We start from the raw sequence: 144,179 nt of genomic DNA on the forward strand, positions 1-144,179 counted from the left end.
AGGGGGAACGGAATCCGACGGCAAAAAATCAGCTGTCGGAATCCGTTCCCCCTCTCCCATTATGAGAGATATTGATGTAGTGGCTTAAAAAATGCTGATTCTATTTTGTGTTTGGATGTAGTTACCTGGCACCAGTTCAAACAAATATATTTTGGAGTTGTTGCCTTTTATTATGATAGGAAAATATGGGATCAAAAAACAAAAAAAGAGCCCTAGCCGGGACTTGAACTTGTGTCTCCTAAAAATCATCAGCTCTTAAAAGTCATTGCACTGACCACCAGGCTATAGGGGTCAACAAACCAAGACCATTGAAATAGATATTAGAAGATCCTCTTTGTTTGAGAAAAACAGGGGGAACGGAATCCGACGGCAAAAAATCAGCTGTCGGAATCCGTTCCCCCTCTCCCATTATGAGAGATATTGATGTAGTGGCTTAAAAAATGCTGATTCTATTTTGTGTTTGGATGTAGTTACCTGGCACCAGTTCAAATAAATATATTTTGGAGTTGTTGCCTTTTATTATGATAGGAAAATATGGGATCAAAAAACAAAAAAAGAGCCCTAGCCGGGACTTGAACTTGTGTCTCCTAAAAATCATCAGCTCTTAAAAGTCATTGCACTGACCACCAGGCTATAGGGGTCAACAAACCAAGACCATTGAAATAGATATTAGAAGATCCTCTTTGTTTGAGAAAAACAGGGGGAACTGAATCCGACGGCAAAAAATCAGCTGTCGGAATCCGTTCCCCCTCTCCCATTATGAGAGATATTGATGTAGTGGCTTAAAAAATGCTGATTCTATTTTGTGTTTGGATGTAGTTACCTGGCACCAGTTCAAATAAATATATTTTGGAGTTGTTGCCTTTTATTATGATAGGAAAATATGGGATCAAAAAACAAAAAAAGAGCCCTAGCCGGGACTTGAACTTGTATCTCCTAAAAATCATCAGCTCTTAAAAGTCATTGCACTGACCACTAAGCTATAAGGGGTCAAGAAATCTGCATAAGTTTGATAGATATTAGAAGATAGTTTTTATTTGAGAAATTTTTCATTGAACCATTAGGATGATGTTTGCATTTGAAATTAGTTTGAATACACCTTCTTGCTTTCCCTGGGAATCGAACCATTGACCTTGGCGTTACAAGTGCCAATGCTCTACTGTTTGAGCTACATGAAGGCTTGACAAAGTTAGATTAAATGTATGGGGATTACCTCGTTTTTGACTTTTTTATATTAGGAAAATCTGGTATAAAAAAAAGTCCAAGAGCCGGGACTTGAACTTGTGTCTCCTAAAAATCATCAGCTCTTAAAAGTCATTGACCACCAGGCTATAGGGGTCAACAAACCAAGACCATTGAGATAGATATTAGAAGATCCTCTTTGTTTGAGAAAAACAGGGGGAACGGAATCCGACGGCAAAAAATCAGCTGTCGGAATCCGTTCCCCCTCTCCCATTATGAGAGATATTGATGTAGTGGCTTAAAAAATGCTGATTCTATTTTGTGTTTGGATGTAGTTACCTGGCACCAGTTCAAATAAATATATTTTGGAGTTGTTGCCTTTTATTATGATAGGAAAATATGGGATCAAAAAACAAAAAAAGAGCCCTAGCCGGGACTTGAACTTGTGTCTCCTAAAAATCATCAGCTCTTAAAAGTCATTGCACTGACCACTAGGCTATGGGGGTCAACAAACCAAGACCATTGAGATAGATATTAGAAGATCCTCTTTGTTTGAGAAAAACAGGGGGAACGGAATCCGACGGCAAAAAATCAGCTGTCGGAATCCGTTCCCCCTCTCCCATTATGAGAGATATTGATGTAGTGGCTTAAAAAATGCTGATTCTAATTTGTGTTTGGATGTAGTTACCTGGCACCAGTTCAAATAAATATATTTTGGAGTTGTTGCCTTTTATTATGATAGGAAAATATGGGATCAAAAAACAAAAAAAGAGCCCTAGCCGGGACTTGAATTTGTGTCTCCTAAAAATCATCAGCTCTTAAAAGTCATTGCACTGACCACCAGGCTATAGGGGTCAACAAACCAAGACCATTGAAATAGATATTAGAAGATCCTCTTTGTTTGAGAAAAACAGGGGGAACGGAATCCGACGGCAAAAAATCAGCTGTCGGAATCCGTTCCCCCTCTCCCATTATGAGAGATATTGATGTAGTGGCTTAAAAAATACTGATTCTATTTTGTGTTTGGATGTAGTTACCTGGCACCAGTTCAAATAAATATATTTTGGAGTTGTTGCCTTTTATTATGATAGGAAAATATAGGATCAAAAAACAAAAAAAGAGCCCTAGCCGGGACTTGAACTTGTGTCTCCTAAAATCATCAGCTCTTAAAAGTCATTGCACTGACCACCAGGCTATAGGGGTCAACAAACCAATACAATTGAAATAGATATTAGAAGATCCTCTTTGTTTGAGAAAAACAGGGGGAACGGAATCCGACGGCAAAAAATCAGCTGTCGGAATCCGTTCCCCCTCTCCCATTATGAGAGATATTGATGTAGTGGCTTAAAAAATGCTGATTCTATTTTGTGTTTGGATGTAGTTACCTGGCACCAGTTCAAATAAATATATTTTGGAGTTGTTGCCTTTTATTATGATAGGAAAATATAGGATCAAAAAACAAAAAAAGAGCCCTAGCCGGGACTTGAACTTGTGTCTCCTAAAATCATCAGCTCTTAAAAGTCATTGCACTGACCACCAGGCTATAGGGGTCAACAAACCAAGACAATTGAAATAGATATTAGAAGATCCTCTTTGTTTGAGAAAAACAGGGGAAACGGAATCCGACGGCAAAAAATCAGCTGTCGGAATCCGTTCCCCCTCTCCCATTATGAGAGATATTGATGTAGTGGCTTAAAAAATGCTGATTCTATTTTGTGTTTGGATGTAGTTACCTGGCACCAGTTCAAATAAATATATTTTGGAGTTGTTGCCTTTTATTATGATAGGAAAATATGGGATCAAAAAACAAAAAAAGAGCCCTAGCCGGGACTTGAACTTGTGTCTCCTAAAAATCATCAGCTCTTAAAAGTCATTGCACTGACCACCAGGCTATAGGGGTCAACAAACCAAGACCATTGAAATAGATATTAGAAGATCCTCTTTGTTTGAGAAAAACAGGGGGAACGGAATCCGACGGCAAAAAATCAGCTGTCGGAATCCGTTCCCCCTCTCCCATTATGAGAGATATTGATGTAGTGGCTTAAAAAATGCTGATTCTATTTTGTGTTTGGATGTAGTTACCTGGCACCAGTTCAAATAAATATATTTTGGAGTTGTTGCCTTTTATTATGATAGGAAAATATGGGATCAAAAAACAAAAAAAGAGCCCTAGCCGGGACTTGAACTTGTGTCTCCTAAAAATCATCAGCTCTTAAAAGTCATTGCACTGACCACTAGGCTATGGGGGTCAACAAACCAAGACCATTGAGATAGATATTAGAAGATCCTCTTTGTTGAGAAAAACAGGGGGAACGGAATCCGACGGCAAAAAATCAGCTGTCGGAATCCGTTCCCCCTCTCCCATTATGAGAGATATTGATGTAGTGGCTTAAAAAATGCTGATTCTATTTTGTGTTTGGATGTAGTTACCTGGCACCAGTTCAAATAAATATATTTTGGAGTTGTTGCCTTTTATTATGATAGGAAAATATGGGATCAAAAAACAAAAAAAGAGCCCTAGCCGGGACTTGAACTTGTGTCTCCTAAAAATCATCAGCTCTTAAAAGTCATTGCACTGACCACTAGGCTATGGGGGTCAACAAACCAAGACCATTGAGATAGATATTAGAAGATCCTCTTTGTTGAGAAAAACAGGGGGAACGGAATCCGACGGCAAAAAATCAGCTGTCGGAATCCGTTCCCCCTCTCCCATTATGAGAGATATTGATGTAGTGTCTTAAAAAATGCTGATTCTATTTTGTGTTTGGATGTAGTTACCTGGCACCAGTTCAAATAAATATATTTTGGAGTTGTTGCCTTTTATTATGATAGAAAAATATGGGATCAAAAAACAAAAAAAGAGCCCTAGCCGGGACTTGAACTTGTGTCTCCTAAAAATCATCAGCTCTTAAAAGTCATTGCACTGACCACCAGGCTATAGGGGTCAACAAACCAAGACCATTGAAATAGATATTAGAAGATCCTCTTTGTTTGAGAAAAACAGGGGGAACGGAATCCGACGGCAAAAAATCAGCTGTCGGAATCCGTTCCCCCTCTCCCATTATGAGAGATATTGATGTAGTGGCTTAAAAAATGCTGATTCTATTTTGTGTTTGGATGTAGTTACCTGGCACCAGTTCAAATAAATATATTTTGGAGTTGTTGCCTTTTATTATGATAGGAAAATATGGGATCAAATAACAAAAAAAGAGCCCTAGCCGGGACTTGAACTTGTGTCTCCTAAAAATCATCAGCTCTTAAAAGTCATTGCACTGACCACTAGGCTATGGGGGTCAACAAACCAAGACCATTGAGATAGATATTAGAAGATCCTCTTTGTTGAGAAAAACAGGGGGAACGGAATCCGACGGCAAAAAATCAGCTGTCGGAATCCGTTCCCCCTCTCCCATTATGAGAGATATTGATGTAGTGTCTTAAAAAATGCTGATTCTATTTTGTGTTTGGATGTAGTTACCTGGCACCAGTTCAAATAAATATATTTTGGAGTTGTTGCCTTTTATTATGATAGGAAAATATGGGATCAAAAAACAAAAAAAGAGCCCTAGCCGGGACTTGAACTTGTGTCTCCTAAAAATCATCAGCTCTTAAAAGTCATTGCACTGACCACTAAGCTATAAGGGGTCAAGAAATCTGCATAAGTTTGATAGATATTAGAAGATAGTTTTTATTTGAGAAATTTTTCATTGAACCATTTGGATGATGTTTGCATTTGAAATTAGTTTGAATACACCTTCTTGCTTTCCCTGGGAATCGAACCATTGACCTTGGCGTTACAAGTGCCAATGCTCTACTGTTTGAGCTACATTAAGGCTTGACAAAGTTAGATTAAATGTATGGGGATTACCTGGTTTTTGACTTTTTTATATTAGGAAAATCTGGTATAAAAAAAAGTCCAAGAGCCGGGACTTGAACTTGTGTCTCCTAAAAATCATCAGCTCTTAAAAGTCATTGCACTGACCACCAGGCTATAGGGGTCAACAAACCAAGACCATTGAGATAGATATTAGAAGATCCTCTTTGTTTGAGAAAAACAGGGGGAACGGAATCCGACGGCAAAAAATCAGCTGTCGGAATCCGTTCCCCCTCTCCCATTATGAGAGATATTGATGTAGTGGCTTAAAAAATGCTGATTCTATTTTGTGTTTGGATGTAGTTACCTGGCACCAGTTCAAATAAATATATTTTGGAGTTGTTGCCTTTTATTATGATAGGAAAATATAGGATCGAAAGACAAAAAAAGAGCCCTAGCCGGGACTTGAACTTGTGTCTCCTAAAAATCATCAGCTCTTAAAAGTCATTGCACTGACCACTAGGCTATGGGGGTCAACAAACCAAGACCATTGAGATAGATATTAGAAAATCCTCTTTGTTTGAGAAAAACAGGGGGAACGGAATCCGACGGCAAAAAATCAGCTGTCGGAATCCGTTCCCCCTCTCCCATTATGAGAGATATTGATGTAGTGGCTTAAAAAATGCTGATTCTATTTTGTGTTTGGATGTAGTTACCTGGCACCAGTTCAAATAAATATATTTTGGAGTTGTTGCCTTTTATTATGATAGGAAAATATGGGATCAAAAAACAAAAAAAGAGCCCTAGCCGGGACTTGAACTTGTGTCTCCTAAAAATCATCAGCTCTTAAAAGTCATTGCACTGACCACTAAGCTATAAGGGGTCAAGAAATCTGCATAAGTTTGATAGATATTAGAAGATAGTTTTTATTTGAGAAATTTTTCATTGATCCATTTGGATGATGTTTGCATTTGAAATTAGTTTGAATACACCTTCTTGCTTTCCCTGGGAAACGAACCATTGACCTTGGCGTTACAAGTGCCAATGCTCTACTGTTTGAGCTACATGAAGGCTTGATAAAGTTAGATTAAATGTATAGGGATTACCTGGTTTTTGACTTTTTTATATTAGGAAAATCTGGTATAAAAAAAAGTCCAAGAGCCGGGACTTGAACTTGTGTCTCCTAAAAATCATCAGCTCTTAAAAGTCATTGCACTGACCACCAGGCTATAGGGGTCAACAAACCAAGACCATTGAGATAGATATTAGAAGATCCTCTTTGTTTGAGAAAAACAGGGGGAACGGAATCCGACGGCAAAAAATCAGCTGTCGGAATCCGTTCCCCCTCTCCCATTATGAGAGATATTGATGTAGTGGCTTAAAAAATGCTGATTCTATTTTGTGTTTGGATGTAGTTACCTGGCACCAGTTCAAATAAATATATTTTGGAGTTGTTGCCTTTTATTATGATAGGAAAATATAGGATCAAAAAATAAAAAAAGAGCCCTAGCCGGGACTTGAACTTGTGTCTCCTAAAAATCTTCAGCTCTTAAAAGTCATTGCACTGACCACCAGGCTATAGGGGTCAACAAACCAAGACCATTGAGATAGATATTAGAAGATCCTCTTTGTTTGAGAAAAACAGGGGGAACGGAATCCGACGGCAAAAAATCAGCTGTCGGAATCCGTTCCCCCTCTCCCATTATGAGAGATATTGATGTAGTGGCTTAAAAAATGCTGATTCTATTTTGTGTTTGGATGTAGTTACCTGGCACCAGTTCAAATAAATATATTTTGGAGTTGTTGCCTTTTATTATGATAGGAAAATATAGGATCAAAAAATAAAAAAAGAGCCCTAGCCGGGACTTGAACTTGTGTCTCCTAAAAATCATCAGCTCTTAAAAGTCATTGCACTGACCACTAGGCTATGGGGGTCAACAAACCAAGACCATTGAGATAGATATTAGAAGATCCTCTTTGTTTGAGAAAAACAGGGGGAACGGAATCCGACGGCAAAAAATCAGCTGTCGGAATCCGTTCCCCCTCTCCCATTATGAGAGATATTGATGTAGTGGCTTAAAAAATGCTGATTCTATTTTGTGTTTGGATGTAGTTACCTGGCACCAGTTCAAATAAATATATTTTGGAGTTGTTGCCTTTTATTATGATAGGAAAATATGGGATCAAAAAACAAAAAAAGAGCCCTAGCCGGGACTTGAACTTGTGTCTCCTAAAAATCATCAGCTCTTAAAAGTCATTGCACTGACCACTAGGCTATGGGGGTCAACAAACCAAGACCATTGAGATAGATATTAGAAGATCCTCTTTGTTGAGAAAAACAGGGGGAACGGAATCCGACGGCAAAAAATCAGCTGTCGGAATCCGTTCCCCCTCTCCCATTATGAGAGATATTGATGTAGTGGCTTAAAAAATGCTGATTCTATTTTGTGTTTGGATGTAGTTACCTGGCACCAGTTCAAATAAATATATTTTGGAGTTGTTGCCTTTTATTATGATAGGAAAATATGGGATCAAAAAACAAAAAAAGAGCCCTAGCCGGGACTTGAACTTGTGTCTCCTAAAAATCATCAGCTCTTAAAAGTCATTGCACTGACCACCAGGCTATAGGGGTCAACAAACCAAGACCATTGAAATAGATATTAGAAGATCCTCTTTGTTTGAGAAAAACAGGGGGAACGGAATCCGACGGCAAAAAATCAGCTGTCGGAATCCGTTCCCCCTCTCCCATTATGAGAGATATTGATGTAGTGGCTTAAAAAATGCTGATTCTATTTTGTGTTTGGATGTAGTTACCTGGCACCAGTTCAAATAAATATATTTTGGAGTTGTTGCCTTTTATTATGATAGGAAAATATGGGATCAAAAAACAAAAAAAGAGCCCTAGCCGGGACTTGAACTTGTGTCTCCTAAAAATCATCAGCTCTTAAAAGTCATTGCACTGACCACTAAGCTATAAGGGGTCAAGAAATCTGCATAAGTTTGATAGATATTAGAAGATAGTTTTTATTTGAGAAATTTTTCATTGATCCATTTGGATGATGTTTGCATTTGAAATTAGTTTGAATACACCTTCTTGCTTTCCCTGGGAATCGAACCATTGACCTTGGCGTTACAAGTGCCAATGCTCTACTGTTTGAGCTACATGAAGGCTTGATAAAGTTAGATTAAATGTATGGGGATTACCTGGTTTTTGACTTTTTTTATATTAGGAAAATCTGGTATAAAAAAAAGTCCAAGAGCCGGGACTTGAACTTGTGTCTCCTAAAAATCATCAGCTCTTAAAAGTCATTGCACTGACCACCAGGCTATAGGGGTCAACAAACCAAGACCATTGAGATAGATATTAGAAGATCCTCTTTGTTTGAGAAAAACAGGGGGAACGGAATCCGACGGCAAAAAATCAGCTGTCGGAATCCGTTCCCCCTCTCCCATTATGAGAGATATTGATGTAGTGGCTTAAAAAATGCTGATTCTATTTTGTGTTTGGATGTAGTTACCTGGCACCAGTTCAAATAAATATATTTTGGAGTTGTTGCCTTTTATTATGATAGGAAAATATAGGATCAAAAAATAAAAAAAGAGCCCTAGCCGGGACTTGAACTTGTGTCTCCTAAAAATCTTCAGCTCTTAAAAGTCATTGCACTGACCACCAGGCTATAGGGGTCAACAAACCAAGACCATTGAGATAGATATTAGAAGATCCTCTTTGTTTGAGAAAAACAGGGGGAACGGAATCCGACGGCAAAAAATCAGCTGTCGGAATCCGTTCCCCCTCTCCCATTATGAGAGATATTGATGTAGTGGCTTAAAAAATGCTGATTCTATTTTGTGTTTGGATGTAGTTACCTGGCACCAGTTCAAATAAATATATTTTGGAGTTGTTGCCTTTTATTATGATAGGAAAATATAGGATCAAAAAATAAAAAAAGAGCCCTAGCCGGGACTTGAACTTGTGTCTCCTAAAAATCATCAGCTCTTAAAAGTCATTGCACTGACCACCAGGCTATAGGGGTCAACAAACCAAGACCATTGAAATAGATATTAGAAGATCCTCTTTGTTTGAGAAAAACAGGGGGAACGGAATCCGACGGCAAAAAATCAGCTGTCGGAATCCGTTCCCCCTCTCCCATTATGAGAGATATTGATGTAGTGGCTTAAAAAATGCTGATTCTATTTTGTGTTTGGATGTAGTTACCTGGCACCAGTTCAAATAAATATATTTTGGAGTTGTTGCCTTTTATTATGATAGGAAAATATGGGATCAAAAAACAAAAAAAGAGCCCTAGCCGGGACTTGAACTTGTGTCTCCTAAAAATCATCAGCTCTTAAAAGTCATTGCACTGACCACTAGGCTATGGGGGTCAACAAACCAAGACCATTGAGATAGATATTAGAAGATCCTCTTTGTTGAGAAAAACAGGGGGAACGGAATCCGACGGCAAAAAATCAGCTGTCGGAATCCGTTCCCCCTCTCCCATTATGAGAGATATGGATGTAGTGGCTTAAAAAATGCTGATTCTATTTTGTGTTTGGATGTAGTTACCTGGCACCAGTTCAAATAAATATATTTTGGAGTTGTTGCCTTTTATTATGATAGGAAAATATGGGATCAAAAAACAAAAAAAGAGCCCTAGCCGGGACTTGAACTTGTGTCTCCTAAAAATCATCAGCTCTTAAAAGTCATTGCACTGACCACCAGGCTATAGGGGTCAACAAACCAAGACCATTGAAATAGATATTAGAAGATCCTCTTTGTTTGAGAAAAACAGGGGGAACGGAATCCGACGGCAAAAAATCAGCTGTCGGAATCCGTTCCCCCTCTCCCATTATGAGAGATATTGATGTAGTGGCTTAAAAAATGCTGATTCTATTTTGTGTTTGGATGTAGTTACCTGGCACCAGTTCAAATAAATATATTTTGGAGTTGTTGCCTTTTATTATGATAGGAAAATATTGGATCAAAAAACAAAAAAAGAGCCCTAGCCGGGACTTGAACTTGTGTCTCCTAAAAATCATCAGCTCTTAAAAGTCATTGCACTGACCACTAAGCTATAAGGGGTCAAGAAATCTGCATAAGTTTGATAGATATTAGAAGATAGTTTTTATTTGAGAAATTTTTCATTGATCCATTTGGATGATGTTTGCATTTGAAATTAGTTTGAATACACCTTCTTGCTTTCCCTGGGAATCGAACCATTGACCTTGGCGTTACAAGTGCCAATGCTCTACTGTTTGAGCTACATGAAGGCTTGATAAAGTTAGATTAAATGTATGGGGATTACCTGGTTTTTGACTTTTTTATATTAGGAAAATCTGGTATAAAAAAAAGTCCAAGAGCCGGGACTTGAACTTGTGTCTCCTAAAAATCATCAGCTCTTAAAAGTCATTGCACTGACCACCAGGCTATAGGGGTCAACAAACCAAGACCATTGAGATAGATATTAGAAGATCCTCTTTGTTTGAGAAAAACAGGGGGAACGGAATCCGACGGCAAAAAATCAGCTGTCGGAATCCGTTCCCCCTCTCCCATTATGAGAGATATTGAGGTAGTGGCTTAAAAAATGCTGATTCTATTTTGTGTTTGGATGTAGTTACCTGGCACCAGTTCAAATAAATATATTTTGGAGTTGTTGCCTGTTATTATGATAGGAAAATATGGGATCAAAAAACAAAAAAAGAGCCCTAGCCGGGACTTGAACTTGTGTCTCCTAAAAATCATCAGCTCTTAAAAGTCATTGCACTGACCACTAGGCTATGGGGGTCAACAAACCAAGACCATTGAGATAGATATTAGAAGATCCTCTTTGTTGAGAAAAACAGGGGGAACGGAATCCGACGGCAAAAAATCAGCTGTCGGAATCCGTTCCCCCTCTCCCATTATGAGAGATATTGATGTAGTGGCTTAAAAAATGCTGATTCTATTTTGTGTTTGGATGTAGTTACCTGGCACCAGTTCAAATAAATATATTTTGGAGTTGTTGCCTTTTATTATGATAGGAAAATATGGGATCAAAAAACAAAAAAAGAGCCCTAGCCGGGACTTGAACTTGTGTCTCCTAAAAATCATCAGCTCTTAAAAGTCATTGCACTGACCACCAGGCTATAGGGGTCAACAAACCAAGACCATTGAAATAGATATTAGAAGATCCTCTTTGTTTGAGAAAAACAAGGGGAACGGAATCCGACGGCAAAAAATCAGCTGTCGGAATCCGTTCCCCCTCTCCCATTATGAGAGATATTGATGTAGTGGCTTAAAAAATGCTGATTCTATTTTGTGTTTGGATGTAGTTACCTGGCACCAGTTCAAATAAATATATTTTGGAGTTGTTGCCTTTTATTATGATAGGAAAATATGGGATCAAAAAACAAAAAAAGAGCCCTAGCCGGGACTTGAACTTGTGTCTCCTAAAAATCATCAGCTCTTAAAAGTCATTGCACTGACCACCAGGCTATAGGGGTCAACAAACCAAGACCATTGAAATAGATATTAGAAGATCCTCTTTGTTTGAGAAAAACAGGGGGAACGGAATCCGACGGCAAAAAATCAGCTGTCGGAATCCGTTCCCCCTCTCCCATTATGAGAGATATTGATGTAGTGGCTTAAAAAATGCTGATTCTATTTTGTGTTTGGATGTAGTTACCTGGCACCAGTTCAAATAAATATATTTTGGAGTTGTTGCCTTTTATTATGATAGGAAAATATGGGATCAAAAAACAAAAAAAGAGCCCTAGCCGGGACTTGAACTTGTGTCTCCTAAAAATCATCAGCTCTTAAAAGTCATTGCACTGACCACTAGGCTATGGGGGTCAACAAACCAAGACCATTGAGATAGATATTAGAAGATCCTCTTTGTTGAGAAAAACAGGGGGAACGGAATCCGACGGCAAAAAATCAGCTGTCGGAATCCGTTCCCCCTCTCCCATTATGAGAGATATTGATGTAGTGTCTTAAAAAATGCTGATTCTATTTTGTGTTTGGATGTAGTTACCTGGCACCAGTTCAAATAAATATATTTTGGAGTTGTTGCCTTTTATTATGATAGGAAAATATGGGATCAAAAAACAAAAAAAGAGCCCTAGCCGGGACTTGAACTTGTGTCTCCTAAAAATCATCAGCTCTTAAAAGTCATTGCACTGACCACTAAGCTATAAGGGGTCAAGAAATCTGCATAAGTTTGATAGATATTAGAAGATAGTTTTTATTTGAGAAATTTTTCATTGAACCATTTGGATGATGTTTGCATTTGAAATTAGTTTGAATACACCTTCTTGCTTTCCCTGGGAATCGAACCATTGACCTTGGCGTTACAAGTGCCAATGCTCTACTGTTTGAGCTACATTAAGGCTTGACAAAATTAGATTAAATGTATGGGGATTACCTGGTTTTTGACTTTTTTATATTAGGAAAATCTGGTATAAAAAAAAGTCCAAGAGCCGGGACTTGAACTTGTGTCTCCTAAAAATCATCAGCTCTTAAAAGTCATTGCACTGACCACCAGGCTATAGGGGTCAACAAACCAAGACCATTGAGATAGATATTAGAAGATCCTCTTTGTTTGAGAAAAACAGGGGGAACGGAATCCGACGGCAAAAAATCAGCTGTCGGAATCCGTTCCCCCTCTCCCATTATGAGAGATATTGATGTAGTGGCTTAAAAAATGCTGATTCTATTTTGTGTTTGGATGTAGTTACCTGGCACCAGTTCAAATAAATATATTTTGGAGTTGTTGCCTTTTATTATGATAGGAAAATATAGGATCAAAAAACAAAAAAAGAGCCCTAGCCGGGACTTGAACTTGTGTCTCCTAAAAATCATCAGCTCTTAAAAGTCATTGCACTGACCACCAGGCTATAGGGGTCAACAAACCAAGACCATTGAAATAGATATTAGAAGATCCTCTTTGTTTGAGAAAAACAGGGGGAACGGAATCCGACGGCAAAAAATCAGCTGTCGGAATCCGTTCCCCCTCTCCCATTATGAGAGATATTGATGTAGTGGCTTAAAAAATGCTGATTCTAATTTGTGTTTGGATGTAGTTACCTGGCACCAGTTCAAATAAATATATTTTGGAGTTGTTGCCTTTTATTATGATAGGAAAATATGGGATCAAAAAACAAAAAAAGAGCCCTAGCCGGGACTTGAACTTGTGTCTCCTAAAAATCATCAGCTCTTAAAAGTCATTGCACTGACCACCAGGCTATAGGGGTCAACAAACCAAGACCATTGAAATAGATATTAGAAGATCCTCTTTGTTTGAGAAAAACAGGGGGAACGGAATCCGACGGCAAAAAATCAGCTGTCGGAATCCGTTCCCCCTCTCCCATTATGAGAGATATTGATGTAGTGGCTTAAAAAATGCTGATTCTATTTTGTGTTTGGATGTAGTTACCTGGCACCAGTTCAAATAAATATATTTTGGAGTTGTTGCCTTTTATTATGATAGGAAAATATGGGATCAAAAAACAAAAAAAGAGCCCTAGCCGGGACTTGAACTTGTGTCTCCTAAAAATCATCAGCTCTTAAAAGTCATTGCACTGACCACCAGGCTATAGGGGTCAACAAACCAAGACCATTGAAATAGATATTAGAAGATCCTCTTTGTTTGAGAAAAACAGGGGGAACGGAATCCGACGGCAAAAAATCAGCTGTCGGAATCCGTTCCCCCTCTCCCATTATGAGAGATATTGATGTAGTGGCTTAAAAAATGCTGATTCTATTTTGTGTTTGGATGTAGTTACCTGGCACCAGTTCAAATAAATATATTTTGGAGTTGTTGCCTTTTATTATGATAGGAAAATATGGGATCAAAAAACAAAAAAAGAGCCCTAGCCAGGACTTGAACTTGTGTCTCCTAAAAATCATCAGCTCTTAAAAGTCATTGCACTGACCACCAGGCTATAGGGGTCAACAAACCAAGACCATTGAAATAGATATTAGAAGATCCTCTTTGTTTGAGAAAAACAGGGGGAACGGAATCCGACGGCAAAAAATCAGCTGTCGGAATCCGTTCCCCCTCTCCCATTATGAGAGATATTGATGTAGTGGCTTAAAAAAAGCTGATTCTATTTTGTGTTTGGATGTAGTTACCTGGCACCAGTTCAAATAAATATATTTTGGAGTTGTTGCCTTTTATTATGATAGGAAAATATGGGATCAAAAAACAAAAAAAGAGCCCTAGCCGGGACTTGAACTTGTGTCTCCTAAAAATCATCAGCTCTTAAAAGTCATTGCACTGACCACTAGGCTATGGCGGTCAACAAACCAAGACCATTGAGATAGATATTAGAAGATCCTCTTTGTTGAGAAAAACAGGGGGAACGGAATCCGACGGCAAAAAATCAGCTGTCGGAATCCGTTCCCCCTCTCCCATTATGAGAGATATTGATGTAGTGTCTTAAAAAATGCTGATTCTATTTTGTGTTTGGATGTAGTTACCTGGCACCAGTTCAAATAAATATATTTTGGAGTTGTTGCCTTTTATTATGATAGGAAAATATGGGATCAAAAAACAAAAAAAGAGCCCTAGCCAGGACTTGAACTTGTGTCTCCTAAAAATCATCAGCTCTTAAAAGTCATTGCACTGACCACCAGGCTATAGGGGTCAACAAACCAAGACCATTGAGATAGATATTAGAAGATCCTCTTTGTTTGAGAAAAACAGGGGGAACGGAATCCGACGGCAAAAAATCAGCTGTCGGAATCCGTTCCCCCTCTCCCATTATGAGAGATATTGATGTAGTGGCTTAAAAAATGCTGATTCTATTTTGTGTTTGGATGTAGTTACCTGGCACCAGTTCAAATAAATATATTTTGGAGTTGTTGCCTTTTATTATGATAGGAAAATATGGGATCAAAAAACAAAAAAAGAGCCCTAGCCGGGACTTGAACTTGTGTCTCCTAAAAATCATCAGCTCTTAAAAGTCATTGCACTGACCACTAGGCTATGGCGGTCAACAAACCAAGACCATTGAGATAGATATTAGAAGATCCTCTTTGTTGAGAAAAACAGGGGGAACGGAATCCGACGGCAAAAAATCAGCTGTCGGAATCCGTTCCCCCTCTCCCATTATGAGAGATATTGATGTAGTGTCTTAAAAAATGCTGATTCTATTTTGTGTTTGGATGTAGTTACCTGGCACCAGTTCAAATAAATATATTTTGGAGTTGTTGCCTTTTATTATGATAGGAAAATATGGGATCAAAAAACAAAAAAAGAGCCCTAGCCAGGACTTGAACTTGTGTCTCCTAAAAATCATCAGCTCTTAAAAGTCATTGCACTGACCACCAGGCTATAGGGGTCAACAAACCAAGACCATTGAGATAGATATTAGAAGATCCTCTTTGTTTGAGAAAAACAGGGGGAACGGAATCCGACGGCAAAAAATCAGCTGTCGGAATCCGTTCCCCCTCTCCCATTATGAGAGATATTGATGTAGTGGCTTAAAAAATGCTGATTCTATTTTGTGTTTGGATGTAGTTACCTGGCACCAGTTCAAATAAATATATTTTGGAGTTGTTGCCTTTTATTATGATAGGAAAATATGGGATCAAAAAACAAAAAAAGAGCCCTAGCCGGGACTTGAACTTGTGTCTCCTAAAAATCATCAGCTCTTAAAAGTCATTGCACTGACCACCAGGCTATAGGGGTCAACAAACCAAGACCATTGAAATAGATATTAGAAGATCCTCTTTGTTTGAGAAAAACAGGGGGAACGGAATCCGACGGCAAAAAATCAGCTGTCGGAATCCGTTCCCCCTCTCCCATTATGAGAGATATTGATGTAGTGGCTTAAAAAATGCTGATTCTATTTTGTGTTTGGATGTAGTTACCTGGCACCAGTTCAAATAAATATATTTTGGAGTTGTTGCCTTTTATTATGATAGGAAAATATGGGATCAAAAAACAAAAAAAGAGCCCTAGCCGGGACTTGAACTTGTGTCTCCTAAAAATCATCAGCTCTTAAAAGTCATTGCACTGACCACCAGGCTATAGGGGTCAACAAACCAAGACCATTGAAATAGATATTAGAAGATCCTCTTTGTTTGAGAAAAACAGGGGGAACGGAATCCGACGGCAAAAAATCAGCTGTCGGAATCCGTTCCCCCTCTCCCATTATGAGAGATATTGATGTAGTGGCTTAAAAAATGCTGATTCTATTTTGTGTTTGGATGTAGTTACCTGGCACCAGTTCAAATAAATATATTTTGGAGTTGTTGCCTTTTATTATGATAGGAAAATATGGGATCAAAAAACAAAAAAAGAGCCCTAGCCGGGACTTGAACTTGTGTCTCCTAAAAATCATCAGCTCTTAAAAGTCATTGCACTGACCACTAAGCTATAAGGGGTCAAGAAATCTGCATAAGTTTGATAGATATTAGAAGATAGTTTTTATTTGATAAATTTTTCATTGAACCATTTGGATGATGTTTGCATTTGAAATTAGTTTGAAAACACCTTCTTGCTTTCCATGGGAATCGAACCATTGCCCTTGGCGTTACAAGTGCCAATGCTCTACTGTTTGAGCTACATGAAGGCTTGTTAAAGTTAGATTAAATGTATGGTGATTACCTGGTTTTTGACTTTTTTATATTAGGAAAATCTGGTATAAAAAAAAGTCCAAGAGCCGGGACTTGAACTTGTGTCTCCTAAAAATCATCAGCTCTTAAAAGTCATTGCACTGACCACCAGGCTATAGGGGTCAACAAACCAAGACCATTGAAATAGATATTAGAAGATCCTCTTTGTTTGAGAAAAACAGGGGGAACGGAATCCGACGGCAAAAAATCAGCTGTCGGAATCCGTTCCCCCTCTCCCATTATGAGAGATATTGATGTAGTGGCTTAAAAAATGCTGATTCTAATTTGTGTTTGGATGTAGTTACCTGGCACCAGTTCAAATAAATATATTTTGGAGTTGTTGCCTTTTATTATGATAGGAAAATATGGGATCAAAAAACAAAAAAAGAGCCCTAGCCGGGACTTGAACTTGTGTCTCCTAAAAATCATCAGCTCTTAAAAGTCATTGCACTGACCACCAGGCTATAGGGGTCAACAAACCAAGACCATTGAAATAGATATTAGAAGATCCTCTTTGTTTGAGAAAAACAGGGGGAACGGAATCCGACGGCAAAAAATCAGCTGTCGGAATCCGTTCCCCCTCTCCCATTATGAGAGATATTGATGTAGTGGCTTAAAAAATGCTGATTCTAATTTGTGTTTGGATGTAGTTACCTGGCACCAGTTCAAATAAATATATTTTGGAGTTGTTGCCTTTTATTATAATAGGAAAATATGGGATCAAAAAACAAAAAAAGAGCCCTAGCCGGGACTTGAACTTGTGTCTCCTAAAAATCATCAGCTCTTAAAAGTCATTGCACTGACCACCAGGCTATAGGGGTCAACAAACCAAGACCATTGAAATAGATATTAGAAGATCCTCTTTGTTTGAGAAAAACAGGGGGAACGGAATCCGACGGCAAAAAATCAGCTGTCGGAATCCGTTCCCCCTCTCCCATTATGAGAGATATTGATGTAGTGGCTTAAAAAATGCTGATTCTATTTTGCGTTTGGATGTAGTTACCTGGCACCAGTTCAAATAAATATATTTTGGAGTTGTTGCCTTTTATTATGATAGGAAAATATGGGATCACAAAAGAGCCCTAGCCGGGACTTGAACTTGTGTCTCCTAAAAATCATCAGCTCTTAAAAGTCATTGCACTGACCACTAAGCTATAAGGGGTCGAGAAATCTGCATAAGTTTGATAGATATTAGAAGATAGTTTTTATTTGAGAAATTTTTCATTGAACCATTTGGATGATGTTTGCATTTGAAATTAGTTTGAATACACCTTCTTGCTTTCCCTGGGAATCGAACCATTGACCTTGGCGTTACAAGTGCCAATGCTCTACTGTTTGAGCTACATGAAGGCTTGATAAAGTTAGATTAAATGTATGGGGATTACCTGGTTTTTGACTTTTTTATATTAGGAAAATCTGGTATAAAAAAAAGTCCAAGAGCTGGGACTTGAACTTGTGTCTCCTAAAAATCATCAGCTCTTAAAAGTCATTGCACTGACCACTAGGCTATGGGGGTCAACAAACCAAGACCATTGAGATAGATATTAGAAGATCCTCTTTGTTTGAGAAAAACAGGGGGAACGGAATCCGACGGCAAAAAATCAGCTGTCGGAATCCGTTCCCCCTCTCCCATTATGAGAGATATTGATGTAGTGGCTTAAAAAATGCTGATTCTAATTTGTGTTTGGATGTAGTTACCTGGCACCAGTTCAAATAAATATATTTTGGAGTTGTTGCCTTTTATTATGATAGGAAAATATGGGATCAAAAAACAAAAAAAGAGCCCTAGCCGGGACTTGAACTTGTGTCTCCTAAAAATCATCAGCTCTTAAAAGTCATTGCACTGACCACCAGGCTATAGGGGTCAACAAACTAAGACCATTGAAATAGATATTAGAAGATCCTCTTTGTTTGAGAAAAACAGGGGGAACGGAATCCGACGGCAAAAAATCAGCTGTCGGAATCCGTTCCCCCTCTCCCATTATGAGAGATATTGATGTAGTGGCTTAAAAAATGCTGATTCTATTTTGTGTTTGGATGTAGTTACCTGGCACCAGTTCAAATAAATATATTTTGGAGTTGTTGCCTTTTATTATGATAGGAAAATATGGGATCAAAAAACAAAAAAAGAGCCCTAGCCGGGACTTGAACTTGTGTCTCCTAAAAATCATCAGCTCTTAAAAGTCATTGCACTGACCACTAAGCTATAAGGGGTCAAGAAATCTGCATAAGTTTGATAGATATTAGAAGATAGTTTTTATTTGAAAATTTTTTCATTGAACCATTTGGATGATGTTTGCATTTGAAATTAGTTTGAAAACACCTTCTTGCTTTTTCTGGGAATCGAACCATTGACCTTGGCGTTACAAGGGCCAATGCTCTACTGTTTGAGCTACATGAAGGCTTGATAAAGTTAGATTAAATGTATGGGGATTACCTGGTTTTTGACTTTTTTATATTAGGAAAATCTGGTATAAAAAAAAGTCCAAGAGCCGGGACTTGAACTTGTGTCTCCTAAAAATCATCAGCTCTTAAAAGTCATTGCACTGACCACTAGGCTATGGGGGTCAACAAACCAAAACCATTGAGATAGATATTAGAAGATCCTCTTTGTTTGAGAAAAACAGGGGGAACGGAATCCGACGGCAAAAAATCAGCTGTCGGAATCCGTTCCCCCTCTCCCATTATGAGAGATATTGATGTAGTGGCTTAAAAAATGCTGATTCTATTTTGTGTTTGGATGTAGTTACCTGGCACCAGTTCAAATAAATATATTTTGGAGTTGTTGCCTTTTATTATGATAGGAAAATATAGGATCAAAAAACAAAAAAAGAGCCCTAGCCGGGACTTGAACTTGTGTCTCCTAAAAATCATCAGCTCTTAAAAGTCATTGCACTGACCACTAGGCTATGGGGGTCAACAAACCAAGACCATTGAGATAGATATTAGAAGATCCTCTTTGTTTGAGAAAAACAGGGGGAACGGAATCCGACGGCAAAAAATCAGCTGTCGGAATCCGTTCCCCCTCTCCCATTATGAGAGATATTGATGTAGTGGCTTAAAAAATGCTGATTCTAATTTGTGTTTGGATGTAGTTACCTGGCACCAGTTCAAATAAATATATTTTGGAGTTGTTGCCTGTTATTATGATAGGAAAATATGGGATCAAAAAACAAAAAAAAGAGCCCTAGCCGGGACTTGAACTTGTGTCTCCTAAAAATCATCAGCTCTTAAAAGTCATTGCACTGACCACCAGGCTATAGGGGTCAACAAACCAAGACCATTGAAATAGATATTAGAAGATCCTCTTTGTTTGAGAAAAACAGGGGGAACGGAATCCGACGGCAAAAAATCAGCTGTCGGAATCCGTTCCCCCTCTCCCATTATGAGAGATATTGATGTAGTGGCTTAAAAAATGCTGATTCTATTTTGTGTTTGGATGTAGTTACCTGGCACCAGTTCAAATAAATATATTTTGGAGTTGTTGCCTTTTATTATGATAGGAAAATATGGGATCAAAAAAGAGCCCTAGCCGGGACTTGAACTTGTGTCTCCTAAAAATCATCAGCTCTTAAAAGTCATTGCACTGACCACTAAGCTATAAGGGGTCAAGAAATCTGCATAAGTTTGATAGATATTAGAAGATAGTTTTTATTTGAAATTTTTTTCATTGAACCATTTGGATGATGTTTGCATTTGAAATTAGTTTGAAAACACCTTCTTGCTTTTTCTGGGAATCGAACCATTGACCTTGGCGTTACAAGTGCCAATGCTCTACTGTTTGAGCTACATGAAGGCTTGATAAAGTTAGATTAAATGTATGGGGATTACCTGGTTTTTGACTTTTTTATATTAGGAAAATCTGGTATAAAAAAAAGTCCAAGAGCCGGGACTTGAACTTGTGTCTCCTAAAAATCATCAGCTCTTAAAAGTCATTGCACTGACCACTAGGCTATGGGGGTCAACAAACCAAAACCATTGAGATAGATATTAGAAGATCCTCTTTGTTTGAGAAAAACAGGGGGAACGGAATCCGACGGCAAAAAATCAGCTGTCGGAATCCGTTCCCCCTCTCCCATTATGAGAGATATTGATGTAGTGTCTTAAAAAATGCTGATTCTAATTTGTGTTTGGATGTAGTTACCTGGCACCAGTTCAAATAAATATATTTTGGAGTTGTTGCCTTTTATTATGATAGGAAAATATGGGATCAAAAAAACAAAAAAAGAGCCCTAGCCGGGACTTGAACTTGTGTCTCCTAAAAATCATCAGCTCTTAAAAGTCATTGCACTGACCACCAGGCTATAGGGGTCAACAAACCAAGACCATTGAAATAGATATTAGAAGATCCTCTTTGTTTGAGAAAAACAGGGGGAACGGAATCCGACGGCAAAAAATCAGCTGTCGGAATCCGTTCCCCCTCTCCCATTATGAGAGATATTGATGTAGTGGCTTAAAAAATGCTGATTCTATTTTGTGTTTGGATGTAGTTACCTGGCACCAGTTCAAATAAATATATTTTGGAGTTGTTGCCTTTTATTATGATAGGAAAATATGGGATCAAAAAACAAAAAAAGAGCCCTAGCCGGGACTTGAACTTGTGTCTCCTAAAAATCATCAGCTCTTAAAAGTCATTGCACTGACCACCAGGCTATAGGGGTCAACAAACCAAGACCATTGAAATAGATATTAGAAGATCCTCTTTGTTTGAGAAAAACAGGGGGAACGGAATCCGACGGCAAAAAATCAGCTGTCGGAATCCGTTCCCCCTCTCCCATTATGAGAGATATTGATGTAGTGGCTTAAAAAATGCTGATTCTATTTTGTGTTTGGATGTAGTTACCTGGCACCAGTTCAAATAAATATATTTTGGAGTTGTTGCCTTTTATTATGATAGGAAAATATGGGATCAAAAAACAAAAAAAGAGCCCTAGCCGGGACTTGAACTTGTGTCTCCTAAAAATCATCAGCTCTTAAAAGTCATTGCACTGACCACTAAGCTATAAGGGGTCAAGAAATCTGCATAAGTTTGATAGATATTAGAAGATAGTTTTTATTTGAGAAATTTTTCATTGAACCATTTGGATGATGTTTGCATTTGAAATTAGTTTGAATACACCTTCTTGCTTTCCCTGGGAATCGAACCATTGACCTTGGCGTTACAAGTGCCAATGCTCTACTGTTTGAGCTACATGAAGGCCTGATAAAGTTAGATTAAATGTATGGGGATTACCTGGTTTTTGACTTTTTTATATTAGGAAAATCTGGTATAAAAAAAAGTCCAAGAGCCGGGACTTGAACTTGTGTCTCCTAAAAATCATCAGCTCTTAAAAGTCATTGCACTGACCACTAGGCTATGGGGGTCAACAAACCAAGACCATTGAGATAGATATTAGAAGATCCTCTTTGTTTGAGAAAAACAGGGGGAACGGAATCCGACGGCAAAAAATCAGCTGTCGGAATCCGTTCCCCCTCTCCCATTATGAGAGATATTGATGTAGTGGCTTAAAAAATGCTGATTCTATTTTGTGTTTGGATGTAGTTACCTGGCACCAGTTCAAATAAATATATTTTGGAGTTGTTGCCTTTTATTATGATAGGAAAATATGGGATCAAAAAACAAAAAAAGAGCCCTAGCCGGGACTTGAACTTGTGTCTCCTAAAAATCATCAGCTCTTAAAAGTCATTGCACTGACCACTAAGCTATAAGGGGTCAAGAAATCTGCATAAGTTTGATAGATATTAGAAGATAGTTTTTATTTAAGAAATTTTTCATTGAACCATTTGGATGATGTTTGCATTTGAAATTAGTTTGAATACACCTTCTTGCTTTCCCTGGGAATCGAACCATTGACCTTGAACTTGTGTCTCCTAAAAATCATCAGCTCTTAAAAGTCATTGCACTGACCACCAGGCTATAGGGGTCAACAAACCAAGACCATTGAAATAGATATTAGAAGATCCTCTTTGTTTGAGAAAAACAGGGGGAACGGAATCCGACGGCAAAAAATCAGCTGTCGGAATCCGTTCCCCCTCTCCCATTATGAGAGATATTGATGTAGTGGCTTAAAAAATGCTGATTCTATTTTGTGTTTGGATGTAGTTACCTGGCACCAGTTCAAATAAATATATTTTGGAGTTGTTGCCTTTTATTATGATAGGAAAATATGGGATCAAAAAACAAAAAAAGAGCCCTAGCCGGGACTTGAACTTGTGTCTCCTAAAAATCATCAGCTCTTAAAAGTCATTGCACTGACCACTAAGCTATAAGGGGTCAAGAAATCTGCATAAGTTTGATAGATATTAGAAGATACTTTTTATTTGAGCAATTTTTCGTTGAACCATTTGGATGATGTTTGCATTTGAAATTAGTTTGAATACACCTTCTTGCTTTCCCTGGGAATAGAACCATTGACCTTGGCGTTACAAGTGCCAATGCTCTACTGTTTGAGCTACATGAAGGCTTGATAAAGTTAGATTAAATGTATGGGGATTACCTGGTTTTTGACTTTTTTATATTAGGAAAATCTGGTATAAAAAAAAGTCCAAGAGCCGGGACTTGAACTTGTGTCTCCTAAAAATCATCAGCTCTTAAAAGTCATTGCACTGACCACCAGGCTATAGGGGTCAACAAACCAAGACCATTGAAATAGATATTAGAAGATCCTCTTTGTTTGAGAAAAACAGGGGGAACGGAATCCGACGGCAAAAAATCAGCTGTCGGAATCCATTCCCCCTCTCCCATTATGAGAGATATTGATGTAGTGGCTTAAAAAATGCTGATTCTATTTTGTGTTTGGATGTAGTTACCTGGCACCAGTTCAAATAAATATATTTTGGAGTTGTTGCCTTTTATTATGATAGGAAAATATGGGATCAAAAAACAAAAAAAGAGCCCTAGCCGGGACTTGAACTTGTGTCTCCTAAAAATCATCAGCTCTTAAAAGTCATTGCACTGACCACTAAGCTATAAGGGGTCAAGAAATCTGCATAAGTTTGATAGATATTAGAAGATAGTTTTTATTTGAGCAATTTTTCGTTGAACCATTTGGATGATGTTTGCATTTGAAATTAGTTTGAATACACCTTCTTGCTTTCCCTGGGAATCGAACCATTGACCTTGGCGTTACAAGTGCCAATGCTCTACTGTTTGAGCTACATGAAGGCTTGATAAAGTTAGATTAAATGTATGGGGATTACCTGGTTTTTGACTTTTTTATATTAGGAAAATCTGGTATAAAAAAAAGTCCAAGAGCCGGGACTTGAACTTGTGTCTCCTAAAAATCATCAGCTCTTAAAAGTCATTGCACTGACCACTAGGCTATGGGGGTCAACAAACAAAGACCATTGAGATAGATATTAGAAGATCCTCTTTGTTTGAGAAAAACAAGGGGAACGGAATCCGACGGCAAAAAATCAGCTGTCGGAATCCGTTCCCCCTCTCCCATTATGAGAGATATTGATGTAGTGGCTTAAAAAATGCTCATTCTAATTTGTGTTTGGATGTAGTTACCTGGCACCAGTTCAAATAAATATATTTTGGAGTTGTTGCCTTTTATTATGATAGGAAAATATGGGATCAAAAAACAAAAAAAGAGCCCTAGCCGGGACTTGAACTTGTGTCTCCTAAAAATCATCAGCTCTTAAAAGTCATTGCACTGACCACCAGGCTATAGGGGTCAACAAACCAAGACCATTGAAATAGATATTAGAAGATCCTCTTTGTTTGAGAAAAACAGGGGGAACGGAATCCGACGGCAAAAAATCAGCTGTCGGAATCCGTTCCCCCTCTCCCATTATGAGAGATATTGATGTAGTGGCTTAAAAAATGCTGATTCTATTTTGTGTTTGGATGTAGTTACCTGGCACCAGTTCAAATAAATATATTTTGGAGTTGTTGCCTTTTATTATGATAGGAAAATATGGGATCAAAAAACAAAAAAAGAGCCCTAGCCGGGACTTGAACTTGTGTCTCCTAAAAATCATCAGCTCTTAAAAGTCATTGCACTGACCACTAAGCTATAAGGGGTCAAGAAATCTGCATAAGTTTGATAGATATTAGAAGATAGTTTTTATTTGAGAAATTTTTCATTGAACCATTTGGATGATGTTTGCATTTGAAATTAGTTTTAATACACCTTCTTGCTTTCCCTGGGAATCGAACCATTGACCTTGGCGTTACAAGTGCCAATGCTCTACTGTTTGAGCTACATGAAGGCTTGATAAAGTTAGATTAAATGTATGGGGATTACCTGGTTTTTGACTTTTTTATATTAGGAAAATCTGGTATAAAAAAAAGTCCAAGAGCCGGGACTTGAACTTGTGTCTCCTAAAAATCATCAGCTCTTAAAAGTCATTGCACTGACCACCAGGCTATAGGGGTCAACAAACCAAGACCATTGAGATAGATATTAGAAGATCCTCTTTGTTTGAGAAAAACAGGGGGAACGGAATCCGACGGCAAAAAATCAGCTGTCGGAATCCGTTCCCCCTCTCCCATTATGAGAGATATTGATGTAGTGGCTTAAAAAATGCTGATTCTATTTTGTGTTTGGATGTAGTTACCTGGCACCAGTTCAAATAAATATATTTTGGAGTTGTTGCCTTTTATTATGATAGGAAAATATAGGATCAAAAAACAAAAAAAGAGCCCTAGCCGGGACTTGAACTTGTGTCTCCTAAAAATCATCAGCTCTTAAAAGTCATTGCACTGACCACTAGGCTATGGGGGTCAACAAACAAAGACCATTGAGATAGATATTAGAAGATCCTCTTTGTTTGAGAAAAACAAGGGGAACGGAATCCGACGGCAAAAAATCAGCTGTCGGAATCCGTTCCCCCTCTCCCATTATGAGAGATATTGATGTAGTGGCTTAAAAAATGCTGATTCTATTTTGTGTTTGGATGTAGTTACCTGGCACCAGTTCAAATAAATATATTTTGGAGTTGTTGCCTTTTATTATGATAGGAAAATATGGGATCAAAAAACAAAAAAAGAGCCCTAGCCGGGACTTGAACTTGTGTCTCCTAAAAATCATCAGCTCTTAAAAGTCATTGCACTGACCACTAAGCTATAAGGGGTCAAGAAATCTGCATAAGTTTGATAGATATTAGAAGATAGTTTTTATTTGAGAAATTTTTCATTGAACCATTTGGATGATGTTTGCATTTGAAATTAGTTTGAATACACCTTCTTGCTTTCCCTGGGAATCGAACCATTGACCTTGGCGTTACAAGTGCCAATGCTCTACTGTTTGAGCTACATGAAGGCTTGATAAAGTTAGATTAAATGTATGGGGATTACCTGGTTTTTGACTTTTTTATATAAGGAAAATCTGGTATAAAAAAAAGTCCAAGAGCCGGGACTTGAACTTGTGTCTCCTAAAAATCATCAGCTCTTAAAAGTCATTGCACTGACCACTAGGCTATAGGGGTCAACAAACCAAGACCATTGAGATAGATATTAGAAGATCCTCTTTGTTTGAGAAAAACAGGGGGAACGGAATCCGACGGCAAAAAATCAGCTGTCGGAATCCGTTCCCCCTCTCCCATTATGAGAGATATTGATGTAGTGGCTTAAAAAATGCTGATTCTATTTTGTGTTTGGATGTAGTTACCTGGCACCAGTTCAAATAAATATATTTTGGAGTTGTTGCCTTTTATTATGATAGGAAAATATAGGATCAAAAAACAAAAAAAGAGCCCTAGCCGGGACTTGAACTTGTGTCTCCTAAAAATCATCAGCTCTTAAAAGTCATTGCACTGACCACTAGGCTATGGGGGTCAACAAACCAAGACCATTGAGATAGATATTAGAAGATCCTCTTTGTTTGAGAAAAACAGGGGGAACGGAATCCGACGGCAAAAAATCAGCTGTCGGAATCCGTTCCCCCTCTCCCATTATGAGAGATATTGATGTAGTGGCTTAAAAAATGCTGATTCTAATTTGTGTTTGGATGTAGTTACCTGGCACCAGTTCAAATAAATATATTTTGGAGTTGTTGCCTGTTATTATGATAGGAAAATATGGGATCAAAAAACAAAAAAAGAGCCCTAGCCGGGACTTGAACTTGTGTCTCCTAAAAATCATCAGCTCTTAAAAGTCATTGCACTGACCACCAGGCTATAGGGGTCAACAAACCAAGACCATTGAAATAGATATTAGAAGATCCTCTTTGTTTGAGAAAAACAGGGGGAACGGAATCCGACGGCAAAAAATCAGCTGTCGGAATCCGTTCCCCCTCTCCCATTATGAGAGATATTGATGTAGTGGCTTAAAAAATGCTGATTCTATTTTGTGTTTGGATGTAGTTACCTGGCACCAGTTCAAATAAATATATTTTGGAGTTGTTGCCTTTTATTATGATAGGAAAATATGGGATCAAAAAACAAAAAAAGAGCCCTAGCCGGGACTTGAACTTGTGTCTCCTAAAAATCATCAGCTCTTAAAAGTCATTGCACTGACCACCAGGCTATAGGGGTCAACAAACCAAGACCATTGAAATAGATATTAGAAGATCCTCTTTGTTTGAGAAAAACAGGGGGAACGGAATCCGACGGCAAAAAATCAGCTGTCGGAATCCGTTCCCCCTCTCCCATTATGAGAGATATTGATGTAGTGGCTTAAAAAATGCTGATTCTATTTTGTGTTTGGATGTAGTTACCTGGCACCAGTTCAAATAAATATATTTTGGAGTTGTTGCCTTTTATTATGATAGGAAAATATGGGATCAAAAAACAAAAAAAAGAGCCCTAGCCGGGACTTGAACTTGTGTCTCCTAAAAATCATCAGCTCTTAAAAGTCATTGCACTGACTACTAAGCTATAAGGGGTCAAGAAATCTGCATAAGTTTGATAGATATTAGAAGATAGTTTTTATTTGAGAAATTTTTCATTGAACCATTTGGATGATGTTTGCATTTGAAATTAGTTTGAATACACCTTCTTGCTTTCCCTGGGAATCGAACCATTGACCTTGGCGTTACAAGTGCCAATGCTCTACTGTTTGAGCTACATGAAGGCCTGATAAAGTTAGATTAAATGTATGGGGATTACCTGGTTTTTGACTTTTTTATATTAGGAAAATCTGGTATAAAAAAAAGTCCAAGAGCCGGGACTTGAACTTGTGTCTCCTAAAAATCATCAGCTCTTAAAAGTCATTGCACTGACCACTAGGCTATGGGGGTCAACAAACAAAGACCATTGAGATAGATATTAGAAGATCCTCTTTGTTTGAGAAAAACAAGGGGAACGGAATCCGACGGCAAAAAATCAGCTGTCGGAATCCGTTCCCCCTCTCCCATTATGAGAGATATTGATGTAGTGGCTTAAAAAATGCTGATTCTATTTTGTGTTTGGATGTAGTTACCTGGCACCAGTTCAAATAAATATATTTTGGAGTTGTTGCCTTTTATTATGATAGGAAAATATGGGATCAAAAAACAAAAAAAGAGCCCTAGCCGGGACTTGAACTTGTGTCTCCTAAAAATCATCAGCTCTTAAAAGTCATTGCACTGACCACTAAGCTATAAGGGGTCAAGAAATCTGCATAAGTTTGATAGATATTAGAAGATAGTTTTTATTTGAGAAATTTTTCATTGAACCATTTGGATGATGTTTGCATTTGAAATTAGTTTGAATACACCTTCTTGCTTTCCCTGGGAATCGAACCATTGACCTTGGCGTTACAAGTGCCAATGCTCTACTGTTTGAGCTACATGAAGGCTTGATAAAGTTAGATTAAATGTATGGGGATTACCTGGTTTTTGACTTTTTTATATTAGGAAAATCTGGTATAAAAAAAAGTCCAAGAGCCGGGACTTGAACTTGTGTCTCCTAAAAATCATCAGCTCTTAAAAGTCATTGCACTGACCACTAGGCTATAGGGGTCAACAAACCAAGACCATTGAGATAGATATTAGAAGATCCTCTTTGTTTGAGAAAAACAGGGGGAACGGAATCCGACGGCAAAAAATCAGCTGTCGGAATCCGTTCCCCCTCTCCCATTATGAGAGATATTGATGTAGTGGCTTAAAAAATGCTGATTCTATTTTGTGTTTGGATGTAGTTACCTGGCACCAGTTCAAATAAATATATTTTGGAGTTGTTGCCTTTTATTATGATAGGAAAATATAGGATCAAAAAACAAAAAAAGAGCCCTAGCCGGGACTTGAACTTGTGTCTCCTAAAAATCATCAGCTCTTAAAAGTCATTGCACTGACCACCAGGCTATAGGGGTCAACAAACCAAGACCATTGAAATAGATATTAGAAGATCCTCTTTGTTTGAGAAAAACAGGGGGAACGGAATCCGACGGCAAAAAATCAGCTGTCGGAATCCGTTCCCCCTCTCCCATTATGAGAGATATTGATGTAGTGGCTTAAAAAATGCTGATTCTATTTTGTGTTTGGATGTAGTTACCTGGCACCAGTTCAAATAAATATATTTTGGAGTTGTTGCCTTTTATTATGATAGGAAAATATGGGATCAAAAAACAAAAAAAGAGCCCTAGCCGGGACTTGAACTTGTGTCTCCTAAAAATCATCAGCTCTTAAAAGTCATTGCACTGACCACCAGGCTATAGGGGTCAACAAACCAAGACCATTGAAATAGATATTAGAAGATCCTCTTTGTTTGAGAAAAACAGGGGGAACGGAATCCGACGGCAAAAAATCAGCTGTCGGAATCCGTTCCCCCTCTCCCATTATGAGAGATATTGATGTAGTGGCTTAAAAAATGCTGATTCTATTTTGTGTTTGGATGTAGTTACCTGGCACCAGTTCAAATAAATATATTTTGGAGTTGTTGCCTTTTATTATGATAGGAAAATATGGGATCAAAAAACAAAAAAAAGAGCCCTAGCCGGGACTTGAACTTGTGTCTCCTAAAAATCATCAGCTCTTAAAAGTCATTGCACTGACTACTAAGCTATAAGGGGTCAAGAAATCTGCATAAGTTTGATAGATATTAGAAGATAGTTTTTATTTGAGAAATTTTTCATTGAACCATTTGGATGATGTTTGCATTTGAAATTAGTTTGAATACACCTTCTTGCTTTCCCTGGGAATCGAACCATTGACCTTGGCGTTACAAGTGCCAATGCTCTACTGTTTGAGCTACATGAAGGCCTGATAAAGTTAGATTAAATGTATGGGGATTACCTGGTTTTTGACTTTTTTATATTAGGAAAATCTGGTATAAAAAAAAGTCCAAGAGCCGGGACTTGAACTTGTGTCTCCTAAAAATCATCAGCTCTTAAAAGTCATTGCACTGACCACTAGGCTATGGGGGTCAACAAACCAAGACCATTGAGATAGATATTAGAAGATCCTCTTTGTTTGAGAAAAACAGGGGGAACGGAATCCGACGGCAAAAAATCAGCTGTCGGAATCCGTTCCCCCTCTCCCATTATGAGAGATATTGATGTAGTGGCTTAAAAAATGCTGATTCTAATTTGTGTTTGGATGTAGTTACCTGGCACCAGTTCAAATAAATATATTTTGGAGTTGTTGCCTTTTATTATGATAGGAAAATATGGGATCAAAAAACAAAAAAAGAGCCCTAGCCGGGACTTGAACTTGTGTCTCCTAAAAATCATCAGCTCTTAAAAGTCATTGCACTGACCACTAAGCTATAAGGGGTCAAGAAATCTGCATAAGTTTGATAGATATTAGAAGATAGTTTTTTTTGAGAAATTTTTCATTGAACCATTTGGATGATGTTTGCATTTGAAATTAGTTTGAATACACCTTCTTGCTTTCCCTGGGAATCGAACCATTGACCTTGGCGTTACAAGTGACAATGCTCTACTGTTTGAGCTACATGAAGGCTTGATAAAGTTAGATTAAATGTATGGGGATTACCTGGTTTTTGACTTTTTTATATTAGGAAAATCTGGTATAAAAAAAAGTCCAAGAGCCGGGACTTGAACTTGTGTCTCCTAAAAATCATCAGCTCTTAAAAGTCATTGCACTGACCACCAGGCTATAGGGGTCAACAAACCAAGACCATTGAGATAGATATTAGAAGATCCTCTTTGTTTGAGAAAAACAGGGGGAACGGAATCCGACGGCAAAAAATCAGCTGTTGGAATCCGTTCCCCCTCTCCCATTATGAGAGATATTGATGTAGTGGCTTAAAAAATGCTGATTCTATTTTGTGTTTGGATGTAGTTACCTGGCACCAGTTCAAATAAATATATTTTGGAGTTGTTGCCTTTTATTATGATAGGAAAATATAGGATCAAAAAACAAAAAAAGAGCCCTAGCCGGGACTTGAACTTGTGTCTCCTAAAAATCATCAGCTCTTAAAAGTCATTGCACTGACCACTAGGCTATGGGGGTCAACAAACCAAGACCATTGAGATAGATATTAGAAGATCCTCTTTGTTTGAGAAAAACAGGGGGAACGGAATCCGACGGCAAAAAATCAGCTGTCGGAATCCGTTCCCCCTCTCCCATTATGAGAGATATTGATGTAGTGGCTTAAAAAATGCTGATTCTAATTTGTGTTTGGATGTAGTTACCTGGCACCAGTTCAAATAAATATATTTTGGAGTTGTTGCCTTTTATTATGATAGGAAAATATGGGATCAAAAAACAAAAAAAGAGCCCTAGCCGGGACTTGAACTTGTGTCTCCTAAAAATCATCAGCTCTTAAAAGTCATTGCACTGACCACTAAGCTATAAGGGGTCAAGAAATCTGCATAAGTTTGATAGATATTAGAAGATAGTTTTTTTTGAGAAATTTTTCATTGAACCATTTGGATGATGTTTGCATTTGAAATTAGTTTGAATACACCTTCTTGCTTTCCCTGGGAATCGAACCATTGACCTTGGCGTTACAAGTGACAATGCTCTACTGTTTGAGCTACATGAAGGCTTGATAAAGTTAGATTAAATGTATGGGGATTACCTGGTTTTTGACTTTTTTATATTAGGAAAATCTGGTATAAAAAAAAGTCCAAGAGCCGGGACTTGAACTTGTGTCTCCTAAAAATCATCAGCTCTTAAAAGTCATTGCACTGACCACCAGGCTATAGGGGTCAACAAACCAAGACCATTGAGATAGATATTAGAAGATCCTCTTTGTTTGAGAAAAACAGGGGGAACGGAATCCGACGGCAAAAAATCAGCTGTTGGAATCCGTTCCCCCTCTCCCATTATGAGAGATATTGATGTAGTGGCTTAAAAAATGCTGATTCTATTTTGTGTTTGGATGTAGTTACCTGGCACCAGTTCAAATAAATATATTTTGGAGTTGTTGCCTTTTATTATGATAGGAAAATATAGGATCAAAAAACAAAAAAAGAGCCCTAGCCGGGACTTGAACTTGTGTCTCCTAAAAATCATCAGCTCTTAAAAGTCATTGCACTGACCACTAGGCTATGGGGGTCAACAAACCAAGACCATTGAGATAGATATTAGAAGATCCTCTTTGTTTGAGAAAAACAGGGGGAACGGAATCCGACGGCAAAAAATCAGCTGTCGGAATCCGTTCCCCCTCTCCCATTATGAGAGATATTGATGTAGTGGCTTAAAAAATGCTGATTCTAATTTGTGTTTGGATGTAGTTACCTGGCACCAGTTCAAATAAATATATTTTGGAGTTGTTGCCTTTTATTATGATAGGAAAATATGGGATCAAAAAACAAAAAAAGAGCCCTAGCCGGGACTTGAACTTGTGTCTCCTAAAAATCATCAGCTCTTAAAAGTCATTGCACTGACCACTAAGCTATAAGGGGTCAAGAAATCTGCATAAGTTTGATAGATATTAGAAGATAGTTTTTTTTGAGAAATTTTTCATTGAACCATTTGGATGATGTTTGCATTTGAAATTAGTTTGAATACACCTTCTTGCTTTCCCTGGGAATCGAACCATTGACCTTGGCGTTACAAGTGACAATGCTCTACTGTTTGAGCTACATGAAGGCTTGATAAAGTTAGATTAAATGTATGGGGATTACCTGGTTTTTGACTTTTTTATATTAGGAAAATCTGGTATAAAAAAAAGTCCAAGAGCCGGGACTTGAACTTGTGTCTCCTAAAAATCATCAGCTCTTAAAAGTCATTGCACTGACCACCAGGCTATAGGGGTCAACAAACCAAGACCATTGAAATAGATATTAGAAGATCCTCTTTGTTTGAGAAAAACAGGGGGAACGGAATCCGACGGCAAAAAATCAGCTGTCGGAATCCGTTCCCCCTCTCCCATTATGAGAGATATTGATGTAGTGGCTTAAAAAATGCTGATTCTATTTTGTGTTTGGATGTAGTTACCTGGCACCAGTTCAAATAAATATATTTTGGAGTTGTTGCCTTTTATTATGATAGGAAAATATGGGATCAAAAAACAAAAAAAGAGCCCTAGCCGGGACTTGAACTTGTGTCTCCTAAAAATCATCAGCTCTTAAAAGTCATTGCACTGACCACTAAGCTATAAGGGGTCAAGAAATCTGCATAAGTTTGATAGATATTAGAAGATAGTTTTTATTTGATAAATTTTTCATTGAACCATTTGGATGATGTTTGCATTTGAAATTAGTTTGAATACACCTTCTTGCTTTCCCTGGGAATCGAACCATTGACCTTGGCGTTACAAGTGCCAATGCTCTACTGTTTGAGCTACATGAAGGCTTGACAAAGATAGATTAAATGTATGGGGATTACCTGGTTTTTGACTTTTTTATATTAGGAAAATCTGGTATAAAAAAAAGTCCAAGAGCCGGGACTTGAACTTGTGTCTCCTAAAAATCATCAGCTCTTAAAAGTCATTGCACTGACCACCAGGCTATAGGGGTCAACAAACCAAGACCATTGAGATAGATATTAGAAGATCCTCTTTGTTTGAGAAAAACAGGGGGAACGGAATCCGACGGCAAAAAATCAGCTGTCGGAATCCGTTCCCCCTCTCCCATTATGAGAGATATTGATGTAGTGGCTTAAAAAATGCTGATTCTAATTTGTGTTTGGATGTAGTTACCTGGCACCAGTTCAAATAAATATATTTTGGAGTTGTTGCCTTTTATTATGATAGGAAAATATGGGATCAAAAAACAAAAAAAGAGCCCTAGCCGGGACTTGAACTTGTGTCTCCTAAAAATCATCAGCTCTTAAAAGTCATTGCACTGACCACCAGGCTATAGGGGTCAACAAACCAAGACCATTGAAATAGATATTAGAAGATCCTCTTTGTTTGAGAAAAACAGGGGGAACGGAATCCGACGGCAAAAAATCAGCTGTCGGAATCCGTTCCCCCTCTCCCATTATGAGAGATATTGATGTAGTGGCTTAAAAAATGCTGATTCTATTTTGTGTTTGGATGTAGTTACCTGGCACCAGTTCAAATAAATATATTTTGGAGTTGTTGCCTTTTATTATGATAGGAAAATATGGGATCAAAAAACAAAAAAAGAGCCCTAGCCGGGACTTGAACTTGTGTCTCCTAAAAATCATCAGCTCTTAAAAGTCATTGCACTGACCACTAAGCTATAAAGGGTCAAGAAATCTGCATAAGTTTGATAGATATTAGAAGATAGTTTGTATTTGATAAATTTTTCATTGAACCATTTGGATGATGTTTGCATTTGAAATTAGTTTGAATACACCTTCTTGGTTTCCCTGGGAATCGAACCATTGACCTTGGCGTTACAAGTGCCAATGCTCTACTGTTTGAGCTACATGAAGGCTTGACAAAGTTAGATTAAATGTATGGGGATTACCTTGTTTTTGACTTTTTTATATTAGTAAAATCTGGTATAAAAAAAGTCCAAGAGCCGGGACTTGAACTTGTGTCTCCTAAAAATCATCAGCTCTTAAAAGTCATTGCACTGACCACCAGGCTATAGGGGTCAACAAACCAAGACCATTGAGATAGATATTAGAAGATCCTCTTTGTTTGAGAAAAACAGGGGGAACGGAATCCGACGGCAAAAAATCAGCTGTCGGAATCCGTTCCCCCTCTCCCATTATGAGAGATATTGATGTAGTGTCTTAAAAAATGCTGATTCTATTTTGTGTTTGGATGTAGTTACCTGGCACCAGTTCAAATAAATATATTTTGGAGTTGTTGCCTTTTATTATGATAGGAAAATATAGGATCAAAAAACAAAAAAAGAGCCCTAGCCGGGACTTGAACTTGTGTCTCCTAAAAATCATCAGCTCTTAAAAGTCATTGCACTGACCACTAAGCTATAAGGGGTCAAGAAATCTGCATAAGTTTGATAGATATTAGAAGATAGTTTGTATTTGATAAATTTTTCATTGAACCATTTGGATGATGTTTGCATTTGAAATTAGTTTGAATACACCTTCTTGCTTTCCCTGGGAATCGAACCATTGACCTTGGCGTTACAAGTGCCAATGCTCTACTGTTTGAGCTACATGAAGGCTTGACAAAGTTAGATTAAATGTATGGGGATTACCTGGTTTTTGACTTTTTTATATTAGGAAAATCTGGTATAAAAAAAAGTCCAAGAGCCGGGACTTGAACTTGTGTCTCCTAAAAATCATCAGCTCTTAAAAGTCATTGCACTGACCACCAGGCTATAGGGGTCAACAAACCAAGACCATTGAGATAGATATTAGAAGATCCTCTTTGTTTGAGAAAAACAGGGGGAACGGAATCCGACGGCAAAAAATCAGCTGTCGGAATCCGTTCCCCCTCTCCCATTATGAGAGATATTGATGTAGTGGCTTAAAAAATGCTGATTCTATTTTGTGTTTGGATGTAGTTACCTGGCACCAGTTCAAATAAATATATTTTGGAGTTGTTGCCTTTTATTATGATAGGAAAATATAGGATCAAAAAACAAAAAAAGAGCCCTAGCCGGGACTTGAACTTGTGTCTCCTAAAAATCATCAGCTCTTAAAAGTCATTGCACTGACCACCAGGCTATAGGGGTCAACAAACCAAGAACATTGAAATAGATATTAGAAGATCCTCTTTGTTTGAGAAAAACAGGGGGAACGGAATCCGACGGCAAAAAATCAGCTGTCGGAATCCGTTCCCCCTCTCCCATTATGAGAGATATTGATGTAGTGGCTTAAAAAATGCTGATTCTATTTTGTGTTTGGATGTAGTTACCTGGCACAAGTTCAAATAAATATATTTTGGAGTTGTTGCCTTTTATTATGATAGGAAAATATGGGATCAAAAAACAAAAAAAGAGCCCTAGCCGGGACTTGAACTTGTGTCTCCTAAAAATCATCAGCTCTTAAAAGTCATTGCACTGACCACTAAGCTATAAGGGGTCAAGAAATCTGCATAAGTTTGATAGATATTAGAAGATAGTTTTTATTTGAGAAATTTTTCATTGAACCATTAGGATGATGTTTGCATTTGAAATTAGTTTGAATACACCTTCTTGCTTTCCCTGGGAATCGAACCATTGACCTTGGCGTTACAAGTGCCAATGCTCTACTGTTTGAGCTACATGAAGGCTTGATAAAGTTAGATTAAATGTATGGGGATTACCTGGTTTTTGACTTTTTTATATTAGGAAAATCTGGTATAAAAAAAAGTCCAAGAGCCGGGACTTGAACTTGTGTCTCCTAAAAATCATCAGCTCTTAAAAGTCATTGCACTGACCACTAGGCTATGGGGGTCAACAAACCAAGACCATTGAGATAGATATTAGAAGATCCTCTTTGTTTGAGAAAAACAGGGGGAACGGAATCCGACGGCAAAAAATCAGCTGTCGGAATCCGTTCCCCCTCTCCCATTATGAGAGATATTGATGTAGTGGCTTAAAAAATGCTGATTCTAATTTGTGTTTGGATGTAGTTACCTGGCACCAGTTCAAATAAATATATTTTGGAGTTGTTGCCTTTTATTATGATAGGAAAATATGGGATCAAAAAACAAAAAAAGAGCCCTAGCCGGGACTTGAACTTGTGTCTCCTAAAAATCATCAGCTCTTAAAAGTCATTGCACTGACCACCAGGCTATAGGGGTCAACAAACCAAGACCATTGAAATAGATATTAGAAGATCCTCTTTGTTTGAGAAAAACAGGGGGAACGGAATCCGACGGCAAAAAATCAGCTGTCGGAATCCGTTCCCCCTCTCCCATTATGAGAGATATTGATGTAGTGGCTTAAAAAATGCTGATTCTAATTTGTGTTTGGATGTAGTTACCTGGCACCAGTTCAAATAAATATATTTTGGAGTTGTTGCCTTTTATTATGATAGGAAAATATGGGATCAAAAAACAAAAAAAGAGCCCTAGCCGGGACTTGAACTTGTGTCTCCTAAAAATCATCAGCTCTTAAAAGTCATTGCACTGACCACTAAGCTATAAGGGGTCAAGAAATCTGCATAAGTTTGATAGATATTAGAAGATAGTTTTTATTTGATAAATTTTTCATTTAACCATTTGGATGATGTTTGCATTTGAAATTAGTTTGAATACACCTTCTTGCTTTCCCTGGGAATCGAACCATTGACCTTGGCGTTACAAGTGCCAATGCTCTACTGTTTGAGCTACATGAAGGCTTGACAAAGTTAGATTAAATGTATGGGTATTACCTGGTTTTTGACTTTTTTATATTAGGAAAATCTGGTATAAAAAAAAGTCCAAGAGCCGGGACTTGAACTTGTGTCTCCTAAAAATCATCAGCTCTTAAAAGTCATTGCACTGACCACCAGGCTATAGGGGTCAACAAACCAAGACCATTGAGATAGATATTAGAAGATCCTCTTTGTTTGAGAAAAACAGGGGGAACGGAATCCGACGGCAAAAAATCAGCTGTCGGAATCCGTTCCCCCTCTCCCATTATGAGAGATATTGATGTAGTGGCTTAAAAAATGCTGATTCTAATTTGTGTTTGGATGTAGTTACCTGGCACCAGTTCAAATAAATATATTTTGGAGTTGTTGCCTTTTATTATGATAGGAAAATATGGGATCAAAAAACAAAAAAAGAGCCCTAGCCGGGACTTGAACTTGTGTCTCCTAAAAATCATCAGCTCTTAAAAGTCATTGCACTGACCACCAGGCTATAGGGGTCAACAAACCAAGACCATTGAAATAGATATTAGAAGATCCTCTTTGTTTGAGAAAAACAGGGGGAACGGAATCCGACGGCAAAAAATCAGCTGTCGGAATCCGTTCCCCCTCTCCCATTATGAGAGATATTGATGTAGTGGCTTAAAAAATGCTGATTCTATTTTGTGTTTGGATGTAGTTACCTGGCACCAGTTCAAATAAATATATTTTGGAGTTGTTGCCTTTTATTATGATAGGAAAATATGGGATCAAAAAACAAAAAAAGAGCCCTAGCCGGGACTTGAACTTGTGTCTCCTAAAAATCATCAGCTCTTAAAAGTCATTGCACTGACCACTAAGCTATAAAGGGTCAAGAAATCTGCATAAGTTTGATAGATATTAGAAGATAGTTTGTATTTGATAAATTTTTCATTGAACCATTTGGATGATGTTTGCATTTGAAATTAGTTTGAATACACCTTCTTGGTTTCCCTGGGAATCGAACCATTGACCTTGGCGTTACAAGTGCCAATACTCTACTGTTTGAGCTACATGAAGGCTTGACAAAGTTAGATTAAATGTATGGGGATTACCTTGTTTTTGACTTTTTTATATTAGGAAAATCTGGTATAAAAAAAGTCCAAGAGCCGGGACTTGAACTTGTGTCTCCTAAAAATCATCAGCTCTTAAAAGTCATTGCACTGACCACCAGGCTATAGGGGTCAACAAACCAAGACCATTGAGATAGATATTAGAAGATCCTCTTTGTTTGAGAAAAACAGGGGGAACGGAATCCGACGGCAAAAAATCAGCTGTCGGAATCCGTTCCCCCTCTCCCATTATGAGAGATATTGATGTAGTGGCTTAAAAAATGCTGATTCTATTTTGTGTTTGGATGTAGTTACCTGGCACCAGTTCAAATAAATATATTTTGGAGTTGTTGCCTTTTATTATGATAGGAAAATATAGGATCAAAAAACAAAAAAAGAGCCCTAGCCGGGACTTGAACTTGTGTCTCCTAAAAATCATCAGCTCTTAAAAGTCATTGCACTGACCACTAAGCTATAAGGGGTCAAGAAATCTGCATAAGTTTGATAGATATTAGAAGATAGTTTGTATTTGATACATTTTTCATTGAACCATTTGGATGATGTTTGCATTTGAAATTAGTTTGAATACACCTTCTTGCTTTCCCTGGGAATCGAACCATTGACCTTGGCGTTACAAGGGCCAATGCTCTACTGTCTGAGCTACATGAAGGCTTGACAAAGTTAGATTAAATGTATGGGGATTACCTGGTTTTTGACTTTTTTATATTAGGAAAATCTGGTATAAAAAAAAGTCCAAGAGCCGGGACTTGAACTTGTGTCTCCTAAAAATCATCAGCTCTTAAAAGTCATTGCACTGACCACTAAGCTATAAAGGGTCAAGAAATCTGCATAAGTTTGATAGATATTAGAAGATAGTTTGTATTTGATAAATTTTTCATTGAACCATTTGGATGATGTTTGCATTTGAAATTAGTTTGAATACACCTTCTTGCTTTCCCTGGGAATCGAACCATTGACCTTGGCGTTACAAGTGCCAATGCTCTACTGTTTGAGCTACATGAAGGCTTTACAAAGTTAGATTAAATGTATGGGAATTACCTGGTTTTTGACTTTTTTATATTAGGAAAATCTGGTATAAAAAAAAGTCCAAGAGCCGGGACTTGAACTTGTGTCTCCTAAAAATCATCAGCTCTTAAAAGTCATTGCACTGACCACCAGGCTATAGGGGTCAACAAACCAAGACCATTGAGATAGATATTAGAAGATCCTCTTTGTTTGAGAAAAACAGGGGGAACGGAATCCGACGGCAAAAATTCAGCTGTCGGAATCCGTTCCCCCTCTCCCATTATGAGAGATATTGATGTAGTGGCTTAAAAAATGCTGATTCTATTTTGTGTTTGGATGTAGTTACCTGGCACCAGTTCAAATAAATATATTTTGGAGTTGTTGCCTTTTATTATGATAGGAAAATATAGGAAAAAAAAAAAAAAAAAAAAAGAGCCCTAGCCGGGACTTGAACTTGTGTCTCCTAAAAATCATCAGCTCTTAAAAGTCATTGCACTGACCACTAAGCTATAAGGGGTCAAAAAATCTGCATAAGTTTGATAGATATTAGAAGATAGTTTTTTATTTGAGAAATTTTTCATTGAACCATTTGGATGATGTTTGCATTTGAAATTAGTTTGAATACACCTTCTTGCTTTCCCTGGGAATCGAACCATTGACCTTGGCGTTACAAGTGCCAATACTCTACTGTTTGAGCTACATGAAGGCTTGACAAAGTTAGATTAAATGTATGGGGATTACCTGGTTTTTGACTTTTTTATATTAGGAAAATCTGGTATAAAAAAAAGTCCAAGAGCCGGGACTTGAACTTGTGTCTCCTAAAAATCATCAGCTCTTAAAAGTCATTGACCACCAGGCTATAGGGGTCAACAAACCAAGACCATTGAGATAGATATTAGAAAATCCTCTTTGTTTGAGAAAAACAGGGGGAACGGAATCCGACGGCAAAAAATCAGCTGTCGGAATCCGTTCCCCCTCTCCCATTATGAGAGATATTGATGTAGTGGCTTAAAAAATGCTGATTCTATTTTGTGTTTGGATGTAGTTACCTGGCACCAGTTCAAATAAATATATTTTGGAGTTGTTGCCTTTTATTATGATAGGAAAATATGGGATCAAAAAACAAAAAAAGAGCCCTAGCCGGGACTTGAACTTGTGTCTCCTAAAAATCATCAGCTCTTAAAAGTCATTGCACTGACCACCAGGCTATAGGGGTCAACAAACCAAGACCATTGAAATAGATATTAGAAGATCCTCTTTGTTTGAGAAAAACAGGGGGAACGGAATCCGACGGCAAAAAATCAGCTGTCGGAATCCGTTCCCCCTCTCCCATTATGAGAGATATTGATGTAGTGGCTTAAAAAATGCTGATTCTATTTTGTGTTTGGATGTAGTTACCTGGCACCAGTTCAAATAAATATATTTTGGAGTTGTTGCCTTTTATTATGATAGGAAAATATGGGATCAAAAAACAAAAAAAGAGCCCTAGCCGGGACTTGAACTTGTGTCTCCTAAAAATCATCAGCTCTTAAAAGTCATTGCACTGACCACCAGGCTATAGGGGTCAACAAACCAAGACCATTGAAATAGATATTAGAAGATCCTCTTTGTTTGAGAAAAACAGGGGGAACTGAATCCGACGGCAAAAAATCAGCTGTCGGAATCCGTTCCCCCTCTCCCATTATGAGAGATATTGATGTAGTGGCTTAAAAAATGCTGATTCTATTTTGTGTTTGGATGTAGTTACCTGGCACCAGTTCAAATAAATATATTTTGGAGTTGTTGCCTTTTATTATGATAGGAAAATATGGGATCAAAAAACAAAAAAAGAGCCCTAGCCGGGACTTGAACTTGTGTCTCCTAAAAATCATCAGCTCTTAAAAGTCATTGCACTGACCACTAGGCTATGGGGGTCAACAAACCAAGACCATTGAGATAGATATTAGAAGATCCTCTTTGTTTGAAAAACAGGGGGAACGGAATCCGACGGCAAAAAATCAGCTGTCGGAATCCGTTCCCCCTCTCCCATTATGAGAGATATTGATGTAGTGGCTTAAAAAATGCTGATTCTATTTTGTGTTTGGATGTAGTTACCTGGCACCAGTTCAAATAAATATATTTTGGAGTTGTTGCCTTTTATTATGATAGGAAAATATGGGATCAAAAAACAAAAAAAGAGCCCTAGCCGGGACTTGAACTTGTATCTCCTAAAAATCATCAGCTCTTAAAAGTCATTGCACTGACCACTAAGCTATAAGGGGTCAAGAAATCTGCATAAGTTTGATAGATATTAGAAGATAGTTTTTATTTGATAAATTTTTCATTGAACCATTAGGATGATGTTTGCATTTGAAATTAGTTTGAATACACCTTCTTGCTTTCCCTGGGAATCGAACCATTGACCTTGGCGTTACAAGTGCCAATGCTCTACTGTTTGAGCTACATGAAGGCTTGATAAAGTTAGATTAAATGTATGGGGATTACCTGGTTTTTGACTTTTTTATATTAGGAAAATCTGGTATAAAAAAAAGTCCAAGAGCCGGGACTTGAACTTGTGTCTCCTAAAAATCATCAGCTCTTAAAAGTCATTGCACTGACCACTAGGCTATGGGGGTCAACAAACCAAGACTATTGAGATAGATATTAGAAGATCCTCTTTGTTTGAGAAAAACAGGGGGAACGGAATCCGACGGCAAAAAATCAGCTGTCGGAATCCGTTCCCCCTCTCCCATTATGAGAGATATTGATGTAGTGGCTTAAAAAATGCTGATTCTAATTTGTGTTTGGATGTAGTTACCTGGCACCAGTTCAAATAAATATATTTTGGAGTTGTTGCCTGTTATTATGATAGGAAAATATGGGATCAAAAAACAAAAAAAGAGCCCTAGCCGGGACTTGAACTTGTGTCTCCTAAAAATCATCAGCTCTTAAAAGTCATTGCACTGACCACTAGGCTATGGGGGTCAACAAACCAAGACCATTGAGATAGATATTAGAAGATCCTCTTTGTTTGAGAAAAACAGGGGGAACGGAATCCGACGGCAAAAAATCAGCTGTCGGAATCCGTTCCCCCTCTCCCATTATGAGAGATATTGATGTAGTGGCTTAAAAAATGCTGATTTTAATTTGTGTTTGGATGTAGTTACCTGGCACCAGTTCAAATAAATATATTTTGGAGTTGTTGCCTTTTATTATGATAGGAAAATATGGGATCAAAAAAACAAAAAAAGAGCCCTAGCCGGGACTTGAACTTGTGTCTCCTAAAAATCATCAGCTCTTAAAAGTCATTGCACTGACCACCAGGCTATAGGGGTCAACAAACCAAGACCATTGAAATAGATATTAGAAGATCCTCTTTGTTTGAGAAAAACAGGGGGAACGGAATCCGACGGCAAAAAATCAGCTGTCGGAATCCGTTCCCCCTCTCCCATTATGAGAGATATTGATGTAGTGGCTTAAAAAATGCTGATTCTATTTTGTGTTTGGATGTAGTTACCTGGCACCAGTTCAAATAAATATATTTTGGAGTTGTTGCCTTTTATTATGATAGGAAAATATGGGATCAAAAAACAAAAAAAGAGCCCTAGCCGGGACTTGAACTTGTGTCTCCTAAAAATCATCAGCTCTTAAAAGTCATTGCACTGACCACTAAGCTATAAGGGGTCAAGAAATCTGCACAAGTTTGATAGATATTAGAAGATAGTTTTTATTTGAGAAATTTTTCATTGAACCATTTGGATGATGTTTGCATTTGAAATTAGTTTGAATACACCTTCTTGCTTTCCCTGGGAATCGAACCATTGACCTTGGCGTTACAAGTGCCAATGCTCTACTGTTTGAGCTACATGAAGGCTTGATAAAGTTAGAATAAATGTATGGGGATTACCTGGTTTTTGACTTTTTTATGTTAGGAAAATCTGGTATAAAAAAAAGTCCAAGAGCCGGGACTTGAACTTGTGTCTCCTAAAAATCATCAGCTCTTAAAAGTCATTGCACTGACCACTAGGCTATGGGGGTCAACAAACCAAGACCATTGAGATAGATATTAGAAGATCCTCTTTGTTTGAGAAAAACAGGGGGAACGGAATCCGACGGCAAAAAATCAGCTGTCGGAATCCGTTCCCCCTCTCCCATTATGAGAGATATTGATGTAGTGGCTTAAAAAATGCTGATTCTAATTTGTGTTTGGATGTAGTTACCTGGCACCAGTTCAAATAAATATATTTTGGAGTTGTTGCCTTTTATTATGATAGGAAAATATGGGATCAAAAAACAAAAAAAGAGCCCTAGCCGGGACTTGAACTTGTGTCTCCTAAAAATCATCAGCTCTTAAAAGTCATTGCACTGACCACCAGGCTATAGGGGTCAACAAACCAAGACCATTGAGATAGATATTAGAAGATCCTCTTTGTTTGAGAAAAACAGGGGGAACGGAATCCGACGGCAAAAAATCAGCTGTCGGAATCCGTTCCCCCTCTCCCATTATGAGAGATATTGATGTAGTGGCTTAAAAAATGCTGATTCTATTTTGTGTTTGGATGTAGTTACCTGGCACCAGTTCAAATAAATATATTTTGGAGTTGTTGCCTTTTATTATGATAGGAAAATATAGGATCAAAAAACAAAAAAAGAGCCCTAGCCGGGACTTGAACTTGTGTCTCCTAAAAATCATCAGCTCTTAAAAGTCATTGCACTGACCACTAAGCTATAAGGGGTCAAAAAATCTGCATAAGTTTGATAGATATTAGAAGATAGTTTTTATTTGAGAAATTTTTCATTGAACCATTTGGATGATGTTTGCATTTGAAATTAGTTTGAATACACCTTCTTGCTTTCCCTGGGAAAAGAACCATTGACCTTGGCGTTACAAGTGCCAATGCTCTACTGTTTGAGCTACATGAAGGCTTGACAAAGTTAGATTAAATGTATGGGGATTACCTGGTTTTTGACTTTTTTATATTAGGAAAATCTGGTATAAAAAAAAGTCCAAGAGCCGGGACTTGAACTTGTGTCTCCTAAAAATCATCAGCTCTTAAAAGTCATTGACCACCAGGCTATAGGGGTCAATAAACCAAGACCATTGAGATAGATATTAGAAGATCCTCTTTGTTTGAGAAAAACAGGGGGAACGGAATCCGACGGCAAAAAATCAGCTGTCGGAATCCGTTCCCCCTCTCCCATTATGAGAGATATTGATGTAGTGGCTTAAAAAATGCTGATTCTATTTTGTGTTTGGATGTAGTTACCTGGCACCAGTTCAAATAAATATATTTTGGAGTTGTTGCCTTTTATTATGATAGGAAAATATGGGATCAAAAAAACAAAAAAAGAGCCCTAGCCGGGACTTGAACTTGTGTCTCCTAAAAATCATCAGCTCTTAAAAGTCATTGCACTGACCACTAGGCTATGGGGGTCAACCAACTAAGACCATTGAGATAGATATTAGAAGATCCTCTTTGTTTGAGAAAAACAGGGGGAACGGAATCCGACGGCAAAAAATCAGCTGTCGGAATCCGTTCCCCCTCTCCCATTATGAGAGATATTGATGTAGTGGCTTAAAAAATGCTGATTCTAATTTGTGTTTGGATGTAGTTACCTGGCACCAGTTCAAATAAATATATTTTGGAGTTGTTGCCTTTTATTATGATAGGAAAATATGGGATCAAAAAACAAAAAAAGAGCCCTAGCCGGGACTTGAACTTGTGTCTCCTAAAAATCATCAGCTCTTAAAAGTCATTGCACTGACCACCAGGCTATAGGGGTCAACAAACCAAGACCATTGAAATAGATATTAGAAGATCCTCTTTGTTTGAGAAAAACAGGGGGAACGGAATCCGACGGCAAAAAATCAGCTGTCGGAATCCGTTCCCCCTCTCCCATTATGAGAGATATTGATATAGTGGCTTAAAAAATGCTGATTCTAATTTGTGTTTGGATGTAGTTACCTGACACCAGTTCAAATAAATATATTTTGGAGTTGTTGCCTTTTATTATGATAGGAAAATATGGGATCAAAAAACAAAAAAAGAGCCCTAGCCGGGACTTGAACTTGTGTCTCCTAAAAATCATCAGCTCTTAAAAGTCATTGCACTGACCACTAAGCTATAAGGGGTCAAGAAATCTGCATAAGTTTGATAGATATTAGAAGATAGTTTTTATTTGAGAAATTTTTCATTGAACCATTTGGATGATGTTTGCATTTGAAATTAGTTAGACCATTGAGATAGACATTAGAAGATCCTCTTTGTTTGAGAAAAACAGGGGGAACGGAATCCGACGGCAAAAAATCAGCTGTCGGAATCCGTTCCCCCTCTCCCATTATGAGAGATATTGATGTAGTGTCTTAAAAAATGCTGATTCTATTTTGTGTTTGGATGTAGTTACCTGGCACCAGTTCAAATAAATATATTTTGGAGTTGTTGCCTTTTATTATGATAGGAAAATATGGGATCAAAAAACAAAAAAAGAGCCCTAGCCGGGACTTGAACTTGTGTCTCCTAAAAATCATCAGCTCTTAAAAGTCATTGCACTGACCACCAGGCTATAGGCGTCAACAAACCAAGACCATTGAAATAGATATTAGAAGATCCTCTTTGTTTGAGAAAAACAGGGGGAACGGAATCCGACGGCAAAAAATCAGCTGTCGGAATCCGTTCCCCCTCTCCCATTATGAGAGATATTGATGTAGTGGCTTAAAAAATGCTGATTCTATTTTGTGTTTGGATATAGTTACCTGGCACCAGTTCAAATACATATATTTTGGAGTTGTTGCCTTTTATTATGATAGGAAAATATGGGATCAAAAAACAAAAAAAGAGCCCTAGCCGGGACTTGAACTTGTGTCTCCTAAAAATCATCAGCTCTTAAAAGTCATTGCACTGACCACCAGGCTATAGGGGTCAACAAACCAAGACCATTGAAATAGATATTAGAAGATCCTCTTTGTTTGAGAAAAACAGGGGGAACGGAATCCGACGGCAAAAAATCAGCTGTCAGAATCCGTTCCCCCTCTCCCATTATGAGAGATATTGATGTAGTGGCTTAAAAAATGCTGATTCTATTTTGTGTTTGGATGTAGTTACCTGGCACCAGTTCAAATAAATATATTTTGGAGTTGTTGCCTTTTATTATGATAGGAAAATATGGGATCAAAAAACAAAAAAAGAGCCCTAGCCGGGACTTGAACTTGTATCTCCTAAAAATCATCAGCTCTTAAAAGTCATTGCACTGACCACTAAGCTATAAGGGGTCAAGAAATCTGCATAAGTTTGATAGATATTAGAAGATAGTTTTTATTTGAGAAATTTTTCATTGAACGATTTGGATGATGTTTGCATTTGAAATTAGTTTGAATACACCTTCTTGCTTTCCCTGGGAATCGAACCATTGACCTTGGCGTTACAAGTGCCAATGCTCTACTGTTTGAGCTACATGAAGGCTTGATAAAGTTAGATTAAATGTATGGGGATTACCTGGTTTTTGACTTTTTTATATTAGGAAAATCTGGTATAAAAAAAAGTCCAAGAGCCGGGACTTGAACTTGTGTCTCCTAAAAATCATCAGCTCTTAAAAGTCATTGCACTGACCACCAGGCTATTGGGGTCAACAAACCAAGACCATTGAGATAGATATTAGAAGATCCTCTTTGTTTGAGAAAAACAGGGGGAACGGAATCCGACGGCAAAAAATCAGCTGTCGGAATCCGTTCCCCCTCTCCCATTATGAGAGATATTGATGTAGTGGCTTAAAAAATGCTGATTCTATTTTGTGTTTGGATGTAGTTACCTGGCACCAGTTCAAATAAATATATTTTGGAGTTGTTGCCTTTTATTATGATAGGAAAATATGGGATCAAAAAAACAAAAAAAGAGCCCTAGCCGGGACTTGAACTTGTGTCTCCTAAAAATCATCAGCTCTTAAAAGTCATTGCACTGACCACTAGGCTATGGGGGTCAACCAACCAAGACCATTGAGATAGATATTAGAAGATCCTCTTTGTTTGAGAAAAACAGGGGGAACGGAATCCGACGGCAAAAAATCAGCTGTCGGAATCCGTTCCCCCTCTCCCATTATAAAAGAGATATTGATGTAGTGGCTTAAAAAATGCTGATTCTAATTTGTGTTTGGATGTAGTTACCTGGCACCAGTTCAAATAAATATATTTTGGAGTTGTTGCCTTTTATTATGATAGGAAAATATGGGATCAAAAAACAAAAAAAGAGCCCTAGCCGGGACTTGAACTTGTGTCTCTTAAAAATCATCAGCTCTTAAAAGTCATTGCACTGACCACCAGGCTATAGGGGTCAACAAACCAAGACCATTGAAATAGATATTAGAAGATCCTCTTTGTTTGAGAAAAACAGGGGGAACGGAATCCGACGGCAAAAAATCAGCTGTCGGAATCCGTTCCCCCTCTCCCATTATGAGAGATATTGATATAGTGGCTTAAAAAATGCTGATTCTAATTTGTGTTTGGATGTAGTTACCTGGCACCAGTTCAAATAAATATATTTTGGAGTTGTTGCCTTTTATTATGATAGGAAAATATGGGATCAAAAAACAAAAAAAGAGCCCTAGCCGGGACTTGAAATTGTGTCTCCTAAAAATCATCAGCTCTTAAAAGTCATTGCACTGGCCACTAGGCTATGGGGGTCAACAAACCAAGACCATTGAGATAGATATTAGAAGATCCTCTTTGTTTGAGAAAAACAGGGGGAACGGAATCCGACGGCAAAAAATCAGCTTTCGGAATCCGTTCCCCCTCTCCCATTATGAGAGATATTGATGTAGTGGCTTAAAAAATGCTGATTCTAATTTGTGTTTGGATGTAGTTACCTGGCACCAGTTCAAATAAATATATTTTGGAGTTGTTGCCTTTTATTATGATAGGAAAATATGGGATCAAAAAACAAAAAAAGAGCCCTAGCCGGGACTTGAACTTGTGTCTCCTAAAAATCATCAGCTCTTAAAAGTCATTGCACTGACCACTAAGCTATAAGGGGTCAAGAAATCTGCATAAGTTCGATAGATATTAGAAGATAGTTTTTATTTGAGAAATTTTTCATTGAACCATTTGGATGATGTTTGCATTTGAAATTAGTTTGATGCACCTTCTTGCTTTCCCTGGGAATCGAACCATTGACCTTGGCGTTACAAGTGCCAATGCTCTACTGTTTGAGCTACATGAAGGCTTGATAAAGTTAGATTAAATGTATGGGGATTACCTGGTTTTTGACTTTTTTATATTAGGAAAATCTGGTATAAAAAAAAGTCCAAGAGCCGGGACTTGAACTTGTGTCTCCTAAAAATCATCAGCTCTTAAAAGTCATTGCACTGACCACCAGGCTATTGGGGTCAACAAACCAAGACCATTGAGATAGATATTAGAAGATCCTCTTTGTTTGAGAAAAACAGGGGGAACGGAATCCGACGGCAAAAAATCAGCTGTCGGAATCCGTTCCCCCTCTCCCATTATGAGAGATATTGATGTAGTGGCTTAAAAAATGCTGATTCTATTTTGTGTTTGGATGTAGTTACCTGGCACCAGTTCAAATAAATATATTTTGGAGTTGTTGCCTTTTATTATGAGAGGAAAATATGGGATCAAAAAAACAAAAAAAGAGCCCTAGCCGGGACTTGAACTTGTGTCTCCTAAAAATCATCAGCTCTTAAAAGTCATTGCACTGACCACTAAGCTATAAGGGGTCAGAAATCTGCATAAGTTTGATAGATATTAGAAGATAGTTTTTATTTGATAAATTTTTCATTGAACCATTTGGATGATGTTTGCATTTGAAATTAGTTTGAATACACCTTCTTGCTTTCCCTGGGAATCGAACCATTGACCTTGGCGTTACAAGTTCAATGGTTTGAGCTACATGAAGGCTTGATAAAGTTAGATTAAATGTATGGGGATTACCTGGTTTTTGACTTTTTTATATTAGGACAATCTGGTATAAAAAAAAGTCCAAGAGCCGGGACTTGAACTTGTTTCTCCTAAAAATCATCAGCTCTTAAAAGTCATTGCACTGACCACTAAGCTATAAGGGGTCAAGAAATCTGCATAAGTTTGATAGATATTAGAAGATAGTTTTTATTTGAGAAATTTTTCATTGAACCATTTGGATGATGTTTGCATTTGAAATTAGTTTGAATACACCTTCTTGCTTTCCCTGGGAATCGAACCATTGACCTTGGCGTTACAAGTGCCAATGCTCTACTGTTTGAGCTACATGAAGGCTTGATAAATTTAGATTAAATGTATGGGGATTACCTGGTTTTTGACTTTTTTATATTAGGAAAATCTGGTATAAAAAAAAGTCCAAGAGCCGGGACTTGAACTTGTGTCTCCTAAAAATCATCAGCTCTTAAAAGTCATTGCACTGACCACCAGGCTATAGGGGTCAACAAACCAAGACCATTGAGATAGATATTAGAAGATCCTCTTTGTTTGAGAAAAACAGGGGGAACGGAATCCGACGGCAAAAAATCAGCTGTCGGAATCCGTTCCCCCTCTCCCATTATGAGAGATATTGATGTAGTGGCTTAAAAAATGCTGATTCTAATTTGTGTTTGGATGTAGTTACCTGGCACCAGTTCAAATAAATATATTTTGGAGTTGTTGCCTTTTATTATGATAGGAAAATATGGGATCAAAAAACAAAAAAAGAGCCCTAGCCGGGACTTGAACTTGTGTCTCCTAAAAATCATCAGCTCTTAAAAGTCATTGCACTGACCACCAGGCTATAGGGGTCAACAAACCAAGACCATTGAGATAGATATTAGAAGATCCTCTTTGTTTGAGAAAAACAGGGGGAACGGAATCCGACGGCAAAAAATCAGCTGTCGGAATCCGTTCCCCCTCTCCCATTATGAGAGATATTGATGTAGTGGCATAAAAAATGCTGATTCTATTTTGTGTTTGGATGTAGTTACCTGGCACCAGTTCAAATAAATATATTTTGGAGTTGTTGCCTTTTATTATGATAGGAAAATATGGGATCAAAAAACAAAAAAAGAGCCCTAGCCGGGACTTGAACTTGTGTCTCCTAAAAATCATCAGCTCTTAAAAGTCATTGCACTGACCACTAAGCTATAAGGGGTCAAGAAATCTGCACAAGTTTGATAGATATTAGAAGATAGTTTTTATTTGAGAAATTTTTCATTGAACCATTTGGATGATGTTTGCATTTGAAATTAGTTTGAATACACCTTCTTGCTTTCCCTGGGAATCGAACCATTGACCTTGGCGTTACAAGTTTGTTGACCCCTATAGCCTGGTGGTCAGTGCAATGACTTTTAAGAGCTGATGATTTTTAGGAGACACAAGTTCAAGTCCCGGCTAGGGCTCTTTTTTTGTTTTTTTGATCCCATATTTTCCTATCATAATAAAAGGCAACAACTCCAAAATATATTTATTTGAACTGGTGCCAGGTAACTACATCCAAACACATTCTGGCACTCTACTGTTTGAGCTACATGAAGGCTTGATAAAGTTAGATTAAATGTATGGGGATTACCTGGTTTTTGAGTTTTTTATATTAGGAAAATCTGGTATAAAAAAAGTCCAAGAGCCGGGACTTGAACTCGTGTCTCCTAAAAATCATCAGCTCTTAAAAGTCATTGCACTGACCACCAGGCTATAGGGGTCAACAAACCAAGACCATTGAAATAGATATTAGAAGATCCTCTTTGTTTGAGAAAAACAGGGGGAACGGAATCCGACGGCAAAAAATCAGCTGTCGGAATCCGTTCCCCCTCTCCCATTATGAGAGATATTGATGTAGTGGCTTAAAAAATGCTGATTCTATTTTGTGTTTGGATGTAGTTACCTGGCACCAGTTCAAATAAATATATTTTGGAGTTGTTGCCTTTTATTATGATAGGAAAATATGGGATCAAAAAAAGAGCCCTAGCCGGGACTTGAACTTCTGTCTCCTAAAAATCATCAGCTCTTAAAAGTCATTGCACTGACCACTAAGCTATAAGGGGTCAAGAAATCTGCATAAGTTTGATAGATATTAGAAGATAGGTTTTATTTGAGAAATTTTTCATTGAACCATTTGGATGATGTTTGCATTTGAAATTAGTTTGAATACACCTTCTTGCTTTCCCTGGGAATCGAACCATTGACCTTGGCGTTACAAGTGCCAATGCTCTACTGTTTGAGCTACATGAAGGCTTGATAAAGTTAGATTAAATGTATGGGGATTACCTGGTTTTTGACTTTTTTATATTAGGAAAATCTGGTATAAAAAAAGTCCAAGACCCGGGACTTGAACTTGTGTCTCCTAAAAATCATCAGCTCTTAAAAGTCATTGCACTGACCACCAGGCTATAGGGGTAAACAAACCAAGACCATTGAAATAGATATTAGAAGATCCTCTTTGTTTGAGAAAAACAGGGGGAACGGAATCCGACGGCAAAAAATCAGCTGTCAGAATCCGTTCCCCCTCTCCCATTATGAGAGATATTGATGTAGTGGCTTAAAAAATGCTGATTCTATTTTGTGTTTGGATGTAGTTACCTGGCACCAGTTCAAATAAATATATTTTGGAGTTGTTGCCTTTTATTATGATAGGAAAATATGGGATCAAAAAACAAAAAAAGAGCCCTAGCCGGGACTTGAACTTGTATCTCCTAAAAATCATCAGCTCTTAAAAGTCATTGCACTGACCACTAAGCTATAAGGGGTCAAGAAATCTGCATAAGTTTGATAGATATTAGAAGATAGTTTTTATTTGAGAATTTTTTCATTGAACCATTTGGATGATGTTTGCATTTGAAATTAGTTTGAATACACCTTCTTGCTTTCCCTGGGAATCGAACCATTGACCTTGGCGTTACAAGTGCCAATGCTCTACTGTTTGAGCTACATGAAGGCTTGATAAAGTTAGATTAAATGTATGGGGATTACCTGGTTTTTGACTTTTTTATATTAGGAAAATCTGGTATAAAAAAAAGTCCAAGAGCCGGGACTTGAACTTGTGTCTCCTAAAAATCATCAGCTCTTAAAAGTCATTGCACTGACCACCAGGCTATAGGGGTCAACAAACCAAGACCATTGAGATAGATATTAGAAGATCCTCTTTGTTTGAGAAAAACAGGGGGAACGGAATCCGACGGCAAAAAATCAGCTGTCGGAATCCGTTCCCCCTCTCCCATTATGAGAGATATTGATGTAGTGGCTTAAAAAATGCTGATTCTATTTTGTGTTTGGATGTAGTTACCTGGCACCAGTTCAAATAAATATATTTTGGAGTTGTTGCCTTTTATTATGATAGGAAAATATGGGATCAAAAAACAAAAAAAGAGCCCTAGCCGGGACTTGAACTTGTGTCTCCTAAAAATCATCAGCTCTTAAAAGTCATTGCACTGACCACCAGGCTATAGGCGTCAACAAACCAATACCATTGAAATAGATATTAGAAGATCCTCTTTGTTTGAGAAAAACAGGGGGAACGGAATCCGACGGCAAAAAATCAGCTGTCGGAATCCGTTCCCCCTCTCCCATTATGAGAGATATTGATGTAGTGGCTTAAAAAATGCTGATTCTATTTTGTGTTTGGATATAGTTACCTGGCACCAGTTCAAATACATATATTTTGGAGTTGTTGCCTTTTATTATGATAGGAAAATATGGGATCAAAAAACAAAAAAAGAGCCCTAGCCGGGACTTGAACTTGTGTCTCCTAAAAATCATCAGCTCTTAAAAGTCATTGCACTGACCACTAGGCTATGGGGGTCAACAAACCAAGACCATTGAGATAGATATTAGAAGATCCTCTTTGTTTGAGAAAAACAGGGGGAACGGAATCCGACGGCAAAAAATCAGCTGTCGGAATCCGTTCCCCCTCTCCCATTATGAGAGATATTGATGTAGTGGCTTAAAAAATGCTGATTCTAATTTGTGTTTGGATGTAGTTACCTGGGACCAGTTCAAATAAATATATTTTGGAGTTGTTGCCTTTTATTATGATAGGAAAATATGGGATCAAAAAACAAAAAAAGAGCCCTAGCCGGGACTTGAACTTGTGTCTCCTAAAAATCATCAGCTCTTAAAAGTCATTGCACTGACCACCAGGCTATAGGGGTCAACAAACCAAGACCATTGAAATAGATATTAGAAGATCCTCTTTGTTTGAGAAAAACAGGGGGAACGGAATCCGACGGCAAAAAATCAGCTGTCAGAATCCGTTCCCCCTCTCCCATTATGAGAGATATTGATGTAGTGGCTTAAAAAATGCTGATTCTATTTTGTGTTTGGATGTAGTTACCTGGCACCAGTTCAAATAAATATATTTTGGAGTTGTTGCCTTTTATTATGATAGGAAAATATGGGATCAAAAAACAAAAAAAGAGCCCTAGCCGGGACTTGAACTTGTATCTCCTAAAAATCATCAGCTCTTAAAAGTCATTGCACTGACCACTAAGCTATAAGGGGTCAAGAAATCTGCATAAGTTTGATAGATATTAGAAGATAGTTTTTATTTGAGAAATTTTTCATTGAACGATTTGGATGATGTTTGCATTTGAAATTAGTTTGAATACACCTTCTTGCTTTCCCTGGGAATCGAACCATTGACCTTGGCGTTACAAGTGCCAATGCTCTACTGTTTGAGCTACATGAAGGCTTGATAAAGTTAGATTAAATGTATGGCGATTACCTGGTTTTTGACTTTTTTTATATTAGGAAAATCTGGTATAAAAAAAAGTCCAAGAGCCGGGACTTGAACTTGTGTCTCCTAAAAATCATCAGCTCTTAAAAGTCATTGCACTGACCACCAGGCTATAGGGGTCAACAAACCAAGACCATTGAGATAGATATTAGAAGATCCTCTTTGTTTGAGAAAAACAGGGGGAACGGAATCCGACGGCAAAAAATCAGCTGTCGGAATCCGTTCCCCCTCTCCCATTATGAGAGATATTGATGTAGTGGCTTAAAAAATGCTGATTCTATTTTGTGTTTGGATGTAGTTACCTGGCACCAGTTCAAATAAATATATTTTGGAGTTGTTGCCTTTTATTATGATAGGAAAATATGGGATCAAAAAAACAAAAAAAGAGCCCTAGCCGGGACTTGAACTTGTGTCTCCTAAAAATCATCAGCTCTTAAAAGTCATTGCACTGACCACTAGGCTATGGGGGTCAACCAACCAAGACCATTGAGATAGATATTAGAAGATCCTCTTTGTTTGAGAAAAACAGGGGGAACGGAATCCGACGGCAAAAAATCAGCTGTCGGAATCCGTTCCCCCTCTCCCATTATAAAAGAGATATTGATGTAGTGGCTTAAAAAATGCTGATTCTAATTTGTGTTTGGATGTAGTTACCTGGCACCAGTTCAAATAAATATATTTTGGAGTTGTTGCCTTTTATTATGATAGGAAAATATGGGATCAAAAAACAAAAAAAGAGCCCTAGCCGGGACTTGAACTTGTGTCTCCTAAAAATCATCAGCTCTTAAAAGTCATTGCACTGACCACCAGGCTATAGGGGTCAACAAACCAAGACCATTGAAATAGATATTAGAAGATCCTCTTTGTTTGAGAAAAACAGGGGGAACGGAATCCGACGGCAAAAAATCAGCTGTCGGAATCCGTTCCCCCTCTCCCATTATGAGAGATATTGATATAGTGGCTTAAAAAATGCTGATTCTAATTTGTGTTTGGATGTAGTTACCTGGCACCAGTTCAAATAAATATATTTTGGAGTTGTTGCCTTTTATTATGATAGGAAAATATAGGATAAAAAAAAAAAAAAAAGAGCCCTAGCCGGGACTTGAACTTGTGTCTCCTAAAAATCATCAGCTCTTAAAAGTCATTGCACTGACCACTAAGCTATAAGGGGTCAAAAAATCTGCATAAGTTTGATAGATATTAGAAGATAGTTTTTATTTGAGAAATGTTTCATTGAACCATTTGGATGATGTTTGCATTTGAAATTAGTTTGAATACACCTTCTTGCTTTCCCTGGGAATCGAACCATTGACCTTGGCGTTACAAGTGCCAATGCTCTACTGTTTGAGCTACATGAAGGCTTGACAAAGTTAGATTAAAGGACAAGTTCGGTATTTTACACTTAAAGCCCTATTTACAGATCGTATCTGATGAAATAGAACGGTTAAGTTTAAAATTTGGACACGTTCCAGTCCCGAGAATTTTGGGTTTATTTCGCTTCCCCCCCCACCCCCACACAATGGTTGTCTATGGCCACTGGAAGATTCCTTCCTAAAACACATTAAACTTTCGTTTACAAAGACGTGAAACTCACCGAGTGGTCAGGGGTGTTCACTGATACGGGCCCAAAAAAAAAACGCTGAAAAAGATGCATTCCAACAGGTTTTATCGTAGTGTTTGTCCAACTCCATTGATTGTATTGAATGTGCTGTGTGAGGTACGTTATTCCTCCGCCGCTTCTTCTTCTGCTTTTTCTGTGTATTAAATGAAATGCCAGCGGTTTGCTTGCAATCGGCAAAGGTGCATTATCGCCACCAACTGGTGTCTATTATTCAAGCTCTCAACGGAAGAATCTGGGTGTGACGCGTTTGGCAAAATAGGTCCACAAACGCTAAATAAAACTAAAATTCTCGGGACAGGAGCATGTGTCCAAATTTTAATCTTAACCGTTCTATTTCATCAGATACGATCTGTAAACAGGGCTTTAAGTGTAAAATACCGAACTTGTCCTTTAAATGTATGGGGATTACCTGGTTTTTGACTTTTTTATATTAGGAAAATCTGGTATAAAAAAAAGTCCAAGAGCCGGGACTTGAACTTGTGTCTCCTAAAAATCATCAGCTCTTAAAAGTCATTGACCACCAGGCTATAGGGGTCAACAAACCAAGACCATTGAGATAGATATTAGAAAATCCTCTTTGTTTGAGAAAAACAGGGGGAACGGAATCCGACGGCAAAAAATCAGCTGTCGGAATCCGTTCCCCCTCTCCCATTATGAGAGATATTGATGTAGTGGCTTAAAAAATGCTGATTCTATTTTGTGTTTGGATGTAGTTACCTGGCACCAGTTCAAATAAATATATTTTGGAGTTGTTGCCTTTTATTATGATAGGAAAATATGGGATCAAAAAACAAAAAAAGAGCCCTAGCCGGGACTTGAACTTGTGTCTCCTAAAAATCATCAGCTCTTAAAAGTCATTGCACTGACCACCAGGCTATAGGGGTCAACAAACCAAGACCATTGAAATAGATATTAGAAGATCCTCTTTGTTTGAGAAAAACAGGGGGAACGGAATCCGACGGCAAAAAATCAGCTGTCGGAATCCGTTCCCCCTCTCCCATTATGAGAGATATTGATGTAGTGGCTTAAAAAATGCTGATTCTATTTTGTGTTTGGATGTAGTTACCTGGCACCAGTTCAAATAAATATATTTTGGAGTTGTTGCCTTTTATTATGATAGGAAAATATGGGATCAAAAAACAAAAAAAGAGCCCTAGCCGGGACTTGAACTTGTGTCTCCTAAAAATCATCAGCTCTTAAAAGTCATTGCACTGACCACCAGGCTATAGGGGTCAACAAACCAAGACCATTGAAATAGATATTAGAAGATCCTCTTTGTTTGAGAAAAACAGGGGGAACGGAATCCGACGGCAAAAAATCAGCTGTCGGAATCCGTTCCCCCTCTCCCATTATGAGAGATATTGATGTAGTGGCTTAAAAAATGCTGATTCTATTTTGTGTTTGGATGTAGTTACCTGGCACCAGTTCAAATAAATATATTTTGGAGTTGTTGCCTTTTATTATGATAGGAAAATATGGGATCAAAAAACAAAAAAAGAGCCCTAGCCGGGACTTGAACTTGTGTCTCCTAAAAATCATCAGCTCTTAAAAGTCATTGCACTGACCACCAGGCTATAGGGGTCAACAAACCAAGACCATTGAAATAGATATTAGAAGATCCTCTTTGTTTGAGAAAAACAGGGGGAACTGAATCCGACGGCAAAAAATCAGCTGTCGGAATCCGTTCCCCCTCTCCCATTATGAGAGATATTGATGTAGTGGCTTAAAAAATGCTGATTCTATTTTGTGTTTGGATGTAGTTACCTGGCACCAGTTCAAATAAATATATTTTGGAGTTGTTGCCTTTTATTATGATAGGAAAATATGGGATCAAAAAACAAAAAAAGAGCCCTAGCCGGGACTTGAACTTGTATCTCCTAAAAATCATCAGCTCTTAAAAGTCATTGCACTGACCACTAAGCTATAAGGGGTCAAGAAATCTGCATAAGTTTGATAGATATTAGAAGATAGTTTTTATTTGAGAAATTTTTCATTGAACCATTAGGATGATGTTTGCATTTGAAATTAGTTTGAATACACCTTCTTGCTTTCCCTGGGAATCGAACCATTGACCTTGGCGTTACAAGTGCCAATGCTCTACTGTTTGAGCTACATGAAGGCTTGACAAAGTTAGATTAAATGTATGGGGATTACCTGGTTTTTGACTTTTTTATATTAGGAAAATCTGGTATAAAAAAAAGTCCAAGAGCCGGGACTTGAACTTGTGTCTCCTAAAAATCATCAGCTCTTAAAAGTCATTGACCACCAGGCTATAGGGGTCAACAAACCAAGACCATTGAGATAGATATTAGAAGATCCTCTTTGTTTGAGAAAAACAGGGGGAACGGAATCCGACGGCAAAAAATCAGCTGTCGGAATCCGTTCCCCCTCTCCCATTATGAGAGATATTGATGTAGTGGCTTAAAAAATGCTGATTCTATTTTGTGTTTGGATGTAGTTACCTGGCACCAGTTCAAATAAATATATTTTGGAGTTGTTGCCTTTTATTATGATAGGAAAATATGGGATCAAAAAAACAAAAAAAGAGCCCTAGCCGGGACTTGAACTTGTGTCTCCTAAAAATCATCAGCTCTTAAAAGTCATTGCACTGACCACCAGGCTATAGGGGTCAACAAACCAAGACCATTGAAATAGATATTAGAAGATCCTCTTTGTTTGAGAAAAACAGGGGGAACGGAATCCGACGGCAAAAAATCAGCTGTCGGAATCCGTTCCCCCTCTCCCATTATGAGAGATATTGATGTAGTGGCTTAAAAAATGCTGATTCTATTTTGTGTTTGGATGTAGTTACCTGGCACCAGTTCAAATAAATATATTTTGGAGTTGTTGCCTTTTATTATGATAGGAAAATATGGGATCAAAAAACAAAAAAAGAGCCCTAGCCGGGACTTGAACTTGTGTCTCCTAAAAATCATCAGCTCTTAAAAGTCATTGCACTGACCACTAGGCTATGGGGGTCAACAAACCAAGACCATTGAGATAGATATTAGAAGATCCTCTTTGTTTGAGAAAAACAGGGGGAACGGAATCCGACGGCAAAAAATCAGCTGTCGGAATCCGTTCCCCCTCTCCCATTATGAGAGATATTGATGTAGTGGCTTAAAAAATGCTGATTCTAATTTGTGTTTGGATGTAGTTACCTGGCACCAGTTCAAATAAATATATTTTGGAGTTGTTGCCTTTTATTATGATAGGAAAATATGGGATCAAAAAACAAAAAAAGAGCCCTAGCCGGGACTTGAATTTGTGTCTCCTAAAAATCATCAGCTCTTAAAAGTCATTGCACTGACCACCAGGCTATAGGGGTCAACAAACCAAGACCATTGAAATAGATATTAGAAGATCCTCTTTGTTTGAGAAAAACAGGGGGAACGGAATCCGACGGCAAAAAATCAGCTGTCGGAATCCGTTCCCCCTCTCCCATTATGAGAGATATTGATGTAGTGGCTTAAAAAATGCTGATTCTAATTTGTGTTTGGATGTAGTTACCTGGCACCAGTTCAAATAAATATATTTTGGAGTTGTTGCCTTTTATTATGATAGGAAAATATGGGATCAAAAAACAAAAAAAGAGCCCTAGCCGGGACTTGAACTTGTGTCTCCTAAAAATCATCAGCTCTTAAAAGTCATTGCACTGACCACTAAGCTATAAGGGGTCAAGAAATCTGCATAAGTTTGATAGATATTAGAAGATAGTTTTTATTTGATAAATTTTTCATTGAACCATTTTTATGATGTTTGCATTTGAAATTAGTTTGAATACCCCTTCTTGCTTTCCCTGGGAATCGAACCATTGACCTTGGCGTTACAAGTGCCAATGCTCTACTGTTTGAGCTACATGAAGGCTTGACAAAGTCAGATTAAATGTATGGGGATTACCTGGTTTTTGACTTTTTTATATTAGGAAAATCTGGTATAAAAAAAAGTCCAAGAGCCGGGACTTGAACTTGTGTCTCCTAAAAATCATCAGCTCTTAAAAGTCATTGCACTGACCACCAGGCTATAGGGGTCAACAAACCAAGACCATTGAGATAGATATTAGAAGATCCTCTTTGTTTGAGAAAAACAGGGGGAACGGAATCCGACGGCAAAAAATCAGCTGTCGGAATCCGTTCCCCCTCTCCCATTATGAGAGATATTGATGTAGTGGCTTAAAAAATACTGATTCTATTTTGTGTTTGGATGTAGTTACCTGGCACCAGTTCAAATAAATATATTTTGGAGTTGTTGCCTTTTATTATGATAGGAAAATATAGGATCAAAAAACAAAAAAAGAGCCCTAGCCGGGACTTGAACTTGTGTGTCCTAAAATCATCAGCTCTTAAAAGTCATTGCACTGACCACCAGGCTATAGGGGTCAACAAACCAATACAATTGAAATAGATATTAGAAGATCCTCTTTGTTTGAGAAAAACAGGGGGAACGGAATCCGACGGCAAAAAATCAGCTGTCGGAATCCGTTCCCCCTCTCCCATTATGAGAGATATTGATGTAGTGGCTTAAAAAATGCTGATTCTATTTTGTGTTTGGATGTAGTTACCTGGCACCAGTTCAAATAAATATATTTTGGAGTTGTTGCCTTTTATTATGATAGGAAAATATGGGATCAAAAAACAAAAAAAGAGCCCTAGCCGGGACTTGAACTTGTGTCTCCTAAAAATCATCAGCTCTTAAAAGTCATTGCACTGACCACCAGGCTATAGGGGTCAACAAACCAAGACCATTGAAATAGATATTAGAAGATCCTCTTTGTTTGAGAAAAACAGGGGGAACGGAATCCGACGGCAAAAAATCAGCTGTCGGAATCCGTTCCCCCTCTCCCATTATGAGAGATATTGATGTAGTGGCTTAAAAAATGCTGATTCTATTTTGTGTTTGGATGTAGTTACCTGGCACCAGTTCAAATAAATATATTTTGGAGTTGTTGCCTTTTATTATGATAGGAAAATATGGGATCAAAAAACAAAAAAAGAGCCCTAGCCGGGACTTGAACTTGTGTCTCCTAAAAATCATCAGCTCTTAAAAGTCATTGCACTGACCACCAGGCTATAGGGGTCAACAAACCAAGACCATTGAAATAGATATTAGAAGATCCTCTTTGTTTGAGAAAAACAGGGGGAACGGAATCCGACGGCAAAAAATCAGCTGTCGGAATCCGTTCCCCCTCTCCCATTATGAGAGATATTGATGTAGTGGCTTAAAAAATGCTGATTCTATTTTGTGTTTGGATGTAGTTACCTGGCACCAGTTCAAATAAATATATTTTGGAGTTGTTGCCTTTTATTATGATAGGAAAATATGGGATCAAAAAACAAAAAAAGAGCCCTAGCCGGGACTTGAACTTGTGTCTCCTAAAAATCATCAGCTCTTAAAAGTCATTGCACTGACCACTAGGCTATGGGGGTCAACAAACCAAGACCATTGAGATAGATATTAGAAGATCCTCTTTGTTTGAGAAAAACAGGGGGAACGGAATCCGACGGCAAAAAATCAGCTGTCGGAATCCGTTCCCCCTCTCCCATTATGAGAGATATTGATGTAGTGGCTTAAAAAATGCTGATTCTAATTTGTGTTTGGATGTAGTTACCTGGCACCAGTTCAAATAAATATATTTTGGAGTTGTTGCCTTTTATTATGATAGGAAAATATGGGATCAAAAAACAAAAAAAGAGCCCTAGCCGGGACTTGAACTTGTGTCTCCTAAAAATCATCAGCTCTTAAAAGTCATTGCACTGACCACCAGGCTATAGGGGTCAACAAACCAAGACCATTGAAATAGATATTAGAAGATCCTCTTTGTTTGAGAAAAACAGGGGGAACGGAATCCGACGGCAAAAAATCAGCTGTCGGAATCCGTTCCCCCTCTCCCATTATGAGAGATATTGATGTAGTGGCTTAAAAAAATGCTGATTCTAATTTGTGTTTGGATGTAGTTACCTGGCACCAGTTCAAATAAATATATTTTGGAGTTGTTGCCTTTTATTATGATAGGAAAATATGGGATCAAAAAACAAAAAAAGAGCCCTAGCCGGGACTTGAACTTGTGTCTCCTAAAAATCATCAGCTCTTAAAAGTCATTGCACTGACCACCAGGCTATAGGGGTCAACAAACCAAGACCATTGAAATAGATATTAGAAGATCCTCTTTGTTTGAGAAAAACGGGGGGAACGGAATCCGACGGCAAAAAATCAGCTGTCGGAATCCGTTCCCCCTCTCCCATTATGAGAGATATTGATGTAGTGGCTTAAAAAATGCTGATTCTATTTTGTGTTTGGATGTAGTTACCTGGCACCAGTTCAAATAAATATATTTTGGAGTTGTTGCCTTTTATTATGATAGGAAAATATGGGATCAAAAAACAAAAAAAGAGCCCTAGCCGGGACTTGAACTTGTGTCTCCTAAAAATCATCAGCTCTTAAAAGTCATTGCACTGACCACTAGGCTATGGGGGTCAACAAACCAAGACCATTGAGATAGATATTAGAAGATCCTCTTTGTTTGAGAAAAACAGGGGGAACGGAATCCGACGGCAAAAAAATCAGCTGTCGGAATCCGTTCCCCCTCTCCCATTATGAGAGATATTGATGTAGTGGCTTAAAAAATGCTGATTCTAATTTGTGTTTGGATGTAGTTACCTGGCACCAGTTCAAATAAATATATTTTGGAGTTGTTGCCTTTTATTATGATAGGAAAATAAGGGATCAAAAAACAAAAAAAGAGCCCTAGCCGGGACTTGAACTTGTGTCTCCTAAAAATCATCAGCTCTTAAAAGTCATTGCACTGACCAATAAGCTATAAGGGGTCAAGAAATCTGCATAAGTTTGATAGATATTAGAAGATAGTTTTTATTTGATAAATTTTTCATTGAACCATTTGGATGATGTTTGCATTTGAAATTAGTTTCAATACACCTTCTTGCTTTCTCTGAGAATCGAACCACTGACCTTGGCGTTGCAAGTGCTAATGCTCTACTGTTTGAGCTACATGAAAGCTTGACAAAGTTAGATGAAATGTATGGGGATTACCTAGTTTATGCCTTTTTTATATTATGAAAATCTGGTATAAAAAAAAGTCCAAGAGCCGGGACTTGAACTTGTGTCTCCTAAAAATCATCAGCTCTTAAAAGTCATTGCACTGACCACCAGGCTATAGGGGTCAACAAACCAAGACCATTGAGATAGATATTAGAAGATCCTCTTTGTTTGAGAAAAACAGGGGGAACGGAATCCGACGGCAAAAAATCAGCTGTCGGAATCCGTTCCCCCTCTCCCATTATGAGAGATATTGATGTAGTGGCTTAAAAAATGCTGATTCTGATTTGTGTTTGGATGTAGTTACCTGGCACCAGTTCAAATAAATATATTTTGGAGTTGTTGCCTTTTATTATGATAGGAAAATATGGGATCAAAAAACAAAAAAAGAGCCCTAGCCGGGAGTTGAACTTGTGTCTCCTAAAAATCATCAGCTCTTAAAAGTCATTGCACTGACCACTAGGCTATGGGGGTCAACAAACCAAGTCCATTGAGATAGATATTAGAAGATCCTCTTTGTTTGAGAAAAACAGGGGGAACGGAATCCGACGGCAAAAAATCAGCTGTCGGAATCCGTTCCCCCTCTCCCATTATGAGAGATATTGATGTAGTGGCTTAAAAAATGCTGATTCTAATTTGTGTTTGGATGTAGTTACCTGGCACCAGTTCAAATAAATATATTTTGGAGTTGTTGCCTTTTATTATGATAGGAAAATATGGGATCAAAAAACAAAAAAAGAGCCCTAGCCGGGACTTGAACTTGTGTCTCCTAAAAATCATCAGCTCTTAAAAGTCATTGCACTGACCACTAGGCTATGGGGGTCAACAAACCAAGACCATTGAGATAGATATTAGAAGATCCTCTTTGTTTGAGAAAAACAGGGGGAACGGAATCCGACGGCAAAAAATCAGCTGTCGGAATCCGTTCCCCCTCTCCCATTATGAGAGATATTGATGTAGTGGCTTAAAAAATGCTGATTCTAATTTGTGTTTGGATGTAGTTACCTGGCACCAGTTCAAATAAATATATTTTGGAGTTGTTGCCTTTTATTATGATAGGAAAATATGGGATCAAAAAACAAAAAAAGAGCCCTAGCCGGGACTTGAACTTGTGTCTCCTAAAAATCATCAGCTCTTAAAAGTCATTGCACTGACCACCAGGCTATAGGGGTCAACAAACCAAGACCATTGAAATAGATATTAGAAGATCCTCTTTGTTTGAGAAAAACAGGGGGAACGGAATCCGACGGCAAAAAATCAGCTGTCGGAATCCGTTCCCCCTCTCCCATTATGAGAGATATTGATGTAGTGGCTTAAAAAATGCTGATTCTAATTTGTGTTTGGATGTAGTTACCTGGCACCAGTTCAAATAAATATATTTTGGAGTTGTTGCCTTTTATTATGATAGGAAAATATGGGATCAAAAAACAAAAAAAGAGCCCTAGCCGGGACTTGAACTTGTGTCTCCTAAAAATCATCAGCTCTTAAAAGACATTGCACTGACCACCAGGCTATAGGGGTCAACAAACCAAGACCATTGAAATAGATATTAGAAGATCCTCTTTGTTTGAGAAAAACAGGGGGAACGGAATCCGACGGCAAAAAATCAGCTGTCGGAATCCGTTCCCCCTCTCCCATTATGAGAGATATTGATGTAGTGGCTTAAAAAATGCTGATTCTAATTTGTGTTTGGATGTAGTTACCTGGCACCAGTTCAAATAAATATATTTTGGAGTTGTTGCCTTTTATTATGATAGGAAAATATGGGATCAAAAAACAAAAAAAGAGCCCTAGCCGGGACTTGAACTTGTGTCTCCTAAAAATCATCAGCTCTTAAAAGTCATTGCACTGACCACCAGGCTATAGGGGTCAACAAACCAAGACCATTGAAATAGATATTAGAAGATCCTCTTTGTTTGAGAAAAACAGGGGGAACGGAATCCGACGGCAAAAAATCAGCTGTCGGAATCCGTTCCCCCTCTCCCATTATGAGAGATATTGATGTAGTGGCTTAAAAAATGCTGATTCTATTTTGTGTTTGGATGTAGTTACCTGGCACCAGTTCAAATAAATATATTTTGGAGTTGTTGCCTTTTATTATGATAGGAAAATATGGGATCAAAAAACAAAAAAAGAGCCCTAGCCGGGACTTGAACTTGTGTCTCCTAAAAATCATCAGCTCTTAAAAGTCATTGCACTGACCACTAAGCTATAAGGGGTCAAGAAATCTGCATAAGTTTGATAGATATTAGAAGATAGTTTTTATTTGATAAATTTTTCATTGAACCATTTGGATGATGTTTGCATTTGAAATTAGTTTGAATACACCTTCTTGCTTTCCCTGGGAATCGAACCATTGACCTTGGCGTTACAAGTGCCAATGCTCTACTGTTTGAGCTACATGAAGGCTTGATAAAGTTAGATTAAATGTATGGGGATTACCTGGTTTTTGACTTTTTTATATTAGGAAAATCTGGTATAAAAAAAAGTCCAAGAGCCGGGACTTGAACTTGTGTCTCCTAAAAATCATCAGCTCTTAAAAGTCATTGCACTGACCACTAGGCTATGGGGGTCAACAAACCAAGACCATTGAGATAGATATTAGAAGATCCTCTTTGTTTGAGAACAACAGGGGGAACGGAATCCGACGGCAAAAAATCAGCTGTCGGAATCCGTTCCCCCTCTCCCATTATGAGAGATATTGATGTAGTGGCTTAAAAAATGCTGATTCTAATTTGTGTTTGGATGTAGTTACCTGGCACCAGTTCAAATAAATATATTTTGGAGTTGTTGCCTTTTATTATGATAGGAAAATATGGGATCAAAAAACAAAAAAAGAGCTCTAGCCGGGACTTGAACTTGTGTCTCCTAAAAATCATCAGCTCTTAAAAGTCATTGCACTGACCACCAGGCTATAGGGGTCAACAAACCAAGACCATTGAAATAGATATTAGAAGATCCTCTCTGTTTGAGAAAAACAGGGGGAACGGAATCCGACGGCAAAAAATCAGCTGTCGGAATCCGTTCCCCCTCTCCCATTATGAGAGATATTGATGTAGTGGCTTAAAAAATGCTGATTCTATTTTGTGTTTGGATGTAGTTACCTGGCACCAGTTCAAATAAATATATTTTGGAGTTGTTGCCTTTTATTATGATAGGAAAATATGGGATCAAAAAACAAAAAAAGAGCCCTAGCCGGGACTTGAACTTGTGTCTCCTAAAAATCATCAGCTCTTAAAAGTCATTGCACTGACCAACAGGCTATAGGGGTCAACAAACCAAGACCATTGAAATAGATATTAGAAGATCCTCTTTGTTTGAGAAAAACAGGGGGAACGGAATCCGACGGCAAAAAATCAGCTGTCGGAATCCGTTCCCCCTCTCCCATTATGAGAGATATTGATGTAGTGGCTTAAAAAATGCTGATTCTATTTTGTGTTTGGATGTAGTTACCTGGCACCAGTTCAAATAAATATATTTTGGAGTTGTTGCCTTTTATTATGATAGGAAAATATGGGATCAAAAAACAAAAAAAGAGCCCTAGCCGGGACTTGAACTTGTGTCTCCTAAAAATCATCAGCTCGTAAAAGTCATTGCACTGACCACTAGGCTATGGGGGTCAACAAACCAAGACCATTGAGATAGATATTAGAAGATCCTCTTTGTTTGAGAAAAACAGGGGGAACGGAATCCGACGGCAAAAAATCAGCTGTCGGAATCCGTTCCCCCTCTCCCATTATGAGAGATATTGATGTAGTGGCTTAAAAAATGCTGATTCTATTTTGTGTTTGGATGTAGTTACCTGGCACCAGTTCAAATAAATATATTTTGGAGTTGTTGCCTTTTATTATGATAGGAAAATATGGGATCAAAAAACAAAAAAAGAGCCCTAGCCGGGACTTGAACTTGTGTCTCCTAAAAATCATCAGCTCTTAAAAGTCATTGCACTGACCACTAGGCTATGGGGGTCAACAAACCAAGACCATTGAGATAGATATTAGAAGATCCTCTTTGTTTGAGAAAAACAGGGGGAACGGAATCCGACGGCAAAAAATCAGCTGTCGGAATCCGTTCCCCCTCTCCCATTATGAGAGATATTGATGTAGTGGCTTAAAAAATGCTGATTCTATTTTGTGTTTGGATGTAGTTACCTGGCACCAGTTCAAATAAATATATTTTGGAGTTGTTGCCTTTTATTATGATAGGAAAATATGGGATCAAAAAACAAAAAAAGAGCCCTAGCCGGGACTTGAACTTGTGTCTCCTAAAAATCATCAGCTCTTAAAAGTCATTGCACTGACCACCAGGCTATAGGGGTCAACAAACCAAGACCATTGAAATAGATATTAGAAGATCCTCTTTGTTTGAGAAAAACAGGGGGAACGGAATCCGACGGCAAAAAATCAGCTGTCGGATTCCGTTCCCCCTCTCCCATTAGGAGAGGTATTGATGTAGTGGCTTAAAAAATGCTGATTCTATTTTGTGTTTGGATGTAGTTACCTGGCACCAGTTCAAATAAATATATTTTGGAGTTGTTGCCTTTTATTATGATAGGAAAATATGGGATCAAAAAACAAAAAAAGAGCCCTAGCCGGGACTTGAACTTGTGTCTCCTAAAAATCATCAGCTCTTAAAAGTAATTGCACTGACCACTAGGCTATAAGGGATCAAGAAATCAACATAAGTTTGATAGACATTAGAAGATACTTTTTATTTGAGAAATATTACAATTAACCATTTGGCTGACGTTTGCATTTGAAATTAGTTTGAATATACGTTCTTGCTTTACCTGGGAATCTAACCATTGACTTTGGCGTTGCAAGTGCCAATGCTCTACTGTTTGAGCTACATGAAGGATTGATAAAGTTAGATTAAATGTATGGTGATTACCTGGTTTTTGACTTTTTTATATTAGGAAAATCTGGTATAAAAAAAAGTCCAAGAGCCGGGACTTGAACTTGTGTCTCCTAAAAATCATCAGCTCTTAAAAGTCATTGCACTGACCACTAGGCTATGGGGGTCAACAAACCAAGACCATTGAGAAAGATATTAGAAGATCCTCTTTGTTTGAGAAAAACAGGGGGAGCGGAATCCGACGGCAAAAAATCAGCTGTCGGAATCCGTTCCCCCTCTCCCATTATGAGAGATATTGTCTCTTATTCAATATCTTATTCAAACTATTATTCTATTTTGTGTGTTGGTGGAGCTTACCTGGGACCAGTTTACCTGGGACCACTAGGCTATTGAGGTAAAAAAAATCAGCATTACTTTGATAGTTATTAGAAGATCCTTTTTGTTTGAGAAATATTACATTTAATATATATTACATCCACATAAGAAACAACACAGCATAGGATGAAAGATGTCTCAACCCAGTATAATAAGAAAGATGAACCTTGTGGCTGAGGGATGTATGAGAAGTCCTTCTAAGAAACATACAGGCTAACATTACCACCAAACATAATCACATGAAATGACCCAAAATATGTAACCCACCAAAATACAATGTTAATAATACAAAATGAACAAAACACTTACTTGGATGAGCTTAAAACAACAGTTTCTCAACCCGGACTCTACACACAAGGTTAGCTAAAGAGGAGGCCATGCTTCTCTCCAACCAAACTTGCCCCAACCCATAGATATCATATAATAAAGGCTAGATGTCTCGTCCGCGCTGCTGGCCAATGGAGGTCAACATCCGCACACGGCGGCCATCTTGCCACAGGGGGCTAGCTCACTCGTAACATTGTGTTTTAATGGTGCATGTACTTTTTAAATAACCACAACTTGCAACTTGGTGAGAGCAACTCAAGCAACAGTTCAAGTGGAAGGAGGAAGTACCATCTTATACCATCAAAACCACTTCACGAGAGTTCCCAGAGTAAGGACAGAAAGAGAAGGAGGGAGACTTAAAGTATACGATATGGGAGAATGTGAAGAGAAGAGACCAGGGATACAGGTGCAGAAGGAAGAAAGCTCGGAAAGAGACCTGAGCAAAGCAGAGAGGAGGTTGTGCATCAAGAAAATGGTGAACCCATACCTTATTGATTTATTAAAAGTCCTAAATGGGTATTTAATATTTTTCACATATATTCTTAGACACTTGGTTGTAACTCATTGCATAATTAAATGTTTGATTGATACACAAAACCTTGATCAGAAATTCAGGTTGATGACAATATGAAGACAAATGTCAAATAATTGCTCATGAGAGATGCAGGTCTGATTAGGCCTTGATTCCATTTCCTCCCTCATTCTTTCCCTAATAATTTTATTTCTTCATCCATTCAAAAACCAAGGAAAAATTTTGAAAGTGCTGAGGAAGAGCACATTTGTACTGACCTGTGTACGTTTGTATTCTTATTTTGGACTCAAAGAGAGAGAACAGACTAGCTTGAGTGAGTTGAAAAAAACGTTTTTTTTTTTTTTTCTCACACACCTTTCTATTTCCTGTTTAAACTTGCTGCACAGCGACCCTCAAATGCTGATGCTAGTGCAGAACAATGCACTAACACCACATCACAACAGACAAGACGAGCCGAAACAAGAGTAAGTCATTAACTATAATACGTACATAGACGAGCACAATCTGAACCAATACAAACAGTTGTACTTTTGTATTGAACAAAAAAAATTTGTTTGCAACTGTAGGTCAAAGAAATGTTAATTTTATTGTCCATTATTTATAGATATTGTGAAACAGACTACAGACTTAAGAAAGACTTAAAAAGCGTGTCTTGATGAACTTTATCTAGTTTGAAATTAACGTTTGATTCTGTTCTGTGTGAATCCTGGTGCCATATTCGACTTATTTCTAAGGACAAATGAACTTCAAAATATTAAAATGAATTTAATTACTATGACTTTTCTGAATGTGTTGTGGCTAAAAAAATAATAATAAATTCACCACCATTGCACTACAAAATGACCATAAAAGTAATAAATTTTCTTTGTGACCTGTAATCCAAATCTTCAGAATCCATATGATTGCTTCGTGTAAGGAACAGACCCAAATTCAAGCCATAATTCAACAATTTCCGTCTCCATCCTCATGACTGTAACTCTTAAATCTCACAATCATTAGGGTTTTATGACATAAATTGGCATTTTTAAAATTGTGATTACGCTTGCCGGTCTGTGTGTGTGTGTGTGTGTGTGTGTGTGTGTATATATATATATATATATGGGTTTAAAATATCTACAGCTGTAAATATGTAATGTTCATTTTAACATTCATTGTGTCTGCTAATGACTTAGTTAACAGTCGACTGTTACTAAAACAGAATCATTATTTCAATGACACACATCACTCCCCTCCTCAAAGAATTGCACTGGTTGCCAGTTGCTGCTCGCATCAAATTCAAGTCATTGACGTTTGCCTACAGAACAACCACGGGTACTGCCAGGCCCGTCGCGACAAGGCAAGCAAACCAAGCAATTGCTTGGGGCCCCGAGCTGGCCTGGGGCCCCAAGTCAACGACTGGTTAAGAATAAAATGCAACGACAAACTGCGTGAGCACCCCTTTGATAGTCAATGCAGTAAAGTGCAATGACACTGTTATCGGGATACCCCTCAAGAGGGCCCCACTCGCTGACAGCAGCCAGCCAACCACGCGATCTCTGCGGCCGGCAAAATACAAAACCTCCTCGGTAGTCATAATGAAGCGGAATTATGCTTCAGGAAGCCAGAAAAGAAAAACAAGATAGTGGTAAGTGATAAATTACACTGGATAAAATAGCTCTACTTGTCTTGTACAAATGGTGTAATTTTTGCAGCAGGTAGGCTAGCAAAAATATGTTTATGTTAGCTACCTGCCTGACGGCAAATGCTGCTGGTAACGAACAGTTAGTGCAACTTTTTTTTAGCTGTAAAATGTTTTTTTTTTAACGGGATAAGGAAGACGCAGATCTGTTCCATGATCACTGTTTGTCGTATTTATGTCCATTTTGCTTGGGGCCCCCAAATTCCTTCAAACGGCCCTGGGTACTGCTCCCCTGTACCTAAACTCATTACTTCAAACTTACGTGCCATCCAGAAACTTGCGCTCTGCAAGCGAACGGCGTCTTGTGGTGCCATCACAAAGAGGCACAAAATATCTTTCTCGGACCTTTACCATGACTGTTTCCTTGCTGGTGGAATGATCTGCCTAACTCAACCAGAGCTGCTGATTCCGTAGCCATTTTTTAAAAAACTGCTGAAGACCTATCTTTTTCGACAGCACTTGATCCAGTAACACTAACTCTTTCTCCTCTATTCTATCTTTAAAAAAAATAAAAAACTGCGTTAGATTGAACTGCGAAGGGTCATAGCACTAACATACTGTTGTCCTACTGTTAGTTTAATTGCTTACGGTATATTGTTCTCATTTGTAAGTCGCTTTGGATAAAAGCATCAGCTAAATGAATAAATGTAAATGTAAAATGATAGAATATTCATCAAATGCATTGCTTATACTGTTTACAGAAATATAATCAGTTCAGTTATCCTATGTGCTTATAATAATGCAGATTATAGTATTCTGTTTATTCCAGGGCGTCCTGTGGACCGGATCACATTCCATAGAGTAGAAGAAACAGGAGCAACCAAAAGGATCACCAGAGATGCTTCAGAAAGATCAGAAAATGGCAGTTATAAAAAAAAAAACCAAAATTACTATGCAGAGTGCTGGAGTGAGCCTTTTGTTACTAGGTTTTCAGGTGTTAATGGGTGTAAAGTTTGCATGCCCATGCCGTTTTTGGTGGAACCAAGGTGTAGCACTCCTCATCGTAACTGTCCCTGCTTTCTTTGCTGGGCTAATGATGCATCTATTTTTAAGATTTCAAAAACAAAATAACAGTGAATTGTCTGAAGGACAGGACAACACAGGAATATCTAAGAGTGGAAAAAAACTTCATTGTATGATTCGCTTCATTCCATCACTACTGTGGGTCTGTGTATTTTTAATTGATGGTGATTATTTAGCATGTGGACTGACAAGCTGGAATGGACAGTACAGCTGTGATACAGATGTACATCCCAATTGTGTGAGCTGGTGCAAACCTGAATCAAACCAAGGAACAGATGAGACTGGAAAATATATCTACACACAAAATACAATCAATATATCAAAGGTAATACCAAGTATTTTTTACCCCACTCTATTCCAAGTTTTGTCAGGGAAGGATAAATGAAACAGAAATAGATCAATAGAACTAATAATATTCCAACTAAAATAACAAGAAATATGTAACACAGGACCTTAAAATTACTAATGGCGCTTTTCCACTGCACAGTACCAGCTCGCCTTGGCTCGCCTCGCCTCGACTCAACTCGCCTCTGTTTGGTTTTCCACTGTGTAAAAGTTGTACCGGTACCTGCTTCCAGGTACTTTTTTTCGTATCACCTTCGGCGAGGTTCTAAGCGAGCTGAGGCGATACTAAAACGTGACGTGACACATGGCAGACTGCTGATTGGTTAGCGAGAATCGTCACTATTCACTGCGCCATCATTGCACGCGCCAGACGGAGTATCCTGAATAACCCCGGCATTTTTAAATAGTTTTGCCAGAGATTGCGTGATATACCCATTACTAATATTATGTAAAACAGCATACACTCGATTTCCTCCATTGTCCTGTGTGTGGGTAGCGGGTGTGTGTCGCGTCGCTATGACGACCAGTGTACTATTGTGGAAGTACTATATGCAATGGAAAACGGAGCGAAACGCGAGCCGAGCTGACACGAGCTGAGACGAGCTGAGTCGAGTCGAGCTGGTACTGGTAATGGAAAAGCGCCATAATTGTGCATATTTCCCCATATTGGGGAATTTACCATTTCACAAAGATAAAAACATGAACATATGTTCAAAATATAGGGAATCAAAATATACAAGAGCGGCAATCATCGGGGTCCAAGCATAAATGGCCCATGTGGATGATAGTTTGGATTTGATGAAGAAAGTTAGCGATACATGCTGGTGTCAAAAGGGACAACTGGCTTCCACAGGAGATCACCTATTTCAGCCTTCAGAAATGATTTTAATAATTCAGAAGATCTGTCTGTCTGTGGACCGAGATGTTGGGGATGAACTCCTGATCGAAAGAACAAAAGATGAATAGATCGATGAATATAACAAATGATATGGTCTTCATTTTAAATTGACAGTAATATAATTAGTCATGTCTTTTTACTTTTTTTGTTTTACTGGATATTTTCAAACTCTGGTGCAGGAAGACCCAAGAAAAACCATAGGAGCACTACACACCAACCATTCAAAGGGCAACACACCAAAGAACTGAACTAAACTGTGTATAAAAACAAAATGAGGCAATGAACTAGACACAGGTGAAACTAATCATTAAACTTATCAGAAACCATGTAGACAAACAAGGGCATACCGAGGCCCCATCCACTCGAACATGGGTAATTTCAAAACCCACAACTTTTGTTGCAACAGTTTGGCCATTTGTCCTCACGCAAATGCAGTATCAGGACACTTTAAACAAACCTTTCTGAAAACTCCTGCCATGGAGAAGATTTTCAGAAACTCCGGTTGTAATGTTGTCGTATCGCCGATTTGCAATGTTGTCGTATAGCCACAAGATTTTAGCTTGTGACGTCGGCGTGCGCTGTTATCTCCTTTTTTTTTACGTCAGATTGTGCATCGCTTTCTCCTTTGTTTACATCACGCGAGTCTGTAAAACTATGCAGGTCACTGCATATGACAACATGTTGTTAGCCAAACGGAACCGGTAATAACCTTTTTTCAGGCTTCTGATTGGCCAACATGGCTTTACGGTTAGGGTTATATCGCCACCTTTTGGTTTGGCATGCTCGTGACAGTGCTTCATAGCTTATGTTTTTTTAAAGGAGGAATTACTCCTGTGTATGTGTGGACTAGGCCTCAGAAACTATAACAACCAAGTAAACATGAACTTCAGACAGGGAAAAGTAGGAACAAAAACAAAGATGAATCTTGACAACAACATGTAAGTGTATAATAGTGTTTTTATAATGTCTAAATATGAATACAAAAGTAAAACCTTTAAAAAAATAACTTTATTAGTAAGTAGAATGACAAAATTACGATTATAACCAGCAGATGGTAACATGACCACTCATTGGCTCACTTTCTTTTTAAAAGTGTTGGTTTCCAACAGTAATCTCCACTAAAGCATGTTGTTGCAACTACATTATGAGGACTATCCATAGGCGTAATGGTTTTTATACTGTACAAACTGTATATCCTATCCCCTTACACTGCCCCTATCCCTAAACCTACCCATCACAGGAAACATTCTGCATTTTTACATTTTTAATAAAACATTGTTTTTTATGTTGTTTAAGCTATTTGAATTACGAGAACTCTTGCAATGTCCTCATAAACCACGTTTAAGTTGTAATACCAGTGTAAGACGCATGTCATTATACAAATTTGTGTCCTCATAAATCACATAAACCAACAAACACACACACACACACACACACACACACACGATATTTTCAATATAGTTGGGATATGTCATTGTGAAAATATCTTTTAATGGTCTATAAGCATTTCACATATTTTCATGTAATCTAATAGTATAAAACTACATGTCCAGTGCACCATAATTAAAATAGTTTAAACTATTAAACTATTAATGATAGTTTAACATTTACTGTGAGCCCTAATAAACTCTACAGATACATTATACAATATATTTTTATAAGGCATACTCCTGTTTTAAATACCATTAAAGATATAATCCAACAGAAATGCCTAATGATGATAATGTTTTCTTACATTTAAGTGAAGGTAGAGAATTAAAGGTTTCAAACCAAAATATTAGGGAATTTAGACAGAGAAAACCCTGTTATATGTCAAGTGAAATCAACTCAAGTCACCGGTTTTCCATAAAAAGAATTGGGTGTTTTGTCTCTTCTATGCTACTAAATCAACTCGGACAGCACATTCAAATAGTTGGCATTTCAGTCTAAGTGAATTCCTGATATTTTTGTAAAATCTGTTAATAAGGAGCGAGTTTCTCCAACAGAACTTGCAGGGAAAGATTCCTTTCTGTCACAATTTTTGACAAAAACAATTGTGCTCCTAACCCATTAAAGGGTTAGTTCACCCAATTATTTAATTTCTGTCAGTAATTACTCACCCTCATGTTGTTCTAAACCCGTAAAACTTTTGTTTATATTCGGAACACAAATTAAGATCTTTTTGATAAAACCCGAGAGGTTTCTGAACCACCCATAGACAGCAACGTCATTGCAACTTTCAAGGCCCAGAAAGGTAGTAAAGACATAGTTAAAATAATCCATGTGACTACGGTGGTTCAACCGTAACATTAAAAAGCGACAAGAATACATTTGTGTGCAAAACTCCCAAAATGAACGACTTTATTCAACAATCCCTTCTCCATGTCAGTCTGCTACTCTGATCACGTAGTAAACACAGTGCAGCATCTCCGGGTTCTACATCAGAACTCCGGCTCATTATTGGCTGACGCTGTTCACGTGAGCACCACGACACATGCGTGTGATGCTGAAACAGAAGCTAGCCAATAATGAGCCGGCGTTCTGACGTAGATTTTAGCTATGTCTTTACCGTTCTGGGCATTGAAAGTTGCAATGACGTTACTGTCTATGGGTGGTTCAGAAAACTAATAAAAAATATCTTAATTTGTGTTTCGAAGATGAACAAAGGTCTTACGGGTTTGGAACAACATAAGGGTGAGTAATTAATTACATAAATTTCATTTTTGGGGGAACTAACTCATTAATATACTTATAACTTATAGCATAGTTTTTAGTTAATGTATTGACTTCAATGATCATGACATTCATTGTATTTTTTTAAAATAAAGTCACTAGGTTATGGCCTGGCCTTGCTCTCCTGCAGCATCCTCTGCATCATACTATATATGAGTAAAGGCAACAACAGAAGTGGAACTTCAGTGTCAAGACAACAAAGACCCGAGGAAGTCGTGGAAACTGAGACCATTGCTCTGCAAGTTCCACAAAGTGAATGAAATTATCACCTTGCTTGTGTTCATATGTTCTATTCATGCTCTCTTCTGCTGTCTGAGATTCATTTCTGATTTGTGAGAGTGAGTTTTAATTTCTGTTTCAATGTGTTTATTCTTTAACTGATCATCTAATCGTCTATGACTAATGTAGATTGTCAAAGTGCTTTTCATGTAACTTTTAGTACATAGTATTGTTTTCATTTGTTTATCTACAACTTTGTATAAAAAACAATAATACGTAAATGAATTACACTTTTATGTGAATAGATTTATTATTCATTTGTTTGCATGCAAATTGCAAAATGATCCTGTTAAAAAAAATGTAAAAATAAATAATAATAAAAAAGTACGTTTCATTATCATGGACTTTTAGTTTGTTTTATCAGTCACATGTTCTCCTTTGTCTCAGTTTACCATCACTTATCTGTTGTCATGGTGATTCATTAATCATCACAGGTGTTCATCATTATTTCCCTCATTTGCTTTGTGTTTAGGTTCCAGTCTTCTCAGTGGTCATTGTTCTAGTCACGTTTCTGCATAGTGGTTGGTTTATTTTGTGCATCTTGTTTATATTGCCTTCTGGGTGGATTATTAAAGATGTTCTTCGTCATGTGTTCTTGCTAAAGGTGCCTCAAATATCCAGTTGGATACTCAAGGAACTTCAAAATGTATTTTAAGTGCCTCAAAGATCTTTCACCGATAGTAGGGTTACTGGCGGAACAGTCATGGCGGTTCTTGCTGGAACTTATGGGATCCTTTAAGCACTTTGTATTCAGTTCAGAGGTTCTGGAGTCACCTTGTTTAATACCATGAGACCTCAAAGTGCTTTGGGAGAAGTTACTGTAGAGGAGCTCAAATTATATAAAAGGGTTATTGTAAGAACTGTAAACAAGTGGTTCCTGGAAGATCTCTTTTGTAAAAGCCAGCATCTGGAGAAATCCGGAAGTTCTGAGGCCACAGTACAGCCTTGGACATTTATTATCCTTACTGGTAACACTTTACTTGAAGGGGTGTGCATAAGACTGACATGACACCTTCATAATCATGACATGACACGTCTTATGCATGTTTATGACAACTGTCATTTAGTGTCATTCACTCAATTATGACATTTTTAATACAAATATGACATTGTTTGAGATGTCTTTGTTATAACACCTTGACATAAACCAATACATCATAACCTGTCAGTGTCTTTGTCAAGACAACTTGACATCACTAAGACAACACAACCTGTCAGAAATATGTCATAAACATGACATAGCAGATTCATTATCAAACTTAAGAAATCACTTAGCTTTATGGGTTAATATTACATTAAACTGTCAGGTGGTTGGTTTTGACATTTTCAATTTGTACCACTGTACTTGAGGTCCAGAAAATGATTCATGACAGTTACAATGGCCTCATGACAGCCAATGTCAAAACCAACCACTTAGTGTAATGTTAACCCAAAAAGCTAAGTGATTTCTTAAGTTTGATAATTTAATTTGCTAGGTCATGTTTATTTTATGTTGTCTTGGTAATGTCAAGTTGTCATAACAAAGACATCTCAAACAATGTCATATTTGCATTAAAATGTCATAATTGAGCAAATTACACTTAATGACAGTTGTCATAAACATGCATAAACCCTCCTTCATATTCATGACATGTGTCATGTCATGATTATGAAGGTGTCATGTCAGTCTTATGCACACCCCTTCAAGTAAAGTTACCTTATTACTTTTATCAACTAGCTTATCAAATGAGTTTTAAGCATTAATGCATGTTAGGGCTGGGTGATAAGACGCTACATATAACGATGATATAAAGTCTAAATCGATGGAACTTTTTCTATATCGTTTACATTAATAGGTCTATTTGTAAAATGTATCCAGCTTTTAGTGGGCAGGAATTACTGGAATGTTGGAGTGGAAAAAAGAAGCACTGATGAATGATACACCACGAAAATCTTCAGCTTTTAGTAAAAATAAAAACAAATATTTTAGATAAATCTTCTAATTTTAATAAACCTATATCAAAACAAATAAACTTTTCATAAGAAAAATAGAAAGTTACTATACTTAAAACGCATTAGACTACCTGCAAAAAAACACACATTTAAATTCAGTTTTTGCTGTGGTATCAAAACTGATATTGATCATTGTGAAACCATGATATATATTGTTACTGCATGTGAAGTAAAAAATAAGATTTTGGTCATATCGCCCATCCATATTATTTATAGCAGAAAAGGTTCCCACAGTTTTACATACAGTATGCATTTTTTTAATAGTGTTCACCACAAGTAATAGATTACATTGTAACTTGGTAATAAATAAGTATATAAAATGCTGCTATTTTGCACAAGTTTATTTGTAATAGAAAGAAAGAAAGAAAGAAAGAAAGAAAGAAAGAAAGAAAGAAAGAAAGAAAGAAAGAAAGAAAGAAAGAAAGAAAGAAAGAAAGAAAGAAAGAAAGAAAGAAAGAAAGAAAACGGCAGCTCGGAAGTACAGCATTTCTTTGTATTAACAGGATGTGTGGTTTACTGCACAGATAAAGATCAAGCTGCTGCACGCTTACTGGAAAATGTTAATGCCAATGGCATGTCAGCTTTGAAAGATGTTCATTGCAGTGGATCTGTACATATGTGTACAAATTTGTACATATTTCTATTTATGAATATGAAAATTGTGTCATTATTGTTTTGACTCAATTATTCAATTGTCATATTTTCAGTAACATTTATTAAATGCACTTTTCAAATATATCGCTCTGTTACTTCTGTTGCAAACTCGTTTCAGAGGAACCATTTTGTTCCTTTGTCTTGCCATCCTTGTACTCGTCTCGTCTTCTCCTCGTTTTGTTTTACTTTCACTTTGTTTTGTTTTAGTCGTAACTCCGACTTTTTTTTTGAGTAGTCTCGTGTTCACTCAGTACCAACTACGAGTGAAACGAACTTTAAACTAAATTCTCCGGCAACTCTTACAAGTCGACCGTTTTTAATCTTCCGCGACGACGCGCGCTCAGGAAGACCCAAGGCGCACCTTGAAGGGCAAACACGTACGCCGGCCTGTTTCGACCACAAAGTTCCAATGCAAGTATTTAATTTCGTACCAAGATCTAAATGCGTAGTACATTTCCCTGTTTAAGGTGATTTTGATACTTTGATGGTTCTCAGAGGTAGTCATTGTGATTGGTTTGCTATTCTGTAATATGTTGTTTCCTTTCTCTTTCTTTTACTTTCATTTTACTGTTACGTAACGTATTCTTTGTTAGATGTAGTTGTAACATTACTCTTATAGTGCATTTATTAAAAACCCTATTGTACTCTGAATTGTTTATTTGCTGCTCACGAAGCAAAGCCTCTTAAATGTGTTCGATCTTATAGCTACAAGTTCGATAAATTTGTGATTGACCTACAAGTTAATAATCTCGTGAACAAGACAATTATTCTCTGTGGCCAAGAGAATGTTTTTTCTTGAGAGTTTATAAGAATATCTCTCCTTGATAGTTGATAAGAATCGCATAATCCGTTTGGCGGACAAACAAATTGTTTGATGTGATATACTTCTTCATTCACAAATTCAAATTATAGCCCTTCTGTATATTCATAATTAATTTAAATTCGTTGGGATTGTTTGCCCATATACAGAGATATAAACAAACGGGCTAAGTATCCCTTTTTTGGGCGATTTGAAGAGTGTAAGTGATAACTTTATAATAAAATAAAATTATAATTATTAATAAATCATAATTTATAGTTATAATTCTAATTGTACATTCCCCTCGTTTGAGCGGGTTACATTACAGCACTAATAAACATGACTTGACTAAAAAGTCAGGGGATGTGCTTATCTTAAATACCAGATATGAATGACACTCCCCTAAGGGAAACGTCAGTTAATGCTCATGATATGCAGATATTATAACAAACTGGAGCAGCATCAAGCATTTGCCAGTTGTTTGGTGTACATTAGTGATCTTTACTGAAAACCATTCTAAACCATGCATTAATTACGCATTCAAATTGATGTTGCCTACTTAAAAATTCACAAAGTGCTTTCTCTGAACAACTTTTAGTTTGAACTCCTTGCATTGCCGAACAAGCTATAGCAAGCTCACAATAATATTGTTGTGTTACAGTGCACTAAGTTTGTTCTGTTATTTTCCGAGAATAAGCCATTCTGGCATCGCAAAACAGGTCGGTATAGACACAGTTTTTGATTTTGGGCGATTTCTGAATAGTCATGTCTAATGTTCCTAAAGGTTTTATACAATCTTAAGTTGTACTTTTTTGGAGCATATATTTACTGCCAGAAGCATACCCAAGTGATAAATAAACGTACCAAAGTGTATTTGACATACACTAAAAACTCCTGGGTTATTTCTTCAACCCATTTTCTGGGTTATTTGTGTTGGGTTAAAATTATGGGTTATTTTTTCAGAGAGTACCCATTTTCTGGGTTATAGGGCTAATATTTTGACCCAATTCCTAGGTTGTTTGAGTTTCGGGTTATTTTTTAAAGAGTAATCCATGTTCTGGGTCCCCCTCGGCCCCTCCCCCCTGCAGTTGTTCTGGAATTTTCTCACAACAGTCATTTGAAATAACCGACACTTCGCGCTCGATCCGTTTTGGCCTGTGCTTCTTCGGTGCAACTTCGTTGTGTATTCAAGGTAAGCGAGTATTTTAAGTGTTGATATAATGTAATATTTTCTGTGTCCATTTTTCCCCGTTGCTAGTTTAGCACCATTTGCTTTAAAAAATTAGCATGGCTTGTTATAGTTGCTACGTTAAGACTAGTGTTAGCGTTAGCTGTTAATTGTGGTTGTCATGTAACGTTAAGGCAAGTTCACACTACAGGATTTTAAAACGTCGGGCTGAACTGTGCGGTTCACACTACATGACTCAACGTGATTGATCCGCAACAGGAGGTAACTCACTACACGAGTTGACAACAACTCTGTCATCCAACGAATATATCTTGTCTACAAACCACGTTTTGTCACGAAAAATCACGCGATAAAACGAACCGTATGGTGTGGTAGGTATGTGATGATGTGGGGCTATTTTAATTCCAGAGGCCAAGGGAACTTTATCAGGATGCAGAGTATCCTGGATCCATATAGTAACTGGCCTTTAAAAATAAAAATCTGCCTGCCTCTATGGGAATTTAACATAGGGGTGTCCAAACGTATGCACCCTGTATTTTAAGGAAGAACATTTATTTATTTACGATACATTATTCATTCACAAAGAAAATTGGTGTCCTTAAAGGTTGGATTTTTCCTATTTTTTTAAATTAAGGCATTAAGTTAAATTTCCAAAAGATGATTTTTTATTCCTCTTTTTAGTCAACTTTAGCATGGGTGTCTAAACTTATGCATAGCACTGTAACTAGGAAATTGGGCCACGTTAAAAAACAACAACACAACATTCCCTTTAAAAGTGATTATTTTTTAGCTTTATAATCAAAGAGTGTCTGGTGAGTGGTTCACAATTGTCTCGACTTATTAATAATACTCATGTTGTCTTGTTTTCTGTCTTTCAGATGAAGACATCTCCATAGATGAGGAGGCATTTCTTCTCTTAGATGAGGACACTATCAAAAATCTTGTCCCCAAAGTTGGTCCCAGGCTTAAATTCCTGAAGCTCTTCAGAGACACAACCATGGTTTGAAGACTTTAAAGGAGAATTACAGCGAAAAAATGAACTTAGAGGTAATTAACACATGGTTACCGAGACGACCGTTCTCTGGGATGTGTTTTCATGATAATCGAATGTTAAGAGTTTTATCTCTAAAAACTGATTAGCTTATAACGCTAGTATATGGGGCATCGAATATAAGTAAAAAGAAATCGCTTGTTAATACAATAACAAGGCTCAAAATAGCCTCACATTAACACGGTAGCATAATGAGGGTCCTTACATGCAAACCGAAGCATTGAGAACTTTGTAAGTGACAGTTTAATAAGAAGATACTTTATAAAGACAGTACACGCCGCGTATACAGGCAGGAGCCATCTTTAGAAAACAGACTCGACCAGTCGAGCCACAAACGCCGTGCTAAGAGACCAGCTTAAACCTATAGACCAGCTCACGTAGCACGGCGTTCGTGGCTCGACTGGTCGAGACTGTTTTCTAAAGATGGCTCCTGCCTGTATATGCGTAATGTACTGTCTTTATAAAGTATCTTCTTTTTAAACTGTCTGTACACTTACACAGTTCTCAATGCTTCGGTTTGCATGTAGGGACCCTCATCATGCTAGCGTGTTAATGTGAGGCTATTTTGAGCCTTGTTAGTGGTATTAACTAGCGATTTCTTTTTACTTATATTCGATGCCCCATATACTAGCGTTATAAGCGAATCAGTTTTTTAGAGATAAAACTCTTTACATATCGATTAACACATCCCAGAGATCGGTCGACTCGGTAACCATGTGTTCTTAACCCCTAGGTTCATTTTTCGCCGGAATTGTTCTTTAAAGGACAAGTTCGGTATTTTACACTTAAAGCTCTGTTTTCAGATCTTTTCTGATGAAATAGAACGGTTAAGATTGAAATTTGGACACACGTTGCTGGCCCGAGAATTTTTGGTTTCTGTGGTAGCACCCCCCACCTCCACAATGGCTGCATAGGTGCACTGTAACAATCCTACGATTAACTACGATAAAACCTGTTGGAAAGCATCTTTTGCAGCGATTTTTGTGTGAGCATATCAGTGAACACCCCTGACCACTCGGTGAGTTTCACGTCAATCTTAACCGTTTTATTTAATCAGAAACTATCTGAAAACAGGGCTTTAAGTGTAAAATACAGAACTTGTCCTTTAAGGCTTGAGTTCAATCCAGTTATTGAATGTTGTCGGATGTTTGAGAGTTGTTTATTTTTCTATTTTTTCTTTTTAATATTGTTATTACAGTCTGACCTAAAATAAATAGGAAAATAAATATGTCCAAGTGTGTGTGTGTTTTTTATACATAGTTTTATTTAATTTTATGCAATAAAATGTAAAGAGTGCTTAATTTTCTGAAATAAGGCATACTGGCAAAGTAACCCAAGTTAGGTTATTTTTGACCCAACTCATGGGTTAAAAAGGGACCAACTAATTTCTGGGTTATTTCAACCCAGATATTGGGGTTGTTCTTTTGACCCAGAAGTTGGGTTATATTAACTACAATGTAGGTTTTTTTTTAACCCAAAATTTGGGTCAGGTTTTTCAAAAAGAATAACCCAATTTTCTGGGTTGAAATAACCCAGAAATTAGTTGGTCCCTTTTTAACCCAGGAGTTTTTAGTGTGTACATACTTTTGGTATACTAAATTGATATACTTACCCCTTGTTTTACTGACAAGGCTTAAGCTAGTCCCAGATTAAAATGTTTGGGCTGTCTTAACTGAAAGCTACTTGCACTGATATATCTTAAAATAGGTCAGTGCCATTGTTCTGTCTCAAGATGCACACCAGAAATGATTATTATTATATATTTTTTAAGGCACATTAATAAAAGATACTTAAATGTTCTAATTGGATTAAGGCTTAATTATGGCTTAATCTAAGCCCTGTCTGTGAAACTGGGCCTTAAAGTGTCACAGTGTCTGGTTTGTGTATTCCTGGTGTCCACTAGAGGTCCTCTTCCCCACGGTGTCATCCACATTATAACTACATTTCCCATAATCCTTTGTCTGTTACCCATCACTGTTCATTGCATTCAGCTGTTCCCTGTCTTCACTGTTCCCAGCTGTTCCCTGTTCTTTGTTAGTGTATGTGTATAAGTACCCTGTCTGTCTCAGTTCATGTCACGGAGTCCTTGTTTAATGTCACTCACACTTCTGAGTTCGTATGCCTGTTGGATTGCTTTACTTGATATTTGACCCTTGACTGGACTGTTTGTGATTATGGATTACCCATTAAAATACTGCATTTGGATCTTACCTTTTCCCGTGTATTTATTTAGCAGGCTCTTTTATCCTAAGTGTTTCATCTTACAGGCAATTACACGAGAAGCAGGCCTCTAACAATACAAAGTTTTATATTTTAAAATCCAGCAGGATACAGTAAAGTGTTCACAGAAATTTTGTTTTTTGCTGTCTTTTGAATATTGTCAAGTAGTATGCAGACTCGGAGCCTGCAGCTACAGTCCCGCACCCAGAGTCCCGCATTCTCAGACCCCTAAAGTCAATTTTATTTAGCGAATCATACTCATTCGATTTCTTTTTTAATCAAACTACTTTATAGCTCATCGATACACCAGCATATGAATAGTCCATTTAATATTTGAAAAGATAGTTTGTAACAAAATTTGAGCCGTTAATTACCGGACCTTTTCTCCTAAAACTATAAATTACTTTATATAATTTATGTAGGCTACTTAAATGAGTTCTTATAAAACGTAAGTATTAAAATGAATCAATATTAATTTAACTGTGATATGAAGTTGTTGCCAGTCATTTACAACTCACACAATTGCCTAATAATCAAATGCATGCCTTCACTATGTATTAACCAGTCTATGGTATTAACATGTGAGCTAGAATGTGTAATTTGGCCTTTTGTTTGGGTTCCTTGTTTTAATTTGTATTGACTGGAATTTGACTGTATGGGCTCTGTCGGGTGGTCTTAATGCAATTAAAAACGAAAAGTAAAGTTACTAACACAATTATTTCTTCCTTTTTTCTTTGCTTTGTCCTGTTTACAGCAAGATGATGTTTAGGTGATCGTTAAATAAAGTACAGAATTGTTTATTATTGGTGTTTTGTCTATTCTTATTTGAGTTTTGCTTCGTATTCAAAAAAAAAAAAAAACAGGTTTTGTAATGTGAGCATGGTATAATGTTAATTAGACCATTATAGGTTGAACTGAAAGAAAATTTGGAATTGCTACAAAACATTGTAGCAATATAATAATCACATAATATTTTTCAGAAGATAGTTCAATCTTTAATTGTATCCCTTCCATCAGTAATTTCATTTCTTTCAATTACACCCACACTTAAAAAAGAACTACACTCTAAAAAATGCTGGGTTGTTTCAACCCAATTTTGGGTCAAATATGGACAAACCCAGCCATTGGGTTATATTTTTAAATTACATTTTTAACCCAACGTTTGGGGTTTGTCCATATTTGACCCAAAATTGGGTTGAAACAACCCAGCATTTTTTAGAGTGTACTGGGTAATTTGTTAGTCTGAGAACACAATGTGTTTTTTGGCACATGCATTAAGCAGGGAACGCAAATATTTATTTGGATAACTTTAAATAAAATGAGACCGTAATATTGCATCCTATTGTTTTCAATGGCAGTTGGATAAGGGTGTTATACGATCTTTCGAACAGCAGGAGGCGTTGTCTCGAAAAACGAGGGGTCTGAGAATGCTCAGTGAAAAGTAAACTGAAAAACGCTTTTCTCACGCAGGGAAAAATCCTGAAGCAAAGAGGACACTGACACTGACAGACAACAAAGAGAAGGTTACTTTTGATAAGCAAATTCTCAGCTCTCCGATTCTGTAAATTGTATTACGAAATTCAAACAATATATCGCTTTAGCACTTGTAAATGTGACATAACAGATCATCTCTCACTCTTTACAACTAGTAAATAATAAATAAACACGAATCAGCAATATGTTGAAAGATCCAGTACAACTTACCAAAAATGTATGCCTCATACTTAATATCAAGCAATCAGTGTTTTTCACCGCGGAAAGAGGTCAATAAAACAGCTGGAGAAAAATGTCACAACGTTTAGGTTTAACGTTACCTCAGGATCAAGAAAGCCATTTAATAACCATTGCACGTTAGTTGGCTAGATATTTTGCTAGATATGTGCACTGTATGACATATTTATATTATATTTGTATTATATTTAATTTGAGTTGTTATTTTTAACCTTTAATAATAATACCAGCTGGCAGGGCTCTCTGTACGTTTACAGCATTAGATAAGATTTCTTTTCTTGAAAAAAAAAAATGAATGTAGACTACCTAATATTTATCCAAATGAATCGATATTGAATCAAGATCGATCAAATCAAAAGAATAAAATTCAATTGAAATCGTGTGTCAAGCTATAATAAAAAACAGTAGCCTACAGTCATTGTACCATTTAAATATTGTAAAATGTTTTTCCTAAACTTAATACAATTCTGTTTAATTACCTAATGTTTTGACAATCACGATAGACATTTTGATGGAAGTTTTGAAAAAAATGTATGCTGTAGGCCAAAAATGAATGGGAGTCAATGGAATGTATTTTATGGTGTTACAATGGTGAAATTACAGAAAAGAAATAAAAATTCTGAGGCATGAAATGAAACAATAACTGGGAATTGTATTTTGTATTTTGTTTTATTTAACATTAACATAAACCTTCTTCCATTTTCCACCTACAATGTTTGTATGTAGGCTGTGCCTTCCTTGCCTCCATTCATGAGCTGCCACTGACATTTAGTGACTTCAGACTTGACTCTGACTTATGAGAAAATATTCAACACTTGACTCGGACTCCAGTGTCACAAACTTCAGACTTAACTTGGACTCCAGCTTAGGATTCCTAAGCTGGAGAAAAAAAAATATTAGTAAACTAAACTGTCCCCTCATAAGTTTTCAGATTTGTGAAGATTCATTACATGGATCTGACCAATAATTGATTAACTCTTTCTCTTTCTTGTGAATCTTGTAGACCAGACCAAAGACATTCCATACCGGAGAACCCAAAAAGGTCCTCAGTCTAACTGTGCTGCCTACAAACCTCAGAAGATGCCTTCTTTCCAGTTTTTAAGTATGTTTGTGACCCCACTGTCCAAAATGAGTATTGTGACCTCAGTTCCAATGGTATTTTTGTTAGTGGGTTTGCAGGCAATTATGGATGTCAAATTTTCATGCCCCTGCAGAATTGAGAGGAACCATGCTATAACATGTTGCATCTTTTTTGCTCCCGCTCTCTTTGCTTTGGTAATAATGCTCCTATTGTTGAGACCTTGTAGATATAAACGTATTTGTTGTTCTTCTCAAGAACAAAACAACAGTGGAATGATTCAACAAAATGAACTTGTGGAAAATGTTAGTTGTTGTAAAGTTTTCGTAGTTTGTTGTATTCCATGTCTTGTGTGGATCTGTATATTTTTCATTGATGGTGATTATCTTGCATGTGGATTTACAAACTGTAATGGACACTATGCCTGTGATAAAGAACTGCATCCAATATGTTTAAATTGGTGCAACCCCACCAGATTAAGCCCAGGACAAAAGAACGAGACTGAATGTTATGAAAGAACACTGGAGTTGATTTATATATCAAAGGTAAGCATTGTGGGATTTTACCTCAATTTTCCCTTTTACTGTTTGTGACTGGTTACGACTGCATTATCCTGTTTCACAACTATTTTAATTGCTCTACATATTTTTTTTATATTTCTTAAAGAAAGCTACAAACAAATGAAGTATGCTGAATATTTAAAATGTTTTATTGTATTCAGTTAAGATAATCATCCAAATTTCTAGACAGTAAACAGTTTTAAACTGAAACATCTCTTTTATAAGCTTTGATTTAATTACATTTAAATATAGAAATGGAGTACATTTTTTTCTGATCATGACAGCTGTAATTCATGAAATGCTGATCAAATGATAGAAGAGTGTTATAACTGGCATTTGTCCAGTCACAGAGTTTATGTCTGTATCCCAGTGATGCTGTACTGTCATAGAACAAGTACACCGGATCACAGTAGTCCATTGTCCTGTGCAAAAAATTATAATAATTATATCAAATCAAATTAAAAACCAACGACACACCACCAAAACCAACAACTTCACACACTTCAAGCTTTGTGAATCTACTTACATCTTCAAGTGCAAATATACTCAACAATATACCTGAAACAAATGCATAGAAATTGTTGTTTATTTATTGATATGTACTAATATGTATATATCTTTTTATATCAAGATTACAGGTTATGGTCTGGCTATTTTCCTCTGCATCTTTGCAATTGTTTTTGTGAGTTTTGACTACTGCAAAAGTTGGGCAGAAGCGTCCTGCAGATGTCAAGAACGGCAAGATCCAGTTAACCTTCCGATGAGAAGTGTTGGAAATGCAACTGAGGCTGCAAGTCTCTTAAACACCCCGGCTACAACAGCGCCCCAATCTTAATGACATCAAATGCCATCAGCTTTCGTGTGTCTTGTGGCCTTACAAAGTTTGGATGCATCTATTTGAATGAGACCTGACTTGACAGAGGATCAGCGGAAAGATTTTCAGTGATTGACGGATACAATTTCACTCTTTTCCTCACACAAAGTAAGCTGTCAGAGCCTCTGGAATGGAGCACATAAGATATTTGGACTGTTTTTGTACTGATTTTTGCCTTTTGTATTTTTTTTAATAAATGACCCATAAAAAAAGAGAAATATATTTTGCAAGCTACAGAAATACATAATAATAGAGGAATTCAGGTTCATACTGTATGTTCAAGTGATGCACGGGTCAATGTATAAACAACCCGCACCTGACCAACGTTTTCAACTAACCCGCCCGTAACTCGGACTGTAAAAAAAGTAGAAAATATTGTACCCGACCCGTTTCCTGACCCGCATTTTTTAAAAGTAGTAAATGCTCATCGTAGCATCATTGGGCCATAGATGTAGCTATCAAATGTGTAAATAGCATCGCAAGAAGTACACATGACAAAGCCAGAAATTTGGTCATCATCTTTCATTATTTCGGCAAATGTCTCCCACACTTTGCTCTTTCTATTTGTGTATTTGCGTAGCTTCCACTCCCCAGTCTTCCCCTTTTCTCTTGCCGCCTCCATCTCTACCTGCAGACTGAGCTTGTGCGTCATCTTCGCGCCAGTTATTCAGCCAATAAAGTGTAGGCCTATGTATTTCATAGAAAATTGTGTCTAGTACTATATAAATTACAATGGTTTAATTGGCATCTTTATTTCAAACGACCCGACCGACCGCGAATATCATTAAAAATATTTTTGGATGACTCGTAACTGCGGGTGTCGCAGGTTCCCGCTCATTTTGGATCAACCCGCGCATCACTGGTATGTTCCATTTATGTTGTCTATCAAAGATTCAGTTTGTGTTTTTTAATCGACTGATTTGTGTTTTAATTTCTATTTCTTTAGTTAATTGATTGTTTGTTGTTTATAACTGTCCTTTATGAATATGTATAAAACATATCAGTGCTTATACAATGTTTAAATTTCTTAAATTGTTTGTAAATTTGGAAATGATACTGTAAAAAACAAACAAATTTCAGACTTCTTTTTAGACAAAAAGTAATTGTACAATTACGATTTAAACATGACAGTTTTTTGGGTTTGAACATAGGGATTTGTTCAGATTCGTTTAGGTGGTCTATCGACATCCAGTCAAGACATTTTACACAGAATTCCCCAGACTAATTATGAATAATGGCAATGAGGAGGTGGACCACCTGGCTAAGCAGAACAAATCTGCATTAAAGGGATAGTTCACTTTAAAATTAAAATTCTGTCATCATTTACTCACCCTCAAGTTGTTTCAAACCTGTATTAATTTATTTCTTCTGCTGAACACAAAGAAAGATATTTTGAAGAATGTCAGTAACCAAACAGTAGTCTGTACCCATTGACTTCCATAGTATTTTTTTTTCCTACTATGGAATGTCAATGGGTACAGACTACTGTTTGGTTACTGACATTCTTCAAAATATATTTCTTTGTGTTCAGCAGAATAAATAAATTAATACAGGTTTGAAACAACTTGAGGGTGAGTAAATGATGACAGAATTTTAATTTTAAAGTGAACTATCCCTTTAACTAATGTTATTTTGTTGAAAATGTTTTAAATTCTAAGATATAAATGTCTTGTTTTCACTTCTTCTCTATAGCTTTCAGATGAAAAGTGGCATTGCAGTGTGTATTGGTGGCTCTTTCAAGGATAAAAGCATATGTTAAAAGTCTAAATGTAAATAGATTACACATTCATTCCTTTTTGTATGCACTGCTGTGTGATTCTTATGTAACCTCTTGGTTTATATTTTTTAAGAATTTTTGTGTAAAGATCTGCTTATGACATGATGTATTATGGCGTTTTCTTGTTGTTGGACAAACAATATAAAAGTTAGTTCTGATGGATGATTCTCAAAATGTTCTCAAAAGGAAAGTTGGCCCCCTTATGTAATTTGCATGAATAGCCCATTGTTCCCATTATCCTTTTTCCCATGTTTGCCTTTTTTATCTGTTATGATCAATGTAAACAGATCCTTGTAAATCATTAATCATTAAAGATCCCAAAGTGCTAGAGAGATCCACTGGTACACATTATTTGATGAACAAATATGGATGATCTTCATGGCTTGCTTCCCATTTGATTCTGGTCTAGTGTGGATGTTTCGGTTACACTTTATTTCGATAGTCCACTTTAGATATTCTATAACTATAAGTAACTTTTCAACTACATGTACATGTCAACTAACTCTCATTAGAGTATTAATAGACTGTGAGTCTAATCCTATAATGACAGTTAGTTGACATGTAGCTGCAAAGTTACTTACATAGTTAGTAGTAGAATGTCTAAAGTGAACTATCGAAAAAGTGTTACCGATGTTTGTTTTCTGAGGGTGAATATTTCGCTTCTGGCATGGTACACTGGGAAGTCGATCTTGCATGACAAGATAAAGATTAAATGGTGCAAACCCAAAACACAGAATGATGTTTTCTATTTGACAGTGAGTGTAGGATACTTGACCATTTTTAAAGATTTTATTTAATTACATTACATTTTTTTATATAATCTAATATGAAATATAGGGGAGAGTGGGGCACAACCTAACGCGGGGCTAGTTGTAACACCCTTGTTTTAAATACTTCCACACATGCCAGCATGACAAAACTTTGTGTATTTACTAGTTCCCATATCAACACTATATAGAGTAAAAAATGTGCCAAAATTCAGAAATCTTTGGAAGATATCACTGACGATTTATTTAACCATAGCAAAAGCATATTTCTTACTTGTGTTCATTTTTTATCTCTATTTTTGGTGTTTATTTTAAATAAATCTTATATTATGTTTATGTGTTATTTAACAGTTGATATAGTTCTTTAATGCTTCGCCTAGCAGAAGACAGCTGGGTTTAAATCCCAGTTGTGAAGGAGGGGCATAACACTGCGTTACAATGAGCCCCTATTATAACTATGCTATTCTATTTATAACATTAAAAAACAACGTGAGAAAAAGGGGAATAAAGACTGAGGGCCCTATCTTGCACCCAGCGCAATTGACTTTGTACACCGACGCATGTATCATTCCTATTTTGCACCCGCGCACAGCGGACTTTTCCCTCCACAGACGCACGTCGGTAAATTAGGAAATGAACTTGCGCTCGCGGGGGCGGTTCAGCGCAAAGAGGAGGCGTGTTCCGGCGCAAAAGTTCCCTGGTGCTATTTTCCAGTTTTAGAAAGCAATTGCGCCACTGACCAGGAAAAAAACAGTCTAAAGACAGTGGCGCGTTGCGCGTTAGTGATATGGTATTTTAAGGGCGCGTGCTTGGCCATAATGTAGCGTGTTAACGCGCATCCACTTTGATTCTCTAATAATTATAAACAGACGCAGCAGTTTTCATTTTTGCAAATCATACATTATTACAAGGAAAAATATTAACACACGAGGGAAATCATTGTTGTGTCCGTGAAGATGTGAAAAAGATCTATCTAGATAAAAAAAAAAAAAATCTAGATTAGGCTACACATTTACCCAAATTATACGCCTGTTTAACCGAAGCTAATTTGGGTGGGTTTCTCCCATCATCCCCAATGTCACTTCTCTGTGTTTTACGGCCCTGACGAGGACGTCGGTCTCCTCGGCTGTGAACCGCTCCTGGCGTGCGCTGGCAAATCCGCCGTTATAATAGCAATCCGCGTTGGAATAAGCGCGCCTGCTCTTAAAGGGAATGTGAGAGGACGCTCTGATTGGTTTATTTCACGTTACGCCCAAACCACACCTATGAATAATGAAGCTACTTCAGACCAAAACATTTTAGATTTGCGCCAGGCGCAAGAGTCATTTATCCCGCCGGGAAAATATCAACAGCGCCGGGATCCGCCCACAAAGTTACTTGCGCTTTGCGCTTTGACACTTGCATTTCAGATTGTTAAAATAGGGCCCTGAGAGTCAATGTTCAGAAATGATTAATTATTATTATGTTTTGAACTATGTTGTATTTCTTTGTTTTCCGGTGTTTATTGTCAAACTAAAAAAATATTTTATTTTTTAATTATTATTTTATATTAACAGTCGACTGTTACTAAAACAGAATAATTATTTCAATGATAGAATACAAAATGTTACAGACATATAATAATTTCAGTTATTCTATGTGCTTATAATAATGCAGATTATAGTATTCTGTTCATTCCAGGGCATCCTGTGGACCGGATCACATTCCATAGAGTAGGAACAGGAGCAACCAAAAGGATCACCAGAGATACTTCAGAAAGATCAGAAAATGATTGAAAAAAAAAAATTACTATCCTGGGGTGCATTTCCCGAAAGCATCGTCAGCCAACTATGGTCGCAAGTTCCGTCGTTATCAGCTTAGTTCAACGATTTGGTGTTTCCCGAAACCATCGTTCCAACGAACATTCGCAAACAGCATCGCAAACTTGTGTGGTTGGAACGACAGCTCTCGAGCTGTGGTTAGAAGCATAGTTTCTAGTTTACATGAGATGTAGACTGAATAAATCCTTATCTTTAGCTAAATAAGCAAGCGGACATTCAGTACAACCCGTGTTATTTATTTAGAATACATACAAATGTAATTTACGTCTTTTAGTTTATCAAGAGATTTAAAGCACCGTTTTTGAAGACTGCGCATGTGCGAACGTGCTCTACTATGTAAGGACGAGCCAAATATTGATTCTGGTAATAAAGCAAAATAACTGAGAAAAATTTGAAATGGTCTTCAGATGCCATGTCTGTAACTTATATGTCAAAATCTAGCGTTAATTCGATCTCAAACAGATTAATTAAAATAAGTTATTAGTCCACCACGTGCGAGACGTCATAAACCAACGTGGTTGAACGATACTTTGCGACATACGGTTTTGGGAAACAGTCGTGACTAGCTAGTTGATTTCATCAATGATGCATCGTACTATGGTAGTTAAGCAGCGAGCTATAGTTGTACGGGAAACGCACCCCAGAGCGCTGCAGTGAGCATTTTGTTACTAGGTTTTCAGGTGTTAATGGGTGTAAAGTTTGTGGTGGAACCAAGGTACAGCACTCATCATCGTAATTGTCCCTGCTTTCTTTGCTGGGCTAATGATGCATCTATCTTTAAGATTTCAAGAACAAAATAACAGTGGATGGGCTGAAGGACAGCACAACACAGGAAGATCTAAGAGTGGAAAAAAAACGTAATTGTATGATTCGCTTCATTCCATCACTACTGTGGGTCTGTGTATTTTTCATTGATGGTGATTATTTTGCATGTGGACTGACAAACTGGAATGGACAATACACCTGTGATACAGATGTACATCCCAATTGTGTGAGTTGGTGCAAACCTGAATCAAACCAAGGAACAAATGAGACTGGAAACTAGATCTACACACAAAATACAATCAATTTATCAAAGGTTAATACCAAGTATTTTTACCCCCCTCTATTCCAAGTTTTGTCAGGGAATGATAAATGAAACAGAAATAGATCAATTGACCTAATAATATTCCAACTGAAATAACAAGAAATATGTGACACAGGAACTTAAAATGTCACAGTGTCTGGTTTGTGTATTCCTGGTGTCCACTAGATGTCCTCTTCCCCACGGTGTCATCCACATTCTCACTACAATTCCCATAATCCTGTCTGTCACTGATTGTTAATTTCCTTCAGCTGTTTCTCGTCACCTTGTTAGCACTTGTGTATATATACCCTGTCTGTTTCAGTGTTTGTCACGGAGTCCTTGTTTAATGTCCCCACACTTCCGTTCCTGTTGCTGCCCGTTTGTTGTTCATGTCTTGTGTCTTGTGTCTTTGGATTGCCCTACTGGATTTTGACCCTTGCCTGGACTGGTTTTGTGAGTACGGATTACCCTATTAATAAACTGCTCTTGGATCTCGAATTCCCTGTGTGTGTGTGTGTCGTGACATAAAATCACTAATTGTACATATTTCCCCATATTGGGGAATTTACCATTTCACAAAGTTATAAACGTGAAAATATGTTCAAAATAAAGGGAATTAAAATATACAGTAGTGGCAACCATTGGGGTCCAAGCATAAATGGCCCTTGTGGATGATAGTTTGGATTTGATGAAGAAAGTTAGCAATACATGCTGGTGTTAAAAGGGACAACTGGCTTCCGAAGGAGATCACTTTTAATAATTTAATATAGATCTGTCTGTGGGCCGAGATGTTGGGATGAACTCCAGATCGAAAGAACAAAAGATGAATAGATCGATGGATATAACAAATGATATGGTCTTCATTTTAAATTGACAGCAATATAATTAATCATGTCTGTTTACTTTTTTGTTTTACTGGATATTTTCAATCTCTGGCGCAGGAAGGCCCAAGAAAAACCCCAGGACCACTACACACCAACCATTCAAAGGGCAACACACCAAAGAACTGAACTAAACTAGAAAAAAAACAAAATGAGGCAATAAACTAGACACAGGTGAAACTAATCAATAAACTAATCAGAAACCTTGGCTGCGTCCCAATTCGCATACTATCCGTCCTAAACTACACAGGGATAAGCTACATAAAATAGTGTATCAAGACTGTACTTAAGTGTACCTCATGTGTATCTACATAGTACCTTATCTGTACTGTAGTTTGGATGAACTCACTAGTTCACAGCATAAATACATGTAGTAGCTTCCTAATTACATAATATTACACAGGGATAAGCTACGTAAAATAAAGTGTATCAAGACTGTACTTAATTGTACCTCATGTGTATCTACATACCTTATCCATCTACATACCTGTTCCATAACTCAATTACATGTTAAGTACATGTAGTTACATGTTATTACAACATCTACTACTAAGTACTTAATTTGGTGATCGCTGCTCTGAGATCGATTGCTCCTGTCTGCCTTGCTGTGACTGCTGCTGCTGTGAGTTTGTTTGCTGCGTCTAAGCCTCGTATTAGTTTCGTATTTCTTTCTGTTTTGAACCATCATTTATTATAAATTCTAGTTGTTTATACTACTAAATACAGCTTACTCAACATCTCAGATTAACCTGACATTGCTAGCTTCCGTTATTGTCAGCACAACACGCTAACTCGCTAGCCTTTTAACGCACCACCCGTGCGCTCAGTTATTTATTTTTCTCTCGCGCGCCCGCGCCTTTGAGTTCATAAAAGCCCAGGTGAGTAAGAATCAGTCAACAAACACGGTGATTAATGTCTTGTCCTGTTATCTGCACTTCATGTCACATGTTTACCATAGCCTTCTCTGTCGGCAATATAGGATTTATATGTGATGAATGCAAGGAGACAGTCAGGCTGACGGAGAAGATTTCAGAACTAGAGACACGCATCCAAACTTTAATCGAGAATAGTAAGAAGAGTGCTTGAGCTTTAGATACTATTTTGGATGCGCCTAGCCTAGTGAATTCTTTACATGAGTCGGATCCGGCTGAAGTAGAGCCCGTGCAGCAGGGCAGATGGGTGACAGTGAGAGATCGCTCTAGTCGCGGATCAAAAAACCACTTTTCCGTTTTGATAACAAATTGATTTGCCCCGCTCAGTGAAACACCCACTGAGAATTATTCTGATTGTGCCCTAGTTATTGACGATTCTATTAGACGAAACGTGAAAATAGAGACACCAGCCACCATAGTCACATGTTTGCCGGGAGCCAGAGCGCCTGACATCAAAGCAAATTTAAAAGTGCTGGCTAATGCTAAACGTAAATTCTCTAAGATTATTATTCACGTCGGCACGAATGATGTTCGACTCCGCCAGTCGGAGATCACCAAAATTTATATTAAAGAGGTGTGTGAACTTGCAAGTACGATGTCAAGCACTGTAATTTGCTCTGGCCCCCTTCCTGTTCGCAGGAGTGATGAGATAGTTAGTAGATTGTGTTCACTCAATGGCTGGCTGTGTGGTGTCCGCGAAATGGAAAAGTTTTTGGGGCAAACCTGACCTGTTGAAAAGAGATGGTATTCATCCCTCCTGGGATGGTGCTGCTCTTCTCTCTAGTAATTTGGCTCATAGTCTTAGAGATAAAACATGACAATCTGGGCCTCAGGTCAGGAAGCAGACAGACTGGCTTAACCGACCGTCTGCTAGCGGCCTCACGTCACCAAGGTCAGATAAATCCTATCACATAGAGTCTCTTTCACCTAGATATCATCATATAGAGACTGTGTCTGTTCCCCGAACTTTGAAATCCAAAAAACGTTCAAACCCATCTAAGGTTAAAAATTTAATTGATGTTCAACAAATAAAAAACAGATATAATACAAATGAGCAAATGATAAAGCTTGGGTTGCTGAATATTCGATCTCTTACTTCAAAAGCGCTAATAGTTAATGATATGATTACAGATTATAACCTAGATGTGCTGTGTTTGACAGAAACCTGGCTAAAACCAAACGATTACATTGCTTTAAATGAGTCCACACCACAAGATTACGGTTATAAACATGAACCTCGTCTGAAACGCAAAGGAGGAGGTGTTGCTGTAATTTATAGTAATATTTTCAAAACCACTAAGAAATCTAGTTGTAAATATAATTCTTTTGAAGTGTTGGTGCTTAATGTAAAAATATATAGTGTAAACGATAAATCACGTTTGAAAATTCTGCTGGCTACTGTATACAGGCCACCAGGGCACCATACACACTTTATCAAAGAATTTGCGGACTTTCTATCAGAATTAGTATTGGCTGCAGATAAAGTACTAATTGTTGGTGATTTTAATATATACATAGATAATGAAAAAGATGCATTGGGATTGGCATTTAAAGACATTGTAAACTCAATTGGAGTTAGACAACACGTGTCCGGACCGACTCATTGTCGTAATCATACTCTAGATCTAATACTATCACATGGAATAGATGTTGATGCCGTTGAAATACTGCAGCAGAGCGATGACATCTCAGATCATTATCTAGTCTCGTGTAAATTACATTTAGCCAAGGCTGCAAAGCCGACTCCGTGTTATAAATATGTTAGACCTATCACTTCTGCCACTAAAGATTGCTTTATCAATAATCTTCCTAATCAGTTTCATCATCTCAGCATCCCGGATAGCTTAGAAGAACTTGATATTGCAACAGAAACTTTTAACTCTCTCTTTTCCAGCACTTTAGACACAGTTGCTCCGCTGCGCTTAAAGAAGATTAAAGAACATAGTTCAACTCCGTGGCACAACGAGCACACTCAGGCCCTTAAGAGAGCAGCCAGAAAAATGGAGCGCAACTGGAAGAAAACAAAACTAGAGGTGTTTCGGATTTCATGGAAGGAGAGCTCGATTGCTTACAGAGAGGCTTTAAAAGCTGCTAGATCTGCTTATTTTTTTTTAACATTGTCCGGGAAGCAGACACACTCTGTCAGTTCAAATCTAGACTAAAAACACATCTCTTTGGCCTAGCATACACATAACACATTATACTTCTATAACTCAATGTTAGGCTGCATAGTTTAGAACAGCCGGGACCGGGAACACTTCCCGTAAATCCTGATGTACTTGGTACATCATAAGAAGGATGGCGTCTACGCTAATATTAGTCTCTCTGTCTATCCCGAGGTTTACCACTGTCCACCGGAACCAGGCCATATCCAGATCTGATGAAGGACCAGCGCCAGGACACGACGACGCCGCTGACCTGAAGTGTCAACCAGTCTCTCTTCCTCTCCACTCCGACTTCAACCAACCGGAACTGGACAAATACTCCGATTCATTCTGAACTTCTGACCTGTAATGCTCCTGAATCATAATCATACACTGTTCACTCATTGGCCAGAGGAGAACTGGCCCCCGACTGAGCCTGGGTTCTCCCAAGGTTTTTTTCTCCATTCTGTCAACTGATGGAGTTTTAGTTCCTTGCCGCTGTTGCCATGCCTTCTGGCTTGCTTAGTTGGGGACATTTAATATTCAACAATATTATAGACCTGCCTTAAAGGTGGACGATAATGAAATAGTTTTTTGTATCATTTTTCATGTTATCACTGTGAAGCTGCTTTGATACAATCTGTATTGTAAAAAGCGCTATATAAATAAAGGTGACTTGACTTGACATGTAATTACTCTGTATCACGGACACCGTAAAATAAAGTGTTACCTAAAAAAGATAATCATAATTACATAAGACACTTTAACTTAATTTTCTGTTTAGTATGTTTCATTATCATGGACTTTTAGTTTGTTTTGTTAGTAACATATTTACTGTATTTGTATATTTACAAAAATAACACCTTTGTCTCAGTTTTCCATCACTTATCTGTTGTCATGGTGATTCATCAATCATCACAGGTGTTTGTCATTATTTCCCTCATTTGCTTTGTATTTAAGGTCCAGTCTTCACTGTGTTCATTGTTCTGGTCAAGTTTCTGCATAGCGGTTGGTTTATTTTGTGCGTCTTGTTTGTATTGCCTTGAGGTTATTATTAAAGATGTTATTCTTCATCATGTGTTCTTGTGTTCTTGCTAAAAGTGCCTCAAATATCCTGTTGGATACTCAAGGAACTTAAAAATGTATTTTAAGTGCCTCAAATATCTTTCACCGATAGTAAGGTTACTGGTGTAACCATTGACAGTCATGGGGGTTCTTGCTGGAACTTATGGGATCCTTTAAGCACTTTGTATTCAGTTCAAAGATTCTGAAGTCACCTTTTTTAATACCATTAGACCTCAAAGTGCTTTGGGAGAAGTTAGAGGAACTCAAATTCTATAAAAGGGTTATTATAAGATGTAAACATTTAAGTGGTTCCTGGAAGATCTCTTTTGTAAAAGCCAGCATCTGGAGGAATCCAGAAGTTCTGTGAGGCCACAGTACAGCCTTGAATATTTATTATTACCTATTATTTCTACTTTTATTATCTAATCAAATGTGTTTAAAGCATTACTGCATGGTAGGGCTGGGTGATATAACATATCATAGCGATGATATAAAGTCTGAATCGATGGGACTTTTTCTATATCGTTTACATAGATAGGTCTATTTGTGAAATTTATCCATGCAGCTTTTAGTGGGCAGGAATTATTGGAACGTTGGAGTGGAAAAAGAAGCTTTTTAAAATGTGAAATTTTAAAAGTTTGAAATTCAGTTTTTGCTGTGGTATCAAATCTGATATTGATAATTGTGAAACCATATATTGTTACTGTGAAGTAAAAATAAGATATTTTGGACATATCGCCCATCCATATACTTTGCTAGATAAGGTTCCCACAGTTTTACATACAGTGCTACTTTTAAATAGTGTTCACCACAAGTAATTACATTGTAACCTGGTCAGAAATAAGTATATAAATTGCTGCTATAAATGTTTTCCACACAGTATTTTGTATTTATATTTTGAATACATTTCCATGTTTTTATGCCCATCTCTGACCAACACGACACATGGCAGCTCGGAAGTACAGCATCCGTCTGTCTGAATAAAAGACAAGGGTTATAAACTGCCATAAATGGAGACTGATTTAGACTTACACTAAAGAACAACTTTCATTTCTGTTGTTGTCTTGTTACTTTGCAACAACAGGATATGTGGTTTACTGCACAGATACAGATCAAGCTGTGCCCTTTGCTGCACGCTTACTGGAAAATGCTGATGCCAATTGCATGTCAGCTTTGAAAGATGTTTATTGCAGTGGATCTTAGCTCCATCTGATGTTCATCTCATGGAGACATTTCCACAGTTCATAAGCAACGTGATCTCATGAGAATACGTGTGTATTTTTACGTAAAATGTAGTTCTAATAATATGTATATTTACTTACGTTTTCATACGTACAATATTGACGCATTGACAACTTTTCCGACGTACAAATTTGTACATATTTCTATTTATGAATATTAAAATTGTGGCATTATTGTTTTGACTCTATTGCATTCAATTGTCATATTTTCAGTCACATTTATTAAACTTTTCAAATATTTCGCAGTGACTTCTGTTGCAAACTCATTTCAGAGGATTACATAATGTTAAACAAGACTGCATTAAAACCTTAAAATGAATAACGTTTCTGTAATCGTTTAACCATTTTGTAATATTTTGTTTGTTTGCCGTGAGACACAAAAGGCGTTTTCAATAGAACCATAAAATACACCAAAACACGACATAGATTCACAAAAGACATCAATTTTATTTGTTCGCTGTAATCCAGCTCTTTAGAATCCATATGTTTGCAAGGAATAGATCCAAATTCAGCCCTTTAGCGTCACGACATGTTTTACGGCAGTGATATCAAACACTCATTGGCTCTCTCCTGCTTCGTCACAGATTTCAACGTGTTTCAGTCGATATACATTTGAAATTTGGAAATGCGCGCCTTCACAGAGTGAAGCCGGATACATTTTCATGGAATAATAACTTCTTACTTATTTTACATCTCAAGGGCATTATATTTCCCCCTTTTTAACTTTGGAGGGAAAGTTAAGATACATTTTTGTGGTACATATGCACATGCACTACAAATGCACAAATACTGTTTCCCAACCTGGAATATTCCACTAAGACTTTAATACTTTGTTGTGTTTTCTACATGGCTGTTATTATTTGCATACATTTGCATGTTGTGCTCACTGAAAATCATCAATACTCAAAACCCTGATCAGCAATGGTTGGGTTGCTCATACAAGAGATGGTTTGATTCTGTCTGTCCCTAATAATTATCCTCTTCACTGTCTTTATTCATTCACAGTAGCAAAAGCCAATAAAAATGCTGAAAGTGCACATTTTACAGACATATATTATTTTGCTGTGCAAAAGAGAAAGAGTGTTTTTCCAGCCACATTTGTTGTGGCTCTTTTTCTGAGAACAGGTAGTTCTCAGAACAGTAGAAAGCAGCTTTCTTTCCTGTTTAAAGTTGCTGCACGGTCACCTTCAAATGTTGATACAGAAGCAGAACGATGCTCTAACACCTCATCGAAACAGACAAGACGAGCCAAAACAAGAGTAAGTCATTTACTTTAATAAATAGACAAACACCATCTAACTAAACTAATAACACAAACAGTTGTACTTTTCTCGTTTTATTGAAGCCATTGAGTAATCATTCACATTGCAGTCTGAAAAACGCAGAAATATACAAACTTTTTCTTGCACCTTTAGGTCAGAGAAAAGTTCATTTCTTTATTACAGAAACTATTTATTTTTAAAAACAATCATTTTAAATGTGAATCCTTTTTGGAGCATGAAGACAATTTTTTTTATCTTTATTCATATTCATAATCATTTGTATTATTATTATTAAGTGGAGTGTGAGGGTTACATGGAGAGACACGGAGAGGAGATTTTGAACACAGGGATGTGTAGCATAAGTTTTCCAATCATGCAATTATGTTCTCTGTAAGGAAGGATTGTGTGGCATGATAATACTAAAAAAGAGATCTCTTGACAAAATGACTGGTGTTGCTTCCATGATTCAACCACAATGGTGAAAGTCGACAGAGCATATATTTGTACCCAGAGCTATACTGTATGATTCCATTACTGATGCAAATTAAATTATATTCTTCTTTATTAAAGGGCATCTGTCCACCATTTAAAGATATTGTGAACTACAGACCTTTCTACAGACTACAAGAAACAGCACTGTTAGCCCGGACAAGTTGAATCTACTTTAAAAATGTGAGCAAACTGGTTGCCATAAAATAGTTAAGTAATCTTAACTTAAGAAATTCAAGTTAATTTAACTTAAAATGTATTGTAATATCAATTACTTTGCAGTTATTGCACATAGTATATTTAAGTTCAATGTACTAAGTAAGTTACATTTTTGTCAATTGATTTATTTTTAATTTGTTAAACTAGAAAATTAAGAAAAAAAGCAAAAAAACGTACACTGTAAAAATGAATACGCTATATCTAATCAACAGGCAACAGATTACAATCAATATTATTAATTAAATGTAACAAATTGAATTGAGTAATAAGTAATCAAATTAATTCCTTAAAAGTTAACAATTTAAAATTTGTAACCAAAAAAAAAATATATATATATATCTGAATTAAGAATTCTTTATTTTTTTGCCAACATTGAAGACACCTGATGTTAACAAGCAGAATCACTGAAGGAGAAAACCATAATTAAAGTCACCATTATGGAGATGAGTGTGTGTTTTAGTTGGGCTCTTGACCCTTAAATTATTAACTTTAGATTTGTTTGGCTGCTGTACATGAGTTATAACAGCCAGATGAACAAAGAGAAAAGGTGATCTGATGGTGTTGGTTGTGTTTTAACATAATCATTATTATTTTTACAATTGTTTGACCTGAATCACTGATCTCATGTAGAGTCCACTTTATGAGTTAGGTTAGCTATATTAATTATAGCAGCATAATATTTTTAGCCTTTTCAATAAAATCCAAATGATCAAATCAATAAAAAAAACTACATATATATATATTTATTTTTTTAGGCACACACATACATCAAGATTTATCGTATGAATCTCAGCAATGGTGACAATCACCTCTGATCATAAGCTCATTATTTATTCATGCAGCAATGCATGATGGGAGCCATGAATGAGTTTTGATTGGTGGCACCAAAAATGCACTGCAACATGCTTTATAATTGTCACCATTGTTGAGATGCACAGGCTGATTATTGATGTCTGTGTGTCTCTTGATTATATACGATAATTTTTTTTGAAATTGTTTGGATTACATTGTAACAGTTAAAAATATTATGTCGTACTTGTCCAGTGCTACTATAATTATTAAAGTTAACCTAACTCATAAATTGGGCTCTATATGAGTTCAGTGATTCAGGTCAAATGATTGTGAAATAATGACACCATCAGATCACCTTTTCTCTTTGTTCATCTGGCTGTTATAACTCATGTACAGCAGTCAAACAAAACTTGAAGTTAATAATTTAAGGGTCAAGAGCCCAACTAAAACACACACTCATCTCCATAATGGTGACTTTAATTATGGGTTTCTCCTTCAGTGATTCTGCTTGTTAACATTAGGTGTCTTCAATGTTGGCAATAAAAAAATAAAGAATTCTTAATTCAGATATTTTTGTTTAAAACATTTTTTTGTAAATTTTACTCATTTTAAATGGTTAACTTTTAAGGAATTAATTTGATTAATTATTACTCAATTCTAATTTGTTAAATGTAATTAATAATATTGCTTGTAATCTGTTGCCTGTTGATTAGATATAGCGTATTCATTTTTACAGTGTATGTTTATTTGCTTTTTTTCTTAATTTTCTAGTTTAACAAATTAAAAATAAATTAATTGACAAAAATGTAACTTAGTACATTGAAATTAAATATACTATGTGTAATAACTGCAAAGTAATTGATATTACAATACATTTTAAGTTAAATTAACTTGAATTTCTTAAGTTAAGATTACTTAACTATTTTAGGGCCACCAGTTTGCTCACATTTTTTAAGTAGATTCAACTTGTCCGGGCTAACAGTGAAGCAGCTTAAAGCATCATCAAACATCCCTCAGAAGATGAAGTGGCCAAAAGATCTTTTAGATAAAATATATGGATTTCTAAAACAAGCTCCAGTTTTCAGCTCTTTCCCAATCAGCATTTTGTTAATTGGACTTGAGGAGTTGATAGACAAACAAGTTTTTGTGTGCCCGTGCAACAGTTATCTGAATAAAATGCTAATATCATCTCTCTTCATTGGACCTACTTTTTAATTTTTTATTTTAATGTATTTCGTTTTGAGGCCTTGTAAGCTTAAATGCGGTCATTTTTGTGCAGAAGCAAATGATGATACTCAGCAGAACACGTCGAATGCTCAGCAGAACTCTCCGAATGCTCCACAGAACTCTCTGAATTCTCTGCAGAACTCTCAGAATGTTCCGCAGAACTCTCCGAATGCTCCCCAGAACTCTCCGAATGCTCTGCAGAACTCTCAGAATGCTCCGCAGAACTCTCCGAATGCTCCACAGAACTCTTCGAATGCTCCACAGAACTCTCTGAATGCTCCACAGAACTCTCCGAATGCTCCGCAGAACTCCCCGAATGCTCCGCAGAACTCTCTGAATGCTCCGCAGAACTCTCAGAATGTTACGCAGAACTCTCCGAATGCTCCACAGAACTCTTTGAATGCTCTACAGAACTCTCTGAATGCTCCGCAGAACTCTTCGAATGCTCCACAGAACTCTCTGAATGCTCCATAGAACTCTCAGAATGTTCCGCAGAACTCTCAGAATGCTCCACAGAACTCTCCGAATGCTCCGCAGTACTCCCCGAATGCTCCGCAGAACTCTCCGAATGCAGAGCAGGACTTCTACAAACCTTTTGCATATTTTCTGATTCCACCTTTCATGTGGATCTTCTTCTTGTCACTTGATGGAGATTATATTGCTTGTGGCATGACAGACTGGGAGAGAGTTTATGTTTTTGATGAGGAGCTTCACAGGTCTTGGTGTAAACCTACAGAAGGGTTCCGAAATTAAACAGAGCTACGACGTTTGACTAAACAATATGTTACTGAGTCTCAGGTAAATACCATGTACTATTTGAGCTTTTTTTATATTATTATCTCATTATTTAGAATTAATTTTTTTATTTTTTTATCCACTTCCCAAAAATTTCAGAAAGGAAAAGGATAGTTCAGTTCCCTTGTGTATTCCTGTGCTCATAAATCATATAATGGGTTAGTTAACCCAAAATGAAAATTCCTTATCATTAACTCAGCCATCATGTCATTTCAAACCTGCATGTCTTTTGTTCTTCTGTGGAACACAAAATTATTTTTGAATAATGTTGGGAACCACTCTGCCCTACAAAGGCAAAAGACTCGAGTGTGGAACTGAGAAAAATGACTTTAAAGATTTTTAGTTGTCCCGCCAAATTAATTATAGGTAGGACACTGGAAATCTGGCTATTAGATGTTTTAGTAATGACAATTATCTACATAAAAAAAATTGTGCACAAACTTTTGACTTTTGATCACTATTTTAAAGTTACTGTACTCTGCCTTTGTATTGTCAGCAAAAAGTGAGAAGTCATGCCAAGGCAAAAGGCAGTAACTTCCACATTATTTGCTTATTATATTTGGTTGCTGATCACCATTAAAAAAATCATTATAGTAACACCCTGTATAAAATCTAGTGATCATGGCATTTATTTTGTATGATTTACAATTACTTATAGCCATCTACTTATTGATATCCTGTGCTTTGGTTGCATTATGGCATTATTAATACATTAGATATGACAAAATACCTCCAGTGGTAAAGAGTATCTTCAATTACTGAGTGGCATAAGACGTTCAAAATGATCACGATAAAACAGATCTTCACGCACATTCGACCCGGGGACTGAAAAACGCATACTTTCACATTCAGATAGCCCTCATCACAGGCGGCGCTCCTGAGAATCCTGCTCGAATGTGTTGCGCTCCTCACGTTCCTGAAAAACGCAGTGCTTTCCCCTTTGAGTTCTTGACCTCGACGACTAATGCATTTAGCACAACCTTCTGCATTCTGCGTCTTTTCATTATGCGGTGGTTTTAGCTGTCTGCCCTATTGTGCTTGTGCACTTCGCTCGTCCAGTGTATTTATTCCGGACGCTGTGATAGGGATAACTCGCTTGTAACAGCTGGTCTGATGTTGTATGCACCAGTACACTTGTTGCTTCGTTATTAACACTCCCTGTGATTTATTCCCGCGTCGGCTCGACCGTGTTTAGGGCAGGTGCTGAAGGCGCCGGCGAAGTTTTGGCAAAACTGGGTGAGACGGGGCATCAGTTCTTTATTGTATTCATTTGCTACGACATGACCGAGTTTGTGCAGGACAAAGCTCTGGGGACACCAGAAGTTACAGCGACTGATGGAAGCTATACAAAGTAGGCTACATCGTAATTTCAATTTTAATTGACAGTAAAACAAAGGCAGAACACCGTACAATTTGATAGCATTATTTGATAGAACACCAGCACAGTAGCTTCATATTGACGCGCGGCTAAACAAAGGCAGAGTAACGTAACTCAATTTGAGCGTTCCAAAACAAAGCCAAAGAGCGGTAACTGGTGTTACGGTGTTCTGCCTTGGTTTCTCATGGGATTTTGGAAGTTACTGTTAAGACAACCCATTATTTTCTCGAAAAAACAAAGGAATTGACTCAAGATTCTTATCCACATGATAAAGGAGGTCTTGAATGTGCCAAAAATATAAATAACAAATTTTCAACCAAAAACGAAGTTACGGTCTTTTGCTTTTGCACGGCAGTATTTATCTTTATTCATCATAATCACCATCATCATCTTCTTCTTCTTCTTCTGCTTTCCTGCAACCACCCATGAAAGAAGACCGAACCTTTAACAATGGATTATGCATCGTTTTACTACATTGGGTTAGGAGAGCACTGATTTTTGTTTTTCACAGAGGGCTTTTGCCGTCTTGCTGTCACCTTCCCTTACAATGACAAGATCATGAAGTCACTAGTCTGGATTGGGGCAAATTACCATCATCCCATTGACCTCCCAGACACCACCGGATTATGACTTATTTCCAGTTCAGTCCAGTGTTGTCTGGGAGGTCAATGGGATGATGGTAATCCATCCTATTGATGGCTCTGGAGAGCACCCTTCCCTAATGCAGGACACAGCCTGACCAAGAGCCGAAACCACCACCTTCGACCGTGTGCCCCCCGTAGACAGAGAGCTCCCACCCACAGTGACGCATCAGCCAGATCCAGAGGAAAAGAGGTCAGAGCTGACACTTGCCCCAGAAGTGAAGCTCCACAGTAAGTCTGACCAAGGGTGTGAGCCCACGACATTAGCGGACGGGGGCGTAGTTAAGGTGGAAAATGAGGACTGGATGAAGGACTTCAACACAGAAGTATTGACTCCCACCCTATCTCACCGCTGCCTTCATCTCTGTTTTTTAGACAACACTAGAGGATGTATGACCTATTAGCTACTCTACCTACATGGACTATGTCACACTTACTGTCATTCTGTTGATATTTTTACTGCAACAATCCCCGTGAAGCTCAGCCAGTCCTCCAGCCCCACCACTGCTGGATGTCTAACCCCTGTAAGCATCCTTCAGATAAGACGTAAAGCTAAGGTCCTGACTCTCTGTGGTCATTAAAAATCCCATGGCACTTCACGTAAAGAGTATAGGGGTGTAACCCCGGTGTCCTGGCCACATTCCATCCATTGGCCCTTGCCAATCATGGCCTCCTAATAATCCCTGCCATTGAATTGGCTCTATCACTCTCTCTCCTCTCTCCACCTGTATCTGGTGTGTGGTGAGCGCACTGGTGCCGCTGTACTGTGGCTGGCGTCGCATCATCCAAGTGGATGCTGCACACTGGTGGTGGCTGAGGAGAGACCCTGACATGATTGTAAAGCGCTTTGGGTGAACAGTAGTACATATGAAAGCGCTATATAAATGCCTCATTCATTCAAGCACCGTAAACCCCTTGGGCAGGATTAGGGTACGTGCTTATTATAAGTTTGTGTAGGATTAGTGGTGTGGGGTATGTGGGAATTACACGCAATAAAGCGTGTATCATACATATGTAAAAACTAATTTTCACCTATTGCACGATAAACACAATGCGTGCTATTAGATACGCATTTCATGAGATCAGGCTGCATATCCCCTGGCGGTAAAAGTGGAGATAGTCCGCTGACACAGAGCTCACCATTGCCGACAGCTCCAGTGGAGTCGAAGGAGGGAGGAGCCAAGCTGTTGTAGTGGCTGACAACAGCTGAGGGACGATCCACAGGAGACCAGGAAGATGGATCCATGGGCGCACACGGAGAACTGATGGAAACGAGCAGTATCCCGAGCCAGAATCCCAGAGGTCTTAGGCGGAGCTGATGTGACAGAAGCGACGCCGAAAGGAAAGAGGGAACCCGCTGCACCTGTAGGGGAGGAGGGACGAAGTGCAGCGGATGGCCCGCAAGAAAACCCCCTCCATCCCTCCTTCTTCTCCTAATGTGTAACGGTGCCTTGGCGGAGGGAGGTGTACTGTCACAGTTATGTTCAGTTTGTCTAAGTCAGGGGTTCCCAAACTTTTCCATTCCAGGACCCACCTAGACAAGAATAATCTATCTCAAGACCCACCCAAATAATCTTAAAGCATGAATGTTAGGCGTTAGTTCTCTTTAGAGCAGTTTTTTTCCTTGTCATAGTATGAATGACATAAGTTTAATTGCAATACAAACGTTTGGTACATTATAATTTTTTTTGAGAATTAACAGCCTAATGGCTGTTGAAATAATGTGAAGAATACTAAGTAGTTTTTGTCTGCTGCCTCAACTGATTTACAGATATGGCAGAACAAATATAAAGAAATGGAAAAAGATTAAGTTAGCCTAATCTTAGCCAAAGGTTTGATATGACAAAAAATCAGAATATAAAAAAATAATAGACTAATAATTTTATTTGACAGTAGGCCCATGACCTAGAATTCATGTGATTTCATGCCCAATTCAGAGCAGTGATTGGAGTAAACGTGTTTCTTCTTGATGACAATGCGCAGCGAACTGCTTAACGAACCGAGCCGCTCTGAGACGCTGAAAATTGTTATCACACATGTCGCACGCGCATAGGGCTGGGTCTGGGTATTGTTCAAAATCTTTCGATCCGGTGCCAATTCCGATACCTCAGTTTCGATACCGGTTCCTAACAATACTTTTTTCTATACCAATTTTATGAAATCCATTTTAACAAGATTACATAACACATTACCTCAGAAAAACTTTGGTTTTATTTTTTCAGTTTGACTCATGCTCCTTAGCCAGTGCACAAAGGAACAAAAAAAGCACAAAGGAACAACAATTTTTTTATAAAGAGCTCACAGCTAACCAAAGCTGTTTTTGTTTTAATAAAAAATACAGTAAAACTTAAGTAATATTGTGAAATAGTATTACAATTTAAAATATTATTTGAATATATTTCAAAATGTAATTTATTCCTGTGATGTCAAAGCTGAATTTTCAAAATCATTACTTCAGTGTCACATGACCCTTCAGAAATATGAAAAGAGTTTGCTGCATAATATTTTGGAAACTATGATACATTTTTTCATGATTCTTTGATTAATAAAAAAATCTAAAAGAACAGCATTTATTTAAAAACGAAATATTTTGTAACATTACACGTTTTAATGTCACCTTTGATAACTAATTTCTTACTGAAAAAAAATTCTGACTAACCTACACATTTTTGAACATTGTACTTTCATTAGGTTATTATTTATTGCAATATAAACACTGTCAGAGTCATCAACAAGGTATCTCTTTATTTACCATTCGAAGACAAAGCAACTTTCTGCTCTTATGATTACTCCGTGCACTGTCAAGGTCTTCATCATATTTGTCGTGGTACCGGTCTTTGCAGCAATTATTTTACCGCAAATACTGCATCGCGCGCTGTTGGCATCGAGCCTGGAGAAATGTACCCACACTTTTCCAAATCTTTTAAGGTATTATGTGTGTGCTCGCGTCTCATATGAATATGTGCGCGTAGAGTTTGTGTGTGTGTGCACGCGTCTCTAGTATGCGCGAGTTTGTGTGTGTGCTCGCGTCTATAAGTATGCGCGTGGAGAGTTTGTGCGTGCGCGTCTCATACGAGTTTGTGCGCTGAGAGTTCCGCGCGTCTCGTGTGTGCAGAGTTTGCGTGTATGTGCGTGAGCGACTTTGTGTGTTGTTGTGCATTTCATATGTATTTGTTTGAGCACTAACGTTGACGAGTTAACTCCTTAGGTATCGAAATCTGGAACCGAACAACCTGTCATTTTTCGACACTCGATAGTATCGAGGCAATTCGGTCGGTACCTAAAAAGTATCGCACTCGGTACCCAGCCCTACACGCGCACGCTTCAAAATCTACTACTAAGCAATTTAGTGATTTCTATTTAACATTGGTACATCGTGCAAAATGTTTGTGTGTGTGTGTGTGTGTGTGTGTGTGTGTGTCATTCATGAAACGTAAATTTAGCTGCAGCCAATAGTGACTGCGCGACCCACCTCTCCCCAATCTGCGACCCACAAATGGGTCGCGACCCACAGTTTGAAAACCACTGGTCTAAGTATTTATGGGTGCAACCGCCCTTAACACCTATACATGCAACATATGTACATCTAACAGTATTATAGAAATATTTAATTGTTGCTTAAGTTTTTCTTTAAGAAAAGAGCAAAGAAATGACCGCTTCAGCGTAGGTTCTGCCAGGAAGACTCAATCAGCGTGCCACGTATTACTTCTCTCCTAACCAATCATGTGCTAACACTCACAGTATAAAAGATCGGTACTTACATTCGTCTGAGTTCGCAGATGCTGACGCTGCCAAGTCACCCGCGTCTCAATTCCAATCATTCCAACACACAATCATATCGTCGGTTTTACCAACTCTGACGGCGCGCGAGTGCGAGACACGCGTGCAGGAAACTCATCTCATGAGAGACGATCTTCTATGGTTTTCAGTTCAAGTTCAAATTCACTTTCAACGCTTTCAAGTCGGTTCTCACGTTTGCGCTTCCAGCAGCCACGTTAACATTTACTCACGATCAAATATTCAAACTTCATTCAGGTAAGTATATTAATTTATTTGGCTACTCCGCTGCTTCCTTCACCAGCGGTGGAGTTCATTCGTGACTGTGGTGACGTGGCAGTTTTCTTAACTGCGGATACAGATTGCAGTATTCAACGCAACATACTGTAACGCTTTTCAGTATGGCTGGATAGCTCGCTGGATGGTTGTAGCATGTGTAAGCAAGATTCACGTAACTGATATCCCACAGGCAGCGCAGTGTTAATGTCTTTTCAGCATCGTTGATCCCACGCACACATGGGCAGTTCGCATATACTTCACGATAACCGAATATAAATAAACCAGCATAAGAGTAACACAAATGTTAACCGGCTTACATGCTATATTCAAAGCTCGCGCTCTCGTCTCATACCGGCTGCCCACTCACCAGAGAGTGCGTTCCACTTAAAGGAGCAGTAGGCTACCCAATTCAACTCGTTATGCCTTCTCTTAATTCATCAGCTTCGGTATTTACAGAGATGTCCGGCTATTTTTAGTTTTTCATGTTAATATATGACCACCACCATATCTATAAAGGAAAAAGCTTAGCTTAAGAGAACAGTTGGTCACTATATTTCTGCATATGCTGTAGTAAAGTACAAAGACAGTATATTATACATTTACAAGTGCTGGAAATTCTCTAACAAATGTCTTATACTATTTAAAAAAAAAAAAAAAAAAAAAGTCTACAATAACAGATATGGTACAATCGTTGTAACACGTTTTCCTGGTGACTACTTTAATCCACTGATAGCATGTGTCACCAAAACAAATCACAGTCAAGAGACTCAAGTGACATTGTTTTACTCATCTGCATGATTTAAATGTTAATATATATTTTTCCTATCCAAGGGACTCACTTGGTTGTCATGGCCAGCATCTCCCGGCCGTGGATAAAACTTAATTCCTACAAGAGCAACTCAAGAGTAATGTCAGGTACATGCTGTGCAGCTGAAAATGTATTCTACGCTCAAGTCAACACAATATCAAGTGTATCGAGGTAGTATCTTATCGGTATACCGTTACCTCACTTCAGGTAAGTATCGTACTGAGATTAATAAGATTAAGATTTAGTGCTATTAAAATAAATAAATTGGCACTGCCCTCACAATTCGATTCGATTACGATTCACCAGGTAACAATTCGATTCTACGACGCATTGCGATGCATCAAAATTATTCTGCACACAAGGCAAATTTTTCATCAGTCATGAGGCAATACAAGCAGTCATATATTGAACAACAGATTTTATAGGCTGCTATGTGTGTATTATCACTCTTCTGTATCTTTGACATAAATGTCATTAAACAAAATAAAATTGAATGGTACAGGGTATCAGATAAGGCATTTTTAAACCTGGAAAAGAAAACCTAAATCACTGCTTTCAGTGCTTTGAACGAGAAATGTTTCCCATCTCTCTGCTTCTGAACCATTTGAAATTAAATAGTGCAATAATAACAGCCAACTTTTTGTCGTTGTTGCATTGCCAACGTGCTGATTTTAGTGTGGCAGGTTTTAAAACATCGCGTAAGTTTTGTTACGTTTCCCATTAACTCCGTAGAATCTAAATGTGCCCAGATGTCCGCTTTCCAAGCTTTGGGTGCGATTTTAATTACTCGTCTATCTCGGTCATCTCCCTCCGCTTCAGCCATCTTGATTGTTGTTGTTATGACCCCGGATGTAATTGAAACTTCACAACTTTATTGTCCAACCCAAGGCCAGAAAATAAACGGCGAAATAAACGATTATGGCACTTTGCCGCATCGATGCTGAATCGTGCATGCCCCGCATTGCGATGCATCACCAAATCTATTATTGTTGACACTACTAGTATATGCTTTCTGCTCGGTCATCGAAAATTCACTGAGTATTTCTATTCTAAGCAGGACATCTTTCTTGTGTTAACGCTGGCCCACCGTGGCGAATTAAGTGACCCGATTCAGCTAGACGAAGGTGCATGTCCAATCTCAGATTTGGGCATTTGGAACAGCTAAGGTCAGACATATTACCAAGCCTACTCCGGCTCGTTCATCCACGCTTCACAGAATTATCCTATAGCGGCTGCTAACGTCCTTTTGGGTCGAAGTGGTGGTAAAACTTGTATGTGCTAACGAAGCTCTGTTGCGTCACTAAAGCAGTTCTTGTCAGGCGGTCATTCTATTTCTGAATGTTTATCTGGCAATCAGTAGTCTCTAATTTCATGATTAAGGTCGCGCTCATTCCTGGCCACTGCAATGCCATGTCTACGTGCTTTCAAGTTTTAGTCTTCAGGCTTCAGATGGCTTCACCCTTCAGCAACCCGGATCCATCACCCTGCCCTCCTCTAACAGAGATCATGTATTTAAGTCAATCCAGCTAGACCATATTTCACTAAAGGCGTGGCTCCCAACACCTTAAAAGCTCAGACTCTGCAGTATTTGTTATAATGTTTCACTTTTCTTTTCAGATTCCCCTTATTTCCCATCCTGATCATGGCCGGTTGTTCCTTCCTCGTCTACAATTACAAAATCTATGTGTGGTAGGTCTCCGGTGTCCCCAGGGTGCGTGCGAGGGGTTTTGGCTCACAAAGCCCCTCAGATATTTTCGTATTGATGCCGGAATTGTCTTCGAGGGTGAGTGAAGCACACAGTTCGTTTATCCCTCGGATGCAGTCAGGCTACTGCTCCCAGCACAGGGGGCGGAGTTTCAACAGCTCGTACTACAGCTTCGCCTACCCCTCACAGACAAATTTAAAAACTTTTAGCTTGTTCAAATCCGAGTCAGTCAAAGATGGAGAGACCCAAGAAGTGTAAACATGTAGACCTCACTTCAGGATGGTTAGTTCATGATTACGCAGCTTATGCGTAGTTATCTTCTAGTCATTGATTTGCTCATTCTGTTTTGGTATCTATAAATCATATTCTGGGGACCGGATTTATGTAATTTAAGGGTTTGTGATGCCACTAACCCAGGAGGAATGCCGTTCAGCGTTTGTCGTAGTCCTTAAAGCAATCTCGCTAAATGAAATCTTCCATGGTTGACCTTTCGAGTGTTGTAACTTTGCTAAATGTACTCTAGAATTCATGTTCTGTTATCACATTAACAATTTCCAAAATTAGCAATAAATTCTGTTCCTTCTCATCTATGATTAAATTCCTTAATATCTGCCAAGTCTCAGATCACTCCCCCTGTTATCCTACCTAACGGAGCACCTCTGTCTAAAACCTGGTTCAGGTCTCACTTAGCTTCTGTCCTCAAAAGCTGCCGTCTATCCCCTTTTCTCTATACTGGCCATTCCACCAGAATTGGGGCAGCCACTACAGCAGCTGAACGAGGAGTTTCTTCATCAGCCATTAAGATCATGGGAAGATGGTCTTCCTCTGCTTTCGAATCTTATATAAGAACCGATTCTAAAATCATCCTTGAAGCTCAGCAAGCTCTCCAGTTACGATCCAGGTAAATCCTCATGCAAATACTGGTGGTGGTGTCTCGGTTGCATATCACTTACTTACCGAGCTGCAGCTTATTCACATCATCTGATAAGCCATATTGTGTCTGTCTCTATGTGTTGCAACTCCGTTCCGTGTGGCTGTTCAGTCTGTCTCGTCTCTGTGTGATCCTTCCCGGCCTAGTGGCTGAGCTCGGTCTTGTCCCAAGTAGGCGGTCATAGCCACGGTCAGTGTGGCCTATCGCGGCCTTGTCCTCATGGTCCATCGCGGCCTGGTTCGTGTGGCCTAACGGCCTTGTCTCGTGAAACTTGTCTTTTGTGTGGCATTAGCGGCCATTGTGGCTCCTAAGCGGTCTCGTCTATGTGGTCTCCCATGGCCGAGTGGCCTACTGTGGCCTTGTCCTGTAAGGCCATTGTGGTCTAGTGATCTCTAGAGGTCGTGGTTTCATGTGGCTTTACGGCCGTGTCTATGTTTAGCCCGTCTATGTGTGGCCTTTAGCGGCTCGTAGCTCATTGCTGCCCTGTCCTGTGCGTGGCCATTCGTGGCCGGGCCCATCGCGGCCTTTGTTCAGTGTGGTCTATCATGGCCGTGTGGCCTATTGTGGCCTTGTCCTATGTGTGGCCCATCGTGGTCTGTGGCCCATCGTGGCCTCGGTTTCATGTGGCTTAGTTGCCTAGTCTTATAGGCTTTGTCTCTGTGTGGCATTAGCGGCCGTTGTGGCTCCTAAGCGGTCTCGTGTCTGTGGTCTCCCATGGCCGTGTGGCCTACTGTGGTCTTGTCCTCCAAGGCCCATCGTGGTCTAGTGACCTATAGAGGTCTCGGTTTCATGTGGCCTAATGGTCGTGTCTGTTTAGCCGTCTACGTGTGGCCTCAATGGCCTTGTCCTATGTGCGGTCCATCGCGGCCGCTGTTTCGTGTGGCTTAGTAGCCTTGTCTTATAGGTTCGTATTTATGTGGCATTAGCGGCCGTTGTGGCTCCTAAGCGGTCTCGTGTCTGTGGTCTCCCATGGCCGTGTGGCCTACTGTGGCCTTGTCCTTTATGCGGCCATCATGGCTTGTGGCCCGTCGCGGCCTCGGTTTTATGTGGTCCAATGGCCGTGTGGTCTATCGCGGCCTGTCCTGTGTGTGACCCATCGTGGTCTCGTGGCCATCGTGGCCCTGCTTATATGTGGTCTATCATGGCTGTGTGGCCAATGTGGCTTGTCTGTGTGTGCCCTTGAGGTATGTTGGTCCATCGCGGCCTTACTACGTGTGGTCGAAGCCGGCCTGTGGTCAAGCATGACCTTGTGTTTATGTGGTCTATCATGGCCTGTGGTCAAGCTGACCTCGTGTTTATGTGGTCTATCATGGCCTGTGGTCAAGCTGACCTTGTGTTTATGTGGTCTATCATGACCTGGCGCCTCATCGGCTTTTATGTGCGGCCCATCGTGGTCAAGTGGTCCATCGTGGCCTCGTCTTTATGTGGTCATCTCGACCTTGCGCTATTATGGCTTCTGTGTGTGGTCCATTGGACCTCGTCTCTATGTTGTCTGCTTCACCATGTTCACGTACAGCCATCACGGTCTAATGGTCTATTGCGGCCGTGTCTATAGGCATCATATCCATGCATTATTTATAAAAAAAAAAAAAAAAAGTATATACCCACTATATTGCTTTTATTACGTTATTTTTCTAACTTTTCTTTCTCGTTTCAGGAACTGCAGGATGCTCGACCGGTGGGTATACTTACTTTCAGTTCTTTGGGGGTGGGCTCCGTCCCGGTGGAATTATTCCTCCACCTATCTTTGGGGGTCGGCTGCGCCCCTGCCTTCGTCTTCAGGCAGGATATGCAGATTCCGCTACCCTCGCATTGCTCTCTAAGGACGGGGCCTACGCCAAAGAACTTTATAAATTCATGCTTGCTGGGCTGTTAATAAATATACGCTGTTATATCAATTTATCTCCCGAGTCTTTCTGGTAGAACGTGCCGTTCTTTGCTCTTTTCTTAAGAGCAACTGACTTAAGAGCTTAAGTCATTCTTAAAAGATGAAGAAGTGTTCGGAGTTTTTGCTGGACCGGATCTTTGCCGCTCTGACTACGTCACCTTCTTCGTTGATCTGGTTGGTTGTAGCGCTATCCTATTGCGTGCAGAGGGATTTTGAGAGACAACCGTTTATCCCGCCCCTCGGATTAAGCCGCGTCTATGGAGAGTTGCCAGACTAAACATCTTGATGTAAATCTGGCTTGCCAGGCTATGACTGTGTAGTAGTTGGTTGAAAATACTTCAATTTGAAGTTGTTATAACTCAAAAAGATTGATGCAAACAGTTTTTTTAGACAACACGTTGCGTTTTAGAGTGCTCACGTTTTGCTCCACTGAATATTTCTCAGTTTGTTTTTCAAATTTATATATAGACACGTAAGTTTCTACAAAAAAGAACATTTCATTAATCTTACATTCTTATGGATATTCATTGGACAGAATTTATCTTTTTTTTTTTTTCAAATTTAAGAGGGTTTCATATAGGTTTCTGTTTTAGTCAAGCATTTGATATTCTTAGCATTTTGCATACTAATAGATTATTTTTAGATAATATTAGCTAGCGAGTATAATATTGTAATTAAGTGTGACACAAACATACCATCGCCGAAAGTGTTTGAACAGCAAACTGTATCTGGTTACTACACTCTAAAAACTAATTCAGAGGACCTTTAGTCATTACTTAAATATACATATTGTTGTGAAATAAAAAATAAAGTTCTGAGATACAGTTAGACTTTTTACTTGTAATTGTTATTTTATTGAGCTTGGATGACACACAAATTATGCCTATTGATTCAATATACTATCATGACTTGTCAGAGTTTAACATTTTCAGTCAATCAAAAATAATTTAATTTTAAGTTCTGCTAATGTAAAATACAATTTGATGACGTGTAAACGGCCCACAGTTTCCGCGCGCATGCATGTTCAATGCCAGACGACGAGTGGGACCACACAGTTGAAACTCAATCTGGTGAATGGTTAGTCATTTTATTTTTAATTACACATTTGCATCCGCTCAGGATTCTGTTGGTGATAGCCTACTGTATAGTAACCGAATACTGAAATCTCGAAGTCCTTATTCTGAAATTTGAGTTGAGTGTTGATAGTATATGTAACTGTGCGTTCACACCGGACGCGAATATCGCGTCAAATTCGCGCCTGCCGCGTCTTATTTGACGCTTGAACATTTTGAATGCATTCGCGAGTGTTTGGAGCGAAATTGACGCGCGTCCGAGGCGAAATCTGCTTCTTCTGGGAGAGGCAAGTGCTGCGGGAAATTTAAAAATACTACTGTTATTGTGTCACGAAATGTAGTTTTAAGAGTTGTTCAGTGGAGAATGTAGTTGTTTAAAGCTCAAATCTGTGGTTTATTTATAAAGATAGCGCCTATTTAAAACATTTGATCGGACGTTTTCGGGTTGTGTGAGACCCAGGGGATCACCGGGTGCTCGAGCCCATGTAAGCCGCCTGGAACAGCCTTTACCTCGGCTGGTCCTCCTGACGTCTGCCGCTGGTAAACGACTCGAGAAATGTTTAAATTCACAATATATAGCTTCTGTTCTATTATATGAAACATATAATTTAAAGGACATTAATGACTCGTTATAACGTATGTCAAACGACTTCTTTAATTATGTTAATATTATTATATATTAATATTATAGTTCATTTAAATGTTTTGAAAGGGAAATATATTAAAAGATGAATGTTACATGTATGTTTAAAAGATAAATATATTACAATTTAAAAATGGTGCTAAAAAGATAAATAGTGATTGGAAAGCTGTTTAAAAATATACATAATTCCTTATAAAAGTCAGTCATTTCATTTGTGTTATTTAAAATTAGGGCTGGTCCGAATACCATTTTTGAGCTTCGAAGCTTCGGTAGGAAAAAACTTCTTCACCTAACTTAAAACATTATGTTGGATCAACTTAATTACTTGCATTCATGTTGAAAATTATTAAGTTCATGTTACTTAGAAATGCGTTTTATTGTGGACTAAAAGGTAATTCACCATACTCAAAACATCGCTTTGAATTAATGTAATTATGCCAGCAGTCTTAACTTAAAAATTCTAGTGGAAAACGTTAACATATTTTTTTTTGTTGACCCAATGTTTTATTTTTTAGAGTGTAGTTTTGGAGCAGAAGTGTAGGTAGTGTCATGTTTTTTTCCAGCGAGTTGGGTTTTCCTGAGTTCTCGCTGAAACCACTTCTTTTTTTCTGTCAGAATGTATGGCACAGTGTTAATGCAAAAACAGGAATTAACGATACACAGACAACACACCACAACAGACAAGAAGGACAAACACAAGAGTAAGTGTAACATTTTTTACTTTTTATTTAGATTTACTTTATTAGTTTTTTTACCCCAGTAAGTGTTCGCTGCAGTTTGTATACTCAGAAGTGAAAACTGAATGATACTGAAATTAATCAAATTATGTTCTCAGTTAAAGGGGATCTGTGCACCATATAAAGATCTTATGGAACAGCCTACAGACGTTCCCACAGTCCAGGAGACAGAGATGCCACCAAACGAATCATCCAACTGTTTGTCTTCACTCCAAGACTTCTTTAAGAAAATGCATGCATTTCTGAAACGTTTTTCCTTTTCAATAATTTTTCTATTGAGTCTTTTGTTAATCGGAGTGGAGGAGTTCATGGAAATACACGTTTTTGTATGCCCGTGTAGACCTGATCTCAATGTACAACTAACAGCGTGCATCTTCATCGGACCTGCTCTTTTTATTTTTGAATTATTGTTCCTATTTTTAAGACCTTTTAAAGATAGATGCAGTCGTTGTTGTGGAGGAGCAAATGATGATACTCAGCAGAACTGTCCTAAAGTTTTCGCATCTTGTCTGATTCCACCTGTAATGTGGGTCATCATCTTGTTACTTGATGGAGATTATGTCGCTTGTGCCATGACGGACTGGAAGGGAGATCCTGTTTTTGATAATCAGCTAAACAGGTCTTGGTGTAAACCCGTCGAAAGTTTCCGAAAGGAGACAGTTCTACGAAATTTGACTCTAAAATATATTCATCAATCTCAGGTAAATACAATATACCGTATGAGTTGTTCATGTTATTGTAATATCATGATAGAAAGGCTGCACTGAAGCAAACTCTGCAGCAGACTTCTTCACGACAGTGAAATCGGCGTTACGTCATGAAAAATCGCACCATTTAAACCTACAACAAACCTCAACCAGCTTATCATGAACTCGCAGCTTTATGGATCTAACAGTTATGTCTATGTATAAAAAACACAACATTAATAGTGATTTCTCTTTAACATTTTTCTTTTCCTCCAGATATTTGGTTATGCTGTGAGCTCTGTCTTCATTGTCTTGCCAATCATCTATGTTGGAATTTGTGACTGCTGGGAAAAATGCGCCGGCTGATCCAAACCTGGACATGATGGAACACGACCGGATACAACCAAGAACAAAACCCCTTCCCACATTGCAGAATAAAGGAACACAGACTTATCTGAATAACTTGAATACCTTACCTGAATACCTGAAAAAAAACCTCTTTAAATATAGATTTATCTGTTTATCTGTTTAGATTCATTTGCTGTTTACATACTTTATCTTCTTGATTGTTAATATTCTAATATAAATCAGTTGTTCTACTGCATCACAGAGAATAATAGCTAAATTGTCTAGTAACATATTGGGCTTTAAAAAGTATTGTTCATGTCTCTTCTCTTTCTCTGCTTGTTTATTACAGTAATCGTAGAATTCATATAGCATGGACATTTGATATTACTGATTGGCTTTACATCTGTTGTCACGGGGTAAATTCCCTGGAAATATGAACTGATGAAATGTGAACTTCACCTTTTCCTTCACTTTTCCCAATTATTTTGTTGCCCAGTCCATATCAAATATGACTATTTTTAAATTAAATCGATTTTTTTGTTGTTGTTGCATTATGTTGTTTTTAATACCTTATTGTGATCCATTAATCTTCCCATTATGTTTTTATATTGATATGTGGTGGTGAGGGATAGAGATGGGTTAAGGTCCCGAAACACCAAGCCCAGTTTTTGGTGTGTGTTCCGCACCGTCGGCACTAGACATCGTTGGGGATATTTTGGCCGATTGAGCAGCTTTTTAATTGTATAATAACTGTATTATAATATATTCCAAACTAAGATGTAAAATTAAGTACATCAATTACATAAATATTCCACACAAATTTCTCCCATTCAAGATTATTGCATTCAATACAATTAAAGTAAAAATTCCTAAATTCCATATTCCTAAATACATGTGATATGTTGGCATCATACTGATATCTGCTGAGCTAGTAACACACAACAGAAAGTGCTATTTTCTAAGAAGATGTGAAACAACAACTGGACTGAGATAATGTCCAAACTTGCTTTTAAAAAAAAACCTACACAAAAGACATATTGTTACATTGTATATAATGAGAAAATGTTTTATTTAGGTATATATCACATTGTGACTATTGTGATAATGTGCAATATAGGTAACCAATAGCAGGTTCATTCATTACATTAACTGTTTTGAAACTCACAGGGACTTCAAAGCAAAGGGAATGAATGTTGATTGTCTTAAAAGGTTGAGGTTTGTACAACTTTGTTTTATTTTTGTGGTAGTTGAGAAACCTTTTTTTTTTTTGTAAGAAATTAACCAATGAGAATTGAAACAAGATGTTAGAATCATAACCCAAGATGCCACATACATTACAAAAATGCTGACATTGAAATCATGAAGTGTTCATGAAGTGAAACTAATTTACATTTAAGTCACCACTTTATAAAGCACTTTGATTCCTTTCATTCATTATTCATTTGATTCTTGCATGTTCTGATGAGGATGCTGTTGTAGGTTTAACGGGATCATGACTTCTAAAACTGAGAAAATTAGACCAAACTCCCAAGATCCGAGTTAGTTTTTTAAATGTAAAACATTGGAAAAATGCAGTGTATACTTAAATGACAGTGTGTTTCCAACAAAGATAGGCTAGTTAAATGCAATTACAGTTTTTTACAATTGCTATGACAGTTTTTTCAATACATTTAACAAGTTTCCTAAACTCTTAACACGGTGAGCACAACATCAGTCTTTGTAGGCTATACAATTAACACATTTCTTGTTGCTTTGACACAAAATGCATACAGTTAACTCAAATTTAAAATGCTTGAACTTCTTTTACACTCAAGCTCAACAAATACCAAAACAATGTAATTTTACTGCCAAATTTACAAATGCTTTCACACTGTATGTCAGAACAGATAACATCATGTTCTAAACATAACTTATAGGCTAAAGTCAAAGTGAACAGCTGTGCATATTGTGAATTGAAACACAAATATATGCCCTGTATTGTATTCCATTGCTACTGAGAAACAGCTTATTGAAGTTTTGCACATATATAAATTACAGCTGATTCCCATCCAGAAGCACACTCGGGTGTTGAGGTTCTTTCAATCGCATGATCAAATGTTCAAAAAGAGGACTCTAGGCTGATCTTGTGTGGAAAAGGAACAATATGGAGCAACACAAAGAGAGAAAGAAAGAAAGAAAGAAAGAAAGAAAGAAAGAAAGAAAGAAAGAAAGAAAGAAAGAAAGAAAGAAAGAAAGAAAGAAAGAAGCAAGCCTACACGAGGGAGAGGAAGACAAGTACCAGGACAAGGGAGAGGAGTGGGGCAAGGACCAGGACAAGGGAGAGGAGTGGGGCAAGGACCAGGACAAGGGAGAGGAGTGGGGCAAGGACCAGGACAAGGGAGAGGAGTGGGGCAAGGACCATGACAAGGGAGAGGAGTGGGGCAAGGACCAGGACAAGGGAGAGGAGTGGGGCAAGGACCAGGACAAGGGAGAGGTATATGTTACAGTAATGTCCTTTTGCAAATACAGTTTTTTACAATCGCTATGACAGTTTTTTCAATACATTTAACAAGTTTCCTAAACTCTTAACACGGTTAGCTCAACATCAGTCTTTGTAGGCTATACAATTAACACATTTATTGTTGTTTTGACACAAAATGCATATAATTAACACAAATTTAAAATGCTTGAACTTCTTTTACACGCAAGCTCAACCAATACCAAAACTATGTAATTTTACAGTCAAATTTACAAATGCTTTCACACTGTATGTCAGAACAGATAACATCATGTTCTAAACATAACTTATAGGCTAAAGTCAAAGTGAACAGCTGTTCATATTATGAATTGAAACACAAATATATGCCCTGTATTTTATTCCATTGCTACTGAGAAACAGCTTATTGAAGTTTTGCAAATATATAAATTACAGCTGATTCCCATCCAGAAGCACACTCAGGTGTTGAGGTTCTTTCAATCGCATGACCATATGTTATAAAAGAGGACTCTTTGGGCTGATCGTGTGTGGAAAAGGAACAATATAGAGCAACACAAAGAGAGAAAGAAAGAAAGAAAGAAAGAAAGAAAGAAAGAAAGAAAGAAAGAAAGAAAGAAAGAAAGAAAGAAAGAAAGAAAGAAAGAAAGAAAGAAGCCTACACGAGGGAGAAGAAGACGAGTACCAGGACAAGGGAGAGGAGTGGGGCAAGGACCAGGACAAGGGAGAGGAGTGGGGCAAGGACCAGGACAAGGGAGAGGAGTGGGGCAAGGACCAGGACAAGGGAGAGGTATATGTTACAGTAATGTCCTTTTGCAAATAAAGTCTTTACTGCAGGAATTCTGTTTTTCATAAACTGTACATAAAGCTACTCTGAGATGGTCATTCATTTTTTGTATTGAATTTCTGCAACAAAATGCATGTATTTACTAAATCCAACAAAACAAAAAAAATGTAGATAGGCTTCAAAAGAAACTACAGTGCAAAACACATCTATGCTCAATACAATAAACTGTCTATTGTATAAGGGCCGACCGGACACATAAAATAATGCAGTTTCTGTAATTTCAGCTGATGTTACTGTTCTTTTTGTCATTGTGTTATGATTGACTAGATGTTCCTGTTGGAAGAGAACATGTGTTAGTGTTTTGAATAATTATTTGATTTTGAAACATGTTTGCAGTGTTTTGTTAGACATGTGTATTGTGTTAGTGTATTATTGTATTTTGAAAATTAGTTTTGGAGTTTAGTTTACAGTGTGTGATTTTGTGCATGAAATTATCCGTTTTGCCAATTGTGTGTTTTAGGTGTGTTGGTGCGTTAAGAGTTTAGGAAACTTGTTAAATGTATTGAAAAAACTGTCATAGCGATCGTAAAAAACTGTAAATGCTTATCTTTTTTTTTTTTTCTTTTTTTTTTAAAGCATCTTTACCACCTCAATTAATACCTGATTAAACCTAGCTTTCTGAATCAAATTGTTTCACCAAGAAAGACAAACATACACAGCTGTTATAAAACCAATGTAATGCTTTTGCTCCCTTTTCTCTTATATGTTTTATTCTAGTCTTAATTGCCCGCTCATGCGTACATTTTTTTCCAGGCAAGACTACGCCGTAGCGAGATGAAAAAATCTAAAATTTTTAGAATTCCGCAAGTGCACAGCAGGTCATGTGACAAGAACCAACCAATCACAAACATTGAAATCTCAGCAAAGATGGAGGAACTCCCAAATACAGTAGGGTTTTCTCTCTTCTCTCATGTTTAGCAATGGCAGACCACTGGAGCGCTTTGTAAAGAAGGAGAAAGTGGTGTGGTCGGCGTTTCCCACATGTTGTTAGATGCGACGTGTGAATGGCCCCTTAGTGCCGCAGTTTACTCAGTCTCACAACTTGTTTGCTTTTTCTGGGCTAGTCGAAGACAAATTATTATTATTATTTTTTTCATTGAAGCAGCTCTGTCCACCACAATTTCAAATGCATCTCATGGATGCATTTCCACATTATAGAAAGAAGCTGGCAAAACATTATCAAAAATCACTGCGTGCTACACAGATGTAATTAGTAACTTACATTTATTACTCAAAAATAACAATGCGTAATACATTCATTACAATATTTAATCATCTTAGCAGTTTATGTTAGTTAATGCATCAACTGACATTAACAATTGGGACCTTGTGTCACAAAAAATATTATAATGTCTGAGATATTCCACTGAGATATCCAATAAATGCACATATTGTAGGCATTGATAGATGTAAAATTTTCATGCCAATGAAAAGTAGAATAGAATCAATCCAACATCAGTCTTGTGCCAATACTGCTAGTGCGCATGTGGGCTTGTGTAACCTGAGACATCTGTTGATAAAAAGTAAGGAGGAACAGTTTGAAAAGTTTCCATTTGTTTAAACTAACAATTACATTACACGTTATATATCACTTCAAATATATCAAGCTAACATAACAATAAAATGAATGAAGGAAGTTATGAAAGAAAGGGGAATGTTGGAGGAAGGATGTAATGATATCGGTGAAAGCAGCAGAGATGGAGAGAGAGAAATAAAAAGAAAACAGAAAACTACATGTTGCCCTATGGCCATTTTCCTGGGCTGCGTTCAACTTCTCTTTTAGACACACACTCGTGCATTTCCCCTCAGGGGAATCCCTGCCGCCATTGTTAAGCGTTCCTCTTCGTGAAGTGGACAAGTGAAGTTTATGTGGACACACCCTTGAACCCTGTCACCATTCTGTCACCCTTGAACCCTGTCACCAACATTACACAGTAACTGAAGTTAGAAAAGTGAAATCATACTCAACCACCCCTTTAAACCACGTTAAGCTTTTTCCTTACAATAGGCTCGAATGAAGCAGAAACGCTTAAAGGGATGATTCGGAAAAATTCCAACATAAGGTCATTTGCACTATGACCTCGATCCAAACAACTCATTACATTGTAACCAATGTATAATTACAGAATTTATTATGACATTATAATAAATGTATAATTACACAATTTATTATTACACTGTAATAAAGCTTTCCAGTAGCTCAGTGGTAAGAGCATTGCGTTAACAATGCAAGGTTGTGGGTTCGATCCCAGGGGATTGCACATACCTAGGTATAAATGTACAGGATAATGCAATGTAAGTCGCTTTGGATAAAAGCATCTGCCAAATGCATAAATGTAAATGTAAATGTAAATAAATGTATAATTACACAATTTATTATTACACTGTAATAAAGGTATAATTACACAATGTATTTTTACACTATAATACATTTATAATTACAAAATGTATAATTACACTGTAATAAAGGTATAATTACACAATGTATTATTACACTGCAATAAAGATATAATTACACAATGTATTATTACAATGCAATAAAGGTATATTTACACAATTTATTATTACATTGTAATTAATGTATAATTACACAATGTATTATTACACTGCAATAAAGGTATAATTACACAATGTATTATTACACTGTAATAAAGGTATAATCACACAATTTATGATTACATTGTAATAAAGGTATAATTACACAATCTTTTATTACACTATAATAAATGTATAATTACACAATGTATTATTACACTGTAATAAAGGTATAATTACACTGTAATAAATGTATAATTACACAATTTATGATTACATTGTAATAAAGGTATAATCACACAATTTATGATTACATTGTAATAAAGGTATAATTACACAATCTTTTATTACACTATAATAAATGTATAATTACACAATGTATTATTACACTGTAACAAATGTGACCCGTCACGGAAAGTAGGGACACAAGTCGGCAGCACAACTTTCGATCAAAATGAGAAAGAAGCGTTATTTTTGCTTTTTTGCAGAATCTGTAAGTTGAGATCACGAAGAAGCCTCTCCATGTTTTAGATATCGGTATTAGTATATTTAAAAGTGTACTTTTTTAGGTTGAAATCGGCTTGTTTTCGGAGATTCTAGCTTGCAGTATGTCCATACTGGATAAGCCGGCTTTTGTTTATTTTGTTATTGCCCCTGCCCTCCAAGGAAACAGCGTGGTAGGACTGGGCGATATATCGATATAAAAAATATATTGATATATATTTTAAATGGGATATGGAATTAGACCATATCGCATATATCGATATAGTTCAAATTTGCGCTGTGATCCTTGCTACAAGCAGTCTGAGTGCTTTTGTAGCAGTCTGCGTCTCAACAGTCCAGTGTAGGCTACAACGCGACAAATACTCACATTAAATGTTTACGCAGAGGAACAGGACACTGCAGTTCTCAAAAGTTCATTATTTGCATGTGCTTTAAAGCCTTCCCGTTTAAACATGTAATTCGCTGCTGATGCGCTGTTCTAACATGCGCTTATCTGAGCGCAAACAGCCGACGCGCGCATGCACTAAAAGCCTGTCTAACAGCACCTGGATACTGGACTAAGTTATCTTTCGAGTCTTTTTGAGCTAATACTGTCAAATACACTAAAGGTTTACATAAAGAAAGATGGTTATGTCTAAACTGAAAGCAAACCGAGAGAAATCTGCTTGTCATATGCGTACATATTAGACGCGCCCTTTCAGGTCTTAAAGAGACAGTAGCCCTAATAGTAAACATGATGCCGCTTGTCCTTAACGGGATTGTTCACCCAAAAATAAACATTTTGTCATTCTTTACTCACTCTAATGTTGTTCCAAACCTGTATTAAGTTATTTCTTGTGCTGAACACAAAATAATATATTTTGAAGAATGTGGGTAACCAGACAGTTGCTGGTCCCCATTGACTTCCATAGGAAATAAATATAAAAAGTCACTGGGGAACATCAACTGTTTGGTTACCCACATTCTTACAAATAACTTCAACAGAAGAAAGAAACTTATTCAGGTTTAAAACAACTTGAGAGAGTAAATGATGACAATTAAAGATTTGGGGATAACTATCCATTTAATGTTAATAAAACAACAAAACAAAGAGGACATCACACACATACTTTAATAGTAACTTTAATAAGAATCAATGTATAATTTATACAGTGAAGTGCATATTTGGCTTTGACTTTGACTTAACATTTGCTCTAACTTTGGCGAAAAAATATCGGGATATATATAATATATATCGATATTCAGCCAAAATATATCGGGATTTATTTATATATTACCATTTATTTATATATTACCAGTTTGTAAACTTTTTTTTTCTTTGATGGCACATTTTCCTGACCTTTTTGTCACCCCCCCCCCCCCCCCCCCTGTGCTTTACAGCTTTACAGCTTTACAGGGGGTATGGCTTATCTAAATGAGATGTAAATGAGCCCTATTGTCACTCCCAGCAGCAGAGAGAGGTGAGAACTGCAATCTTCAGAGGCCGTTTCTCCACTTTTAACTTTTTTGAGTGCCTACCTTCAAATGGCCACAACTTCTCCAAATGTTATCAGATTTCCATGTGTTACACATCGTTGGAAAGTTGGAGACTACACTTTCAGAATATGTGAACAACTCAAAATGCCCCAGAACCGACTTGTGTCCCTACTTTCCGTGATCGGTCACAAATGTATAATTACACAATGTATTATTACAGTGTAATAAAGGTATAATTACACAACGTATTATTACACTCTAATAAAGGTATAATTACACAATGTATTATTACATTATAATAAATATATAAATACACAATTTATTATTACAATGCAATAAAGGTATAATTACACAATGTATTTTTACATTGTAATAAAGGTATAATTACACAATGTATAATTACACTGTAATAAAGCTATAATTACACAATGTATTATTACACTTTAATAAATGAATAATTACACAATTTATTATTACAGTGTAATAAAGGTATAATTTCACAATGTATTATTACACTGTAATAAATGTATAATTACAACAATTTATTATAACATTGTAATAAATGAATAATTACACAATGTATTATTACACTATAATGAATGAATAATTACACAATGTATTATTACACTGTAATAAATGAATAATTACACAATGTATTATTACATCGTAATAAATGAATAATTGCACAATTTATTATTACACTGTAACAAATGTATAATTACACAATGAATTATTACAGTGTAATAAAGGTATAATTACACAATGTTGTATTTCACTGTAATACATTTATAATTACACAATATATTATTTTATTGTAATACATTTATAATTACACAATGTATTATTACACTGTAATAAATGAATAATTACACAATGTATTATTACATTGTAATAAATGAATAATTACACAAATTATTATTACACTGAAACAAATGTATAATAACACAATGAATTATTACCGTGTAATAAACGTATAATTACACAATGTTTTATTACACTGTAATAAATGTATAATTACACAATGTATTATTACATTGTAATAAATGAATAATTACACAAATTATTATATTATTGTAATACATTTATAATTACACAATGTATTATTACACTGTAATAAATGAATAATTACACAACTTATTATTACACTGTAACAAATGTATAATTACACAATGAATTATTACAGTGTAATAAAGGTATAATTACACAATGTTTTATTACACTGTAATAAATGTATAATTAAACAATTTATTATAACATTGTAATAAATGAATAATTACAAAATGTATTATTACACTGTAATAAAGGTATAATTACACAATGTAGTATTACACTGTAACAAATGTATAATTACACAATGTATTATTACATTGTAATGAATGTATAATTACACAATTCATTATTACATTGTAATAAATGAATAATTACACAATTTATTATTTCACTGTAACAAATGTATAATTACATAATGAATTATTACAGTGTAATAAAGGTATAATTACACAATGTTTTATTACACTGTAATAAATGTATAATTACACAATTTATTATAACATTGTAATACATGTATAATTACACAATCTTTTATTACACTGTAATAAATGTATAATTACACAATTTATTATAACATTGAAATACATGTATAATTACACAATCTTTTATTACACTGCAATGAAGGTATGATTACACAATGTATTATTACACTGCAACAAATATATAATAATGTATAATTACAAAATGTAGTATTACATTGTAATAAATGTATAATTGCGAAATTTATTATTACATTGTAATAAAGGTATAATCACACAATGTATTATAACACTGTAACAAATGTATAATTACACAATGTATTATTACATTGTAATAAATGTATAATTACACAATTTATTATTACACTGTAATAAAGGTATAATTACACAATGTATTTTTACACTATAATACATTTGGTAACACTTTATTTTACGGTGCCCGTGATACAGAGTAATTACATAATTAAGTACTTAGTAGTAGATGTTGTAATAACATGTAACTACATGTACTTAACATGTAATTAAGTTATGGAACAGCCTGTACTTACACATTGTAATTACACACATGTAATAGGCAGCTACTGTTACACATATGTAACAAGCCGGGTCAGTTACATATGTGTTACCAACTTGGTACAATGTAATTATATAAGAAAGTACTTAGTACTACACAATGTAACAAAAAGTACTTAAATATGTTACTAAGGTGTGAAAAAGCCTGCAGGGGTAACATGGGCTGTTACGCCTATGTAATGGTCAAAGTCTGTAACACAGCTGTTAATGTAACCGGGAGATCCAGATCTGTACTTTAGTTTGGATTAACTCACTAGTTCACAGCATAAATACATGTAGTAGCTTCCTAATTACATTGCAATTACATAATATTACACAGGGATTAGCTACGTAAAATAAAGTGTATCAAGAATGTACTTAAGTGTACTTCATGTGTATCTACATACCTTATCTGTACTGTAGTTTGGATGAACTCAGTTCACAGCATAAATAGGCTACATGTAGTAGCTTCCTATCTACATACCTTATCCATCTGTACACATGAAGTACACTTAAGTACAGTCTTGATACACTTTATTTTACGTAGCTTATCCCTGTGTAATATTGTGTAATTGCAATGTAATTAGGAAGCTACTACATGTATTTATGCTGTGAACTAGTGAGTTCATCCAAACTACAGTACAGATAAGGTATGTAGATACACATGAAGTACACTTAAGTACAGTCTTGATGCACTTTATTTTACGTAGCTTATCCCTGTGTAATATTGTGTAATTGCAATGTAATTATTAAGCTACTACATGTAGCCTATTTATGCTGTGAACTGAGTTAATCCAAACTACAGTACAGATAAGGTATGTAGATACACATGAAGTACACTTAAGTACAGTCTTGATGCACTTTATTTTACGTAGCTTATCCCTGTGTAATATTGTGTAATTGCAATGTAATTAGGAAGCTACTACATGTAGCCTATTTATGCTGTGAACTGAGTTAATCCAAACTACAGTACAGATAAGGTATGTAGATACACATGAAGAACACTTAAGTACATTCTTGATACACTTTATTTTACGTAGCTTATCCCTGTGTAATATTATGTAATTGCAATGTAATTAGGAAGCTACTACATGTATTTATGCTGTGAACTAGTGAGTTAATCCAAACTACAGTACAGATGGATAAGGTATGTAGATACACATGAAGTACACTTAAGTACAGTCTTGATACACTTTTTGTTACATTGTGTAGTACTAAGTACTTTCTTATATAATTACATTGTACCAAGTCGGTAACACATATGTAACTGACCCGGCTTGTTACATATGTGTAACAGTAGCTGCCTATTACATGTGTGTAATTACAATGTGTAAGTACAGGCTGTTCCATAGCTTAATTACATGTTAAGTACATGTAGTTACATGTTATTACAACATCTACTACTAAGTACTTAATTATGTAATTACTCTGTATCACGGGCACCGTAAAATAAAGTGTTACCCAATTTATTATAACATTGTAATAAATGAATAATTACACAATGTATTATTACACTATAATGAATGAATAATTACACAATGTATTATTACACTGTAATAAATGAATAATTACACAATGTATTATTACATCGTAATAAATGAATAATTACACAATTTATTATTACACTGTAACAAATGTATAATTACACAATGTATTATTACATTGTAATAAATGAATAATTACACAAATTATTATTACACTGAAACAAATGTATAATAACACAATGAATTATTACCGTGTAATAAACGTATAATTACACAATGTTTTATTACACTGTAATAAATGTATAATTACACAATGTATTATTACATTGTAATAAATGAATAATTACACAAATTATTATATTATTGTAATACATTTATAATTACACAATGTATTATTACACTGTAATAAATGAATAATTACACAACTTATTATTACACTGTAACAAATGTATAATTACACAATGAATTATTACAGTGTAATAAAGGTATAATTACACAATGTTTTATTACACTGTAATAAATGTATAATTAAACAATTTATTATAACATTGTAATAAATGAATAATTAAACAATGTATTATTACACTGTAATGAATAATAACAAAATGTATTATTACACTGTAATAAAGGTATAATTACACAATGTAGTATTACACTGTAACAAATGTATAATTACACAATGTATTATTACATTGTAATGAATGTATAATTACACAATTCATTATTACATTGTAATAAATGAATAATTACACAATTTATTATTTCACTGTAACAAATGTATAATTACATAATGAATTATTACAGTGTAATAAAGGTATAATTACACAATGTTTTATTACACTGTAATAAATGTATAATTACACAATTTATTTTAACATTGTAATACATGTATAATTACACAATCTTTTATTACACTGTAATAAATGTATAATTACACAATTTATTATAACATTGAAATACATGTATAATTACACAATCTTTTATTACACTGCAATGAAGGTATGATTACACAATGTATTATTACACTGCAACAAATATATAATAATGTATAATTACAAAATGTAGTATTACATTGTAATAAATGTATAATTGCGAAATGTATTATTACATTGTAATAAAGGTATAATCACACAATGTATTATAACACTGTAACAAATGTATAATTACACAATGTATTATTACATTGTAATAAATGTATAATTACACAATGTGTAATTACACTGTAATAAAGCTATAATAACACAATGTATTATTACACTGTAATAAATTAATAATTACTAGGGGTGTAACGGTACGTGTATTCGTACCGAACCGTTTCGGTACAGGGCTTTCGGTTCGGTGCACGTGTGTACCGAATGACTGAATGCAATATTTTGTGTGCGGAACATAGGTACATTTTCGTGTTTCCACACGAACATATTAAGTGGCGGAAGTCTCCGCGTTCAGCGCAAATCCCGCCCTGCAGCTGATTCTAAAGTTTTACCAGTGTTTTACCCGTCGTCACTGTAACCTAAACCAATTGACTGCAGGGCGAAAAAAAGCTTTTCCGCTCTGCGTGCGCCGCCGCACTCTCCGTTCCGTGTGTGTGTGTGTGTGTGTGTGTGTGTGTGTGTGTGTGTGTGTGTGTGTGTCGGCCCGCTGCGCTCTCTGCTCAATGTTCGAGTCCGTGTTTGCGCTGCGCGTTCTGCTCTGTCGTTAACGGCCCAAACACTCCAATCATGTACCGATCACGCACTGGAAAAGCAAAGTCCGCTCAAATAAGGTGAAATTTCTCAGTAGTACACTTCTATTTGCTGAGCTGGTATAGTTATATATATTTGAGGAATTGTAATTTATAACAGCAAATTGTGCAATTAATTAGTTCATTTTTTTATCGATTCCCAGCCTTAATTTTTAAATATGAGCAGGCCTACAAGCTGGGATTGGTAATGCTGCACTGTAATCATAGTTATATATTTATATTTTTCATTATATTTTATTATGTGATATTGGTTTGAGACTGAGAGTATTTTATTTAGTGGAGAACTTTGCAGCAGTATTTTATTTCTTATTCTTTTTTTATTTTATATATATGTTATTATATTTTATTAAAAAGTGTTTAAAAAAGTGTAAACAAACTGTTAAAAAAAAAGTTTATAGTAATAAACAACCTGCAGTTTAATGTTTGCATTTCTTTCCCTTACTGTACCGAAAATAAACCGAACCGTGACTTTAAAACCGAGGTACGTACCGAACCGTGATTTTTGTGTACCGTTACACCCCTAATAATTACACAATGTATTATTACAGTGTAATAAAGGTATAATTTCACAATGTATTATTACACTGTAATAAATGTATAATAACACAATTTACTATAACATTGTAATAAATGAATAATTGCACAATGTATTATTACACTGTAATAAATTAATAATTACACAATGTATTATTACACTGAATAAAGGTATAATTACTCAATGTATTATTACACTGTAAAAAATGTATATTTACACATTTAGTATTACACTGTAATAAAGGTATAATTACACAATCTATTATTACACTGTAATAAAGGTATAATTACACAATTTATTATTGCATTGTAATAAAGGTATAGTTACACAATGTATCATTACACTGTAACAAAGGTATAATTACAGTGTAATAAATGTATAATTGCACAATGTATTATTACTCTGTAACAAAGGTACAATTTCACAATTTATTATTACACTGAAATAAATGTATAATTACACAATGTATTATTACACTGTAAAAAAGGTATAATTACAAAATGTTTGATTACACTATAATACATTTATAATTACAAAATGTACTATTACACTGTAATAAAGGTATAATTACACTATCTTTTATTACACTGTAATAAAGGTATAATTACACAATGTATTATTACACTGTTATAAAGGTATAATTACACAATGTTTTATTACATCGTAATAAAGGTATAAATTTACAATGTATTATTACACTGTAACAAAGGTATAATTACACATTTAGTAGTACACTGCCATAATGGTATAATTTTACAATGTATTATTACACTGCAATAAAGGTGTAATTACACAATGTATACAATAACAAAATGTATTATTACAGTGTAATACATTGTGTAATACATAATACATTGTGTATACTGTATACTGTAATTTATTATTACACAAAGTATTATTCTATAATAAAGGTATAATTACAATTTAATAAAGGTATAATTACACATGTATTATTACACTGAAATAAAGGTATAATTGCACAATGTATTATTACACTGTAATAAAGGAATAATTACACAATGTATTATTATACTGTAACAAAGGTACATTTACACTGTAATAAATGTATAATTACACGATGTATTATTACACTGTAATAAAGGTATGATTCTGCAATGTATTATTACACTACATTAAAGGTATAATTGCACAATGTATTATTACACTGCAATAAATGTATAATTGCACAATGTATTATTACACTGCAATAAAGGTATAATTACACAATGTATTATTACATTATAATAAAAGTATAATTACATCTCCGAGTAGTATAATTAAAGTATAATTATAATTAAAGTATAATTAAATCTCCTAGCACGGGCTCCGTGCTCGGAGATCGATTGCTCCTGTCTGCCTCGCTGTGACTGCTGCTGCTGTGAGTTTGTTTGCTGCGTCTAAGCCTCGTATTAGCTTCGTATTTCTTTCTGTTTTGAACCATCATTTATTATAAATTCTAGTTGTTTATACTACTAAATACAGCTTACTCAACATCTCAGATTAACCTGACATTGCTAGCTTCCGTTATTGTCAGCACAACACGCTAACTCGCTAGCCTTTTAACGCACCACCCGTGCGCTCAGTTATTTATTTTTCTCTCGCGCGCCCGCGCCTTTGAGTTCATAAAAGCCCAGGTGAGTAAGAATCAGGTCAACAAACACGGTGAGTAATGTCTTCTCCTGTTATTGTCACCTGCACTTCATGTCACATGTTTACCATAGCCTTCTCTGTCGGCAATATAGGATTTATATGTGATAAATGCAAGGAGACAGTCAGGCTGACAGAGAAGATTTCAGAACTAGAGACACGCATCCAAACTTTAATCGAGAATAGTAAGAAGAGTGCTAGAGCTTTAGATACAATTTTGGATGCGCCTAGCCTAGTGAACTCTTTACATGAGTCGGTTCCGGCTGAAGTAGAGCCCGTGCAGCAGGGCAGATGGGTGACAGTGAGGGATCGCTCTAGTCGCGGATCAAAAAACCACTTTTCCGTTCCGATAACAAATCGATTTGCCCCGCTCAGTGAAACACCCACTGAGAAATATTCTGATTGTGCCCTAGTTATTGGCGATTCTATTACACGGAACGTGAAAATAGAGACACCAGCCACCATAGTCACATGTTTGCCGGGAGCCAGAGCGCCTGACATCAAAGCAAATTTGAAAGTGCTGGCTAATGCTAAACGTAAATTCTCTAAGATTATTATTCACGTCGGCACTAATGATGTTCGACTCCGCCAGTCGGAGATCACCAAAATTAATATTAAAGAGGTGTGTGAACTTGCAAGTACGATGTCAAGCACTGTAATTTGCTCTGGCCCCCTTCCTGTTCGCCGGAGTGATGAGATAGTTAGTAGATTGTGTTCACTCAATGGCTGGCTGTCTGGGTGGTGTCCACGAAATAATATAGAATTCATAGACAATTGGAAAAGTTTTTGGGGCAAACCTGACCTGTTGAAAAGAGATGGTATTCATCCCTCCTGGGATGGTGCTGCTCTTCTCTCTAGTAATTTGGCTCATAGTCTTAGAGATAAAACATGACAATCTGGGCCTCAGGTCAGGAAGCAGACAGACTGGCTTAACCGACCGTCTGCTAGCGGCCTCACGTCACCAAGGTCAGATAAATCCCATCACATAGAGCCTCTTTCACCTAGATATCATCATATAGAGACTGTGTCTGTTCCCCGAACTTGGAAATCAAAAATACGTTCAAACCCATCTAAGGTTAAAAATTTAATTGATCTTCAACAAATAAAAAATAGATATAATACAAATGAGCAAATGATAAAGCTTGGGTTGCTGAATATTCGATCTCTTCAAAAGCGCTAATAGTTAATGATATGATTACAGATTATAACCTAGATGTGCTGTGTTTAACAGAAACCTGGCTAAAACCAAACGATTACATTGCTTTAAATGAGTCAACTCCACAAGATTCCGGTTATAAACATGAACCTCGTCTGAAACGCAAAGGAGGAGGTGTTGCTGTAATTTATAGTAATATTTTCAAAACCACTAAGAAATCTAGTTGTAAATATAATTCTTTTGAAGTGTTGGTGCTTAATGTAAAAATATCTAGTGTAAACGATAAATCACGTTTGAAAATTCTGCTGGCTACTGTATACAGGCCACCAGGGCACCATACAGACTTTATCAAAGAATTTGCGGACTTTCTATCAGAATTAGTATTGGCTGCAGATAAAGTACTAATTGTTGGTGACTTTAATATACACATAGATAATGAAAAAGATGCATTGGGATTGGCATTTAAAGACATTATAAACTCAATTGGAGTTAGACAACACGTGTCAGGACCGACTCATTGTCGTAATCATACTCTAGATCTAATACTATCACATGGAATAGATGTTGATGCCGTTGAAATACTGCAACAGAGTGATGACATCTCAGATCACTATCTAGTCTCGTGTAAATTACATTTAGCCAAGGCTGCAAAGCCGACTCCGTGTTATAAATATGTTAGACCGATTACTTCTGCTACTAAAGATTGCTTTATCAATAATCTTCCTAATCAGTTTCATCATCTCAGCATCCCGGATAGCTTAGAAGAACTTGATATTGCAACAGAAACTTTTAACTCTCTCTTTTCCAGCACTTTAGACACAGTTGCTCCGCTGCGCTTAAAGAAGATTAAAGAACATAGTCCAACGCCGTGGCACAACGAGCACACTCAGGCCCTTAAGAGAGCAGCCAGAAAAATGGAGCGCAACTGGAAGAAAACAAAACTAGAGGTGTTTCGGATTTCATGGAAGGAGAGCTCGATTGCTTACAGAGAGGCTTTAAAAGCTGCTAGATCTGCTTATTTTTCAACCCTATTAGAAGAAAATAAACATAATCCTAGGTATTTATTTGAAACAGTGGCTAAACTAACGAAAAAGAAAGCCCAGAAGCTTCCAAGAAACACAGCAGTAATGACTTTATGAACTTCTTCACTTATAAGATCGATAATATCAGGGACAAAATTATAACTATGCAACCGTCTAATACAGTATCGCATCAGGAAGTGCATTGTAGTCTCCCTGAGGGAAAATTTGATTCATTCATTGCTATAGGAGAGGAAGAATTTTGCAAACTCGTCAAATCATCTAAATCCACAACGTGCATGTTAGACCCTATACCGACTAAGCTGCTGAAAGAGATGCTTCCAGATGTCATAGATCCTCTTCTTAATATCATTAATTCATCTTTGTCTCTAGGATACGTACCAAAAACCTTTAAGCTAGCTATGATTAAACCGCTTGTTAAAAAACAGCAACTTGATCCTACAAAACTAGTCAATTACAGGCCGATCTCTAATCTGCCATTTCTGTCAAAGATATTAGAAAAAGCAGTATCCTCACAACTGTGTTCCTTTCTTGAAAGAAATGATATCTGCGAGGATTTTCAGTCAGGATTTAGACCGTACCATAGTACCGAGACAGCTCTCGTTAGAGTCACAAATGATTTGCTCTTATCATCCGATCGTGGTTGTATCTCTCTATTAGTATTACTGGATCTTAGTGCTGCATTTGACACCATTGACCACAACATCCTTTTAAATAGACTCGAACATTATGTTGGCATTAGTGGAATTGCACTAGCATGGTTTAAATCATACTTATCTGACCGTTATCAGTTTGTAGCAGTAAATGAAGAGATGTCTTATCAATCACAAGTTCAGTATGGCGTACCACAAGGCTCAGTACTAGGACCGCTGCTGTTCACTCTGTATATGCTACCATTAGGAGATATCATTAGGAAACATGGAATTAGCTTTCACTGTTATGCCGACGATACTCAGCTGTATATTTCTTCAAAACCTAACGAAACCTACCAATTCACAAAATTAACGGAATGCATAGCTGATATAAAAAATTGGATGACTAGTAATTTCCTACTACTAAATTCAGAAAAAACAGAGATTCTAATTATTGGACAAAAAATTTCCACACGTAATAACCTAGAGTACTGTCTAACACTTGATGGCTGCTCTGTAAAGTCTTCGTCGTCGGTTAGGAACCTGGGTGTGCTCTTTGATACCAATCTTTCATTTGAAAGTCATGTGTCTAGTATCTGTAAAACCGCTTTCTTCCATCTTAAAAATATATCTAAATTACGTCATATGCTCTCAATGAATAATGCAGAACAATTAGTTCATGCGTTTATGACCTCAAGGCTAGATTATTGTAATGCTCTACTGGGTGGTTGCCCTGCACGCTTAATAAACAAACTACAGCTAGTTCAAAACGCAGCAGCTCGAGTTCTTACTAGAACCAGGAAGTATGACCATATTAGCCCCGTTCTGTCAACACTGCATTGGCTGCCTATTAAACATCGTATAAATTTTAAAATATTGCTGATCACTTACAAAGCACTAAATGGTTTAGCTCCGCAGTACTTGAGCGAGCTCTTAACTTATTATAGTCCTTCACGTCTACTGCGATCTCAAAATTCCGGCCAGTTAATAATACCTAGAATATCAAAATCGACTGCTGGCGGTAGATCCTTTTCCTACTTAGCACCAAAACTTTGGAACAGTCTTCCTACCATTGTCCGGGAAGCAGACACACTCTGTCAGTTCAAATCTAGACTAAAAACACATCTCTTCGGCCTAGCATACACATAACACATTATAGACTTATATAATTAGGCTGCATAGTTTAGAACAGCCGGGACCGGGAACACTTCCCGTAAATCCTGATGTACTTGGTACATCATAATAAGGATGGCGTCTACGCTAATATTAGTCTCTCTGTCTATCCCGAGGTTTACTGCTGTCCACCGGAACCAGGCCGTATCCAGATCTGATGAAGGACCAGCGCCAGGACACGACGACGACGCCGCTGACCTGAAGTGTCAACCAGTCTCTCCTCCTCTCCACTCCGACTTCAACCAACCGGAACTGGACAAATACTCTGATTCATTCTGAACTTCATACACTGTTCACTCATTGGCCAGAGGAGAACTGGCCCCCGACTGAGCCTGGGTTCTCCCAAGGTTTTTTTCTCCATTCTGTCACCTGATGGAGTTTTGGTTCCTTGCCGCTGTTGCCTTACCTTCTGGCTTGCTTAGTTGGGGACATTTAATATTCAACAATATTATAGATCTGCCTTAAAGGTGGATGATGATGAAATTGTTTTTTTGTATTATTTTCATGTTATCACTGTGAAGCTGCTTTGATACAATCTGTATTGTAAAAAGCGCTATATAAATAAAGATGACTTGACTTGACTTGACACATTTTTTTTATATTGTAATAAAAGTATAATTACACAATGCATTATTAAACTGCAATAAAGGTATAATTGCAAGATGTATTATTACACTGTAATAAGTGTATAATTATACATTTATTATTATACTGTAATAAATGTATTATGACACAATGTATTATTACACAGTAATACAGGTGTAATTACACAATGTATTATTATACTGTAATAAAGGTATAATTACACATGTATTATTACACTGTAAAAAATGTATTATTACACAATGTATTATTACACTGTAATACAGGTGTAATTACAGAATGTGTTATAACACATTCCCAAACCTGCACATCCTTCATAATCACCTGTCAGCGATCACCCTCATCATCTATGTCACCTGGTTTCTGTTAATCAGTGTTTTTATTTAATTCCTTTTAGTTCAGCCAGTCTTCGTCCGTTGTCAGTCTTATTTAGTGTGTGTGTTTATAGTTGTCTGTACCCATTGTAATTATATTTTAGTAAAAGTTTGTGTTGGAACTTTGGACTCCTCTTCTTCTTCTGCCTGCACCGCACCGTGACACTATGCAGTAAGTTGTATCTACAGTAAAGAGTGAGATAGTGAGCAACTCTAAAAACGTACACATGTAGTGGGAGTTGACTTGATGGCCATGAATTGCATGACATTTTATTCATATTTGCTAATTCTCTTTAATTATTGCCCTGTTTTTATTTTATTTTATCATCGTAATTTTGTTTTAAGGAGAATTGTATTATTACACAATGTATTATTACACTGTAATACAGGTGTAATTACAGAATGTGTTATTATAATGTATTATGGATCCCTCTGGGTCTGAAATAAAGTATCATTTTTTTATACTCTAATAAAGGTATAATTACACATGTATTATTACACTGTAATAAGTGTATAATTATACATGTATTATTACACTGTTATAAATGTATTATTACACAATGTATTATTACACTGAATAAAGGTATAACTACACAATTAATTATTACACTGCAATAAAGGTATAATTACACAATTTATTGTTACACTGCAATAAAGGTATAATTACACAATTAATTATTACACTGTAATAAAGGTATAATTACACAATGTACTATTACACTGTAATAAATGTATAATTATACAATGTACTGTTACACTGTTATAAAGGTATAATTACAAAATGTATTGTTATACATTGTAATAAAGGTATAATTACACAATGTATTATTACACTGTAACAAAGGTATAATTACACTGTAATAAAGGTATGATTCTGCAATGTATTATTACATTGCAATGAAGGTATAATTGCACAATGTATTATTACACTACAATAAAGGTATAACTGCACAATGTATTATTACACTGCAATAAAGGTATAATTGCACACTGTATTATTACATTGTAATAAATGTATAATTACACAATGTTTTATTATATTGTAATAAAAGTATAATTACACAATGTATTATTACACTGAATAAAGGTATAATTGCACAATGTATAATTACACTGTAATAAGTGTATAATTATACATGTATTATTATACTGTAATAAATGTATTATTACACAATGTATTATTACACTGTAATACAGGTGTAATTACAGAATGTATTATTATACTGTTATAAATGTATTATTACACTGTAATAAGTGTATAATTATACATGTATTATTACACTGTAATAAATGTATAATTACACATTTAGTATTACACTGTAATAAAGGTATAATTACACTTTAATAAAGGTATAATTACACATTTATTATTATACTGTAATAAATGTATCATTACACATGTATTATTACACTGTATTAAGTGTATAATTATACATTTAATATTATACTGTAATAAATGTATTATTACACAATGTATTATTACACTGTAATAAAAGTATAATTACACAATGTATTATTACACTGTAATAAAAAGCTCCGCCATGGCCGTCCGAAGTGTTGTCTCCGCCATGGCTGCCTGAAGTGCCTGGTCCGCCCTGACCATCTGCACAGCCTGCTCTGCCCTGGTCTCTTGAACTGCTGGTACCGTCCTGGACCTCTTGAGGAAGACTCTAGGACGCCCATCCCCGAGGATTACTGTCACAGTCACCAGTTTATTATCAGCTCTTCACTACATTTCCCAGCATCCTCCTTGGCCCAAACCTCCACATCCTTCATAATCACCTGTCAGCGATCACCCTCATCATCTATGTCACCTGGTTTCTGTTAATCAGTGTTTTTATTTAGTTCCTTTTAGTTCAGCCAGTCTTCGTCCGTTGTCAGTCTTATTTAGTGTGTGTGTTTATAGTTGTCTGTACCCATTGTAATTATATTTTAGTAAAAGTTTGTGTTGGAACTTTGGACTCCTCTTCTTCTTCTGCCTGCACCGCACCGTGACACTATGCAGTAAGTTGTATCTACAGTAAAGAGTGAGATAGTGAGCAACTCTAAAAACATACACATGTAGTGGGAGTTGACTTGATGGCCATGAATTGCATGACATTTTATTCATATTTGCTAATTCTCTTTAATTATTGCCCTGTTTTTATTTTATTTTATCATCATAATTTTGTTTTAAGGAGATAAAAATTGTGCTTATCAACCTTGAATGACATGGTAATAAAATTATATCACATTATTTTGGCAGTAAAATGTTGTCCGTTTTCTTCTTGGAGTGGGCGGGTTTTGGTGAGCTTTTGGGCTGGAAATCACCGTCCCAATCTGGCAACACTGTGCACCACTACAATTACTTATAGGTAACAAGTCATCATATCTTCCACTCGTTTAACCCGTTTAATCCCAAATTTTTTCTTGCAATTTGAATACATGCATTTTACTCCTTAGACCTCCCTAATACACAAACTTTATGCCCTTATTGATTTTATGTTGGTTAAGTTAGTGAAATATTAGATTTTTTACTCATCACAATAGTGACCGGTGGGAAACACCATAGTCAGAATTCATACAAATTCTTCAATTAGGCCTATTTACGCAACACATTCCAAGACATCCATAACCTCGCTTTGTCATTTGATGAAGGAGGTTTAGTGAAATTAAAAGGTTGTCATGGACAAAGTTACACCCTGGATGAACTTCCGCTTGTTCGGCTAGACCTCTATGGGCTTGAATAGACCAAGGACTACACTTGGGCCCTGTCCTATAGGCCAGTTTCAGGGAGATGTGTGTGCACTCATTCAGTGCACTGAAGATGGGCCGTACGTTGTAGAAAGGGTTGTTTGTGGTGATGTGTGGGGCACACCAATTGGTTCTCATGAACATCTGCCTCATCCTCCAGATGTTTCAACTCTGCATCGCCATTCAATAATCTACCTGGCAAATGGGCCGTTTCACCCTGGTACTCCCTATCTGATCCTTCACTATCAATTACTTTTAATTGCCTCTGTTTGCTGCACACAGCACTTTGGGGGGTCACATACGTCTAGGAGGTCCAACACATCTGATTGTTTTAAACTGTGTAATAATAAACAATTGATAACTAGAATTAACAGCAAAAACTTGTGTTTTCAACTGAAACACTGTGTTATACTACCGGTCACAATTGTGACCGTTAACAAATTTACATGTCTTACGTGCAAAATATATATGCAGGATTATAATTCTCAAAATATATCAGTAGTAGACACTTTAAAGAATATATGTACAAAATTTGATAGTTCTATCTGTTAATTAAGGTGTTTTATATACTACTTTTTGTAGTAGTGTGAGAAAGACATCTTCTTCTAGATGTGCAAGCAGGAAATAAACGGATAGTCACATGACCTTTCACACCAGTCACATGACATTTATACATTTTAATCAAAACAATCTATTTTTTCTTTTAAAAGTTGATCCCCGCCGAGCGTGGTTGAGAATCAGGCTCCGAGTCCAGCGGCACCTGCTCTCGTTCCACCTGCCGTGAGTAACAGTTCAAACCATCCCAAGTTATCCCTTCCTGAGAAATGTGATGGCTCACCTGCTGCCTGTAAGGGATTTTTGTTGCAGTGCAGCTTGTATTTTGACCAGCAGACACAGTCCTACTCCACTGATGAGAGCCGCGTCTCTTTCATATGTTCCCTACTCACCGATCGGGCTCTGGAATGGGCTACTGCACTCTGGTATGGAGGTCAGCTCTTTTTCCCCTCTTATGATGAGTTTTTAACCCAATTTAGAGAGGTGTTTGAACATTCAGCGGGAGGAAAGGATCCAGGAGAACTACTGCTCACGTTACGTCAGGGAAATTCTACCGCAGCGGACTACACACTCTCTTTTCGGACCCTCGCAGCCCAAGCTGGATGGGAGGAGGAACCTCTAAAGCTCCTGTATCGCAAGGGACTCAACTCGGACCTCCAGGGAGAGCTGGCGTGCCGCGGCGACGGTAAATCCTTGAAACAAATTATGGAGCTCGCCATCCGCCTCGACAACTTGATTCGCTCCCGGCGCACACCACTCAGGTCCAGTTTCCTCGAGTGTGCGTCCCCCAGCGCGGAGTCGGAGCCCATGCAGATTGGTTACACACGCCTTTCTACGGCGGAGCGGGAGAGGAGACGCCGTAATCATCTCTGTATGTATTGCGGAGAGGCGGGACATCTGAGGGTAACCTGTCCGATTAATCCAGCGCTCAAGAATTCTGCTGTTGTGAGTTCTAATCACTCTTCTAAATTATTCTCTGTGGATAGTTCTTTGAAGTTTAATGGACGAACTGTAAACTTAAGAGCCTTGATTGATTCTGGAGCTGCGGGAAATTTTATCGACCTTGCATTTGCCAAAACTCATCATGTTTCTCTCCTCGCATGTGAGTCTGGTGTGACCGTGGAAGCGCTGGATGGACGCCCCCTGGGGTCTGGAGAGGTGCAATACACCACGCAACCCCTCACGCTCAGCTTCGGGACACAGCATTCTGAAACTATCCAATTCTTCACGATTAACTCGCCCGCGCATCCTATAATCTTGGGGCTTCCATGGCTAGAGAAACATGACCCCCAAATTTCCTGGTCTGACGGAAGAATCTCCCAGTTTTTTCATACGTTCATAATTTCTTTGTATGTTAAAGTTTGTAATGTGTGCCCTCATACTGCTCATGTCACGTGTATGTGACCTGCTATTCATAAATGGATATATGCTAATAAAAAGTGGTTCCGGTCCAACAGAATACAGAGTGATGTCTGTGTGTTTTTCCTCCGAATAGTTAACTAAA

At 37.1% G+C, this 144,179-nt stretch overlaps 2 long non-coding RNA genes across 3 annotated transcripts; both read left to right on the forward strand.

The window, feature by feature from the left end:
* The first annotated feature begins 69,017 nt into the window (after nt 1-69,017).
* LOC306987755 lies at nt 69,018-76,044 on the forward strand. 2 transcript variants are annotated; one of them, XR_013795243.1, is made up of 3 exons: nt 69,018-69,096; nt 71,080-71,658; nt 75,384-76,044. It is a non-coding gene; the product is annotated as an uncharacterized lncRNA (long non-coding RNA). The 2 variants fall into 2 exon arrangements; XR_013795244.1 differs by having other exon boundaries at nt 69,043-69,096; nt 71,063-71,658; nt 75,384-75,517.
* Nucleotides 76,045-78,141: 2,097 nt separating this feature from the next.
* Nucleotides 78,142-89,820, forward strand: LOC306987754. Its single transcript, XR_013795242.1, has 3 exons — nt 78,142-78,624; nt 86,207-86,826; nt 87,473-89,820. It is a non-coding gene; the product is annotated as an uncharacterized lncRNA (long non-coding RNA).
* Nucleotides 89,821-144,179: the final 54,359 nt, after the last annotated feature.

This window comes from Phoxinus phoxinus (assembly GCF_949152265.1).
Source record: "Phoxinus phoxinus genome assembly, chromosome: 20".
NCBI classification, from domain to species: domain Eukaryota; kingdom Metazoa; phylum Chordata; class Actinopteri; order Cypriniformes; family Leuciscidae; genus Phoxinus; species Phoxinus phoxinus.